The 123,689-nt window shown below is 46.6% G+C and overlaps 2 protein-coding genes across 14 annotated transcripts; both read right to left on the reverse strand.

Moving 5' to 3' along the window:
* Nucleotides 1–4,133: 4,133 nt before the first annotated feature.
* Nucleotides 4,134–92,212, reverse strand: GALNT16 (polypeptide N-acetylgalactosaminyltransferase 16). Of its 3 annotated transcripts, XM_074584856.1 has the most exons (16): nt 80,221–80,571; nt 41,715–41,890; nt 38,635–38,733; nt 31,869–31,936; nt 29,395–29,460; nt 28,190–28,311; nt 26,025–26,112; nt 24,941–25,025; nt 23,854–23,957; nt 19,406–19,532; nt 18,350–18,442; nt 16,637–16,720; nt 15,502–15,643; nt 14,021–14,137; nt 7,839–7,978; nt 4,134–5,367 (listed from the first exon to the last, which is right to left on the reverse strand). In XM_074584856.1, exons 1-15 carry the CDS (start codon nt 80,428–80,430, stop codon nt 7,841–7,843), a joined length of 1,719 nt encoding a protein of 572 aa, XP_074440957.1. In that variant the 5' UTR covers nt 80,431–80,571; the 3' UTR covers nt 4,134–5,367; nt 7,839–7,840. The 3 variants fall into 3 exon arrangements, with proteins under 3 accessions (XP_074440957.1, XP_074440958.1, XP_074440959.1); XM_074584857.1 differs by lacking the exon at nt 80,221–80,571 and adding an exon at nt 92,183–92,212 and having other exon boundaries at nt 4,134–7,978; XM_074584858.1 differs by having other exon boundaries at nt 4,134–7,978; nt 80,221–80,603.
* An 11,069-nt stretch (nt 92,213–103,281) lies between these two features.
* EXD2 (exonuclease 3'-5' domain containing 2) lies at nt 103,282–118,993 on the reverse strand. 11 transcript variants are annotated; one of them, XR_012586719.1, is made up of 10 exons: nt 116,756–118,991; nt 114,962–115,370; nt 113,781–114,037; nt 112,635–112,761; nt 111,497–111,822; nt 109,043–109,149; nt 108,691–108,826; nt 107,567–107,923; nt 104,877–106,381; nt 103,282–103,703 (listed from the first exon to the last, which is right to left on the reverse strand). XR_012586719.1 is itself a non-coding variant. In XM_074584871.1 (10 exons), exons 2-10 carry the CDS (start codon nt 115,298–115,300, stop codon nt 103,694–103,696), a joined length of 1,806 nt encoding a protein of 601 aa, XP_074440972.1. In that variant the 5' UTR covers nt 115,301–115,370; nt 116,756–118,992; the 3' UTR covers nt 103,282–103,693. The 11 variants fall into 11 exon arrangements, 10 of the variants coding, with proteins under 10 accessions (XP_074440972.1, XP_074440968.1, XP_074440969.1 ...); XM_074584871.1 differs by having other exon boundaries at nt 106,235–106,381; nt 116,756–118,992; XM_074584867.1 differs by having other exon boundaries at nt 106,124–106,381; nt 116,756–118,992.
* Nucleotides 118,994–123,689: the final 4,696 nt, after the last annotated feature.

The raw sequence follows: 123,689 nt of genomic DNA on the forward strand, positions 1-123,689 counted from the left end.
AGTCCCCTGTTTGGAGAAGGGAAAGGAGTACTGGGGGCTGATATGACTGGTCTGCAGTCACCGACGATCATAGCTGACAGCAGAACACATCCTTTTTGCTCTGTCCCTTGGGAAGACGAGGCAAAACTCAGAATTAACTGTCCTCATTTTGTGTTCTCCACTGAATTTCCAGCTGTAGCACTGGTAGCTCCTGTGTTTATTTTAAAAGGGAAGGAATCACTGGGATGAAGGGTGGAAAAGATCTTCTAGTTGAGGCCTGGCCAGCCTTGGGCTGTCTGATCCTGAAACGAGACTCAGGAGACGTGTTTCAGAGAGAGCCAAGGAGAGAAGCAGATGAGGATACAACTGGATCCAACATCTGGTCTGGGACATCAGCCTCAGCTCATGGCGGTGCCCCACTTTCTGCTGCAGACTGAGATACCGACACCCTCACACCAGCACAGCCCCACGGCTGGCTGCGTAACGTCCTGCCGGTGGGAGCCAGGCTTGAAAGTCACAGCCTGAGCACCACTTCCAAGCCCCGCCTGAAACAGAAGGGCTTGGGGCAGCAGGGATTAGAAACAAGAGACCTCAGAGCCCAGGCCACAGTCATCTTGTCCTAGAAAGACCCCCAACCATCACAGGAAGACTCCTGCTCCTTTCACGCCCTTTTCTTCTTTACCCTGTTGCTCTACTGCTGATAGGGCTCAAAGGCACTCATCAGTCATCTTCCCATTTTTTCTGCTCTGGAAACCATGGCCACACTGGAGTGCCCTCATACCTATTTCAGCACTTCCCCTTCTCCTCCCTTTCTGTTTGCCAGAGCACTGGGAACACCACCACTTCTTTTTAGCAAGGGGAAAATTCAAGCCGTTGCCTTCAAAATACACCAGCATTGACATGATTTCTGGTTTGCCCTCATTATATATTGGGAGGACTAGAGAACAAGGTGTTTTGGTGGGTAAAGAAATTCACACAAACTCTGGTCAAACACAAAAAGGTGTCACCTCTTCAAATAAACTGTTTTCTCTACTTTGTACACAGCTGCCCCACTTCTTTGGAACCTTTGTGGTCACTTCCAAAATACAGCTATTCTGCAGGGCCTGTTCTGGTCACCCAGCTGCTGAAGGGAAGCCAATAGCAGACAGCATCGTGTCTACAGGTTGAAACCAAATAACCATCAGGATACCTCACGGCAGCCCCACAGGGATGTGACATGATGTGCCAGGGCCCAGGGTGAAGAGGGACTCCAGAGCTGGGGTGAAACCTGTGAGAGCTCATGACCCCCCCAGGAGCCAGCAGTCACCACACTTACAGGGAGCTCAGGAAGCTACAGAGAAGGCCACACTGAGATCCACACATCAGTTGAGACCCAGATGGGGAGGACGCAAAGCAGGTCTTGGCTTTGACCACAAAATTCAGGGAGAAGAGCCCTTGGGAAAAGAAAGCTGAGACATACGAGGAGGTGCGGAGGGACCCATGGGTGGTCTTTTGGGTCAGTGATCCCATTTTGATGAAGCCATCACTCAGCACACCACACCGGTACTGTTGTTACCGCCAAGCTCAGCTCCGCTGCAGGCAGTGGTAAGCAGCGTTGCTGTACTAGTTTCCATGGAAATCAAAACCACAGAAGCTGGTTTCCACCAAAATCACATTAAAACACAATTTTGTCCCAAGTGGATTATTTTGTTATCTTTTCTCTCATTCTTCTTTTTGCACCGTGCAGTACAGATGAAGCGGGATTTATTTTAATGAGTCAGATTTGTAAAGCACAAGTTTCATCGATATGTCAAGCAGACGCCGCTATTTCCATTCGGACAGGATGTCCCCGACTCAAAGACAGGCAGGTCTGAACACTTACCCAGTGTCATTTTCGGCACAGAAATACTACCTTGTTCTGGCCTGTTTTTAATCACCAGTCAGTCACAGGTGAGATTTAAGCAGTGTTTCTCAAACAGATGCAGATCAGTTAAAAAAGCAGAAGGTTGTTCAGCTCCCTCAGTTCCCTCCCGTACCCAGCCTCCCATTGCCCAGCGACACCTTTGCAACACGCTGAGGCACAGAAACACTTCTGCAAACCACCTTACAGAAACGAAGCCCTAGAAACGTGGATGACAGCCCCGCTACCTTGCGCCCAAGCTGGGAGAGTGGCGGAGCGGCAATGCCTCCTGTCGGCACAGAGTTCTCTGCTGGAGAAGCAGGGCCAGAAGCCCAGCATGCTGCAAACACCCCATATATTTTCACAGGGCAGTGCAGTGCAGTGCTGATTTTTTCACTACCATAGCAGCAGAACAAACACACTGAAAACAAGCTTTTGTTTCAGGTAGATCTAAACATCTACTTTCAACATTTGCAGTTCTCTGGGGCTTCTTTGCTTCTGTTTACAACGCTCACAAGTTGCCAGGAAGGTAGGTATCTCAGGTGCCCTAAGAGGGAAGGATACAGGAGCTCTTCAGCTGCTTTGCCCAAGCAGTACAAGATGAAAGAGAAAGGATGCAAGAAGTGTATTAGGATGGTTTTCTGAAGGAAGAGCAGCCGTCAGGTTTCCAGGTGCTCCTGCAATTAGTATTTACTTGTAAAGTGCTGAATAGGTCCGATTAGAGGGACAGAGATATCCACCTCAGCACCTCCTGCAGCCCAACAGCAGAGGGTTTTAAGAACGAAGAGACACTCACATAACGCCATTGTATCAAGCACGTCCCTTTAAACAGACTGCAGAAAACAGAGATCTCCTAGCATCTAACTTTCTTACTGAAAGTAGTCTGGAGAACATCTCTGTTTCTAAGAAAATAACCTGCTTTGTGAGTGTTAAAATGAACTATTTGAGCATTAAAAAAAAACCCCAAAATCACAACACATCCAAACAACACTTGATTTGCCTCTTGAGACAAAGCATTGACCAAATTTGACCGAACTGTGTCACCGCTGTGGATGTGGTGCTGCTATGTTTTTAACCTCCTGCAAAGAAATTGCTCCCCTATAATTTTCCCCACGCTTGGTTCTAGTCCCCTTTGACGCAACTGTTTCTACTCCAAACTCATCTCTACCTCATTTATGCGCCAAATCTCTGCATGTCCAACCCTACCCTCCTCAGAGAGGAACCCATCCCTTACTCATTTCTCCTCCCCTCTCCCATTTGGCTCTGCAAGAGATCAATATTTCATTTTCCTAGACAGGACTAATTAAAGTCTTCCCAGCCATCATTACAGCTTGAGAATCTCCTGGTTTCTAGGGCACTATGGCAGTCATCATTCAGAGCATGCACGGCAGGACCCCATGGACACAGCCCAACTGATGTCCTGCTACAGAAGCAGCACCAGGAGAGAAAGCCCCAACTCTTTTCCTTTTTATCGAGTTCCCACAGTACTCAAACACCAAATATGTTACCAGGCAGTACAGGGAAGAGCTGGTCCCCCCCCACAAGCTAATTTCCAGCACACCTTCACCCCCCTTCCCTAGAGGGAGGCTCCGGCACAGCTGCTTTCTGTAGAGGCAGGCCCAGCTGATCCCAGTTTGAAAAAGCCTCTGTGGGTGAAGTAGCAGGCACTTAAGCCCCGATTTTAAACTCAAAGCCTCCAAATTGACATTGCTGGCTGGGCTTTTTTTTTTTTATTATAAAGTGAGATTAGGAAGGCTTACCAGCTTCCTTGGAGAGTCACAGTACTTGAGGCTCAGCAATACACATGCTAGGAGGCATCTGTGGGTGGTGATGCTTCCCTGCCCTCAAGCCAGAGGCAGAAGAAAGACCTTTGGGAGGCTCAGCAAGGAACAGGCAGGCTGATAGCCTGAGGAAAAGATCAAGGAGGGAGTTACAGGAAGAATTAACTCCCCCCACACCCAGCTATTTCTTTCAGCATGTAAAAGCCAGTCCATTATCTGCTTTTAACTTTCTCCAGAAAGCATACTTTGCTGCCTAGCCAGCTGAGGAGGGCTGCTTCAGTTGTGTTCAACTGATATGCCATTGTGTCCTAGAAATGTCTCTGCCAGCTCCTGCAGCATCCCTCTAGAAGAAACCCAGGAACCCATGCACAGAACTGGGGTATGTACGTCTGGGGAGACAAACCCAGTTAGAGACAGAGGCAGGGACCAGGCACGAAAGGATGGAGGCTCTTTTCTGATGGGAAGTGAGGAGGAATAAGAACAGGCTGAAACACTTGTTTCAAAGTGGATTTTATTCCAGGCATTAAACAGATTCTGGCACATGCTTTCTTCAAGAAAAGGGAAAACAAATCTGGGCTCCACATAAATTACATCTGGCAAAGTGCAACTTAGAAGTGAGTGGGGAAAATAAACGTTTTGAAATTGATTTCTGTACAACAGTAGTTTCAGCTCCTCTTAAATAAACCCCCATTGGTTCATGGCACACGAAATTACACTGGATGATCTGATACAATAACAGCTTTCCTAAAAGGTATTACCAATGCAAATGCTCTGTATTGACAGTCTAGGGGGCTCTTTAAAGTAAGCAGGAAAACAAGGGCGAGCAGCTGCTTGTTCTGACTGTTAAAGAAACAAATCACCGGGCCAAATTTGAGGGCTCAGTCAGTTTGCTTTCAAAAACCCCACTGGAGTCCTGTTCCAAAACATGGCACTGTGTGGACCTTCTGGGGAAAAAGCACAGATAACATAATTCCTCCTTCCTTTCAGTGCAAGGGAAATGGAAAGTATACTAATGAGTTTGGACAAGAGTTTGTTTATTCCGAGGGGAAGTCTAGTTTGCCCACACTTGAAAGCAGCCTTTTGTAATGCACCTCCTTTTCAGCAACTGCTAAAATCCATTGGAAACCAATGGCTTCCAGAAGATGATGTGAGGGGAGGTCTGCATTGGTCCCACAGGAAGGTGCTTTAGCTGACAGTCGAGTGTGACAGTGGGGAGGTGACTTCAGGAGAACATATCCCAGATCAGGTAGAGTTAGATCTCTGGTAGCCCCTAACTCCATTTAAGTTATTGACATCTAGCATATGCCCATCTTTTCCCTTTTCTCCCCCAGGCTGGGGCACCTGGAGAAGAAGAGTGTCCAATCTTCAGCTGCCCCAGCTCACAGCCCCAAATGGATACCAGTTCATACTCTGCCAGGTGGTGAGCAGTAGGAGAGGCACAAATCAACACAGCTAGTCCAGGTACCTCTGCTCTGGGAGTGGTCAGTAACCTCCAACATTGGAGCCAAGCACAAAGTCAAGGGCAGTAGCCAGCGAGCTGACAAGAGCCCTTCGAACCAGGGCTGGCCCGAAGCTTGGAGACTGTATACAAGCAGGGCTCCTGTGGTCTGCAGCAGTCAGGAGAATTGTTTGTAGAGGAGCTGGGTCCTAGTCCCAGTACGGTTATGAAGAAGGAACTGCAAGAAAGCTGCACACACACAGTGGGAGCAAGAAGGAAGGAAGCAGTACCTGGTGGAGGAGTGAACATGCTGTTAGCTGTGAGCCTTAAGCTGCTGGAGAGTGAAATGGGGGAAGCTCAGATGGTCTCCTTAGGATGCATTTTGATGAAAATACATCATCCTTAAGCCCTGTATACAATGAAATGCTAATGCACAGTACCTGCTCAATGGCCTTTTGTCTGTCTTTGCATCAACTTTTTTCAAGCCAGGTGTGTGAGAACTTGACTGCTCCTGTCTCCTACTGCCTAAAGATGATGTTCTAGAAGTAGCATCTCCTGCATATTCTTGTTTAAAAAAGCAATTGCTAGTAGGATGGCAACTCTCCCCCCTGACGGGTCTGCCTGCCCTGCTCTCTTTCTGTTCCTAGGCTATTTTCCTTCCTTCTCTGCTCTTCCCTGGCCTCAGTGGTTCGGGCCCAAAGCATCTCTATATAGGGAAAGAGAAATCTCTGCAGAGTCAGTGCCCCCATTCCCACACAGAAGTGTGGCTGCACCATGCTGTAAGCTTGGCACTAAAGGGAACTGCCTCTTGAGTTTTCACAGTGCAGGCAGGTCATTCACCTAGTTAATGGGCACCAAGATGGTGAGCTGAAGTCAAAGTGAAGGGGAAAACAGGAAAAGAGCTCCTGCCACCTGGCTGATTTGTTTTTTTAAATAAAAGAACCAAGAACAGAAAACAAATCATCCAGTTCTCACACACGCACTTTTGAACACATGCAACGTATGAAGAACAGTTATCTGTTCTTTTGTCAACCGTTTGGGCTAATACCAAGGTAGGAGAAAGAATTAAAAAGGGATACAAGCATGATCAAAAGCAGCCAGCTGTTCAGAGTCCAGATGAACATCATGTTTCTTTTACACGAGATCAGAAAGGATCCAGGCAAGCAATTGCCTACTGAAGGTGGCCCCACCATTTGGTTCCCCTGCCAGGCTCTTGGAGAGGAGGGCTGGTTTACAAAACCTAGCTCCAAGAGAAAAATGTAACAGATCTAGCAGGAAAAGGTAACGTCGTGGGGATTATTTTTTTTTTATTTGAATAGGTACGCTTCCCTTGGCAGGCCTGAAAACCCACACTCAGCTACCGCTGACTGGTAACTGGGAGCAGGACTGGGATGCTAGCTAGAGACACCAGTTGTCTTCAGTATTTCCAGAACACAAAAGGAAAGATCCCTCTGGGCAGGCCTGTACTGTGGCAGCATTTGTGCAGGGGGCATTTTCAGCTTCACCAACTAACCTGCCAAAGTGCCCACTGGGAGGAGAGATGGGCGTCGCAAGTGGAGCAGCCCCAGGACTTTTCTCCTCCTCTTTCTGAGAGAGCTGGGGGGAAAACAACTAAACAGAGGGATTGGGTGGCTTGTCGTGCCGGGCTGTGCTCACAAGGGCCATGCAGAGCTGGAGAGCTAGCAAGAGGGCTGCGCTCCTGCTCAGCCAGCAGCTGGAAACCTGCAATGACCTAGCGGTTGTCCCCTTCTGCTTCTCACAGCGGGGAACTGGGTGGTCTCCTGCCACAGGCCTGAGCCAAGTGCAGTGGCACTGTCAGTGTGCGCTGCCTACACAGCTCTGGGCATCACCTTTGGTGTGGAGTGCAGCAGGCAGTGTCTGGTAGCACCAGGAAGAGCAGCTAGAGAACAGTGCCAGCTTCCCTGACATCCCAAAGTCTCTCTGACCAGCTCTGCAGGAGAGTGGTACCCTGAACCCAGGTCCAGCTGGGCTGCCTGTGGGCTTGGATCACTCATGGAGGCAGGGCTGGCCTGCCACCCGTAAAAAACTGGAAGTAAGAATTCAAGAGGGAATAGTCCGCAAAACAATCCTTGGTTATGCTGCTAAAACAGACTGTCCCTTTTCCAGCTCTTGTCAGCATTGTTCCCCATTTCACAGCCTCAGCCCATTTGGCTGTAGGGCAGCTACAGCGGGCAGAGGAAGCAACGGGCCCACCATAAAGGGGTTACAAACCTGCCCCCAGGGTCTGCTAGTTCCTTCCCATCCCCTCTGCTCATCATGATGACTCTTCTGGCCAGTTCTCACTGAGAGACACACATGCATAAATGATGCATGATGTTAGACTGAAAAGCCAGGGAAGCCAAAGAGCTACCAATGTTTGTATAAGCACCGTTTAAGCTGTTGGTCTGAAGGTCATGGACTCTAGATGCAGAGAAAGGAATGGATGGGGAGAGCTGCGAGGCAGCTCCGTGTATTGGGATGGGTCCTCCCCCCTTTCTGGGTGCAGCTGTGCACAGACATCAGCTACAAAGGAGAACTTAGAACAGCCAGGAAAATTTTAACAATTCTCCTCATCCCTCTTTCACCCCCAGCTCCTTTTCTGAAAAGCTCAAAAACACCAAGTGCTCAGCTGAAATGGTGGCTTGCAGATGGGCACAATGAAAACATTTAGGGTCAGACATACAAAACCATTCCTCCCTTCCCGATCCCCTTCTGTTCCCGAAGTCTCATGCACAAAGAAACAAGGAGATCTCTGTGCTACCATCATGTTGCTTGTAGCAGCTCCCACTGTTGGCCAGGTACATCTGCTTGGCAAGGGTTGGTCACCACTCTCCCAGTCTTGTTTTCCAGGCAGAGACCGCTGACAAAGTGTTGAATGAAACTGCCTTTCATCTTCCACTTCTATGAGAAGACAGAGAAGAAACATGCTGTTACTTCCATTTCACCACGGAACTGTGCCTCCAAGCTGGAGGAGAAAGGTTGAGCATAAACCTCAAATAAACCCCAACAAATAGGGAGACTGAAAATCTGGGTATGGGCAACATCGCCAAAGCACTGGTTTCCTGTATTAACGATACCTGGAGTTTGAATTTAGCTGAATTACAGGACTAGATATTCAGAAGCATCTAGAGGGCAAACAACACAAAAATCAGCAACTAGTGGCATTTTCAAAAGCATATTATATTCACAATTTCCCTGCCATTCTTTGTCCTGCATCTCTAGACATCCAGATACCTGTCAAGATCTGAAACCGTTCTATGGCTTCTTTCCAATCCACAGAAAGCAAAGCATTGAAAGCCCTCTCAACATGCAAAGCAATCCATCCACAGAAAGCAAAAATCACACTTCTTGCTGCTTGACTAGATAGTATCCATCTCTCTTCCATGTCCCCTCATCTCTCCTCTCATTGAATTCAAGATTTTTATCAGCACTACATTGAAAGCTCTTCATAGCTCTACACCCTTCTCAGCTGCCTCTTCTTTGTAATCTTATCTGTCCTGCCAACATTTTGGTTTATAAGTGTCCACTTGACAGCTTCTTGGTACATATTGCTCTGCTTTCTGCAGTGCCGTCCTCTGGGTCTGCTGTCCTCACAGCATATCCACAAGGTCCCACATGCAACCCTTTCCTGAAGGTCCACTTTGGTTGTGCTGCTTTCCGGGAAACAAAATGTATGTCCTAACCTTGAACTGCAAATGCTGCTGGGAAAGGGCTGTACCTTCCATCCCTGCTGGGAAGAACTAGGACCATCGTGGCTGATAGTGAAGCGAAAAAAAGTAGAAAGTCTTCCCTGGAAAGAAGCACATTGTGCCTAGCTGTTTCCATCTCGGTCTCCTACCACTGTTTCCCAGGACAAGGGCAATTACTAAAAGACACTGGTTTTCTTCTCCCCTCTAGCCATTCAGGAGAACACTAGCACTGCTGGGAGGCTCGCTCATGTTATTCCTCCAGATCAGATACCTGCTGCTGTGTCATTTCTCCATGCTGAGCAGGTACCCACTGTGATGTCTGTAGGGAGAGTCTACAGCAACAGATACAGAGGACACCAGCAAACACTCACTAGAGCACATTTTCTGCTGCTAACAAACTATACCAATCAGCTTCTAAGTGAATCACACCACTGGAAAGCCCACTGTTTTGAGTCACACTGGATCCCTACGTTCAACAGAAAGCGGGGCAAGGATGGGGAAGGGGGAGGAGAAACACTGAAAAGGTGACAGAGTTGAATATAAGGCTCATCTGGGCTGCAGAGAGGTGCCATGCATGGAGGTATTATTAAGCGTATTGACAGTAAAAGCCAAAGTAGGGCTCCTCATCTCACATGGATGTGAAATTTTCAAAATTATGGATTCTACCCTTTCTGGTCAGAAACTGCTTTGCTGACCACCATGAGACACCAGAACAAGTCCCCTGACTTCACCTGAACCTTCCACAAGACACCTCTGCCTGACTGCCAGACCACAGGATTACCGAGGATAGCCCAACACCTAACCCTGTAGGGACACATCATATCTCAGACCCTTGAGGAGGGTAGGCAATAGGGACTGGTGGAAATAGGAGACAGGATGCTCGTCTCCCACTGCTACCCACCTCAGAGCTGGGTAACTTAGTCTCAACTAGTCACCTGGTGACATACTTATGGAGGGGTCCAAGGTACAAGCACCTTCTGAGAGGGCCCAGCTTTCTCCACAGACCACAAGGGGAGCCTGGACAGCTAACTTTTAAATGACAGTGATGATGCCCATTTTTAGGAAAAACAAACAAACAGAGCAGATATCTCCCTGCATACACAGCCAAACATTACAGAGAGTCTCCTGTCTGTCCTACACCCAGACATTATGACTGGCCTGTACTTGGAAGGAAAGCTTTTGGAAGGTATAAGCATTGCAGATTCTGAAAAATTTTGGCTTGAAAATCTTCCTCGGTCTCCCTTTCTTGTGCAGACAGAGATAATAGAGCTTACTGGTCACAGCAGGTTTGGAGTGGAGAAGGAAAAGTAAGAATCCATATTTTCTTTGAAATATTGTGTCTTGATCCTCTTCCCCAATGTCAACCAAAAATTTCCCCACTCTTTTGTAAAGCCCCTCTCCATCTTTATTATCTGTCATTGTCATATTATCTGTCATCTTATCACCTACTTTGAGGTGACTGGATAGAAGCACTCCATGTGCAATTACTAAGAGAAAAGCCCAAAATAGCCAGTTCTCTTTTACCCAATATATACAAGAGCTGAAAGTGTTTACACTAGTGTAATTTTTCAGGGTAATCAAGTCAGGTTCTTCCAGAACAGGCAGGTTTTCACTCCTTGTCTTATCCAATAGTCTATATAAAGTCGTATTTGTCTGCACTTCAGGTAATATGATACACTGGGAAGCAAGGTGGGAAAAATTTCAAATCACATCCAAAGGCACAAAGGACTTCAAATACTGTTTGTCTCACAAGAAAACTTAGTGTCCTCATTTTCAGGCCGGGGTCACATTCCTTCAGCACATTTTAATGAAATATGGCTGTTTAATAGGATTTCTCAGCATGCTGCTTGTTCTGTTGGGAAATACCGTGCCCGTGTTTCTCATTTTCATTCTGTTGTTTTAGTGTCTGACTCTCACTTTGCCTTCTATTTGTCCTCACTATAATACAAATTAAAACGCCACTCCCACCGTCAGTCAGAGCCAAAACCAAAGCAAAAGGCAATAATTTATTGTGCATTCAACTAAAAAATGCTATTCTCCAAATAACATTATGGATAACATCCATCTGGTTTGAAATCTACTTCTGATTATGCAGAATAGCTCTTGGCTGGTCTTCAGCTAGCAGTGCCAGCTGTTGCTGTTGAATGATCAACAGGATCATGGTGCCAAATAGATTTTGTTCTTGGTTCCTTTCAACCCAAGGGAGAATAGTCTGACAGAACCGAAAACCATCTAAATTTTGACCATTGTCTCATATCCTCCTACTTGCAAAGTTCTAGAGTTATTTTGAAGTAATACTTTAGAAACAGCTCATAATTCTGTAAAGCCTCCGCTAGAGTATTACATATATGTTAGATGGACTGTTGTTAGCACTCAAAAATAACAATAAAATTATCTGCCCTGTGGACACACTTAATGCGCAACAGCTGTGTAACATGGACACAGATTCAGTATGTTTGAAAGCAGAAAGCAACTTTAGCAGCTTCATGGTGCTGCCATAAGGATCTAACCAATCTGCTTTGGTGACACTAAAAAAATAAGCTATGAAATGACCCATATTTTGTCAGAAATCTTGCTTTTGCATCACTCAGACAGACGCGAAGTCTAAAAAGTCCAAATGTCTTCCACCATAGACTTCTGATGAGTGTGACACCAGAGATGTTCAAAGCTGGGCTTTCATCATGTCGCCATCTCCTCTTAAGATATTGTACATGTGATGCACGTTGCCCAGGTTCATGCCCTTCCACTCAGACCACCTACTTGGGGCTCTTGATTGCTCAACTTCCCTTTTTCCACTCCCACTCAGCTCCTCTGACATTCTGAGAAGCCCACTTGAACTGAGGAGTGGCTACACCCACGTGTATTTTGAAAACACTACTCTCCCCCCATTACTCATACTTTGGGCTGTGAGTACCCATGGGGAGATAGGCAAGTTGTAGGGCAACTGAGGGAGTTTGTTCCCTCCAGCTTTGCTCTTTCATTTTGCACTTCAGAGTTTCTGCAGTAGTGGCCATCTCCTTGAAACTTAACCTCCCATATATCAGGAGCTAGGCTTGGGTGACCTCCTAGGCAGGGAGTTCTGCAAGCTGCAAACCTAGGAAGAACCAGACTCCTCCTCCTTCTTGGCTCATTGTTGCCAGAAATATGCCTTGTCAGCCCAGACACACGCTCTCAGATGACCCCCATAAAAGCTTCTAGGTTCACTTTCTGCTTTCTAGCTAGGACCCGGCAGAGAAAGAGTCAGTTCCCAAAGTAAGCAGAAAACATTGCATTAGATGCAGGTGGTCCCTCTAGAACAGAGACGGAGGAGAGAGAATGGGATAGTTTGCAAAGATTACTAACTTCGAGCTAATTAAAATCCGATGTCAGTATTAACAACAATTATCACTGTTGTGTTTATGGAAGGAAGGGATGATAACAACATTCCACAAGAACACAATAAACTTGAGCATTGCAAGTAGAACTGGATTTCTAAGTAGAAATCTGAAATGGGAATTTGGGACTTCCAAAAAACCCCAACATTTCAGAGCATTTCAACCCAAATTAGATTAAAAATTCAAATGCACTTCTCCCACTTCATCCCCACCTCATCCCTTCAGCCACAAGCTGGTTTGGAATGGCAGCTGTGATTCAAATCAGTCTCTAATTATTTGAAATGCTTAAATAAAATGCTTGCTTACAGTCAGTTGGCTCAGTCATCTGCTAGGTCAAGTCCTTGATTTAAGTGCGGTTTGTTCACATAAGGTAATGGAAAACAACGTCTCACATCCTTAAGTGTGTGTGCATGTCTTTATAACGAGCCTGTATATAACCAACACATCAAGGCTCAATAAATCCTACTCCAGCAGCAGAATGAGCCTGCTTGTGTTAGGGTGGATTAATCTCTCTTCTGGCTAATAGGACTTGCACTCCACCCCCCTTCAGGGGACCCTTGTCCTTCCATGACAGGGGAGGTGGGGAAAGACAGCTGATCTTGGCAGCTGCTTGAGTCCTCTCTGCTGCCAGGGAGGAAAGTGCTGCAAGGCACCTAAGGGGAAGCTAAGTGACCTAATTACACAGCAAGGGGGTAAGTGATTACCAGCAAGAAAAAGGAGCAGGCAAGTGGAGCCCACCTGGGATATGCTTGCAAGGCTAATCCAAACTCAGATTTTCCCAGCATATTCACAATGACAACTCTTCAAGACATTTCCGCATTAACCAACTCTCCAGAGGAAAGTCTACACAGGCTTTCCATAAATGGGCAAGACTGGATTTCAGTGCTTTCTTTCAGGAAGAACTAAATTCAGAAATTCATACAGCATTAAAAAGTACTGACAAAAGAGGATGCTGACGAGGCCTGGTAGCAAGCAGAGTCGTCTCCTACCTTTGGGCTAACAAAACAATAGCTGTGTCAGAAAACAGAGCCAGCACAGCCTTAGATGACCGAAAATGTGTTGTGTCCTGGTGTAGAGGGAAGCACAGGAACTAGGGATGAGACAAGCCCAGTCCACTGTCTGCCAGTGCTGCGTTGTCACCTGTTGTGTTTTGCCCAGTTCTGATGAAAAGGCACATCACATCCCTGTGAGGGCACCCTGGCCGTTGCAGAGGCCACCTCTTACCTTGTACTGTAAGACAAAATGACTTATGTGTCCTGACAGATCAGGGATGCACATTTTGGAAACAGCATAAGAGTCACAGAGCTGCATTTTGTTGGGAAGGCTGCTGCTGTGTATTTTTCCTCAGGGAGCAGTTTGGGTGGAACATATGGTGCTTTATGTTAGTCGGTACTTCTCAAATGAGTTGCACACACTCAGTTTTACTGTTCACATGTCCAAAAACAGCACAAAGAACAGTTCTCTCACTTCCAAATAAATTAACAAACAATAGCATACATCGCCCTTCTCTTGGGTATCTCAAAGCATTTGCTGCTTATCTACCCCTCTCTGATGCTGTGCTCCATCCATGCACCGATACGGCTGAACATTAGTGTATCTAAGGAGCGAGGTCGGGGTGCTACTGGGCTGGAGCTAACCACGCTGCTGAGGGCCCAGGCAGGGCAGACACCCACACACTAGTGTAGCCTGTGCTCCCCGCTTTGGTTGCAGGCAACCTCATACATCCCAGCTTATGAAACACACCCGAGAGGGAGACGCAGAAGATGGAAGGGACTTCTATACACTTTGATAGTACTAAACTTGCCCCTGCAGGCTGCACTGATACAGGAACACCGAAACATGGCAATGGTGGGATTAAAAACAGGTGCACAGTTACCTACCTGTCTGCCGTCTTTTTGATTGCAGGCTTCCAGTGTGATTTGAGAGCCAGTAGAGAAGGAGGGAATGGAAAGACACTTGTCCTGCTGTCTAATTAAAGGGTCACTGAATACCCACTCCTTTGTCATAAGAAAAAGAAAGGTTGCATTAGGATCATAATGGTGATCAGATGAGGGAGAGTTTTTTCTATCAGGTATTTCAAAAACTTGTATCCTTTGTTCAACTCTTACCGCAGGCTCCCGGGGAAGACTATGGCAGCAGTCTTCACCTGATCAGAAGTTTATGCTCAGGCTTGGTGCATCATGCCTATTTCAAAGCCTGCAGCTGTCTCCCCTGACCATGTGAGCCATCTGATTAACCTTGGATCCCACGCAACTCCCTGCTCTGCAGCTTTAGAGATTTAGGCCTACAAAGCAGGGAGGACCCCCGACTTACATGACGTGCAACTGCTTCTGCATATTTTACATAGCAGACATGTTCTGTAACAGGTATCTGGGACCTATAGGTTGCCAAGTGAAGCAAAACACATGTAAGCATATCCGTGAGCTAACATATATCACCAGCACATGTAAAGCACAAGCCTCCTCTTGCTAGTTGGATACACAACCCAATCAGCTATTATTATTATTATTATACTTTCCCCAAGGAACAAATACAAAATGCAGTAAGTTTCAGAGATTTCAAACAGTAATGACATGGAACAATGAGTCAGATTAAATGGCATGTTGAACGCTGGCTGCAAACTGGTTTCCAACAGTTAACAGATGTGAATATGTGTTTTCTGGCATAAAATATCTTACTGTGACCCTTAACTTTCTCAGGCTGCTTCCATGCTGCTTTTGGTCACCAAAAGAAGAGGCTGAGTGCAGATCCTCAGCTGGTATAAACCAGTACAGCTCCACTGCAGTTAGGAGAGCTACACCGAAAATTACTGCAGCTGGGGTCTTGGCTATTTAAATTCTATTTGGGCTTTACACTGAAATGCATGTGTAAAACAGCACAATTCAAGCCATCTGCAGCTACAGCTGAACTGGCAGACCAAGGAACATTCCTGATCCTGGGAAAATCTCTTGCCCACGTGCCAGGGTACTAGCCAAGCATACCCCAGGACCAGTTCTCATGGGTTAAACAGTGAAGCAGAGCACACCCAAGCAACGGTCTGAGTGGGAACAGCTACATGACTCAAACCCTGATCACACGCCTACAAACTAGTCACACCCCTGAGTATTCAAGCACTACCTGTTGCGTTTGAGTGATGAAAACCTTCCCACTCTATGCCTGACTGCTGGGTCTGTTGAGCCAACAGAGCTCTAAGAGGTGGGCACAGCTTCTTTTTCTGATTACTATTAAAATCGTTAACAGGGCCAAATTCTTCCTTCATTCACTTCTATACAAACCCACCAAGGCCAGAGATGCCTTTTCATTCACCAGTAATGAAAAGGGCAGAAGCAGGAGCAAAGCACCAAACTGAAGCCTGCCTTACCTGAGTGACAGGTGGATTGTTGACTGTTCCTTTACAGATTCCCATGCCAGCCAATGTATTCCCTGTGGTATCCTGTGCCTGAGATTCCAGGCAGTTTCCTCCTTGTTTAATTATTCCTGGAATCAGCTCCTTTTCAGGAACCCTTGAAATAAAATGACAGTTGCATGGCACTTCGTACACAGAAATGTACAACGCACACACGCATTTAGAAGGGTGTAACTGGCCCCTTACTGAAACATAGTCCCCTTTATTTGACAGAAAATTAACAATATTGTGTTAGCTATCCACTGGAAGTGTCTGGAGGAGGCAAAAGTCAATGGAAAATTTGGTCAGAGGGCTGGTACTCTTTTGTTTCAGACGGCATAAGGTACTTTAGGTGTACCCGAAGCACTTCAGTGTGATGTCTCTTCTGAAAGAGGCCATTGGCAGTAAAAAGCCATATCCACACTGATTTAATCTGCTTCTGCCTCCCCGTTTTCCAGAGTCTTCCAGACAGGAAAGATTTGTCAAGGCCAGACTACAGCTGGATGTATTAGCCTTGACCCATGTTAGCTACAGACTTTGCTTGACTGATATAAAAGATGCGTTGTCAGGGTGTGTTAGCCAGCAAGCGCTAACAACACAGCTCTACCCAGGCTACCCCCCAGCAGAGCAATGCCACAGCATTACTGCATCCTGGGCAGGGGAAGCCACAGGCACAGCTGGTTCTGGCATTCACCTGGGCTTTCTCAGAACCACCCACACCTCTGCACTGAGGCTGTCTAGCTCTACTTGGCTCAACTACCTGCAAGCAGAGCATCCAACAGGCAGAGACCTTAATGAGGAGGGATGTAGTGCTCTGGCACTTGTCTACACCCCACATCTCCGAAAACACCACTGTTGCACTTGTCTGAGGGACGGCTGTATGGGGCAGAGCAGAGGGCTCCCAGAGGCAGGAGCAACAAACCTTTTGCAGAGATGTTGTGATGATACAAGCCAGGAAATCACAGGAGGTTTCTCACCAGAAAGAAGAACAGAGGAAAAGCTTTTCCAAGCATAAGTCTCTCTTTTGACCACTGCTGTCAAGGCTCAGCTTCTTGTTGTGACCCACCTCCCAGATCCTTCAGAGATTTCTACAAGCAGAGAACTGACTCACTTGAGCTCAGGGTAGACGTTCTCCAGATACCACTGGAAGGATTTACAGTTCAGTTTGCGTCGCTGCTCCACTCGGTCTGCAACACTGGAAACACAGGCAGGTTGTTGAGGATAAGGTAGTGAACAGGAGGGAGGGGAACACTGAAGATCAGCCAGGTTTGAGGGTAACTATACGACTTTTCCCCCTTACTCATTCTCCCACCTAGTTGTTGCTGGGTTCAGTGCACTAGCAGTGACCTGAGGTGAAAAGGAGGAGAGGCAGGTGGCAAAAAGTAGAAAAGGAAGACATAAACACCTTCAGAGAGCAATTCTTGCACTTCCTTTGCCTCAGAAAAATGGCAGGGCCCAGGTCCTTCGGTGTTAAATAATACATTACACTTTAGGCCTAGTTGACAGTGATGGTGTCAGAGGCATTTGCATTCTAAAATCTAGATTTAATGCAGGTTCACAGTACTCTTACTACAGGTCAAGAAATTGCCTGAAATCAAATCCTACAGTGTTGCTCCAGCTCTTATTCAGCCAGTGCTGCCAGTAAAGCCACTAGGAAGTCTGTGTGAACAAGAACTGCAGGCTTTGGCCCTAAACCACATTAGTAATATATCCACGTCCAATATACAACAGTCCAGTTTCCTTCAAAAGCAGCAGGCTTACTTGCTATTTGGCCCCAGCCCAGCTGCTGCAGTCAGCTCAAAGACAGATAAATTAGGTAGGCAAAGCTATCTGTGCAAAAATATGTGATGCATCACGATAATAAAGCACGATGTACAACAAAAAAGTGTGTGTGGGCCAGACCAAACCTGCTTGTCATCAAATAAGCAGGAGATGCATCATTGCTCAGTGCATGTAGCTACGCATTTGAGATACAACCGCACTTGCCGAGTCCTTAAGCTGATACAATAGTCACTTGTTCACAGGCAGATATAACCCACAGATATAGCCCAAACATATACACCACTCCTGGGATTTTTTATATTTATTTGGGAGTTATAAGGTTTGTTAGCACAGAGAGCAAGCTCTCCCCTCATCCCAAGTTTTGGTGTCCATCACTGATTTCTCAGTCACAAAGAAATGCGTACGCCCATAACACCAAATCCTATGTGGCCTGGAGACAGTTTTAGCAAAGGTGCTGTAAGGAGCACAATTCTGCACAGAAGTGGGCTCAACAGGGGCTGGAGACGAGTTACAACCAGATTGTGTTTCTAAACGAGATGTCTCACTAAACGAGATGTCTCACCATTGGCTCTCCTGCCCTACAAACCAGGCAAACCACCCATTCACTCATCAGGAAAGAGGGGAGTGCACCAAGTCCAACCTGCCCTACGTGCCAGCTAGCTGTGCTTGCCCCAGGATCCTGCATCTGCGCAGGAACTTTGGATCAAGCTCTAGTAACTGCATAGCTCATATTTCCAGACCAGCTGCATGCTGTGTTAGAAAATATTCTCATCTATCCACTTAAATGTCTGGCCTTTTAATTTCATTACATATGCCTTCGGCCGTCTGCTAACAAATGATTTATGCAGGGTTACTGGGGGGAAAAATAAAGTGAATTAGAAGCACACCTTGTTAGCCAGACACTCAAGCTGCAACCTCCCTGGCAAGCCAGTCATTCAGAGCATTTCTGTTCCCCACACAGCCCCAGAGAAGATCCAAAACCTATTTCTTGCTAGCAAGGGGCTTACCAGAACCCTCCTACCGAGGTCTGGGGGCAGCTTACCTTCCAAACGACTTCCCAATGGCAGATGGCCGGGCTTCATAGTAGTACTGCTTGTATTCATCCATCCACACCTCTGCTGTGCGCTTGGTGTTCCTGCATGGGGATGAGGAGATGCTTTGCTGAGTGCTGCTGGAGAACCTGCCCTCCCAGTGAGCAGGCACTGGGTGGGCAGACCCAAGGCCTGTCTGCCAAGAGGGAGTGGTGGACAGTCCCAAACATGAAACACAGTGGACAGTATGGATGGATATAGATTGAATGTGTTAAGTCTACAAAGCCTTGCAAGGACGCTTCAGTTCAGAAGTTAAAATTTTAACAGCCATAGTTTATCATGTTTTTTTCAAATATACTCCCTCTGCAGAGACACCTGGACTGACTGTCACCATCACCCTCCTTTACAGTATCACTTTCCTCAGATTAGAATAATGCCATGGAATAATTCAGCTTGGAAAGCACCTCTAGGTATCACCTGGTCCAACCTCCTGTCCAGAGCAGACTAGCTTCAGGTTAGGTCATGTTGTTCAGGGTCTTGTCTGGTTGAGTTTGGAAATCTCCAAAGATGGAGATTTCCCCACCTCTCTGGGGCCCTGCACCACTGCTTAACCACTGTCATTGTGAAGTGCTTTGTCTCATCTTTTTTCTCTTCCCATCTGTCCTGCAGCGGAAGTTTTCCTTAGGGCTTGTCTCAGAGCACATAGAGCTCAGTAGAATCTCTGGACTCAAAAGCAGCTCAGAGACAACAAGGATGACTAAGGACTGCTGATAGACAGGCACATGTCATAGGGCAGTATCCACGAATGGCCAGGGTCTCTCTGGGGTACTGCTCCTGCCCTCCACTGCAGACTGAGGAAGAAAAAGATGCACTAATACAAACAACAGAGAAGGAAACAGGTTTTGTTCACAGAAAACAGCAACTCATCCTTCCCTTGAGAACAGATGCTCAGCCACAAGCTGTTCTCCTCTGTCATCAGGCAGAAAGACAACAAAGAATTCAGGCTTATTTAGACATGCCCAACATCAAGGTGACCTGGCTGCTACCACGAACTACCCAACACCTACTTGATGTAAGTCAGTGCGTTGCCTTCAGGGAAGTCATAGGGATGGCGCTTCCTGAACACGTGTCCCACTCGACTGCAGGGAACGATCTCCAAGCTGCCACCGCACATCCATACTCGGAAAGAGAGCTCTGGAAGAGACCCCAAGAGTCATACAGCTGCAGGCAGATTCGGCAGCATTTCCAAGAAGGGCAACTTCATCAGGGTGTTTCAAAACCTTACCCCTCTACTCTAGATGTATTGCCTGTAACAGCAAAACCAGGAAAAGCGATGCCATGGTGAGAATGGAGAAACTGTCCTCCTTTTACTAAAATGGAGGTAACCTTTGTGGCTCAGAGACGCCCCAGCCTTCTACAGCGCCACTCCTCTCTTTGCTCCCCTGAGCATTTCAGTGAGACGCCTTTCCCTTTGACCAGGTCCTTGTGGTTGCCGTCAGGCCTTCAGGATGACATTTGACAACAGACTGAGATCACCCCCACACCCACCTTGTTTTGGAATTCTGTAACTCTCCAACCCTGCATATGGATGAAAGAAAATAAGAAGAATTTGCTGTGTAAAGCAAATGATGTGAGGAAGAAAGGAAGTTTAGGAGACAAGGAGAAAGAGGAGAAAGAGATGAGGGTATAGGAAGTGAGTCAACGTCTACAGCAGAGTCCTCTCCCTCATACCTCCATGCTATTCATCCTACAATATCTTATTCCTGTACTGCTTGGCTCTGTTACTTAAAAAACAAAACAAAAAAAAAAACCTACAAAAAGTGGATGACTGGGTTGCAGTTTGTTGCCAGTTACTTCTGCTAGGGGAGATACTGAGAGCAGAAGTCAGTCTAATAGTGTGACTATAAAAATACAGAAAACCCTGCTCCTTGAAGAAATTCAGCTGGTCCTGAAGCTAAATTCAACATTTTGTTAAAGGATAAGAAGAACAAGGAGCTTTGATGTACAGGCACTTATTTGCATCACAGAAGAGATGTGACCTCGCTCAAGCTTACGGGTCTGTCTTCGCAAGTTTAATCACTACCACACCGGAGGGGTTTTCCACTTGTGTTTCATGTGGTGGTGACAAGAGAAGAAGGAAGGAGGAAAACAAAAATTAGCTGCGTAGTTTGGTAGCCCTTACCAAAAGGACTTCAGATTGTGTAGACTGATTACTTCAAAAACTTTACTCAGTTGGGATCTCCCTCCAGTAATGCCTGAAATATGGGGCTCTGATGTTTAGAAATTACAAAGAAATTATGTATCCAGATCTAATGGCTCTTTCAAAGCATGTACACACACTAACATCTTCCCAGCCTTCATCTTTCTCCATTGCTTTCCTCTCTAGCTCCTGGGAAAGCTTGTTTAAACAGTGTGTTTGGGGGGGAAGATGGTGTATTTAATTTAGCTTCTAAGTAAAAACCCATTTTATTAGACTGTATTTTGTGGCATTTCTTACTAGCGCTTGTATCTCCCTGACACTTTTCTAGAGCTTATTATTTTCAGTCACTTTTCGACAGGGAGTTTCAGCTTTGAAGAGAGTGAGGGCTTTAAAAACAAACAAAAGGCCAAGACATAACTTTCTGTCTGGTGGTGTGTCCAGCTGGCATTTGCTCTCCTGGATATGAGGTTCTGACTCACTCCAGCCTATAACAAAAAAAACCCTCTCAATCTAGCATGTGTAACTTAAAGCAATATCCATTTCCCAAGAGAGGATTCCTCATGCCATATTGATATCTTAGGCACACAGACAGACTGCATGTCCAGGTTTGTAAATGACAGAATTCTTTAAAGAAGGGGTGAAAGAATGCAGATTTTGGGCACACACAGAGGAGAAAACGGAGATCGAACATAGCTGATTAAGGACTTTCATCCATCCTCTGGAGGAAAGCATATGAGAAATTTTTGTTGTATATTTTCCAGGACGTGACCTAGTCCATATGTGTTTTAAATGACTTAATCACTGTGGCTTTTCCCTGTCATAGCGTAAAAAAAGGGGTTTACCAGCTCACTTCCAGCTGGAAGGGTATGTAGGCAGCTTGTAATTGGTGCCTGATCATTTCTGTGTACCTGCTGTGTGCATAGAGCTTGTCCGGTTCTGTAACCTTCCCATATATTCTCTTATCCTGTTTCCTCACAGGAAAAAAATTTTCAAAGTAAAGTAGTTTATTAAAAATGGCCTTCCCGGGCAGGGAACGGCCAACCCAAATTAGTCAGAACCACTCTCCCACCTTACCTGCAAATGATGACCTTATCCAAACAGTTCCTTTCCACTCAAAATTGTAACTTGTAGTAAAAATACTGTTTCAGAACATTACCGACATTTTTCGTTGATCACAAAATTTCATTTTCAATTAAGTATGGAAAATTTTTTTTAGGAGGGTAAATTAACCATTCTGAATACTTCAAGGAAAATTAATACTTTTTATTGTCAAATACAGATTGGTTTCTACCCCTCTGCTATGCAACAGCAAGAGGCTCAATGTAGAAGCCTCACATTGTTGCCTCACATTATGTTGAAGAGCCAAATAAGAGTTAGCTTTAAAGAGTTAGCTTTAAAAAAGAATAGCCTGCTTTGTTTTTAAAATGCCTTCCCACTGCCATCATCACAGTGACGGTGTGGCAACGCAGCTCAGGGACAGGCTCCACTAAACAGAGCATTGTGCTCTTAGCTTTCCCCTCCTAAGTGAAGAGTGGAGGTGCAGGATAAGAGACAAGTGATGGGAGACAACGAATTTACATGGAAACCACACAACAAGGCAAAACTGGCAAGTCCTGTACACCTGGCCCAGTCCCACACAGCCTGGCCCAGCCACGGACAGGCTTTACAGGAGCGATTTGAAGGAGAATGAAGGAATTCTGTGGAGGTTTTGATCAGCTCTACATTCAAGAAGGGCTGTGGGTGTGCAGGTAATTCACTGCCACTTATGGCAGAGAGCTCTGCTTAGCATCAAGCTGCTGACGTACGCACCAAACAACGCTGGGCTCCCAGGTGGGCAGGTGCAGACAACCGAAAGCCTAAAGAAATATTCTTTCTCCGTCTTTGGTGTTTACAGTTTTTACACAGTGACAGCTCAGAGGCTGGCAGGATGGCCAAGTGGCTGGCTCTGCAGCTGGAGCAGGGCTAGTGAACACCAAGGAGCTGGGTTTGGCTATGCAGAGGAGTCTGAGGGACACAGGAGATGGGGTCGTTATGCCTGGGTAAAGGCTGCCTGTTACTTCTGCCTACAGTACTTAGCTGATGCTAGCAGCACTGCTGAGATCCCAATGCAAGCCCCGTTTAATATCTCTTTATAATATAATGAATACCATAAAACTGAAGCAAGACCTCAGAAAACAGAGAACACAAGCACTCATTATTATACACTTTGTTTTAAAAAAGTGGTACCTTGATATTCTGTTATCAGACAAAAATATTATTTCCTAATTTCAGAGAGCATTTCAGAAAGAGGCAGCTCTCCCAGCTGTGTTCAGAGAAACAAGTTTCCTCTTCCTGACTATTTCTTTCTTTCTAATTGGTCCTCCAGGTGCTAGAAAACACCATATAAATTCTTCTTTAAAGGGATTTATTTACAAATCTGTTACATTTATGGAAACTGTAGAAACAGAATAATTTTTTGGCAGCGTTTGCTACAGAAAAGTCTATTTAAGTTGACTGCAAAACAGAGTAAGGCTTTTATCTCTTCAGCTCCACCTGCATCATTTCTAAATGAATGCCCCAAATTCGCGAGGTGTCTGTGAACCTCTTTTCAATACTCTTCTTCCTTTTGCCACTAACACCTGGTGACATTGCAGCATCCCTTCACAGGGGCCAAAGAGAGATGCCTGGAATACCCGTGCCACCATGAAGTGCAAGGAGATGGGTTTCAGCACCATGGCCTATAAGGCAGCAGCACTTGAGTGGACAGACTACCCTGGGCCTCTGATCTCCTCAGATGTTTGTGATGCCCTAGTCTGCTTCTAAATGTTTGCATTCTCAACCTATTTGTAGCCAAATTCCACTTACAAAGAGACTTGTTTTATTAGGAAAAACATCCTTCGACCTATCAAGCTGGGAGAGCAACTCAGACTTATCTGGGAAAGAGGCGCAGGTATAAGAAGAGAGCATAGGAGTGACTGTCCACTTCAGAGCTGGGGCAACACAGTCTGTCATGTGAAGGAGGGAGGAACGGAGGAATATTCTCCAAAAACAAGCAGCAATTTAAATATCAGGAGGTTCCTCTTTCTCACTTGAGGAAGCACCTGTATAATAGTGCATGTGCCTGTAAGAGAGTGATAGCCCTGATCGCAAAAAGCCGCTACTTACTTTGCACACAGTTGACAGCGATATGATTCTGACCAACATGGGGATTACCTGACCATGTCTCTAGCCTTACATGTCAATCATCTCCCTCAAAAGGAGAGTTCGGGTAGGCGACGAAGACTGGGAAGCGGTTCTGTGTTAGTGCGTCATTCCCCGGAAACACCCTAAACTTACCAAAATTTTCTCCTCCCCAGATGTCCATTTGAGTATCATATTTTCCCAGGTGGTTAAACCAGGACTTGTTGATCACAAAGATGCCTCCTGCTATGACAGGGGTTCTGGAAAAGAAACCACAAAATGATCACACGTATACGTAGCACCACCAACTACCATCTTTATTTTAGAGGGGGGACAATTTGTCCAGGCCTGACAAATCGTATCTCATTTAAATGAGGAATATAGTAGAGTAGGGACATGAACCTGCAGCGGGCTTCTGAGATCCCCCTCACTAGATCATCCTCCTGCCTTTGTTAGATGGCCCTGCAAGCACTACATGAGTAAGTCCGTGTCTTTTGCATTTATACAGTGTAAAGGAATGACAGGGGCACTGTCTGATGACTGTGTTCACCAAACACACAGAGTGTGAGAGACTTTGCTGAATGTACTGCTCTGCTGTTAGCAAGATGGTTGCTTCTGGAGTACAAAACAGAGGTTCACGTATTACACAGAGAAACTGAATGATACTTTTATGTTACAAAGAGGGAGCTGTCTGCCTGTGCAGCCAAGCACTGTGAATTTTTCTATCGGGATTTGTCACGTTCTACATTCCTCAGAGCCATGCACACAGCAGCAAGGCTGGCAATAACTGTTCCACCACGAACATGCGCGTTTAGGAGGGGAGGATAATTCTGTGCCCAAATTACTAGTCAAGATTCAGTTCCCAGGTCTGCTTCACACTTCCTGGGTGACTGTTTAGCTGCTTCATTCCTTAATTCTTCACCTGGAAAATGGAGGTAGTTAAAAAAACCCAAACGGATTTCTGAGGCATTCAGGGTGTTGAGTGAGACCACAAAAACAAACGTATAGAAGAGGTGGCTTGTAGAGGTGGCTCACCTACAAGCCTGTAATTGCTATTCTTACAATATCCAGGGAGTAATACTCTCAGAATCAGGATATAGACCCCAATGCATTCAGAAAATAACATGAAGAGTTTGTGGCATTTTGTCCTCAGCAAGGCAGTCCCTGTGCACTCCTTGTCATACGGGTGAAGGCTCAGTAAAGGCATTTGGAGGACTGTACGCAGTCCATCAGAGACAGCTACCTTATAGACTGAGTTGGGTCTGTTCTGGACATCTTCTGCTCTATAGGAATCTGTTCCCACTTAAAGTGAAGGCTCCAGTCAAACCCTGAGAAAAGAAACATACCAAATAGGTTTTGTTACTGTTTTTCTACTAGCTTCAGTGATAGTCTCCACCTTTATATCACAGGCTATCCCTGCTTTCCTTCCCTGACCTCCCTCGTGGCCTACCCAAAATGGCAAGAGTCTATCCTAATGTAGCTAAGAAGTCACCAGCTTCTGTTTTGGCATCCTCATCCCTTAGCATTACAGATCTCTGCTCAGTTCCACTCCATATCTTCAGGACAGTGTTGTCAGCATGAGATGTAATTGCATTTTGGCCAGACAGTCTTACACTTCCCTGTTTGCCAAAGCTATGAGGCTTTAATCAAAGGACTCTGTGGGATGTGATGTATTCTGGGAACAAAGGCCTGCAGATAGAATCATAGTATCACAGAACAGTTTGAGTTGGAAGGGATCATAACCATCACCTCTTTCAAGACTACCATGTATTTATAGTTGGCCTGTGGCGGACAGCTGAGCGCAGCACAGCCACTAACATTATACCATTGTTAAGGGCAGCCACAGGTTAAGCGCAGCCACAGAAGGAGTAGCCTTTGGCAGGCAAGCAGCACGGCAGTGAACCCCAGCCATAGAAGAGGGAGAAGATCACCAGGCACTGTGGATGACCACAGGAATAGCTGCCAGGAAAAAGGTGAAAATGCTTTTCAGAAGATGCCATGAGATAGCCTGGCAGACAGGCGCAGCAACTGGAAGTGGCTGTCAGACTCCGGTGTACATGTAGTGTAGGGAGGGCATGGCGATATGCTTAATCAGTTAACTAAGCCCTGAAATTGCAAAATGTTGTGACAGTGATGCAAGCTCAAGAGGGAAACACTAGTTGGGTTTTAACTCTGCAAAAGATCTGACTTTCTAGTTACAGGAAAAAGAGGACAGAGAACCCATCAGGAAAGATGATCACCCTGTTTTCTTAGAAAGCTGAAGAGAACATCAATTATTTTTCATGCACCATCCCTCAGGCCTAACTTACACAAGCCATTATACCCACCTCCCCTCAGATCTGCTGATGCTGCCAGATAGGCAAAATTATCCAGGCTGATAACATCAATGATTGGACTCACCACTCGGGTATAATCCTGAGGGAGAGAGAGAACGGGGGAGGGGGAAAGAAAAAAAAAAAGTCAGGCTTTTCTTGAATGTCTGGCAAAGCTACCAGAGATCAGAAAACACAAAGCTGCACATGTAAATCTTCGTCTGACATCTCCAGTGCAGTTCTCGTAGCCAGGCAAGGGATCCATGGCCGCTACATCCAAACATGGAGACAGAGGGTATTAGCCAGCTGCACGCCGTGGATGTGGGGAATAGAGCCAGAGACACCAACACCCAGGAGTGCTGCAAAGAAACAGCTCTTTATTTCCTGCCCAAGTCATAGGGCATGAATCACTGTCCCAAAGGTTTTATGCTTGTATTTGATACCTACTGACAGCATACCTCCTGCTCAGCCATTCTTGAATTAACTCATTATCATCAGCCTAGATATGATCAACCTACTGATAAAGCATCTTCCTAACAAGTACTATGAATCAAGACCCCACACTTAAGAATCATAGTGTAAACTGAAAAAACCTTAATATTATAATATTAAGATATTGAGGGTACTTTACTGGCATTAAGGGGCGTAGATATTTACAGTTTTCCTTTGCAATTCTTTTATTAATTAGAAGTTGAGATTATAACAATTTTTCAGCATCATGAGACAGGGCATTAAAGAAAGTCTTGTGATAGCTGAAATATATGATGAAACAGAGAGCTGTCAATGCCAGAAAGAGTGTCTTGTTATCGGACAGCTGCCAGCCTCCATGCCTTTCCTATCAAAACTTTCATTTTGTGCCTTGCAATAGTTCCTCCCGCAGTAGCGCACTTGGCCAGGATGGCGCATCCTAAGTGAGAGCGATTATTCATGTTTATTCCCCTCCGTGCTGTGACTGCTGCACAGCGAGAGTACGTCTGCCCAGCCTGAGCCCCCCTCCAGCATCCACCTGGCAGCCTGGTGCTCCAGCCACTGCTCCAACCAGCCAGAGCTAGGACTGGGCAGGCCAAGACTGAAATCTGAACTAGGATGCACATCAGAAAAGTAGGAAGTAGGTCAGAAATAGGCTGACTTGAAATCTGCTCACTAAATAATACTGGCATCAGCACCCAAGCTTTTGCAACTTAGATCCTTCCCTGACGAAACTAGTGAGGTCCCCTCTGCTTAGGAACCCCTATGCTGTTGCTGCTGCAGCTTGACTTAAAGAGCAGCAGTAAAGAAAACACTTACGGGCTTCTGAGATGGAGGATTTATTGAGCTGAAATAAAAAGCAGGAGCTTTTAAGTCATCAATCCTCAAGTTTCACTTTCTTCTGCTCCTTCATATTAAGCCAAGCAGACATGAATACAAGGCAGCATTAGAGCCTCCACCCCTTCTCGTGTGGCCCATTACTACATGGAATCCTCCTTTTAGAGGAGAGGATCAATCTCTTCCACTTGCAAGCATGGCTGCGAATCCTCCCATCACTTCTCCCCAGTTTGCTCTTACAGCAGAGCCATCAATCTCCCCCTCCAGCCCTACAGCGCAGCCAAGGTGACAGCTGCTGATATTCCTGCCTCATCTTCACTCTTCCAGCTTCATGTTAATCCTTTCCCAAGTGAACCAGCAAAGGGACACTTCTGCACTCACAGGCAGCTCCTCTGTGCTAGGAAGCCACCTGCATGCAGGTGACGTGTTTTGGCAGCTCAGCAGGAGCATAACGGAAGGAAAGTTTTGGCAGTGACCAGGCAGACGGGAGGGTCCAGCAGCAAGAAGGGAGGTGGCCACCATGGAAAAGTTGCAGTGTGTGCTGCCAAAATGGCTATCCTATGTACAGGTGGACAGGACTAGGAAGCACAGCACCTGCAGGAGACCTGAGGTAAAAGTTAGTGATTCAAGCATTCAAGGTTGCATCCCCATCACTGAGCACCTTCTGCCCTGGCACATTAGCAGGACAATGTAGAAGCCCATCAGGGATCTCTTGCCCATCTAGCTCAGGCTGTGCCTTCCTCTGTGACAGCCTGCCCAAGGAGTAACTGGGAATGATGTCCTCACTGGCACTGCTGATGGCATGTGAGGGCAGAGGATCCACCAGCACAAGAAAGGTCAGCTCCATCCTTTCCAGAGGGGAAGACGATGCTCACCTCTTTCACTCTCTGAAGCATTGGCTGCAGCCACTCGCTGTTAACTTCACAGTGACTGTCCAAGAAGGTGAGGATGTCAGCAGTAGCCACTTCAGCCCCTCGCACCCGAGAGCGAATCAGCCCTACAATGAGGAAAGGACAGCAGAGGAACAGAAAGGTTAAGAAGGGAAACAGTTGAGCCTCCTTCAGAAAATAAAATACTTTGTGTGGCCATTAGTGGAGAAGAGCAGGTGGTTCTCCTATATCACACCTCCGTCAGGAGCAGAGAGCAGCGTTAGCAGGGCATCCCCTGGAGGACATGCTGTCAGCTGAGCCCTCCCAGCTGACAAAGAACCTGTGACTCCCATCCACACCACTGAACTTTCATCTGGTTCCTGCCTTGATGATGTCCCCCTTCACTTACAGCTCTCCCCACAGGTAGCTTGCTGCTGCCTGCTCAGTGTCCGTCCCATCAGGGCACCACGCTGCCTCTCTCACCACTTCCATGGGACCAAGCTCTACTCCCTGCTTGTTGCTGTTCTTACTGCTTATCTGCTTTATTCCCACTTGTCCTTTATTCTGCCCTGCAGTCAGAGATGTCAAGCTGTCTCTCAGATGTCTCCATGCTTTCTTACAGACCATCACAAAGGGCATACCTGGGATGCCCTTTGTGAACTGAGCAGTGACTCTCATCTTCCCTTCCAGATCCTTGCTCCAGGCCTGCTGTGCCCTGACAGGTTTAGAAATAAGCCAGCACATGTGAGTCAAACTGAAGAGCAGCTGGGAAAGTCAGCATTACCATTTACACACGTAGGAGATATACGAGAAATAACTTTCCTTAATTGTATCTATTTATGATAGATATATGATTGCTTTTCCCTTTCCCACATCTCCTAGATGGCTTGTTATCTTGCACTCAGAGTTTAAAAGGATAAGACTTCCATCTGCATCTATATTCATAAAGATCTTAAACTGCGGTCCTTGTTCTAGCCAGGGCCTCTGGACACCACTTCTTATTATTTCAAATACAAAATGAGAGCCCTGAAGCCTGAGGGCTGATAAGCCAGATTCTCCCTCCACAGAGCCTCCAAACTAGGACACCAAATTCTTATACTGAAAAAACAAACAGTAATCATAAGAAACAACATGCAAGCAGCTGGCAAGCGAACGGGGACACGTGGGAAAATCTGCAAAATCTTTGTACCTACCAAGCTTTCCACACTCACCTTCTCGCCGGGTATTTCGTAGACACTTGACTTTTGGGATCTTGGTAAGGAGCTGGCAGTCCTCAGCTTAGGGAAGGAAAAAAACCAACATTTGGCACACATGCATGAACTATTTGGCTTCAACAGAGAGCTCCAATTATCTGTTCTCCTGCGTCTCCACAGGAGGGGAAATTCTGCTTTCACTTAACATCACATTAATCAGCCTGATGGCCTTAATCCTGTTGTCTAAAGAGTGCACAGAAGAGCACTGCTTGCTTGCTGTCCTCCTCGGACAGCTAAGCCTGTGTTTCCTGATACTCTGAGCAGCCAGGCCTTCGGCCTCCCGTGCTCAGCGTTTCACAAGAACAACAGGGCATGCGCTGGCAACGCGGCACCGAGCACTGATGAAACAGAGGGACCACAGGGAGCCATGGCTGCAAATCACCAAAGTGCCAAGTAAAACAGAGTCTTGTCATATAAAGCGATCTCATCCGCTCTCTTTGCCTTCAGCGGCTCGTCTGGGCATTTCCCACCATTAGTTCTTGGGGCAGTTTCTGCTTCATTTTATTAAATAAAGGCCGCAGGGATGTGACCCACTTCCTTGGAGACACCATTAAATTAACACATGGATGCCTAACCGAGGGCTTCGCTGGCAGCTTGCCAGAAGCTCCTGCAGTCCCTCGTTTACATTGCTCAAGCAAGATGACAGAAAGGAACAGCTACCGGCTCCAGCCCAGCTGTACCAAGGAGCACTGGGTCTTTAGTTCTCTGTTATCCCCTCTCTATTCCTGCCCTAGCAGAGGTCACAGGAATAACAATTTCTAACTTGGCTCTTTTTCCTTGCTCCACCAAGTTCACCCCAGTTTCCATGTTTATTGCTCGTTCCTTTTCATGTATCACACCTCCTCTTTCCTGCTGTAATCTTCCCACAGACTGGGGAGAACGCAAAGGCTATTAGCCGAAGTGCATGTTCCTGCAGGAGCATTTCCATTCTCCAGGATAACGTGCTATCTGAAATACTGCTCTTGTGTGAGCACTTTGGCAGTGGCTGCATCATCCAAGTGAAGTGGCAGGTGCTCTTAATTACAGAGTACTGAGATTTTGCTGGACATCTGCTACAAGGGAAGGCCAAGTCACAACTCCAGGTAAGGAGAATCCTTATAAAGTCATTCACTCTTCAGGATTGGAGCACATCACTCTGACTGTAACTACGTGCCAGAGCTTAGAAACTCTCTGTATCTTTGGAGAAACTGAGGCAGACATTAAAGCAAAGTGTCCGACCTCAAACGTGTACTAAAGTGCCTCCATGCAGGTGCCTCAGAGGAATAGCTGTACCCACAAATATCCAGCTGCCAGTGAGAAAAATGAGAGCTGTGATAGGATGGGGCTCTTTAAAAATCTTTCCATTTACTTAGGAGCTTAAATGGGAATTTCTGGCTGAGCCCTGTGCAGTAGGTCCCAGAGGTCCATTGGTGTTGATCTGGTACGCTTTGGCCATTGAGAGTTTAATTTCTAATGCCGAATATGGGACATTTAGGACTGTTTGTTGGAGGTGCTCAGAAACACCCAACTCAAACAGCTGGGCAGTCACAGCTCAGTCCTTATCCAAATCACACTCTAGGCCCTCTGAAAGTTAAATCCATAATCTCAGCATCCACCGTTAAAATTTTTTTTTGTCCAAAACTACACAAGTATTTAGCCACAAAATCAAAAGAGCAACACTTCCTTACCTCAGTAGGTCAAGGTGGGCATTTTCAGCTATCTGTAAAGTGTTCTGAGGGAGTAATTATCAATTATTACAAGTGGTACACAACTAGATTGTCCTTGAATTTAGCGCACATCATGGGAGAAGCAAGAAGTCTTCTGTCCCCACCACCTCACAGCTACTACACAACACCCAGGAGGAAGAGCAACTGTATGGATGGAAAGAGTCCATAGCCTCCAGTCTGCAGGGCTGGTGGGACTCATGCAGAAGACACTCCATCCCTGTGCCAAGCTGCAGAAGAAGGTATGTCGCTGCCTAAAGCAATAATCCTTCCATGTCCTGAACCGTGACACACAGGGACACCTGGGTTCCCAGACACATGGAGGCAGGCAGACAGTCTTGCCCCAGTCTGCCTGCAGGACCCCAGGGAGCAATTTTCTGTAGGCTCCATTGCATCCTCTTGCTCTCTCTTGTAATTACCCACTCTGCTCATGTACACCATTGTTACATACATATCTGGGCTAAACAGCTCAGAAAATGCTGCATAATGAAATTGGCAACCTGGCCAAAACTGCCATGCTGACAGAAAGGGAAGACCCAACAGTAAGAAGGAAGAAACTCTGGCCTCTACCATGCATGGACATAAACTAAACACAGAAAAACTTCCTCTCTTTTCTTTTTCTCTTGCATACAGACAAGAGGGCATCTCTGTGAGGACTGAACAGAGCAAACAAAAAGAGGGAAAACAGGAGGGAAGAAACAAGTGCAAGGGAAATAGGTCCATACTTACGATCTGAGCTGAAGTCATCTACCAAAATGATTTCCTGGATGAGGCTGGGAGGGGTGCGGTTCAGCACACTTCAGAGACCCAGGGAGGAAAAAGACAATCTTTGTGAGCTGCCATAATAATGACAATGGTAGGACTGATACAAACCTGCTACGCTATGCATTACAGCAGGAACTACTGTGTAGTTCCACACACAGTAATGTGGAAGAAGTAACCCTGCCCTTGTACCAGGGTTCTTTGGCAGGAGCCAAACTGCAAGCAGAGAGGTACTATATCTCATCCGGACTTTACAAGGACCCACAGCCAGGAAGCTGACTGAGGGACTCAGCTAGGGGCAAGTCAGCAAAGGATGCTGTGGCATGCTTTCTGCCTCTAAACAGAGAGGCAAAGAGGAGAGCACCACCCGCCCCGAGGCAGCCAGGAGGCCATTCCCATCTGCCAGGCTCTGAGAAAAGCTCATCGCTGCCTGTGAGTGGAAAGAGCTGCCACTTTCCCCAGCAAGGAGCTCTGTCTCAATGCCACAGATGAGGCCTGCTGGGGCTTTCTCACCAAATCCATTCTTTGGGAGGAAGGCAATTTTCTTTGGCAATACTCTGGATGTGGGTTTTATTTTCCTCTTTCGCTTGTTACTTATCTTTCTTTCAAAACAGCCCCAACACTTGCTGAAAGCACCCCCATTTCCTCAAACTGGTGACGGCACACCCCACAGTACCCTCGGGACTCCATCTGCAGGACACAGGGGCTTTCACACACAAGGAGGGGGGGATAAAAGCTTCTGCCTTCCTCAGAGGTTGATGTACTCTGGTACCCTGGAGTCAGAGCAGTCTGATTCTGAACTCTTTGTCCCTCTCATTTGTTTAAGACACTTGACATAATTTTCCATTATGTTCTTCAAGTCCCTCCCCTGGTTTTACTACAGCCACACAGCATATTCCCCCTTCAAGCCTCCTCCTCCAATGCCTCTATGTACAGGCGGGTCCTCATTGCCTTCAACAAGATTGCTCAGTCGCATTTGGTCACCCCAGTGATGAGGACAGCCATGCAAACTTTCATATTAAAAAAAACAGAGGTAAACACTGTCCTCTTGGTTCTAGCAACCTGTCTCATTTCAGTAGCACCCACTCTTCTGATTTTGAGCTATTCTGCAGAAAGACTGTTGGCTTTTTTTCCTTTTTTTTTGGTTTTATACAGGAAACAGACAACAAAAGTAATAGCAGGAATGGAGCTGTAGAGAAATAAATTACCATCTTACTAAGTAGCATCACTGATGGCTTTGCATACAGAACCAAAGTTTCCTCAGTTTGGGGGAGTTTTCTGCTGTCTCACACAGCAAAATCCTGACTGCTCTGCTGCTCAGTATCACATCCCACTCTATTTCAGATTTATGCTGCTTCCTGTGTCTCTGAGAGTATTTGTATTTTGAGCTTATATGTCCCTAGATGACTGAGCTTGCATTTTTCAAAGCTGAATCTCATTTGCTTCTCTTGGCTCATACCTCTCTGGATCCTCTAGCATGGTGGGGTGGGAGGTGGGAGATGTTCCTCTTTGCATTTATAAGTGCAGCTTCTCCCAGCATAGCCATCATATGCATATTTTACAGACAAGGTTGCCCTGCACTGAAATTCTTGTCTGTGCAAACTCAATGCAAAACTTAACCAACCCAGACAGGCTGCATCCTGCACTATAATGGCTGTAAAACAGTATTCCACACCTTCTCCCACTAGCCTGACTATTAGCAGTGCTCACGTTTTCTCTGCAAGTTTCAGGTCTTCCAACTCAACATAACTAGGAAAGAAAAAGCACACACTTTGTTCCCTCTTCCTCACCTGTCCACTGATTCCCCAGTAGAGAAAAAACACTCCTCAAGGAGTTTGCAGCTCATCGTTCAATGCCCAGTTCTGCTCTCAGCTCTGCAATAATTTGCTATGGAACCTTGGGAAAGGTACTTAATCTTCTTTGCACTTTGTCTTGTCTGTCTTTTTAACAAGGAACATGGTAATCCTAGTATTTCCCTCCAATGAGGTGCAGAGACTGGCATGACAATCTATTACTTTTAGGAACAAAATGTATTATTAGGATTCCAAAATCCAAATGACAATTGCCTTTTACAGCAGAAACACAGACTGTTCTCCCCTTAACTCATGGATTCCCTACCTCCTTTGTCTTTTCTCACAGCTTCCTTCTCTCAGTATCAGTGTCCTTACTCTGTTGCATGACACCACATCAGCATTGACAATGAGTTTCTTTCCTCTGCTGATCTGTCCATCCCTCATCAGCTCATAGATAATCTTGTTTATTACAGATGTTAGCAGAGAAGCATCTCTTTTTTTTCCTTTGCTCTAAAATAATCTCTTTTGCCATTATTTAAATTGTCGTTGTAATGAGTTGCTATACCAAGTGCTCTAGCATTACAACAGCATCCTTTTTAATCAGAATTTATACAGGCTCTCCGCATAGGCACTGAACCACTGACATCTGTTCAAGTCCATTGACTCAAAGCCGGACTATTCACCTTTACATTTGTGCTAAAGACAAACAGTTCCCACAATACTGACTGAAATCACAAATAAAGAGGAAGAAAGGGACCAGAAAATAAGGCAGTATTTTCCCTTCTGCAAGAATGGTCACTGCAGCAGAAGTGATGGTATCGCTTAATGACTAATCAGGCGTTGACATCAATCATGCAAAATGCCTTTGGAGTGACAGTTATTTCTGAGGGAGAACAGGATGCCAAGCAAGTAACTGGTTTGAGAGTGACAGCTATGTCCTGACAAGGAAGAGACATCACACAAGCAAGCAGCTCTTGACTGACACACATCTCCTGCAGGACTGAGGATGCCAGCAACAAGCCATTTGAACTGGCATGTTCACAGGTTCTGGTAGATAGCCCATTTCCCATTTTTTTCCCTGCTCCCCTTCTTAGTCTCTTGCTGCATATTTTTAACCAATTGTCTCCCTCTACACTGAAAACAAAGCAACAAAATTTGTCTGAAGGACTCCCTGCATGGGACCAGTAGGATGTAGGGCAGCATGGCCTATCGGTGCGCTGGCCTGGTCCCTCTGGCAGCTTGCAGGCTGGGCAGCAGGTCCAGCTGCCTGTTGCCTTTACCTTGGCCAGAGGAGTAAAATGGCTGGAACCCACAGCAGCAGTCAGGCATGCAGCCCGTGCTGCCTCTGCAGATCAGGAGGGACAAGAAACAGGGTGTTGGATGAAAGAAGTTACTCCTCCCCACAGTCACTCCTCTATTGCCCCCTCTCCCTCATACACAAACACTTCTCCCATCCTCAAGTGGCAACAACAGCACATCACTCCCACTGCTTCCACCCAGCAGCAGAGATCCTGGGGCAGCAGGGAGAGCCTGGCAACTGCCGAGCTGCCAGGGATACTTGTGCAAGTCCGTGTGTGTACACGTATAGGTGCGGTTAGCAAGAAGGGTCTGCAGATCAGGATATGGCCCGTACAGCTGCCATATGTAGATCACTGAAATAAATCACAATGCAGGAGTCTCATCCCTGGGTCTTCCCAAGACCTTTTGGTACCAGCGTTGCGACTCAGCTGAGTTACTTTGCACAGCTGTCCGAATAACACAGTAAGACGGCACCTGGCTCAGGGGAGCGCATTTAGGGTCTCTCTAGTTTTATTTTAAGATTAGTTCAATCCCAGTACCCTTTTCATATATTTCTTCCTAGAATTTCCCAAAGTTTTACAGCTGATTTTTGAGTGTCCAAATTCAGGCACTCACCAGCCAGGCTTGCAAAGATCTCAGGTATGAAAACTTCAACTGGTAGTACATATTCTACTCACCTCTAAAGACTGAGACTCTAAAAAAGCTTTCAGCCACAGAAAATTTTGCTTTTAGTCCCGCTCATTTCCTTCAGTTGTCCTCTTCCACCTCCACTTCTCTTCTAGCATCCCCATAGTGTAATTACGATAACTAAACTTGGGAAAAGTATAACGGTCGAATCATATTTAATTTTCACCAGGTGCATCTCAAATGGTTAATTCTAACTACCTAAATAATCATGCTCTACCCGGCTTAAGAAAGCTCTTATGGATATAGAAATAATGACAGGCTGCAAGCCTGACTAGTCAGGAGGTAAGCAGGCAGTGCAATTTTATGCCTCCTGTTGCTTAGTATCACTGTGGTCCTCTGCAGACTCACAGCCAGGTCATAAACCAAACAGAACAGAACAGAACAGTCCTGTCCCTTCGGTACTTCACTTACCCCAAAGTGCTGCAAAGTAATAATTACACAGCATTTGGTGCACTGACTGTGTATGCGAATTGAGCGACAATTATAGTCACAGCAGTAACTCAGCCTGGCACATTCAGATGTGTTCTGCTGAAAGACAGGACTCTCGGGTTACAGAAGCGGCCTTGAAAAGCATCATGAAATCTGAATCTTCAACTCCCTCTATATAACATCAGTGTCATCCTGCAAGTGGGACTCAGCCCCATACCTCTTCTAACAGTGCAGCCATGACCTGAGTCTTCACCTCTGTGTGGAGTTGTCAAACTTCCCGTGCCTCAAAGACAAGGCTACTAGCCAATGCTTGGTTGTGTGACACTGCAAATACCATAGAGCTCAAGAAGAATTCAGCCTTTGTGATCCCTCATCAGACAGGGATAAATCATGGATACTTCTGATATTTGATGTAAGCAAGGAGTAAATCAATCATGTTCACTGGCTGTAAACCATCTGGCACTGAAGACTCCAGCTGCAGCCAGAGGTCTGGGAGGAAATGTCATCCGCCCCACCATTCACAGCAGAGTGCAGCCAGTCCCTCACAACAGCACCTCTCCAGTGACAGCAGGATTGCAGGGACCAATCTGAACAGATGGGTCATCCATTTTTCAAGGTCTTTGCTGCGGGGTCTGGGCTGCAGGAGACCACATCTGAGAGACTGGTAATACTACATTTTGAGTGCTGTGTCTAGTTCTGGGCTTCCCAGGACAACAAAAAAGAGGGACAGGCTGAAGCAGGCCCAGTGAAGGGCCAGTAAGATAATTAAGGGACTGGAGCATCAGATGTACGAGATGAGGCTGAAAGAGCTGTGGTTGTTTAGCCTTGAGAAGAGAATGCTCAGAGAGATTGCACAGTCTTCATCCTTGGAGATATCAAAAACTGACCAGGCACAGCCCTGAGTAACCTACTCTAGTTGACCTTGCTTTGAGCAAGACTGGCCTGTTAATGCATTGGCAACTCGTATCTGCTAATTAGTACACATCACTTCCATAGGATCTGGATATCAATTCCTCTCTCTATGCATTACTACTGCTCTTAATGTCTTCTTCTCTTCATTTTAACTATGTCCTGGTTTAAGGTAAAACAGAACCACGACAAACTATCATGGCATCTGGCTACTTGATTGGCTGCCTTGAGATTTTCTTAAGGACCCTACTACCGTGGTTTCTGAGCATCTAGCCATTTACTGTCTGACCTATGATGTAACTGGCAGAAAATCTGCTGCCGTTGCCCTAGCAGCACTGTGGTTCCAAACAAATCTGCTCACTTTCTTAACAGTGGTTCTGTAGAACTCATTTTATGGTTCAAATGAAAAGGAAACGATAGAGATAAAAAGGCAAAATATGTTAACGCAATATATACAATTCTCTGGAAGCACAGCAGCACCAAACACAGCAGACAGAAATCCAGCCTCCTAGCCATGAGGCCAGCTTGAAAAAGCCTGCTATTTATTCACAAAGCACATTTCTCTAAGCCCACAGGATCTGACAGGGGAAGAAGCGGTGATGATGAATAATGCATCCATGTTAGTGATACCATCAGCTCAACCTTCTACCCAGACAATTCATTCTTCCTTCAGCCTCCACAGGCTGCTCCTGGACCTGTGTGCAGGTTTCAGAGACCCTTTGAGAAATGCCTTGATAAGTCAGAGAGGGCAGAGGGCATTTTTTGTGTAAAAACTAAAAGGAAAAGAGCCTCCCTGGGTTCTGGGGGGGCAATGGGGAAGGGAGGGAGCAGCTGGAACATTGTTTTTTAGTACAGATAATCACATGCTCCTGTCTACCTAGGGATGCTGACAGGCCCTATGCCACCTATTTACTCAGTTAGATTTGGCCACCGATGATGATACTTAGATATGAGGAGACACTAATACAAGATAGTAAGTGTCCCGCAGGTTCACCAGGGTCTGTGCACAAAGCCCCAGGGAGGATCTGGTGGACCATCAGGTTCAGCAACCGTTTACCAGCAAGTGACTCTGACCACCTGCTCGGACTGCAAGGGCTCAGTCTCCATGAGACTTCAAGTTCATCATCTTCTGTTTGAATAACTTGCAAGCTGTGCCCCCTGCCCTCACTGAGACAGACCCAGCTCCTGCAAGATGAGCCCTAGCATGGAGCTGGCTGCTTATTCCCGTTTATGGAACACAGTCCCTCCTAAGCCCCTTTCCTCAGCTGCATCTAGCGACACGCAGTGCCCCCTTTGGTCCCGCACTCTTCCAAACGAAGCTCGTACAGACAGTTCCCACCCACAGATACAGGCCCAGCAGCCCCTTTCCTGTTGCCAACGATTCCCCCCGCTGGGGCTATATAGCGGCTAACTGCAGATACGCTCTGTCTTTGAAGATACACCCACGCTGCCAATCCAAGCCCCTGACCTGTCCTAGTGGGCCAGCTCAAGGGCAGATCACAAGTATTTGGGGACTGCAGCCACCCTGCTTGCCTAACTGCTGGAAAATGCCTAACCCTCCCGCAGTGCCCTACCGGGCACCATCGTTTGGGCCCAGCACCCCTTGCTGAACTCACCTCTTCACCGTGCGGAGCAGGGTGGAGCGCGCCTCGTTGTGGAAGGTGATGATGAGGCTGGTGCCTGGCAAGTCTGTGTCATAGCGTACAGAGGTGCACCTACAACAGGGGAGAGCAGAAACGTAAGCCAAACATCACCCAGTAGCAGCCACCGCAGCAGCGCACCTATAATTTCTGAAGGAGAAAAGCAGAATATGCTAAAACCAGAAACAGCGCGGTTGAGCTGCAGCAAGGGAGGCTTCAGCAGCCCCTGCACCAAGGTTGGAAGAGCTTAAAAAGAACTGTGCCTGTTGAAAGGCAAAGTCTTGAAAATGTGATACCTAAACTCATGATGCTGCATGCTGAGGAAAGGACGTGGGTTTCATGGGGAACAAAAGGTTCAACTCTGTGGACTCTAGTCCCTGGATTCACCTGTGATTCATGTAAAATCTTGGTTATCCATGCATAGGACATGCATATGCTAAGGATGCACAGAGCTGCTACACCCAGGCATTGCTGTATAAAGCACTTCAGATTCTTTGGATACTGGGCTTTACAGAAAGGAAAACACTAGCTAGTGCTGTGATCTTCATCAGGGAGTTGCTGAGGTTCAACACTAATACCTCAGCTGGTCATGGAAAGCAATTCCTCCCATCTTCTCATCTGACTTTGTAATGTCAGGTACATACATTCATTCTTATACTCAGAATCAAGGATTAACTCAGGATCAGCTTGCACCAGGGCTGCTCATACCCTGTGGAGAACCAGGATTCTTGGGGGAGAACAACTCACAGACGTGAACCCTGGATCCAATTCTGGCAGACATTAGGCATGGCAGATTTGGGCCGTTCTGCTCTTCCAGACTGTCCACAGCCTTAACTTCCGGCCAGTGTCAAACAGAAGTCAGTCTGCACTAATTCCCTGCCTGAAGAAGAGCCCACACCTGAAATTGTGGCCAAGTGTTTTTAACAACTCAAGGCCATGCGAAGACTGAATCCATCCTGGGAGGGAATACAATTCAGTTCTTACAGCTATTACTTGTTCTTTTACATTTACTTACTGTTTTTTTATGGCTGTCACTAAACTATTACTGTTTTTGCCATCACATTCAATCCTACTGGTTTATGACTTTTTCATTGCAATATTTTATTAAGGGGACAGCAGCTTCTTACAGCAATTTTCAAACATATAAAGAAACCTTGATAAAGACTAAAGTGGAAAACCCGAGACCAGACAGGAGACATACCACACTTATTATTGTTTCAAAATAACTCCATGATGTAATGCATATAAAATGTTTTAAGGCATCAGGAAGTGGAAAAGCAGCAGAGATTGGCACATGTGTTATTTGGAGAAGTCTTCCCGAGATCTCAGCATTATTACAGCATCACAGAGGACAAGGACAAAGTTTGTGCTTGAAAGTTGGCCCTCTCTTTGCTTTGAATCAAAAAACCAGCACGTGCTAGGTCAGAAGAAGCTTGTAGGATGTGGAGTCAAGTATGTCCACGCTCTGCTTGGATGCCTGAAGAAAAAGTGACACGTTGGTGACCTATTGACCCCTCACTCCTTAAACAAGGAGCCAGATCCATTTGTGACACAAGAATGAGCTTTCCTCAAACCACAATCTAACCTGTATCAGCTGAATTAAGCCCTCATCCTAAATTGCCATCCCAGCAACCACTTCAATATAGTTAAAAGACAAGATACTCAAACACAGCTCCCTCATTCCCAAACTGCCACCTCTGCAAAGAATGGGACATGGGAATAGGTTTATCTGCTCTGATTATACTCTGCTTTGGACTCCTCATTGCTGAAGGGAATCCTTGCAAAACTGGGGCTGAAGTGGCCATACATTTCCAGGGAATCACATATATGTTATTCTTCAGACTGAAGTGCATAGACAAGGCTTTTCACAAAAAGCATGCTCTGCATGCTACCGCAGACCAAAATAAACAATTATTCACCTTTGAAGTGAGCTGTTTTTAGGCCAGAACATGACAGCAGATTAACAGAAAACAGCAATTCTGCATGGCAGGGAGACTTGTCAGTAACACAGCGCTGCCTCTGAGTCACTAGGAAGCCAATCCCGAGTACTATGCTGGGGAACGGGAGCACAAGACTTTCGTCTCACAACCAAGGTCCCAACTGCTTGCATTCACAAAGCACCCTGATGACTGTCAGTGCTGGCAGGCTCACAGAGCTCCATGTCTCCCGACATCCCTTTCACAGTTTCAATCAAGTTAGAGGCCTGGTTTCCCATTCCCAGCAGCTGTGGAGTGTTGCTTTGCAAGCCTAGGTAAGGTCCAGCCTGGATAGACATGCATTTCAGACATGGTTAGTTTTTTTCTATTTTTTCCTCCATTGAAGTAGGCTGGTTTACACTATCCTATCACTGTCAAACCTACAGTTTTCAAGGTACAACATTATCTTTTTGTACTCCAGAAACTACAACATAGTTACCTGAGCACTATTAGCGATTTAAAGATGAGTTTAGTCAGCAGCATAAATTCACCCCCAGTGAAACAAGGACAGAACAATGAGCACTTTGCAAGCCATGAAATATTCACTGTAGTCACATGTTAGTTTCATCCCCATCCCAGCAGCCTTCATCCAAACCGTTAATCCTCAGGCTGGAAAGAAGGCACCAAACCAGCTTCAGAGGTGAGGAATACCCAAATAGCAACCTTCAGAGCAGATGAAGAATACCAGAGTAAAGCAAGGCTGCAACAATGGTGTGTACCTTGGAGCCAGGACAGAGGGTCGCTGAGAAAACACATGAGTGTGAGGGAAGCTGTGCAAAAACCAACTGTCAGATGAGCAATTTGAGGTGCAACGGAGGGTCTGTGCTGCAAGAAACAGATGTTGATTGGACCTGGGAGAGGAGATGCTAGAAAAGCAACAAGCTGGGTCCGAATTAGTCAAGGGTCTCTGCGCATTTGAGACCTTTCCAGATTAACCATGAAATACAGCGAAGTAACAGACCAACGCTGGCGAAGAAAAACCCAAACCACCCTTTGTCAACATCGCAGAACAGCACAGGAGGTCAATGGACTCCCCACACTGAGCAGCAGCCATGGCTTGGAGCAAGGGCTGCACGGTACCTGTAGTGCCTGGTGTCCCGAATGGGCCGATCGCTGCTGAGTTTGTCGCTCTCTAGCTGATTAAAAGCATGCTGGCGGTACGGGTCTTCTCCGGCCTTCAGCAGCTTTGAGGACAAGTAAGCCTTTTCATCAAAACCCCTCCGGCTGTTCTTCTCTCCTTGGGGAGCCCTTGTCATCTAGAGCGGAGACAAGCATCAGAGCATCAGGGAGAGCAGCCAACTCATGTTGAGACACAGGTAATAAGTTCAGACATGCACACGCTAAGGTAGGTTGTTTGCCACAATCTGGAAGTTGCTCGGGTATGGGTGAAGGCGGGACAGGCAAGAGTTTGGAAAGGAGAGCAGGAATGCCTCACAGAAATGGTGTTACAACTCCTTCTCCGAGGAAAATTGCAGGCCTCACTATCCTTACCAACTGAGCTTGGGATGGAAGCTGCTGTTCCTGATAGCCCAAGCAGAGCCAAATTCCCTTTAACACTTGTTACGCAGAATGTGAGAGACTGCAGGCATCTGGAAACCCTTCGAGGCAACATGGGTTTGAGAGCAGTCTCCAGCCAATGTGGCTGAAACACAGTATTTTGACAAAAAACAGTTTCAGCCTTTTGGCATACAAACACAGAGGCAGCTGATTTAACAGGTTCCTTGTTGTGCCTTGCCCAGTCTCACAGAAGTCGGTGATAAAGTTGAAAACTGCATGTAAATGTCCCCAGCCCCACGCAAGAGCAAAACCACTTGGGCCATCCCTCTCCTCTCCTAATTTTCCTCTAGCTTCCCTAGGCCACAGAGTCAGCGCAATGCCAGCAACTGAAGACCATTCACTAGGGCCACTGGGACAGAGGACAGGCCCAGTTCTAGCCCATACTGAACTCTCAGATATGACATTTTGGTTGGAAACAACCTAGAAACTGTAAAATATTGGCTTATAAAGCAATCAGGATTGTGTATACAATAAAAGTAGATCATCAAATTGTCTATGGTAGCCATTTGATTGACCAAATCACAAAGAAACCATAAAATGCTCCCAGCCTTGTACGAAGAAGTGCTGGAGTTCCCCAAAACTGCTGGAAAAGGCAGAGTCTGGCACATTCACATCTCATCCAAAGCACTGGACAATCCCCAGATCTTGAGATCCTTCTGCGTAAAATAGTTTGGACACCCTCTGATACCAGGCTTGATCACGTTTCTCCCTCCGCTATAAGGCTTCTTTTAGGAGTTTCAGACTGGTCCCCAATATCGCACAGCGTTTTGGTTGAACCATCTTAGCGGGTTGGGAAACAACCCTAGAGACCAAGCACCGCACCCAATGCCTTAAGCAGGAGAGCGCTTAGAAGAACAAACATCTCCGCATCTTTCTCTGAGAAGGGCTACCCTGCAGTGCAGACAGCCCTAGGAGAACCAGACAGCTGGCAAATGAAATTCAGCGGTAGACAAGTGCAAGATAATGAACATTAGAAGAAACAAATTGAACTACTCATGCACATTGATGGATTCCAAATGAACCGTGACCACTCAGGTTACAGATCTGAGCATCCCCGTGGACTGCTCAGAGAAACCCTGCACTCGGTCCACCGAGACGGGAAATACAGCAAATGGAGTGCACTGCAAATGGGACAGAGAAAACTGAAACCATCGTGAACACTGTTATGAGAAACCAGCGACAGCTCAGCAGCCGTGGCCACAGCACAAGTTTTGTCAAACCAGTCTCTAGCAGAAAGCTACTGGAGGATGAAGAGAAATTAAAGTTTAGGACTATTCCATTTGGAGAGAAGATGAATGAAGTGAGAAATAAAACGAAGGTGGCCCATAAAATTATGCCTAATACAGCCAAGGTCAGCCTGATCCTCAGATTTCCCTTTCTTACCATAAAAGAATGAGGGAAACATCTTTTCATAGGAAAGAAAAAAGTGCCACTATGTTCAAACACAAAGAAACTTATTCAACCACTGCACCACCAAGCTGCCACATTATGGATTTTCCCTAGTGCAGGACTCACACAGGCACACTTCGTCAGATACATTTGCTTCCATCCTGCTCTGCGCTGCCGCCCCTCTGCAAGGGATGCCGTTTGCCCCCCACTGTCCCCTGCCACCGCATGGGCTTGGTTTTGGTTTTTATTGCCGTGAACGTTGTGCAAAAAGCTGGAAGCAGCAACAAGTCCTCAGGAGCCGTTTTGTCAGGGCACTGCAAGGGCTGGGGGCTCCCCATGGCAGGACTCAGGGCAGGGCCTGGGGACGGTCCTACCACCCAGCCAGCGCGCACTGGGCACCTCTCTGGGGATAGGCCAGGCTGTGGGCCCACCTTGGCAGGGCCCATGGCCAAGCAGGGCAGGGTTATGGGGAGGTGGAGGCTGGCCCTGCTGCGGCATCGCTGGGGCAGGGGCTGACAGCACCTGGGATCCTGGGTCATGGGAAGGGTGGAGGGAGCCCCACGGGGCTGACATGGGGTCCCACGCTGAGGGCAGGGTGGAGGGAGCTCCATGGGGCTTACATGGGGTCCCGGGCTGTGGGCAGGGTGGAGGGAGCCCCAGGGACAGGGCAGGGACAGGAAGGCGCATTAGTGCCATCAGAGCCGTGACACATTTAAACTTGAACCATTAGGGGCAACTCCTCTAGATACTACAGTTCTTGCATTACTTACACATCAAATTTAAAAAAGTGGTAAAAGAGCACTGGGAGTTAATTGTCAGTTAAGAACGTTTCTCATTTTTATCTCAGCCAGTTTCTCTTCAAACAGGAAAAGGGAGAATATGGGGGATGATACGCCAGAGAGCCTAGCTTCAGCTTCCAGGCAGACAGCTAATCAACAGGTAATCAACAAGTAATCAAACAACTGATTTGTGAGCACCAAGAAGATAACAAGCTAATAAATAGCAGCCAACTGAGTTTTGTCAAGACCACACCATGTCAAACCACCCTAATTTTCTCCTGTGACGGAGTAATCAGTCTCAAGGGTGTTGAGCAGCAGTAGATACCATCTTGACTTTGGTAAGGTTTTTGATAAGGGCTGGTAAGACGTTATTAGCAAGCTAGAGAAATAACAGTCTAGATGAAACTAATGCAGAATAGGTGAAACTGGTTGGAAACCCACTGTCAGAGCAGAATTACCAGGTGTTCACTGTCAGAGCAGAGGGGCTATGGTGACAGCAGGTCTTAGGGGTTTGTTCTGGATCCAGCGCTATTCAGTATTTTCATAAGCACCTTGGATATTGAGACAGAGTACATTTATCAAATCCATAGGAAATCCATCAAAAGCGTCAGACATATTGGGGAACAGGATTAGAATTCAAAATTATCTCAACAAATGGGAAAAAAAAGTCTGAAAACAATAAATACGATTCAATAAGGCCCCGTAGACCTCTGCAGTTCATCAGGGCTGCGCTAATACAAAACATGGAAGAAAGAGCAAGCTCCTCAGAAAAGCTCTAGATATTACAGCTCATCACAAAGCACACAACGGCAAAGCCCAATAAAGAGAAGAGAGCAAACACCATCCTGAGTGGAGCCCAGACAGCTACGAACAAGCCTGGCAAAGCAAATATAAAGCTTATCTTTAAGGACTGACTTGCTTTATCAGATTCTTTTCCTAGAATATAGACATTTGACTACAAGACATTTTTCCACTGTTAGTTGAAAACATACTTGACAGGAGCAGCACGTGCTCTCTGTGAAATAGTAGTCAGTCCCCTGCCAAACCCTCTAGGAAGGGCAGACTGATGTCCACCCCCTCTTTCCTCTCCCTTCAGGAAGAAGTCAATATAAGCACATGTGAGCTCTGGGTATGTTAAAGGCACAGTATATACGGCTGAGTGCAGAGTTAACCACATCAACAGAATAGTTCATACCTGTGAGTTCTTTATGCAGCTACACACCCTGTATCCCCATGCTTGAGGCAGGAACAACAAGAGTTATGGGAGCAGAAGAGCCCAGTTCCTTCTGACTGATGGTCTGTGATAGGCCAAAAAACTTTGCTAGATGAAAGCAGAAATGAAGATGAATAGGCACTGGAAATGTGAGCGTCTAGACTGGGGATTAGCAAAGTAGTTTGCACAAATTAAGGTTTGTCCCAAACATTGCTGAGACCTCCAACACAGTTCAAATACCAAAATTTCAGGAAATACTGTAAACCTTCTGATGTCTTTTCACCGTTTCTCATTTCCACACATGCTTTTCCCTTTCAGTGACAGAATGGACTGAGTTGCTCTTCTGCTGTTGAAAGCATGTTCTTATTTGTGTTTTGACATGGTTCAAGAGACCAGAAACTGTTTAAGTAGTGAAATTAACTTTGTAAGCAAGGGGTTAAGGGAAAGGAATTAATGCCAGGCACTTCTATGAAAACTTGAGGCTCATTTCTCAACTAGCACAGTGATGTTCCTCTAGGCCTGATCACTTGTAAAATACCAAGACTCTACTACAAACAGTGCCACTCACCTCTGTGCACGGTCACTGTCTGCCACCAGGCACAGACACGCTAGCTCCTACATCGTACAAACAGACACTAAAACCAGAGCAGCTGGGGACCTCAGGGTCCCAAGACATTTTTTGTATCAGCAGGCTTGGCCAAATTCAAAAAGAATAAGCATACCCCAGGGGTCACGAGGAATCATTACTTAACTAGAGTAAGGTACGCAAAACTCTCAAAGGTAAGTGCAATTCTTTTTACAGTCACCGTGAAGTTAGCCCAACAGCAGTTTTATATGATAAGACGTATACTTTGCAGCTCTTGCATATCTTTCTTACATGTGTTTACCACTAGTTCAACAAACAGAGCAGGGGGCTGCCACCCTTCTCTTTTGTTTTAAGCTAATTTTCACGATTGTGGCAGCTCTGTCAAATCCCAGGACAGAAAAGCATCAATCACAAGTATCCCCCGTAAGCATCCTTCCCTGGAAGAACTAAATGACCAGGAAGGTCTAACTAATGAATATGGACACAAAGAGGAGTAACAACCTCTCCAAACCTTCCTCCCTCTTTATTTTGATTTATCCCACTGCCCCAGCCTCACATACTGCCACGACCCCCAACCCTGCCAGCACCTCCCTCCCACCGGCCTTACAGGTCCAACCACCCTCAGCAGAGGTTTCCACTCCGAACTGGTTCAAAGCCAGCTTCATCCCATTGGGCTGAGCTACAACCTTGCTGGCTGAGCAAATCCTCTTCCCTGAGAGCAAAGACGAGGGCCAAGTCACCTCTGTACACCACAGTGGAGCTGCTGGGGCCCACACAGTGTGAAAATTTTCTCTGTGGGGTCACTCCACTTGCTCCATAAGCTGTCCTAGTGACCTGAAGACAAGTCCCAGAGACGGCAGGACAGCACAGCACCGCCACCAGCAGCAGCAATCAGATGCTGGGGAGCACAGCAGTGCTTGGGATGCTACAGAGGCAGGTGCTGCTCAGCTCTGTAACCCATATGCTAGCACAAGGATGGGCTCTGAACAGCACAAAACACAAACAGGGAAGGACTGAGAGCTGCAGCAACTGCCAAGAATTTCCCAGAAGATCCTGTTTGCCCAGGGAGCGAGCTAATCTTGATGGGCTGAACTTGCAAGACACCATCTCTTGAATGCCTGTTGCAAAAAGCACTTGTTTTAGAGGGTGTGTTGCATTTTCAGTTGGGTTTAGGAATCCTAGTGTGCACATGGCTCTTGTTGTGTCTCGTGAAATAGTCCGTATACTCCTCTGAAAAATCGCTCAAAATACTTTAAGAGAAAACACTGTGCCTCACAGCAGAGGGCCTATTTTATTCATGCTTTGTTTAACTGTGTAAAGCATTTTAAATGTGGTTTAGGAACCATGCTCTTATGGAACTTCTGTTATGAAATGTTAATAAAAATTACCACAGTTAAATAGAACCATCTCGTTCTTCGAGAAGTGCAAGTGCTGACAGAGTAGCTCAGAGACCGATCTGAATGTTTTGTTTGTGGCCTGCACAAACTGGAGTAACACAATGGAAGCAGTAAAGCAACTTGAATGGATTAGCTCCCACACCAGCTAACTGGTCTCAAGAGATTTTCTACTGCCATCAGCACTGGACAATCTTGAGGCCTGCTGCCAGTTCCAAATTGGGCTGGAGAGACCAGTGGTGGGCCCCCAGCAGAGGCTATTTTCAATGCCCTCCAAGAAGAGGCCATGGCTGCCAGCTCATAGGGTTTCTCTGTGACAGACCTGTAGTCACCAAGGGATGGTGGGAGTGAGAAGCAGGGAAATTCTGCTGGGCCTTGCTTTCCAGCACTGCTGCTTGCTCAAGGTGCCTCTCCACCTCCCTATTCTTTTCCCGTCTCCTGGCATCTATTGCCTTCTGTGCACGCAGAGGCAATCCTCTGCCGGCTCTGCAAGACTGCATCTCTGCTCTCTTCTCTTTTAGCCCTGAGAAACCCTTTGTCTCCATCCCTGCCTCATGGCTAGGAAGTCAAATGTTTTCTATTTTGTTCTTCTCTTCTTCCCTCATAGTTTTGCCAGGCATTGAGCCGTTGACAAGGAGAGCGTCCTCACGCATCTGGCCTGAAAAGGTGGAAATCCTGTATAAGGCAAGACAGGAGAAGCAATTATTTTTGTGTGTTTGGTTTCCACAGCAATTTTCTCCCCACACCCATAAAGCTTTGGATATTACTTTCAGAGCCTCCTCCAAGAGACATGGAAGATGGCACAGTGTTTTCCATGTTGTTGTCTACAGTCTGGATGAGGTGAACATCACACTCTCCTATGATGTCTGTCACAAGCAGACATAGGTTGTTAGCGTGAAGAGTCTTTCAAACAGACTTGCCGTGTTTTGACAAGCTGGTCTTTTGGGGGAGAAAGTAGGGGGAAGAAAGTAGGCAACATAAGAGAGAAAAACAATGTGGGGGAAGTTTACAGGGGGAGCAGCAAAGAAAACCCAAGAGCAATTAAGTTATTATTTCTGCCTATCACAAGCAGTGGTTCTCTGACAGCTTCACACACCACTACCTTCATCCAACTTCTCAGATATGGAAAGGTGATGTCTGTCCTACCACGGTCCAACTCCTTGCTTTCATGTCTAAGAATGCACAATCTTGTTTCTGAGGCAGCCATGCGGCCTCTGCTTAATGATCCTATTTAGTCATCTCTTTAGCAACTCTTTAGAGAAGCATCCTTCTTGTGGGATTTTCCTGCATGTCCCTGTCTACAGAAGGGAGGGATGCTTCCAGGAAGCACATCTGGATCACTTTGCCCAGGTCCCAAAGGTATGCAAAGCAGCATGGGTTGACAACTGGAAGACAGCCAAAAGTAACCCACCATGCACCGGCGCCAGCATTACAGCACACATCAGCCTCATTCATTTTGCAGACAGCAGCCCTAAGGAGTGCGGGGTACTCGCTGTCATGCTGGTCATATGAGCTCAGCATCGCACTGCGTGCAAACAAGTCGCTTCCACATGCAGTGACTGGCTTCAGCGTGAACGAACCACTCTCCACCCCCATGTAGATTAGCAGTCCATGTGTAAATCATGCCAACTTGGATTCCCCTCCGAATACAGTCCTGTTCTATATTCATTGTAAAGCGATAACTTGAGAAACTGGCATTTACTATACAACCTCACGTGTCACAGGTGCACGATACTATCCAGCTCTTCGGCTGGCCAAGACAGATATATAGATATAACATATAGCAGGAGATGAGTATGTCCATCTTTGGCCCGGCTACGTAATACTGAAAAGACCTTGAGCAGTTAGCAAGGGCTGGATCGTGCAGTGTTTTCTGGCTCAGCTGCCCAGAAGCGGGAAGACATTGCCCTTAACTCAAGGGAGGCAACATGATGCCCTGGGGCATCCTTCTAGTCTTTTGTTTTTAGGAGCGTGGAATAAAGCAAAGCAGTGGAAGCCAAAAGGGCTTCAAAGATAGGTGCCCAAGGGCACTCTTCCAAACAGCTCTAGGGAAATGAGCCTGCCTAGAAGCCTGGAAAACCAGACCCCAGATGAGGTGAAGCAGATGCCAAGGCCTATTTCTTCCCTCAGTTTGAAGTCTAATGCACACAGATGTCCATTATGCAAATTTGAAAAATTATATTACAATTTTTTTTAAATATATTTATGACATTCACATACATTGATTTTGTATAAACACCCACATGTCCAGACACACATACATCTGGCTTCTATGTTTGTTTCATCTTCATCTCGTTCCCTGGAGCAAAGCCATTTTTTCCATATTTGGCAAGTACAGCCAAATGAACACAGCCATTTTTGCTGACAGAAACCTTTATGCTTTTATATTTCTCTCCGGGAGAAAAACAATGTGGAGAAACCCCTGAAAAATAGTGAGGGTATGGTCTTCAAAATTACTGAGTACAAGCACGAGAGAGGAGTGCGAGGCCCGTGGGGTAGTTTTTCCCTGAAACAGCACTTGTTTTCCAAGCATACCTCTCTCTACCCATAAATATCCATGACAACATCCGGTGTCAGGGAGAAGACAGACGTGACTGCACACTCTTTGAATACCTAAGGGACTGGGCAGTTCATGCTGGCACTCCCACCAAAACAGCAGCATTGTCAGAAAGAGATTCCAACGGGTAGCTGAGGCAGAGTTCCTCTGTGAATTAAGGTTTTGTACACAGAACCGAGAGTCACATGGACACGAAGCTGTCTGCATTCAGACATCTGTTCAGTATCACATAGCAAACCTCCTTAGCAAAAGCCATCTAGCTTATTTACTGTGTATAGGAGTACTCCTCTGCTAAAGGTTATACGTACACAGTTTGAAGAAGCGTGCTTTGAGATCCTTCAGAGCAAAAAAGAAAGGCACTATACGAAGTTGCACTTTTTCTTCTGGGAAAATATCACAGTCTCCATAGATATTTAAATATGTAAAGAATGTTCCTGGTTTCTAAGTGATTTTGAATTATTAAAACAAAGAAGTAAAAGGCACAATGGTTTGTTTTCTGTCTTCTAAGTGTTAGATGCTCAGCGGCCTTTTAAACGTTAGCTGAACCCCGATTTATAGCATCAGACAGATTGACATAGCATTCTGTATCAAGACAGATGATGCCCTCATGATTACCTGGCAGCACTTATGAAACCAATAAGACAGTTCAAATGAGGATGGTCTCAGTCTCCATTAAACACATCAGTCACATAAATTGTGTCTCTGTAAGCCCAGTCCCCCATCTACTCAGACATAATGTGTGTATGTGCCTCCTGTGCTGATGTACTAATCTGTTCCCTTTGAACTCAAGTGACCTACATTCAGCCTTTTCCTCCCAGTGAATCACAACTGTCTAGAGTGACAGATGCCGCCACAGATATTTTTGCAGAAGAGAAAGCAACTTTAGACCTCATAAGCTGCTAACATAGTCAGCAGTGAAGTAGTTACCTAAGAGATGAGCAGGGGTCAGCTAGCACTGAGGAGTGGGCACCGCTCACCCAAAGCATTAAAATATTTAATTATATTTAAGCTTGGGGCTCATTTGCTTTGCTTTCAAGATCACGCTGTAAGGGCTTTTTGCTAAGGCTAGAGAAGGGAAGTTAAAGTACCTTTTTAATCATTCATGCTGAAGAGTTAGAGCTTTAAACGGAGATTAGAAGATTACGAATAAAATAGTATGGTTTTGCAACTAGCGAACATTCACGCTCCACAGAAATACTGTGCACATGCACAGCTGAGACGGGAAGACAAGAGGACATTTCACACCTCCACCAGGGACAAACCCAGCCCCACAGCAGGAGATGGGAATTTCTCCCCGTCTTCCAGCAAGGAAAGATTTTTTTCCTTAACATGTTTTTGTTAGTGGGTCTTGCTCAAACAGTCATGATTTTGAATATTATCCAATTCAGCAGTAACTCCCTCCTCTCTCACCATGTTAATCATCAGATAGATCCTGTTACAGCCCCTCACAGACAGCTGCACCAGGCAGGTGGGAAGCACCACACATCCCGCAGACTGAGCCAGGTGGCAAACTGGCCTCAGGGAGCCACACTCCTTCCAGCCTTCGTGCTGGTTCGGGTACCATGCTGCTCCTGGAGGCTGGCCCCTCAGCCCCAAGACAGAGCTCGTCGTCCCAGGAAATAACACCTGGGTAGGATGCAACCTCGATGAGTCAGGTAATTTACCATGAGCTTCCCACAGCTCTTCCCCACACTAGCTCTTGAACATCACACAGAAAGGCTCTTGGCAGGACCCGTTGGTTGGGAGTTAGCCAGGCCCAACACGAAAATGCAACCTGTCTGTAAACCAACAACCAAACTAGTGTTTAACAAAGTGACTTAATATAATTCCTCGTGCCGCTGTTGAATCATGACCTAGTTTCTTAGAGAAGTTCAAGAATGACCTTCAGCACACAATGCGGACTTGTATTTCGGAGGTTTGAAGCCGTGAGATCTGTCCCCAGAGACTGTACTGGTACTCTTTCTATAGTGACAAGAGCGATGGTGAACATGCATCCACGATTTATTACAAAAATGAGTCCTGCACAAGATCTTGTTCACTCAGATATGTTCTCTGCCGTGCATTCAGCCCTGCGGCATGCAACATTGTCTTCTAATAGTGGAAAAACTCATCCTCTATTTGTCAGTGAAGATTTGAGTATATCAGGCCATTGGCATTTTGTTTAGGAGCCAAATGATATTCCATTTTAATTGATTAATTTTTCAGTTACTGCATTGCTCCAATTCCAGGACTCAGCAATCAATTTGAACTGACAAGACCCTCAGAGCCGCGCTCCACTTCTGCTTGGGTCTCCATTTGCAAAGGCATTAAATTCACCTCCCCAATAGCAAATTTAATCAAGGATGGTGCATACCCATGAAGAATCATGAAATGGGCTCATATATGCCTGTCAAATATGAAAAACCCCTGTGTTAACGCTATGCAGGCCTCTCTCATTCTAGACTTCAATCACGTTATTAATAGAGGCCTCCTCAAGAGCCTGACGTTTAATCACTGTCAACCAAGAAAGAGCTGGGCATATAAGGAAGAGCACAGCCATTGAAGCGGGCATCACAAAAATGCACACATCTGACAGTCTTGAAATACACTCAGGACAGGTATGGCCAAAACCACAGCTCACGGAAACACAGTTCTCCCCAGGCACGGTCCCTCACATGGACGCTCGTCTCATTCTGCAGGTGCAAACTGCGGCAAAAGAAAGTCACTGATTGTAGTGACCAGCAAGGATCTTTAAAATCCATTACTCTGCCAGTCCCCATCCAATATAAGGGGCAGCCATCGTCTGCCTCCCCACATACAGTGCTCGTAGTTCTGTTGCGAGTGTCATATTGCAAGATCATCTTGTAAAGATGCAGCTCCTGGGTAATGTTGTTAGGAGAACTCACAGCTTCTCTTTTGAAAGGGTAATTTTTTTTGTCTTCATAGAAGGCAGAAGAGAAAGAGGTGGATACGTAGAAATTCAAAACCCAGAAGGTGAACATGAAGAACACAAAACGTGATTTTCAAATCAAGTAATGTTTGAATGCTTGTGGTCAGCAACAACACTGCTAGCAAAACCCTTGGGCTATAGCTGGGTTTTGGCCTGGCTAAACCGTAAGTCTGAGCACGCAGATTCGGGGATGTTATCGTTTGAAGAACCCACAACAATTTATTGTCATTTAGACAATTATTCTATCACCCGATGACTTCTCCCCACCCGGGAAGGGGAAATCGGGAAAAACAAGGAAACACAAGGGTTGAAATATAAATAGATTTAATAGAATAAGACTAAATAATTAACAATAATACTAAAGAACCAATACTGATGCCGATACCAATATAAAATGTACAAGGATTATACTCAGCCAATTCTCTCAGTGGGAAGATGCGCACTCCCAACAGTGTACAGCAAGTGTCGGACACTGCGAGTGCTGTGGCTTCAGGAGGCAGGGAAGGGCTCAGGGCTCCAGCACCGGGGCAAGTTCTCTGGACCACCACCATCGTGGAAGAGAGAGAACTTGTCAGCAACCTTTCTAATCTATATTGAATGCGACATTCATAGTATGAAATAATTTGTTGGCCAGCCTAGGCCTCGATCCCCCTCATCCCTGCACCTGGCTAGCTCAAAAACACTGAGAACTTGAAACCCACATACCATAGCTGGCTATAAGGTGAATATTTTCACAAATTCAGACACTAGAGTCTAAAAGTACAGTTTTCCCAAGCACTAGAAGAGACCTTACTGAAAAGTAAAATTACAGAAAGAGAAATTAATCTTGTGTCGCTCAAACCAGGACAGAGGAACCCCTGGTTTTGAGTTCATTTATTAAAATACGTCTGACATTTTTTCCCCACATATTCAACTAGTGAGTTTTTGCCCAAATCCCATTTTTGGAAAGCTCCCAGAGGCCTGCGGTTCGGTCCCACTTTCCTCCCACTGTGCAAAGCCTGCACTCCTGACAGACCCCCCCCCAACCCCGTCGCCCCCTGGCCGGCTGTCTCACAACCCAGCCACCAGCTCAGCAGTTTCCATTCTGCAAGCAAGTTTTCCAACTAAAAGCTCACACAAGCGTCATAAGAAAAATGTGGGTGTCTGTTTCTGACAGCTGGGGCTGTGCCCCTGACCGTTTGCTTCCCAGAGGAGTGTTGTGTGAGTATAACTGACACTGCCAAGGAAGAGAGTTGTCCCTTCTCAAGATCTATTGGATACACATTTTTAAATTCTCTTCTTCCAAAGTATGACAGTAGGACTGAGTGCACTCCATACATGTCTTTGGGCAGGGGAACAGCCCAGCTACTTCCCATTGCCCAGAAGCACTGGGGAGGTGCACTTTTCACCACACAGATTTATTTCACCAAAGAGAGCACAGCTCCAGAAAGCCACGGGTGCTGTGATGGTCAAAGAATCTTGCCTGGGCCTTCAGAAACCTTCCTAAATATGAATGAAAAATAAAACCTAGATACATTCAGTCCTGTCACAGCTCCATGGAAGCCACAGGGTTGCTCACGAGGATGAGCTCTGCTTGCTCCTCTCCACAGCGAGCAGCGTGAAGTGCAGAGGCGTTGTTTGTCTTCAGAAGAACACAATGTAAGAGTCTTAAGTGTGCTGTAAATTACTAGTGAAATCCAGTGGCAAAATTCCCAGTGACATCAGCAGGACAGGATTTCAGCCACAACAAAAAATATAAACAGAGAGAAACAAACACACACAGAGCACTCATCAAGGCCCCCGTTTTCCCACTACCTTTCAGTCGTTCACACTCATCATTTTATTTTGATCTATTGGAAAAATTAAGCTGTTTAACACACTGAACTTCCTCTTCTTCCAGATCTTTATTTGCCCTGGAAAATGGCAATATGTTGTTAAACAGCCTTCATTACCCAGAAGACAAATAACGTATAAATTTCTAGCTGGAGGTTGTGGTGGCGAGGTAAAGGTTAAATGCAATACAGCTTGTTAGAGACATGGAGTCTGTAACACAATTCATTTTCTCCCAAATAGAAAAAGATGTTGAGACATTCTTCACATTTCTAGCTGGCTCCTGTTGGGTTTTAGCATTTCTGGCTCCAGAAGGGAACACGGAGATGAACAAACATGAACAAAGGAAATGTGCTGACAGGTTTGTTCAAAGTAGGTTTAAAAAAAGTCATAAAACCAAAAGCACAGCTGTGGCTGCAAGCGTGGGGACAGACAGCACCAAAGATATCACAAAATAAACTTTTAAAAAAACCAAACCAGAAAACCAACCATCAAAAAACTCGAAAGAACTGTTAGAGAGGGAACAAGATGAGGAAAGCCTACCCTGAAATGACAGAAGGTGAACGTGAAAGAGGAATTACCTTGTAAGTCTGCATTACGCAGTGTGGAATAAGCATTTCTTACTGCAGCTGGTCGGATGTAAAAGGTATTCTAAATAATGACTCTGAACGCGGCAGGACTACGGAGCGACAGCACCCAGGCAGTGTGTCCCCCAACATGTCCTGTATAGCAGCAGTCTATCCCTGCCACTGCTGAAGGTGGTCTGACCACCAACACACCCAACGCCAATGAAGAACACAACTCCAGCAGAGCAGCACCTCCTACTGAATAAAATGCATTTAATGGTTCCAATCTTAATTTTGATTAGCACAAAGGCAGCTCCCACGGAGACCTCTGCAGCCCCAGGGTGCGAGCCAGAGTGTGCACAGCAGCTCTCATGCCCACTGAGTAGCGTCCACCGCTCAGGATCCAGCCAATTGCCAGGACAGCATTTTTCAATATTTCTCTGTAATTAACAGATGTTTAAGCAGATGTACCAAACTTTTACAGGAGCACATCCTTCAGGGCCTTATTTACCTTACTTGAAGGGCACTTCACTGTCTGTCGATATATATACATATTACTTCATCCAGCTCTCTCCTTTGCCACCTCCACCTCAAAGCAATAATAAAAGGCATAGTTAAGGTTGAAGAATCAAGCACTTAACACAGAGGACAATCCTGAATTATAAGTGTCAGCGCAAAGCTAGTTTTACCATGCGTGTCCAGTACCAGCACTAAAATTGGCATGACTGCACATAACTTGATGTGAACTTGTGCCCTGACGCAGGAGACTGAGCTCCCTGGAGTTCTTCCCTTGCTTCTCTGCAATCACATGCAAGTTACAACAGAAACAAGCGGCATGCCAAAAGTGGCCAGATCAAGTCACCAGTGATATCTCACACTCAGTAGCTTCAACTAATTTGAAGCCAGAAATGGTTATCAGCAAAAATCAGCCTGTGACTTGGTCCTGAGGGGAGCCACAACAGCAGCAAGCCAGAGAAATCCTGGCAGTAGAAGAGGCAGCTTCCTTTTCACATGCCAGGATCCTTTCAGGATCATCCCTCAAGGAGGGCTGCAGGGAAACAAGACCTCTTTTAGGAGGCAGCATTTTGAGGTCTGTTCTCCTCTTCGAAGCCAGGCCTTCTCAGGACAGGCCTTCTCTCCTAAGATCAGCCTCAAAAATTATAGCAGGGTCCCCTGCACCTCCATAATTGCCCTTCCCTTTTTCTCCTGCCCTATTGCCCAGTCCTGCCATATTTTTTCAGGAGATGCTTATGGAGGGGAAGATGGCTATCTGAGTTACCAAGACACCCCATGCTTTAGGGCTGCTTTGGAAGAACCTGCTCCATCTCAGCCAGAAACTCAAAGCTCTTTGCTGCTAGCACCTCCTCTCCTTCTTCATGGATTTTAACGCTGCCCATAACAGAGTGAAACTGGGAAGAAAGAATGACAAAAAAGCAAGACCCACAAGCATCACACACACAACTAAACACCATGCCAGTGAAGAAGCTGAGCTCCCTTTGCTTTCTCCCAGGCCTGCCATTGACTGTTCTGCTGGAAGCTGCAAATAATACACAATATGCAAAATGAATTTGTCTTCTCCAACTAGTCAAAGCCCTCCCAAAACCAGATGAGAGGCCAAGGTGTTCTTAAACTCAAATTGCAGGACATTTCAACACCAATCCCCCAATCAGGTATTTCTGCTCAGCCATAACAGTGCTGTGAAGTGCATTTGGCCCCTCATCTCTCATTGCCTGGGTGGGTAGTGAACAGGCCATGACAGATGCCTACCAACAGCCTGCAACCGCTCCTAGCCTGCTTCAGAGGGAGCAGTAGGTCTCATATTTGGAAAGAGCCCAAGGTATCATAAACCTGCTGCTGTTTTCCCTTTACAGCATCATTTCTGTCTCTAATGGCATATGCAACCACCAGGGCACAGGCTATAAAGCCTAAGCCTGCTGTTGATAGAGAGATCTGTCTGCATTTCTAGATGTTTGTTACCATAGCAATACCATAGTAATTTTTAGTGTGTTTTGTTGCTTTTGGTTTGGTTTTTTTTTTTTTTTTAAAGCTAGGTTCTTATCCAGTGCAAATGGAGACAGTTCCCAGTTACATGAGAAGGAAATTAAATACTCGCAATGTGTTGCGGATGTGGCAGGGCCTGCTAGCTGGGAGCAAGGTGCGGAGAGGAGATGCTCAGCTCCTGCCTCACACCCCACTGCAATTGCAGGGCTCTGCCCACTTCATTCACCAAAGACGTTTCTGCTGCCCGCACCCAGCACAGTGCTGCTACCTACCCAGGCTGATGAGTACCATGCTACTCTGCCTCCTTACCTCCTCGGGGAGGGAGCTCCTGCGATTAACTTTTCTCAGAACAATCATCAAATTGTTATGAGCATCCACTTTCAGTTTCTTTCCTAAACAGCTCAGCCAAAAGGAGCTTACAAGACCAGCACAAATAATGTAAAGCCGACTTTTCCTTTAATGCCAGAGTCTACTTCCAGGTCTGTTAGTGATCTACAAGAAGCCTTAATACAACTATCATAAAGGCATTTTCCAGAACTGCTGTATCAACATACATTGGTCAACAACTTGGTTTTCAGCATGTCATTCACAAGCTACTCCAAGGAATCTGGAAAAGATGAAACAAGTTGATTTCCAGGCATTTACCCCTCCAAATATAGTTAACTACGGTCATGTTCAGAGTCAAGAATATCCAAGGGGGAATTATTCCAGAAGCAGAAAGGTATCCTTCTGCCAGACGCTTTTTTTTTTATTGTTGGTCCCCACCCCCCACCCAAAGAGCCAGGCACTTGGTACATTCAGGTAATTCAGGAAAGCTGACCCTTTAGCAACCAATGGAGCAGAAGAGCTGAGCAGCACACTTTTCATTAGAAAACAGCAGTTAAGTGAAACAATTGAAAACTGTCTCACAGCATGAAATCTTGGTAAGGCACATCCGTCATAAAATGGAGCAATTTTTGCAAAGCTACCCTCCTGATTTGCTGGAACTGCACACTACCCATTTCTGTATGCAGGTTCACAGAGGATAACTGCCTGGTACTGTTCCTGCAAATGAATAATCAGGCCTTAATGCAGGCAGTACGCAGGTTTGTACTGGGATGCCAAAGGCCTGTCGTTGATCTATATATGCCAGTCATGCAGAACAACAGAATGAGTAATTTTGTTAAAGAAAAGTAGAAGAGTATCTTTCAAAAAGTCCAGTGACCTTTAATCATAGGTTAGGGAAGAAATCCGGTTTCTTTTTGGTGAGGAAGATCACTTACTTTCTGCAAAGGCGTAATTGCAGCATGTGATGAACTGCTTCAAAAATGGCTGCCTTGGAGAGAGACAATTGACACAGACCACGCACCATGGTGAAGGTAATGCAACAGCACTTTGCAACTCTGCATTAACCAGTGTCACTCAGTTCAAATCCAACAGTGCCAGCTGTGAGACGTGATGATAGGTGTCAAGAGAAAAAGAAATATGTATCTCAAGGAGGCTCATTAACCTGGGAACACTGAAACATCAAACAAAATCTCATGGATTGAGGTACTACAACTTCACTTAGCCATCACAAGTAAATGCTCATTTATTGCCGTTTTAATCAATGGAGTTGAAAGTGATTCACCAGTTTTAGCTGGCAGAGTCTCTGCTGCAAGGCTCAGACATCATCTCCAACTACAGAGGGCTCTACCTGCTGCAAGTCACTGCTGCCTTGGTGACTTCATCAGAGGACGCACACACTCTTGGGCAAACCCACCCTCACACAGGACAGGACTGTAACCTGGCTTGTCCCCAGCTCTTGGATGCCCCAAGTCCTGCTTAGGAATGGCTCAGACAAGAGAAAACCAAGAGGAAGGAACGCAGCTGGGTCCTGGAGCCGCCTGCCACCAGCCCCTTCTGCAGGAAGGCTCTGGGCCTTTTAAACTAAAGCTAGGTGTTCAAAATAGACCTCTGCTTGGTGGGGACAGAAGTGCACCAGCCAAACTGATCAGGTTTGGTCTCTCATCAGGTAGATATGCCAGTTCCCTTGGTAGATACAGGGAGGCCTCCCTCTGACGTCCAGGGGCTTTGCTCAGGAAGTCAAATGGCTTGTCACCATTTAATTTGTACCACTCAGAGCAGTAAGAGAAACACTAGATCTGAATTACTACTTTAAATAAAACAGGAAACTAAGTACAGAGATGATTGAAGTCCTCTGTACTGAAAAAGAGTCTACAGAATTTATCACAATTAAAATATTACAGTATGCGCTCATAGCTGGGCTGCCACGTGAAACTCAAGGATGTCAATATACACCCACACAAATAACACATACACATCTCCCAGACAACTCTGTTCAGAAACTGTGCACGTAGACAAACCTCAGGTTTCCTAAACAATTATTGTCCCTTTCTTTCCTCATCTGAAAGTGAGGAAAGTCTACGGGGATGTCTGAATCAATGCTGTTCTCTGAAGTCTAGAGTGCAGAGAAAAAAGCACAAGGAAACAAGTCGGTCCTACCTTGCCACACTGCAATGTGCTTCCCCTCCAAATTAACTTTCTTTATCCATCCTGCCTGGCCCTCTGCAAGTTCTCCCCGTTCCACATCACCTAGATGCACTGAGTCAGAGGCTGTGAGACTTCTCTATCTCCAGGTTATTATTCACTCTCCGGATTACGGAGCCAGCATTTAGGCCAGTGGCTCAAACTCCAAGGATATTTACAGCAAAGCTGCTCCTGCAGCCCTCGGAGCTGAACTGAAGATTGCAAGTTCAAATGGCATCTTTCTTCCCAGTCCCTCCACTCAGTGCTGAACTGGAGCTGGGGGTGCAGCAACCACCCCAGCAAACAACCATCTTTAACCTGATAACATCTTAACAGATAACAGCTCACACACACAAGCACTCCCGCACCCATCAGATATGCCTTGAACAGACTCCTATTATAATATCAAGACCAATATGCCAGAACCAATTCCCAAACTACTGATAAACTTTGGAGGGAAGCAGCAAGTGGGAAAAGCATGTATAGAGAACCCATCCCTGTCCTTTGTTTTCTAACACGCATTTACCCCTTCAGGCTCTTCCCAGAGCATCATGTTAGCCTGTGTGAAGCAACAAGTTTTAAACCAAGAGAAAAAGGAACTCCCTCAACAACTCCCTCCCTATCAATTTTAGTTGATAATGACAACGTCACCCTTCACTGCACACTTCCATGATACCAGGCAAGTAGCAGAGTCATCAGTCCTCTCACAGCCCCTAGTTAATACTAGGCTAACAAGAAGAATTCCTTTTGCAGCCAACCCATCTGAAGCAAAACATTCCCAGAACAGTGTCTTCACCTCTGCTCAAGTGCTTCAACCTTGAGTACAAACATCAGTGGCAACAGAGCAAAATAATGCTTTTCCTCAGGGACCATAGCCAGCATCTGGTGGAGACCAGCTTGGCTTTCATTCCTCCTGTTTCTCCCCACTCTCCCTCCAAATACACCTCGTGTCCCTCAGTGTCGTCTCCGGCTGGTTATTGGAAGATGACCCCTCTGCCCTCAGGCATCTCATGACCTAGCAGAGCCCCCATCTCCCGCTAGTATGGGGCTGTACTCGGCCTCTTTCACAGCCCAAAAGGGAGGCAGTACCCAGGCACAAGGAAATACAAGCATTGTTTGCAGACAGATGGAAGGATGTCTTGGTGAAACTAGTTCCTCCTGTGTTTCATGACCTCCCAAGCACTGTGTCTACCAGTAGCTAGCAAAAATCGGGACGAATGGCACAGTTGTTGTTCATGGTAACCTGCAGAGCAAAATATAAGATTAGTGCCTTAACAGAGCAAGAGGAACAGCACCCGCAGGCTCGTAAATCAAATATTCTTGCTTCTTTCAGCAAGCTACCACAGCTGTCCATCCCTTCTTTCAGCTGCACGGCCCCAGCAAGATCTTTTGGAGGACACAATCAATGATGTTCACAAAACCGCAGCAATGTCTTGTGGAGCCCTTGAGAAGTGATTAACATCTCATTTCCATCTCAGCTCAAAGGGAGAACTGCAAAGCAGGAAACAGCTTCATAACACGCTTACTTCCAGGTCTACCCAAGTGCTTCATCTGAAAGACCTTGCAAATCTCAGACCCAAAGTGTTTATTTTAATTAATTGCTTCCATTCACTATAAGGATACAAAAGACTTGGATTCACTTTTTTTTTTAAAAAAAAAATATTGTCCTATAATTAAAAACAGATAACAGTATTCTCTGCCTAGCAACAGCCACTTCAAGCTCCTATTTTTATGCTTTTTTGAGCCAGTAAGGCAATTTTACCTTACTCATCTATTAAAGAATAAAATTTTCTAGACAAGAGTTTAATCAATTAATCCTCAGTACTGTACAGGAGATTTTACATGGAGGAATCCAATAAGTTATGGATTGACAGTAAATTCTTACCTACTTCAATTAAATTCTTATAACTTCTAAGGGTCTGTAACTCTCGTCCTCAGACATGCAACAGATCTTAGAATCATTCACATCTGGGCCCCCAAACTGCAAGCCAGACATTTAAAAAACTGCACAGAAACTGTTCTGGATTTTTTTTTTTTCTGAACAGAGAAGGCAGCACAGCCCACAGGTCGTGACTCTTCAAGCATCTTAACAACTCCACAACAGCCTGTTCGCCTTCCGAGAGCGATAGGCACTGCACGCTTGAGAACAAGGACGGGCAGAAAGGCTTGTTCAACCCTCCTTAATTTTGAAATATTTCTTTAAATTCCAACTTAATGTCCACTTAAACTTGAAAAACCTCATACTGAAATAAATCTTCAAGGCAAGGCCTTCCATCAGATCATATTTGGCAGAGGAAGCACTTTCATCCCTAACTCATGACACGAGAGTACAGAAGACAAGGGGATGAAGATTTCTTAACACTTTAATCCCAAAGGAAAAGCACAAGAAGTGTGCAGAGCGCATCCGCAATAAAGCACTCACCGAAGAGCAGGTCTTAATTAAACACATGGACAAACACTCGTCTCCTCTCTAGTAATACCACGGACCTCCTCGCTTTTGTGCTTAGAGGACAGAAGCAGCTGAAAAATCACAACTTTTACCTACTGTGAGAGCCAGAGTGGGATCTGGCCCAGTACACTACAGGTGTGTACCCAGCTGCTACAACACTGCTCTCCTCAAAACACACTTTATCCGTTCTTCCTATAACCCATCTATGTCAGCGTCCCTTTCTGCCTTTGCCTACCACACTGTCCTTGCTCCTCAAGGCTCCTGGGGTGACAGCAAACTCTTTGCCAAGTTAAAAGAGGACCCAAAATTTGTCTCTGTGAGACAGCTTCCATACGTTTGCTTCCTTTTTAGGCAGGGGAAGGAAGCAATTCTCCTCAGCAATCTGTTTATAGCATGATACCCATCCGGGGAGGAAGAAAGGAGACAAACCAGCTAAAGGAAAATTTCCCTGAGGAGATAGATGGGGGTTATTGGTCAAAAAAACCCACCAAAACCAACTCTCCAGTGGTCTAATTGTTCCCACTACCTTCAGAGGAGAGTCCTGCTGCACCCCACCGGCAATCATTTTAAATGATGCTTACATGCTTCGGAGCCGTCAAGCCATTCTTGCATTATTCTCTGTGAGAGACATGGACCCTTAAAAACCCTGAATGTAAGCAATTAATCGTTGGTGCTGGAAGCTAGCTTTCACATAGAAGAACTCCATAAGCAATTTTAATCTCCAGTTCTTGAACCCTGCACAGCCAGACGCTTCTTTTTCAGACATTTTTCAAAACGGCATCCCTTGGCCAGCTGAACTGGAAGGGATGGGAGGACAGAGGGCAGAGAAGCAGGATGCAAGATCTGCTTGTGCCTCAAACTAAGCTCTTAATTTTGAAATTATCACAGTAAATTACCTCCTTGCCCTCTATCCCGTCCTTTGCTGGTGGCAGTATGGGAACGGAGAACATGGATACTTTAGTAGAAGGTTGCTATTAAAAATCTAAAATGCCGTAATTTTCCCCCTTTATCACTGCAGATCTTGAAGTTTTAAGTTTTAAGCATCTCCTGATGAGCAGATAGCAAGCCTCGTGGAGTGACCTCAACTCCAAAGTCAGTAATTCATTAAAGAATTTAAAGCATAATAGTGGCAGCACAGCAATTATCATATGGAACCTCATCTCTGTCTGCAGACACCAAGGACTGACACATTTCATAGAAACAGTAAACAACAACAGACTTATTTCTGCTGATGTAATTAATCTCTATCCCCTGCCACATTAACAAGAGAAAGATGCCTGTGTTTATGACGAATTCTTCTAATTAAGAACCCTGTGCAAATGGCATGCGTCTCACCCGCGGGATTTTATTTTAACCAGGAACTCAGCTCAGTTCAAGGATAACATTCAGTTGCACAGCTAGGTGACAGAGTGGCACTTTTCTTTCTGCTAGGCAGGAGCCAATGAACAAGCCCTGGACAACTCCTTACTGTTTGCCTCATTCGAGCCGCTCGTTACAAGGGCCTTCACCTTGCAGCACTGCAAGATGTCACACTTGCAGACACCTGAGCACTCCTGATGCTTCATCCCAAAGACACCTCAAAAGGAGAAGCATCATCCTTGGGGGGCAAAGCCTGCTGACACTGTGTGTGCATCAGCGGGGTGTATTCAGCTTGCTTTTCCTTGATCCACCTCCCCTCCCTGCAAAATAGCCGTGCCTATTTGCACATGCACTGAAGCCTTAGGGAAAGGGATGTCAGTCAAATGCCCAGTGGGAAAAAGACGTTCAAAGAGAAAGTCAACGGAGCCTGAGCAATCAGTGTAAATCAAGACTTTAACCTTACTAAGCCTCCCTCAGACTCTTGATCCATAACAGAAGATGCTTAAGCACTTACCGCATTTCTGAAGAGTCAAGTGAACCAGACGTGTCAACACAAAAAATGTTTATTACCAAAAGTACCAATTGAAGTGTCTCAGTCTTACTGTTTCTGGACTGTTTCCCCTGTAAAAATCATTGGGCAGAACAGATACTGCTGCAAATCTGTTTAACGTAGAAATATGGATTCACTTTCAGCCTGTACATCTTTAGTAGATTGATCCTTGGCTTGGTGCAATATCCAAGTCCCAACTAATCTGACATTAGAAACTAAGTCATAACTGTAGCAGCCAGTACCCCAGTTTCTGGTGCATAAAACAGCAGTTTGTTTATTGACCAGCAGAGAGAAGTCTGGCTGCCTAGCAGCTGAATCAGATGGGAGCAGCCCCTTTCCCAGGCAGCAAAGAAAAGGTTCAAAGAAAATCATCTTCTATCCGCTGCTCTCTATGGTAACACCATTAGGCTATGACATACAGCCAGGCCACTTAATACACTAGGAAAAATTCCACTGATAGCATTTCCCTTGTCTGAATGGGAGGCAGGCTCTTAAATCAGCTCTGGAGGAGCAGACAAGCCTCTCTAACAGCAGTCCTCTCCTCCCAAATCATCTTCAAAGGAGGGGATGTTGTCGAGCTCTCCTTCTATAGCAAGGAGCAGCCAGCTCCAGCCCAGTGACATTGAATCCTACTCTATAATCCCAGCATCCTTAGATAATCTTTCTTTCTAGTTTTGGACCTTAAGCATCCAATCTGGCTCAGTACAGACTAAAACCACAGCGCCATGCATCCTGCATATTATATTGTCAACCTATTTAAGAGGATGGAGGGAAGGAAGAGCTATTGGATGGTTTCTGTACGTCCCTTAACAAGCAAGGGGCTCCAAGAGATGGTGTGGGCCGTTACTACAGGAGGCAGTCAGCATCTGCAGGGAGGCTGCCTGGATGATACAGTTATTTCAACATCTCCGCTTTCCATGACTGATGGAAACACCACTATACGTGTAAAGAGGAAATACAAAAAAAACACATCTTTTTTCCTAATAAACTCAAATAGTTGAAGCAACAAGGTAAGAAAGACAAGATTAAGATGCCACATTTCAGCAAACATTCAAGTGTTTTAAATATATTTGAATACTTCCACACCCACCCTACACTAGGAACATATACTAAAGACGAAAGTTCTTGCGCCCCAGGCCTCTTCATGTCTCTCTCATCCACAGGGAGTACAAAGGAAGCTCCTCCAAGTTCACGTAACTACTTCAGCAAACCAAGGAGCACACTGCTGTTCACACTCTCAGAAATGCTCCAAATCAATCTAATGAAAAACTAAGAGAGATTTTTTTTTTTAAATTAACAAATTTTTGAGAAATGCACAGCAACAAGTTCTTTTAGGCCAAGACTTACTAAAGCACAGTATAAGTACTTGTCTCCTTGCCAGATTCAGAGTGTGTCTGGAGGACAGAGAGCTGAGCTGCCCTCTAAATGACATTGAAGACATTCCCACAGAGCTGCTTTTCACACGTGCTTTGGTAATGCTGGAGGTACTGAACTGGCAGGAGAACTGCAAATAGTTCTTCTGGAAGTGCAGCCTACAGGGAGCCGGAGCAGCGCTACCAAACAGGTGGGGATTTCCCCCCTCCCTTCTCAGGAAAAAAAGGTATTTCCTTTAGATCATCAGGGTTTTCAGTCTATTTTGGCCTTTTTTTCCCCCCCCCCCAAGTAACTCCAAAAAGCCCATTTCTGCCTACAGTGCAAAGTGCCACTCTGAAGAGACAATTCTGTCCCAATCCCATAGTGCCATATGGAGACCTTCAAGAAGCAATAGCAAGTCTATGTCAAATGGGACAGACTTCCCTAGGGGCTTGGAGTCGCTTGTGGCTCTTAGGAGCCTTCTTGAGGTGGCATATTGTTGCTGCCCCAGAAACATTGCTCCTCACCTCTCTGATCAGGAGAGAAGGTCTCCAGCGTGCCTCACAGAGCGGGTTATCCAGCTCCGCTGCAGGCTGTACCCCAGAGCCCTCACACCTTATACTGCTAAGTTTCCCCCGCCTGCATTACAGAATTACTAGCAACAAATATTACCCAATAACACTGGCCAAAACAACAGGGGTAAAGGCCTAGTCATCCATTTACAACTTTTCATCATCCAACTGATGTCATCCAGACTGCTAGAGCCTGAATTAGCCACCTACCCCTTCTCAACATCCGCAGCAGTGGATGTCCTACATTCAGACTCCAGTTTTCAGGGGAAATGAGTACAACTAGCTGAATTCATCCTTGTAAAATTCTGCTCCTACAAAAGCAGATGCTGCTGCTTGTGTTTGCATGTGACTATTAATAACTCATGGCAAAAAGGCCATATGCCCAGTCAGATGGTGTTGCCCATTACAACTTCTGCCACGGGACAGGAATATAAGTGTTTCAGCATGCAGGCACTCACGTTGCTGTTATCTATCTGCTTTAAGAACTTGGTAGCAAGACGAAAAATGAATACGTACTACAAATGCCAGGAGCGTGTTTCCCAGATGCAAACACTCTTTTTTCTGCAGAGAGAATGATTAAAGTGCCTACAGTGTTTTTTTCCCCCCCCAAGAAGAGCAAATCACACAGGCTACTGCTCTGAGCACAGAACGAGAATCCAGACGCTGGTTACGGATGTCACTCAGCATCAAAAACAACAAGACATGGGGAACCTCACTTTACCCTGATAAGTTTGAGAATTTAACTCTCCAAAGACAGAGTTAAGACTGTGGAAGCAGCAGCAGCCCCAAGGAACCCCACTGCCATGTGGGTTGCCACCACAGCCCACTAAGGAGTGTTTAAACACTGTTCAGTATTAGGGCTGAGGTGGGACAGGCTGAAATCCAGCTCCCAGAGCTCAGGAAACACCCTGAGATTTATTCCTGGTCAGCCTGGAGGGGCAGCTTATCATGACAAGAAGTCACGCTGTTAAGCGGTAACAGGTTTAATGATTAACATTTGCGCATACAAGAATCATTCAGAAGCTTTTTCTAACCTGTCCCCCCGCTCCGGCTCCCAATGGCTTATCCTCAAATGCTGCTTCTTCCCCCAAAGGAACATGCAGAAAAAAAACCACGCACCAAAACCTGGGTAATTGAGAGGGTGGAAAGCTCTCAACCTCCCCAGACATGGGCAAAATTTATTCCCCCCAAGCTATCTCAGCCCCCTTCGTTTATGGGAAGTACCAAAACGGTTTTTAAGTGGCCAACCCATTGTTGACCACATGGAAATTAAAGGGTGAGGAGGTGATCCAAACCACCACGGCAAGTGAAACCCTAACAAGAATGAGGTACACAGTCAGTTACAACAGCAGCTACCACAGGAGTTTCAATTGTCTCTGGGGTAGTAGCTTGAATCCCGTGCAAAGTTCTCTGAATTCATGTTGGTACGCAGTTAATATCCAAGCTGTCTTGGCTTCACTGGTCTTTTAATCAGAGTTAATAACCAGGTTAGCAGATCTGAATAACGAACATACTTTTTTTTTTTTCTTTTCTTCCTTTCAGCAGAAATTGAGGCTTAAACTCAGGCCTACATCAGGGAAATGGGGGGACGAACGTTTTCTCTCCCCAGGTCTTTATCTTACTTATTATAAACTCCACGGGACAAAGGTCGTCTTTTCAGTTCACATTTCATCTTGCACAGAAGAGCCCCAGGTCTGGACGCCCAAACACCCCCATGAGGAAGGATGTGCAGGCTATCAGGAGGGACCCAGCAGCACAGGCTGTATGTGAGGTCTGGACTAGGAGCAAGATGTATGGGAGATCTCAGGCTGCGTAGTTCTGATGTGCAAATTGCTCAGAAAGGGATGGCAAGGCAACTGGTAACTCCACGGAGGCTTGCAGCTGCTCCTAACAGCCCCTATTATTCAACAAGTTGCCCTGCCTCGCTCTCCCATCCCAGATGAGCACCAAAACAAGTCCCTCGTGCACAGGAAGAGCCTGCTACGGAGATACACATCCAGCTGTGAGCCAGGCGATGCGCTCCCCTGGCATACGGAGTTACAGCCAGGGCAGGGGAAAGGCTGGCAGCTGCTGGAGCCAGCTGAGTTTTCATGGAGACCAGCTTCTCTCCTTTTGCACCTGAACCCAAAGCACACTGCCAGCACTCACCCAGCTCTTGCCAAGCAGACCCAGGTAATGGCTGGAGTCACCCCCATCGCGACCCGGTGCGGATCTGAACCCTACGTTGCAAAAGTGCTGAGCCCATCCCAGCCTAAGCAGCATCCGACTCTCAAAGGGCCACCAACTGACAGGCAATGACCAAAATGCACCTAAATTTACACACATCAGATATGGGACAATGACAATGATACGGGAATTTATCTTGGGGAGAAAAATACTAAACTGATATCTTAAAGCAAATTCTGATCTAAATAGCAATATTTTCTGTTCAAATTCAATTCACCTACTCAAGACTGGAAAGATATGAATTGTCTTTAATGATTCAAAATAACGTTCTGGCCACATGCTTCATGGCTGTCCTTGCCGCAGAGAACCGTGTGGACCACAATTAAAGCTTCACACAGGGCCAGCAAGTTAAATCTAGCAGTGGGAGATGTATTTCTAGTGGAATTATAAAAGCATTAATAGAAAGTTAGACAAGAAAATTGATGATGCAACGTGGATCCTCAAAATTTACTTAGCCTTAATGAATCTGTCACAAGACTTGGTTTAGTAAATTCCTGGACATTTAATAAATGCTGTGCGCTGCATTATTTCCTAATTTCTTAGATTCATTGCTGTATAAATGAGGGAGCTCAAATGGTCACCATGCATTTCTGCTTTCTAATGCTCTGAAGGATTCTTCCATGGTGAATAGCACCACTCACCCACCACCCCCAAGAAAAGTCCAGATATTTCATTTAAACTTTAGATGTTACAGTTTTTGATTCTGCTGAAGACCAGCTGAAGGAACTGAGCGCATATGCATGCTGGGGTTTCTGAACGTGCAACCCATGGGCAGCAACACGTTCCTTTTGCGCACTCGTGAGCTGGGGAACTAGAATACTGCTTTACCAGGCTCCTAAGGTACAGGAGGCACAGAAGAATAAGGAGATCCCTTCATACGCTCAGTTCCCACACTCTCCCCTCCCTCCTGCACCTGCTGCTCCTGCCCAAGTGACTGCCAGGAGCCCCTGCTCCTGCACACCAGGCGATCTGGGACACGGAGTAACGCCAGGGTGTCAGGGAACTGCCACAGTTCAGGAGGCCACAGAGCATCCCGAAGGCAGGCGTGACATGTTAGGGAGAATTTTCTCACCCCTTCTTCAGCACTTATAGTGCTGCTAATACCTGTTCATCCATTCCTGGCCCTTCTTTATGATGTCTCTTAGGAGATATTGGGGAAAGCCAGAAGAAAGATACAGAGCATTCCGATCCCCTGTAAGCTCAATGCGATAATTATAATCCTCTAACTAAAAAGAAAGAAGAGGAAAAATGAGATGGGCTGTGACAGGTTGGGAGGACTAAATCTCCGTTAACTAGGGCACCAAGATTTAAAGGACTCAGCTTTGCACATATCATACGCCTCTAACAACGTCCCCGCAGTACACTGTCCCTGCCAACTCCTCGGCGAGGAAGCACAAGCAAGAGTTGGTGAGACCCACTGCCCCGAGGGTGCTGGCAGTGGGCAAGAGGACTCATTGCCATGCCGAGACTAAAGCGTCCAAAGCCATGGGGGTGGCAGGAGCACTCAGGTACCCCCTTGATTCACAGGTGCAAGGGGCAGCAAAGGTCAGAGTGGTACCAACCACACAGGGCAGAGCTGCACCATTAAACAGCTGAACAGCAGCAGGAAGAAGAATGTAGCAAATAAATAACCTATTTTTCATATTAGCCCTGCCAAGCACAACCATTTACATCATCCCACCATGTCTTGCTTCAACTCCAGCACATCTTTCTTGAAGGTGAGGCTTTGAGCCCAAGAAAATCAATGAGTAAATAATTTACAATCAATAATTATTTGTAATAATGCTGTAATCCAAGCCATACAGGCATATCAGCAGATTTTCCCTACTACCCAATGTGACTCAATCTGTATCCTGCGCTGTAAGGACAGCGTTGTTTACTTTCACCGTAAACCACCTCCTCCTGGCTCGCCTAACACCCAGCATGAGATTTGTGTCTGTTCAAGAACCTGACCCAAGCCAGCAGTCCATCCGCTGACTTAAAACCTTTTCAGGCTCAGCCAAAGGGAGCTTTTGATAGGTGCTTGGGCAGCCTCTCCAAGGCTAGACCTCACTTGACCGCATCTCGTCACTGCCTGACGCGACGGTCCCTCTGTGCTGCCCACAGCTAGTCCTCAAGGAACACCGATTTCTCAGCCCTTCCCAAAATTTCTTTGGGAGTGCCCAACCAGTGTGGTCCAGTCTTCCCAGCACGGACTGGAAATGCCCCCCAGGGCTGCTCAGCTAGCGGGCACGGTGCAGCAATGGGGCATCCCAGGGCACAGCACAGCCAGACTTAGACCACCCAAACGCAGAGAGGATGCACACAGACGCAAGTTTGCTCAGATTTGCTCCAACAGATTTTTTTGAAAGGGTTACCTCATCGCAGAGCATCCATCCTTCTGCTGCCAACCCAAGCTCAGTATAAACACCACATTGCACTCCAAGTGAGGGGAGAAACATGACTGTGCTCACCCCAGCCTGCATCTGGTACTGCCAGGGGAGCCGGCTCTGCTGTTCCCGAACACAAAACCAAGAGCCTTAGCATCACAGAAGCAAGTGTAGGACCAGCAGGGATGTGGCAACTCAGCATCCCGATGCCAGGGACAGGGTTATGCCCTACTTGTTTGTCACTGCTCCTGTCAGCCCACCCAGAGATCACTTTGGGAGGCTGTGCCCTACCTTTAGGCATAAAAAGTTACTTCTAGTCAAATTGTGACACGCCGGAAGGTTGGGAAACATAAAGCCTACTCCATGAGCAGCCTGATGTAGATGGTAATTCCTACCATGCAACTAGATCCAAAATGTCTCCTAGAAAGGTACAAAGGGAAAAAAAAAAAAAAAAAACACAAAAACAACAACACATACGTAGTATAGCACTTGGGAATTACAGCATGATCACATCACTGTGGAGTGATGCAGTCTGCAGCGAGCACTTGCAACGTTCACATTTCCTCACTCAGACACTTTACTATTAATTTTTACAATTTAAAATTACTTTGGAAAACTACACAGGGAGTGCAGAATTGTTTTAACTTCGTTGTGTGGCTGTGATGGCTCCCATCTGCACTGCTACCGTATCCCTGTTCCCGCGCTCGGAGACTAACTCACCAGTTACCCAAGGAGCTGCACCGCTTTTTGCGGCTCTGACGAGCTTTTCCTCATTTATTAGGCTTTTTACTGCATGCTTCCTACCAAAAGGCACAAAGGTACAGCATGGCATTACTAAGCATGACACCCTCTGGCACCAAATACTTTGTTTGGGGCACTCAGCATGCGAGCAGATGGAAAACATCAGTGTTCTCCAATTTTGTCCTGCAGGAAGACTTTTTCAGAGAACCTCTGAAGATATCTTCATTGGGTAAGAGCACTTTTCCAGCCAAGACCCGGCGGTTTCAGGATTCAGCCTGTCCAAAATAAAGTCGTCAAGAAAAATATTTCTTTTTTTTTTTCCTCGTCCCACAAAATGGTTGATGCATGTTTCAGCGCAGTTGCTTTTTTTTCCCTCTTTGCTACTTCAAAACAAAGCCTCCTCACAAGGACCACGTTTCAGCTTCAAAGATGAAACATTTGGAAAGTTGGAGAAAGAAAACAAGAGGTTAAAGTAGATAATTTTCTACAGCTTTAGCCAAGTGTCATCAGTGTCCATGCTACAACAGAGTCAGAAGTCAGAGCATTAACCCAGCCTGACCGTGGCAGCCCGTGGCAGCCTTGGAGCCTGGACTGCAAAGATCAACCCTGCAGCTCCATCATGGCAGGGCGACCAACCACGCACCATCAGCCTGGCTAAAACAGCTTCCCTGCCCAGGGGCAGCCCCACGCGGCCGCCTCATTCCTGTCCTGGGACAGCACAGAGGTGACACGCCAAGGGTGCTGCTGGGCCTCCGCTGCCACCACAGGAGGAGCTGGAGCAGGTCTCTGTGGAGATGATGCCCCTGAAGCGGCTCCAGAAAGAGCACGCAGCTGCCTGTCGAGAAATTACCCATATGCTCAAAGCACATCACAACATGGGTAATTTCTCTGCAATGATGGGGCCCAAGAGACCACTTTTCTTTTTCTTTTTTTTTAAATGTACTCCTATATATCTCAGTGTCTCCACAGCCACAAGCACAATGTGGACCTGGAAATCTGATGAGGACAGTCCAGCTCCTGTCCTTTATCACTTTTATTAGTTGCAGGAATATGTGCATATAAAAATCCAGTGAGAGACAGAGGCAGGTAGGACGCAGCCTTTCCTTATAAATCCTGTTGCTCAGGAACAGAGCTCACCGTGCTGCACCTTTGACATCTTCCTCTTGCAGCAGATCATCCCTGACCTGCTGCATTTCTGCTAATCCCGTTCTTGGTTCAAACACGTACAAAGGGTAAACTCAACCAAATGTTTTGCTAAGGTTATCTCATCTCCAGCCCTTCGCAAAACTTGCAAGCTAAGCCTCCCAAAAGCCCTGTGAAGCAGATAAAAATCTCCATTTTAGACTTTGGGGAAACTGAGACACAGAAGCCTGTAAGGAGGCGGAGTTTGCAGCTCGGTCAGTAAGTCAGCTTGACTCCCGCTCCACGGGTCTCGCTTTAGTTATGTCTTGACCTTTAATGCAATAGTACGGACGTGCTGTAGATCACAGCCTCAGCACCAGGCGCTGCACAGGCAGAACAGCAGCCACAACCGACACGACGAGCCCCAAAGAGCTTACAGCCCTGGTACAGGAGCTGGCAGATCGGGCTGGGGGAGCACAAGAGAGCAGTCTTCACCACTAACACAGGAAAAAGAGAACGAGGTGCTGGGACTGTCACCGAGATGCCGTGGGACAGGAACAACCAGCTGGTACCCTGCGGAGAGCAAGAAAGAGATGCTGCCCGGCCAGGCTCTGCGCCAGGGCTTTCCCTGCAGAAGGGAGGGGATGCATGGCACGGGGGAGCCGGGGTCCCCTGCCGACCCATCTGCTTCAGCCCCAGCACGTTCGCCTCTGTTCATGTCATTGCCTTTCTGCTACGCTGCATGTTTTTCTAACAGCGATAAGTCATTTTTCAGTGCTCCAACACGGGCAGTCCCAGTTCGGTACCGCTGAAACAAAACCTGATCATCTCCCCTTGCCTTTCAGGTGACTCACGACCTGCCCGCCTCAGCATCAAGCGCCCAGGCCGAGTTTCACCATGGCAAAGAATGACCTGAGATGTCTCGCAAAGGCTTCTCTTTCCAGCAAACACTGCTACATCTTTAGCTTTTAAATCTTTGTATATGCGAAGACAAATCTAACTGTGGAAACAGCTGCGTAGTGAAAGAATGCTTCCAGCTGCTTCACCCACTTATTTAATGGAAAGGCTCTGGGGGAAAAAAAAAAAAAAAAAAAATCACCTCCAGTGGGTCTGTGTTTCAACCCCGCCACCTCCACACACCGTCCCAGGCTGCCCAGACCACCACGCTTCCCAAGCCCCAGCGACCTCGCTGCAGCTACCTCGTCACTTTGATTAACAATTAAGGCCAGCGTTGCCAACTGGATTTTATTAATATTATTATTGCAAACCATTGCTTTTTTTTTTTCCCCTCCTTATTTTTTAATGCACCACATGGGCCACTGGGACAAATTAAATATAAAATCGTTTTCTGCCATTTAGGCAAACAGCATTCATTCCTGCATTTTTAAAACATAAACACCGTAAATAAAATATTAAGCTGTCGAACTCTCACTGAATCTTCCTCCTGCAGTAATACCCCTGGAGAAATAGTTACCAAGTTGTCCTTTCCCAGGGAGCTGGCACAGGCCTCTCATCTGGCATTTATAAGAATCCCACAGAGATTAAAAAAAAAAAAAAAAAAACACAAACAAAAAAACCAACAACAAACAAACAACAAAACACCCCACCACCAACTCAGTGTTGTGGGGGTCTGGCTGCAGCAGGAATGGCTCCCACAAAACCCCAAGTGTTAAGGGCCATCCCCCCCACCCTAAAATTAAGTGGGAAGAGCAGAGGCCATACAGGTGCAGGGAAGAGCTGGGTGGGTGCTGGGATTTAGCAGGGGAAGAAGCCAGGCTGAACGGCACAGACAAACCCAGCACTTGGAGGGCGCACCTTCCCCCCTGCGAAAGCATCGGCGCCACGACCTGCAGCTTCTTTTCCATCCTTTTTCTGGCACCCCAGATATTTGCAGAGCTGCAGGGAGCGGAGCTGCTCTGCAGGCTGGTGCGATGGAAAGCCCAAGTCCCCCTCACTTCTCCTTTAGTTTGAAGGGACGAAGATGTTTTTAAGAAGACATTTCATAAGCTGTTGAACATGGAGATGTCACTGGCTCGCTCACCGTGCCTCCCCGGGCTTGGGTTCCCACTGCCTGCATCTGATGTGGTCTGGCTTACAGGCAGCGCAGCAGCCGCGGGGGGACCATGCAGCCTCCCGGGCTGTGCTCACACCTGTGCAAACGGACACGCGGCCGCCCAGCGTAAAGGACAGAGAGAAGCCTATATAGCCACATTCTTCATCTTTGCCCCAAAAGGCAGGAGACTCGAGAGCGAGCAACCTGGTAAGAGTCAAACCGTAAGGAGGCTTGCTGAAACGAGCTGTGGCACCTCATTAAATATTAGGCCCTCCCTCTCCACGGCACAGCAGGACATGAAATCAAACCTGTACTTCATAAGCCTGACAATATGCCAATGCAAGGAATCTGTGCTCTTCCCCCTATTGTTGGTGGGTTTTTTTGTGTTTGGTGGGGGTTTTTTTTGTTTGCTTTCTAATGTAGGACCCACCTCTGATCCCAGAGTTACATCCCTGAGACTGCAAGACCTGCCTCCGGGCAGGCACACATGCAGGAGCTCCATGGGTATCACTTATTGATCCACAAAAGCTGCAGCTTATCCCGGTTGCGAGGGAAACAGCACCCCCCCAAAGCTGCGCAGAGAGGGAATGTGATGAAGGGATGGGAATAAATTCATTCACGAACGGACAGTGAACATCAGCCGGCACCTGCTCTGAGGGACTCGGAGACCCCCAGCCAAAGGCAGAGAACAAACACAGCAGAGCGCACTGCTTGGCCGAGCTAAGTCTGCCAGGGTCTGAAGAGCATACGTTACGGTGGGGTTACACGGTAGCAAATACAAGTGAGGCTAAACTTGCCAGTCCGGCTACTCGGAGAAGCAGGTTAACCCCAAAACTTGCCTATTTTCTGGCTAAACAAGAGGGGAGAATCAAACAACTGACATCTTTCCTTGCTCAATGCTTACAGACACCTGCTGCTCTCAGGGAGTCTCCCACTCTCTGTCTCACCACGGGCAGGTGACGCTCAGCTCAGTAATGTTTGCAGAGCATTTAGAAACCCTTTGCTACAAGGGAAAAGGACACCTTGATCCTATCTCCCCGCTGCTCATTTGACATGGCGGAGTGCAGAGGTAGGGAGCAGCCAGGAACGCTGAGCCCAGGCAACGTGAGCCAGGATTGCAATATTGGGTCTCTCAGCGGCCAAACTGCCTGCAGTGGGGGCACAGAGGAACTACACAGGTCACAAAAGTTGGTGGGACAGAGGTAAGAGACAATATATCCGCTCCAAAGAGCGATCGGGCACCAGCCTAACACAACTCAGAGCGTTTAACTAATGATACTCTTCTGTGTCCATCTTCCAGGTGTGTTTCCTACCACCCGCTTCCTCCATCTGCTTTCCTACCACCCCAGAGAAGTCAGCAAGGTGGAGGAGCCTGCGGGCAGCCTCACACTCAGCTTTTGACCGGGAAAGGGGAGCAAATACTCCCATCCTCAGCTCACAGTCAGCCAGGAGCAGAATTCCCGTTTCAGAGCTACCTACCAGCCACCCCTCTGACTATCGAGCTTTGCCCACGTGACAGCGATGGCCTTGCTCTCTTCAGTGGGACACGGGCAGGCTGGGCGAGCTTCCCACCCTGCAATCTTTAGAGGTGGGAGGACAGAGTCCTGGGCTCTGCCCATCAGCGTCGTGCTAAAGCAGATAAGCGGCACATGGTGAATGATTAACCGCCCGTACACAGTGTGGAAATGATGCCAAAGCCCCTCCAAAAGACACACTGCACAGCTCCTGCCTCCAAGAAATTTCCAAGGAGGAAGAGGCAACCTCCTGCCCAGAAGGGACAGAAGAGAGCTCAGGGAAGAAGTCCATCCTCCAGAAACACCCAGCACACAAACCAACTGCCAGAGGTCCCGGGGCTCCTCCTAATAGATATGAAACTATGCCGTGGTCCAGAGAAAAGATGGATTCCGAGGACTGTGGTACTCAGTTGTGTTTCCACCCTCTGTGGCGTGTGGAAGGGGGAAACGTGCTGGGGCTCGGCACGCCACCAAGTCAGCCCTGCCCTCTACCAATTTCTGCATTTTTATTTCAAGCATCTATAGGACCTGTTTGGGGAGAGGCTATTGCAGAGAGCCCAAAGGTCAAGATTTCTGGCTATGAAGCAGGGATCTGGAGGATCACCATTAATGCAGGAGCTGTTTCTGGGACACTGATCTCTGACAGCTCCCTCTCAATTTCAATTTTCCCTTGCTGACTCTGGGAGTCAGACATCCACATTTTATGTTTAAAGTTGTGCTCATAAACATGAGATCAACAAATAACAAACCAGTTTGAAGCCGAGACTTGCAATCAACTATATCTTTTACCTGAGATGATTTTTACTCTTCACATTGGGAGAGAATAAAGAAGAAAACCACAAACCCAGAAAACTCTTCATTTTTTTAAAAAACATGCAATTCGCCTTAATTTGCCCAGGATTTGAAATGTCACAGCATAGACGCAAGAGCAGAACTCTTGGACTCACTCACCCAAAAGCCAAGATTTATTTTTTTTTTTGTCCCAGACAGAAAAGCAGCCAGTTTTAGAAAACCGAAAAAATATTTTCCAGAGACCCGTAAGTCACATGAGTCACCCTTATTCGCAGATGAGCCCAAACCTGAACTCCAACACCATCGCTCATGCAGAGCGGAGGAAACCAAAAGCTGGATCAAAACGGGCAGCTTGTCTCGGTGCCTCTGCAGCAGGCCAAGGGACACGGGAAGCACGCGGAGCGCAGGCACGCCTCCTCTTACACAAGACTGCCATTATATATTAAGTCAAGTAATCTGACTTTGCGGGGGATGAACTCAGGGTTGAGGGCTCTGCACTGCTAAAGCACAACCGTTTCTCTAAATTCATCATTTCTCCAGCGAGGTGGTTGAAATGACACATTTTCCACGCCGGCTGGGTGAGGGCAGCGGGCAGTGCCGCAGCTCGCACACTGTGCGCCCCAGAGCCAGGGTAAGGATGCGTGCCCAGCACTGCTTCGCACAGCTGTAGCCCCTGGGCAACCAGCCCCGAAGGTTCACACAAAGCCATAGCCCCTGCGCAACCAGCTCTGCAGGCTCACACAGACAACTCATCCCAGGAGACCAACTGCTCAGACCCCAGACAGATGCCACCTCCTGCGCGGGGGGGTGCTGTCCCCAGGCCCCCACCGACTTTCCTGCCCTGCGCCCGCCTGCAGTTGCTTCTCTGCTTCCACCCCAGCAGCGCCAGCAGAGACTGCGTCCGGGATGGCTCGTTATCCACCTCCCATTGAAGCGAAGCCCATTCGGCTCTCCGATAGCCACGCTGCTGTGTAGTTACAGCAGCACATATATTGCATTTTACCAGCTTGCCTCTCACGGCAGCCCCCCAACCTCTTGGGAAACAGCTCTGCACACATGCGGGGAAGCCCAGACACCACAAAATCCTCCTGTTTCCCTTCTCTATGCAAACAGATCATGGCAGGATGGGGTATTTCCACCACACCTCACTGTCAGGTGCATCAGGAGAGGGTCCTTCATCCCAGCCACTACTGCTAGGGGGAACCAGGACTTACTCGTGGGGGCTGGCCCATCGTGGGAGCTCAGTTACAGAGGGAGAGAAGAGGCAAAGGATGAGTATTTTCCCCTGCTAAGGGATTTCAGGCATGGGATGCTTTACCTCTTTCTGCGAGCAGGACCAGATTTGGAGTGGCTGTTACACGGCACTATAGTTTGTAACAAGAGGCTTTGTGGTTAGCCATGAGCCCACACCGCCTCCCCCAAATAGCGATGTAACAACGTGCAGCACTGCCACAGCATCCTCCTCCCGAGGAGGATTTTAAGGTGCTTGGCAGAGGATATGGATTCATGTAACCTCACAAGCCCTCTGAGAGGGAGTAAAGTAAATGCAATAAAAAAATGGAAGGGATAAGCGGGGGAAATGGAGACATAAAACTGCCAGAGCAGCATGTTCAAGCACGCGCAACAAATCAGGGGCAGCTTCCCCCGCTGCTGAGGTGGAATCCGACAGGCAGCAACGCTCCAAATCCTCCGTTTGTTCAAGTCGACCCTGGCCAGCCTGAGAGCGCTTCCCAGCACACTCCCATGGGCTACAGCACTCGCACAGAGCTCCTTGCCCAGGGGGCACCACATTCATTTCCACTCCTGCTCCGTAGAAGGTCTCAACAGCAGAGCAGCCAGAACTGCCGGCAGCCCCCGGCCCCAGTGAGCGGCAAATAACGTCCTCGCTCTGCCCAAGACCCTCAGTTTTGACTTTTGAGTTGCGTCTGCTGCAAGCGATGGCTGAGGGTCTCAGCAGAAGGATTTCCACCCTGCTGCCTGAGGGCTGGGGCTGCTCTGACAGCATTTTCCAAACATTCACGAGGCTTCCCAAACACCCACCCACACACCTGCCACCCGAGTTTACAGGTGGAGAAAAGAGAGACACAGGCCAAAAATCCCAGCATCAGTTGAGGAGGGAAGCGGAGAGCCCCGGCGCCTGGCCCCTGCTCCGACTCTGGCCAGGCTGCTGCTGCTTTTGTTTGCTTCCATGTGTGCGTAACCGGCTGATAAATGGATTTGCAGCCAAAGAGTGACACACAGTGCAGTTCCTGAACTGCTTCAGCTGGATCACTCTGGGGAATGGTATTGCTGGGCCACTTTTGCTCCAGAGGCTGGTTTATTTTTTATGAAGCTACTGCCTAGAGTTGGGAGAGCTATATTGATGCAGTTATAAAGGCTGAAGGAGGACAAACCTCCTCCATGGACAGAGCACAAAGGTCCTCACCATCCTCAAGTCAGGAGCTCAATTTTATCACCCTACCCAGCCCACAGACACCCAGGAAGGCAGAGTGTGGGGTTTATGAAAGCACTTTTGAAGTAGCACATCAGGGCACTGCTACCACCCCTTGGGTTAGCAAGGAGCCCCGAGGGCTCCCCCCTCTCCCACCCTGCCCAAACCCGACTCGCAGACTGCTGTCTCTGGCTTAAAACAGACAAAACTCGAAAACTGAGCCCAGGTCGCCGGCTCGGCAGCAAAGCAGAAGGAGGCGAGGCAGAGGCTAGTACCAGCTGCACAGTCCCTCACTGCAAGCGCCGCTCGCATCCTCCGGCCCGATGCCCAGCAGCCGTCTGGCCAGAGGACAGGCTTGTGAGAGGCCATGGCTCTTACCTCGTCCTGATGGGAAAAAACTACAATCATACACGCATATGTGAGTGTATATGTAAGTATATATGCGCCTCTCGAACGCGAACCAAAAACCTTCCAGCTGTTTCACCCACCCTTTTCCTCAGCCAAGGGCAGCCGGAGAGCGGAGCCCGGGCGAGCCGGCGGCGGCAACTCGCAAATACTTTACCCGCGGCATTACTCTATTCCCCTGAGGTTTGCCCACCCCGCTCCCCCGATTGTAACGGCTGCCATGGCGACAAGAGACGAATGCTAAAATAAATACAAAGCAACCCGAAGGCAAAGCGAAGCCCTCCTCCCCCCTGGCCCTCCCCGGAGCATCCCTCCCCGCCGCGGCAGGGCGGGATGCTCGGCGGCCGCCGCCGCGCACTCACGATGAGGGGGATGGTCCTCTCCTCCCGGCGGAGCTCCAGCCGGCCGCCCGCCCTCTGCCCGCCCCGGGCGCTGCCGCTACCGCCGCCGCTGCCGGCGGACCTGCCGGCGGCCGCCGAGCGGGGCTTGTTGTCCTGCCATAAGTAGTAGAAAGTGCCCAGGATCCAAGCGACGGTCAGGATGGCGATGGCATTGGCCCTGATCCTCCTCATGCCGGGCGCCCCGGGGGAGCCTGGGAGCGCTGCCTCGACGGGCAGGGGCGGCTGCGGGAGGAAGGAGGGGGGGAAGAAGGCAGAGGCGGCGGCGCGGCGGCTGTCCCCGCACCGCTCCGGACACGGACCCGGCCCCGCACCGCCCAGCCGCCGCCGCCGGGTCCTAACGCCTCGCCCCCCCGCTCCGCCGCAGGGGGCGGAGGGCTCCGCGCTGCCGCCTCCTCCTCCTCCTCCTCTTCCACGGCGGGGGGAGCAGCCGGCCGGCGGCGGCCGCCGCCTCGCCTGCCTGGGTGCAGCTGGGGATGCGCCCGCTGGAGCGGGCAGGGGGGTGGCAGCCCCGGGGAAACGGGTGTTCCGATGGGGCGGCATCCCATGAGGCGGGGGGGGAGAGTGGGTGCCACGGGCTCAGCCCCACGGGTGCCACAGCAGCCTGCCCTCCTGCACCACTAGCCCAGCTCCCTGCCCTTGGTGGCCCCAGCGCCACGCGGCACTCTTTGCCGTAAGACAGGTGGCCAGTGAGTACACCGTGGCACCCCATGGCACACAGGATCCAGGTGCCTACTCACAGAATGATTTAGGTTGGAAGGGACTTCAGGGAAGATCATCTAGTTCCAACCCCCTGCCATGGGCAGGGACACCTCCCACTAGACCAGGCTGCTCAAAGCCCCATCCAGCCTGCCCTTGAACACTTCCAGGGATGGGGAATTCACAGCTTCTCTGGGCAACCCTTTCCAGTGCCTCACCACCCTCATAGTGAAGGATTTCTTCCTGATATCCAATCTAAATCTACCCTCTTCCACTTTGAAGCCATTACCCTTCCACTCCATGGAGATGGGCACATCCCTGGAGGCATCTCGCACTGACGCTGTGGGGGTTCACAGAAGCAGGTCTCTGGGGTGACAGTGGAGCTGCCCAAGCACCCGCTCCCATCATTGCTACACACAGCTGCCTGCCCAACAGCCACACATGGTCACACAAGGGCCAGGTGCCTGGAGACCACCACAGCCACAAGGTTTTCCAAGCCCTGGGGGACGGGAAGTGCAGCAGCAGAGGGGACACAATGATACAATTCTGCATCACAGGGCATTGACAAAGCTGTAGCTGTAAAAGGATCACCGAATACAGCCCTGTGGGCAGCTTAGGCAACAGACCATCCAGCTCGTGAAACCAAGCTACATTCAGGCACGGTACAGCTGCTGTGCAACTAGGGCTTAAGGGTTTGAGAGAGCAAGAGGAGGTACTGAGAAAACTCTGACAGTGAAGAAGCGTGCTTAGAGAATGTGGGTGCCTCCAAAGCACCCGATGAGGGGATTAGAGGATTTGAATTACAGAACGGAAAATGGGACTTTTTGCCTTCCTTACTCGTGGCCAAATCCCTCTAAATGTAATTACAACCCGCCCTGCTAAATTGCCATTTCAGGTTTACCTGTGTGCCACTCATTATCTGAAGCACAGCACAGTATGAAATTCATCTGTCAGATTCGTACTGTGCTAGCACTCATGGCAGAAGGCTATTGCTAGGACCACCACCACCTCCCAGGCCTGCAGCACGGCTCCACACCGACCTCCTGGCAAAGCACACTGCGCTCCTCATGCAGAAAGGGGTTACAACGCATCGTACATCCTAGCCAGGAGCCCACCAGCCACCCACAGCTTCCCAGGCCGGCTGATCATAGCCAGCGGCAAGGGGAAGTTTGAGACACTCAAGGCAAAAAAAACAAAGTCCTCCAAGGGATCGACAAAAACGTAATTAGTCCAAGCCGCCCAGTCCACATCTGTCCCAGTGGTATGAGTATCCCGTGGAAGCTGGGCTCCCACTGTTTTCGGTCTCTTTCAGAGTCCTACAAACAAAAGGGCAGCTGCCCTCCTTTGTGGGTTTGGATCCAGCAGCTGCCGGGGTTGCAGAGGGACATGAAGAGAGGCAGAGAAGCTGTATCCAGGATTGAGAAAAGGGAAAGACACAGAAGAACAACACATTCATGTCCCTGTGACAGCAGAGCCAGCTCCATACGCTGTCTCCTTTTTCACCACTGTGCAGATCATACCAGGCTTTGCTTGTTTTCTTATTAGTCTTTTCTCACTATCGGGTGAGATTCACTACAGAAAGCAAGTCACACAAACACTGATGGAGAAGTGTGTGTGAACCAGGAGAAAACCCTCTGCCCCAACACTTAAACTAAACAGGCCGCGTTCTCCTGCCTTTACAAGCACGTTGCTCCCCCCTTCTACCACAGCCATTCATTTTCTTCCTCCATTGCCCTCCCTGCTAGTGCAGACTATAAGCTGCTAGCTGTCTCCATTGCCTCCCCACACCACATTTCACCACTTCCAATCATCCTGAAGGTGACCCCCACTGCACAAGCGCCTCAGCTTCCGCCATGCCACTAACAGTTGAGAAGCCCCCTATAAGGTCAACCCAGCATTTTCTCTTTTCTGATGAGAAGAAACCCAGCTCCTTGACTCTTTGGATTCCCCAGGGACAACATCATTTTAAGCACCCTTCCCTTTCCAGAGCAGACATCACCTTTTGGGCAAAGGCACCTCAAAGGCTTTACAAGGGCCAGAGCAGCTCCCGGCACCCAGCTGGCCCTCATCTCTGGAAGCACCTTACACACAAGCCTTGAAAACTGACCACATGCCAGTGTGTGCTCCCAGACATTGATGAGGTCGTGCTCCTGGAGAGGAGGCTCTCGAGCTCTCAGCAGCACTTTCTCATGCCTGCAGAACACATTGCCGAGCCCTCTTTGCTATTCTGCCCCCATCACATCCTGTTACTCCCAAAGCATTGTCAGCAGTGTAGAAAACAGCACAAAAAAACCACAAAACCTCAGAGTTTACTTGTACTACCTGGGTTATGTGACCTGCTGACAACTTACACAAGTGACAGGAACCATCCTGTGCAGAATGACTACTTTCAGTCATTAAATCAATTCATTAATTACAAGAAACCCACAACCCAGATAAATTAACCCTTTCATTTGAGGACCCCAAAATCCCTTTCACTGGATGGCCTGTAGGCAGGTGTCAGAAGAAGCAGAGAGCTCTGTAGGCAAGAGCCCCGAACAGAACTCAGCTCTGACATAGGAAGGACAAGCTGAAGTTCAAGGTGTCTTTCTCCTAGGAGAAAGTTGCTGTTACTCCTCTCTCCCTCCAGGAGTCAGCCCCGAAGCAGATGGGCTGTTCCTGCAGAAATGCAGCCGGAGCACGGGGTAGCGAAGCTCTGCTCTAGCCCACCACCCCAGCAAAAGCACCAAGTCACTCACCCTCAGAGCTGTTGGCAGAGCAGCTCACACTTGACCACAGGTACCCAATTCAGCACAGATAAGCCAGATTTGCAGAGACGCATTATTTACATCGCTTAAGCTTTGGGACCTATTAGAGCTGGAAAGGGTTAGGGACTAGAGCTGGCTGACCTGAGGGGGACAGGACCTTCAGCACAGCTCCAGCGGAAGAGACATGTACTTTTGCAGCACCAGGCTTCCATATGCTTTGAAAGTGTCTCCCCGGTGATCTTTCATCTTCAGGGCCCAAATCCTTCACTGCAGGATGACTAGCTCCCAGGTCCAAGCTACTCATAGCCAAGGTCCTGTGTTCCGCAGCCAGAATTCGCAATGATTTCACCCCTGACTGCAGAGCTTTGCTCCAGAATCTCATCTTTCTTTTTAAAAGACAGTAGATTTCTAGCCTTATGTATCTACAGGGATCTCTGACAATATAAATTGTTCAAGTATAGCCATACTGTAAGCTGCAATGTTGCATAGAGATATTAGAGCCAGTCCCATCAGAGATAACAAGAGTACCAGGAGCAGTCTGGCACAGAGATCTCTACTCAACACAGCCTGCAATGTAGACATACAATGAATATTAACAGTGATAATACTTCACTGCTGATCTTTGCAAAAGCATCAGCTAATTCAATAAGTGCCCTAAGAGAAGTTACCCGAAAAACAAACTAAATAAATCAAGATTATACAAATATCACAGCAGAATTATGGGGTCTTACCACCATGCCTGTTCTTTTCCAGTTTCCTCTATAGCTGTTACTTCCATGTTAGAGATATTAAGTCTTTTCTTATTTTGTTAAAGTAAGAAACTAAAAACTAAAGATAAGAAATTAAAAAGGTTTGTACAGTTTTGGACAGTGGAATAATATAAGGGACCCCTTGACAATCCAGGTGGCTGATTCTTTAATATAAGCATAGGCTAAGTATTTGGTGAGTAATCTAGACACAGAAGCGGGAGGGAGGAATATGACCAGCTACAGGGAAGAAGTTTATGTAGGGGGTTAAGAATCTTATTTTCTTTATAATCAACAAGGCCTTAATCTTCATCACCTTCAGTGGAAAGAGATCTCCTAGAACCATGAATATTAAACAGTGCATTCAAGAAGACAGTTTTGTGTCTTTGGCTGACAGCCTTGGTAAAAACAGCCAGGAGAGCAGATCTGCTGTCCCAAATTGCCCAGATAGAATTAAGGTCTTTGTTGCAGAGGAAGAAAAGACAAGCGTTGTCCAGATTTGTCTTCAAAAAATTAGTGAAGTGTGACTGCTTTATAGTTATGGTGAGACAAAGTGCATGCTTTTGCAGTCATCTGACATAAAATGTAGCTGTGCTTTCAACTATGAAACATCTGGAGAACGCCAAAGGGTTTTTCTTAGCTCTACTCTGATCTGAAAAATCAGGTCCTCTGTATTTGTGGCCTCCAGGCATGGAAGTACCATCTGAAACATGAACATAAGGTCTGTCTAGACTCTGGAAACAGTTTGAACAAAGTCATCCAGAGTTTAGCTAAGAACATTTAAAGAAAAATCAGCATTAGGATTCAGGGGCTGGAGCAGGTGTATTGGGTTTGCATGGCAAAGTTTTGGTAGCAGGGGGGGCTACAGGGATGGCTTCTCTGAGAAGCTGCTAGAAGCTTCCCCCATGTCCAACAGAGCCAATGCCAGCTGGCTCCAAAAGGGACCCACTGCTGGTCAAGGCTGAGCCCATCAGCGATGGTGGTAGCCCCTCTGGGATAACATAGTTAAGAAGGGGGGAAAAACCAACTTACAGAAGAGCAAACAGGAGAGAGGAGTAAGAGAAACAACCCTGCAGACACTAAGGTCAATGAAGAAGCAGGGGGAGGAGGTGCTCCAGGCATCAGAGCAGAGATTCCCCTGCAGCCCGTGGTGAAGACCGTGGTGAGGACGGCTGTCCCCCTGGAGCCCATGCAGGTTAACAGTGGAGCAGATTATCCACCTCCAGCCCATGGAGGGCCCTACGCCAGAGCAGGTGGATGCCCAAAGGAGGCTGTGACCCCCACAGGAAGCCCACACTGGAGCAGGCTCCTAGCAGGACCTGTGGCCCCATGGAAAGAGGAGTCCACACTGGAGCAGGTTTGCTGTCAGGACTTGTGTCCCTGTGGAAGGGATTCAGGAAATTCAGGAAAACTGCTCCACGCTGGAGCAGTCTGTTCCTGAAGGACTGTGCGCTGTGGAAGGACTCACATTGAAGAAGTTAACGGAGAACTGTTTCCCATGGGAGCGACCCCACACTTGAAGGGGAAGAGTGTGAGGAGTCGTCCTCTCCCTGAGGAGGAAGAAGGGGCAAAGACAACATGTGATGAACTGACCACAACCCCCATCCCCATCCCCCTGCACTGCTCCCGGGGAGGAGGTAGAGAAAAATCGGGAGTGAAGTTGAGCCCTGGAAGAAGGGAGGAGTGGGGGAGAAGCTGTTTTAAGATTGGGTTTTATTTCTCATTACCCTACTCTGATTGGATCAGTAATAAATTAGATTAATTTTCCCCAAGTCAAGTCTGTTTTGCCCATGATGGTAACTGGTGAGTGATCTCCCTGTCCACAACCCATGAGCCTTTCATTGTACTCTCTCTCCCCTGTCCAGCTGAGGATGGGGAGTGATAGAGTGGCTTTGGTGGGAACCTGGTGTCCAACCAGGGTCAGCCCACCACAGCAGGTCATGCTCCAGAGAAAAACAAGTGTGGCATGTTATCCTGCTGGGACAAGAGCATGTGGTCAGGGAAAGGCAGCTCTGTCTGCTCACAGCTGGCCGGGAGCTGAGCTCCACCTTGCAGGAAAGTCCTGTGCACCCAGCTGGTCTCCTGCCTGCATGCTGCATGCGCTATGGCCTGAAGATCCAGAAAGTCCTGTATTTTAAAGCCACGAGGAAAAAGGAAATAAATACGGCTTAGCTCCCTATAGCCCTCCAGCTGCAGGAGTTCCTTCTTTTAATTCACACTCCAAAGCACATCTACACACGTAGCTGAAACAGCTCTGGTACTTTTCTTAGCTAAGCCTCTGTCACGGCTCCTAGAAGAGTTATGCAAGGGAAGAGCAGCCTCAGTTCAGGGATTTTTCACAAGAGACCACGTCTCAAGGAGCTCCTTCTGCAAGGGCAGAGCAGGGTGCCTGGGAGAAGGTGAGACATCTCAAGATGGTTTTCTCTGAACTTGTTGTCACCAAGTGGCTCCTTCCTCCTCTTCTGGCCCACCCCTGGGCTGGACACTCACCTTCCCTGATGAAGCTTTTACCAAGCAGGGTCAATGATCTGCTTCCAGGTCACGAATTGGTAGGTAGGAGTGGCCGAAAGCATTTTACCCATTGAAGGGAGAGGACTCAGAGCTCATCCCTGATTTCAATTCAGGAAAACTACAGGAAACGGAGCGAGAAGAGGAAACGTTTGTCCCAATGGGCAGAAAGAGCTTAAGTCCTTTCCCCATAAAGTATGAAAGGCTCCTCTGATGACCATAGCATGTCACTGTGCCCTTTATCCAAATCTAAATCATACCTCTGCAAGCCTCCGAGACATGTTTACCCCTACCTTCATGCCAAGATGGCAAAGTGTGTGCCACCGCTTGGTTGCTGAAAAGAAAAAGAAAAATGTTATCTGCATTACTTATCTACATTGGCCAAATTCCTAAACTGCCTGAAATACTCTCCTTGTCTGAAAAAAAAAAAAAAAAAAACAAAAACTTTCTCATGCAGGTCAGAGGGCATGGGTATGCATGTGAGTTTCTGAAAATCCATGTTGCCGTGCCGCAGGTCATATATCACTCTCGACAGCATTGGCCTCAGTCACCACTGGGAAACTACAAGGTGCGCCAGAAATCCAACAGCTAGTGTCAATCGTGCCCTGCCTAGAGCTAGATACTGCTCCGGCAGTCTCAGGTACTGCCCTTCACACCGACACCGTGGCCACAGGCACTGTAGAAAGCCCAGACAGACAAACCGCTCCCCTGGGAGCTGCTCCATCCTTAACTTATCCTGGTGCTCAATCAGAATAGGGCAGATGCCAAATATTTCCACATTTAACAGGAGATAAGCTGCCTAGGGTGGCATATATGTTGATCAGGACAGAAATACCTTCTGGCTCATTGTTTCTGGCCAGCATGCAAACGGTAAGGTGGTGGAGGGGAGCGACTCAGGGGCAAGTTTAGGCAAATAGCATGTGGTTAAGTGGGAACTAGGATTTCAGTTGCTTCCAATTGTACAGTTAAACATTGTCTTCAGTGCTATTTAAGGTCACTGTAACCTTAACGTTATTTTCATTAGTATGTTTCTTAATGAAAATAAGAGCATAGAGAAGATTTCCCAATAAACTGTAATTAACAGTTCCACATTACACTTGTGCTCTTCAAGTACAAAGAGAAAAATCATCTGCTGAAAGGCAAACACCAGCAAGATGAATCTCCCTTGACAGCATGGAGGAGCCAGGGAAGTCTTCAGAGATGGTTAGCTGGGATTCAAGACCCCCCCTCTCCCCCTGGGAGGGGGTCCCACTAAGCCTCTCTGAGCCAGGTAACCCAACTCTCTGCCACCACCAGACCAGGCGTAGCCTTAGTGAGGAGCAGAGTTATGGCAGAATCAGGCAGGAGCTACCAACAGCAACGGAAAATGCCCTAAATTCATGTAATTTTTTAAAACTGTAGAAACAGAATAAATATTTTAAGTAGTAATAATTACATATTCATATAACTTATTAACTAGAAGATACACTTATAATCAACCTGATTCACTTTATGAGCCTGATATAAATTTTCACTCTCCCTCCTTTTCTTATCTCCTTTTCTCACCTCAAATCATTTGCTTCTCTTCCTTGCTGCATCTTTTCTAGGACATGGATTTATTTCCCACCTTTATGGTAAAGCACGTAGCACTTTTTCTGGTGCTCAGAATTAATTAACAATAAAATCTTTTTATTACGATCTGATGACAATTTGCTTTCCTTTATTGGCAGCCCATCACAGCGCCAACTGTGACCCGAACTGCAATTTAATCCTCATAGAAATTCGAGGCTTTTACAGCTCAATGTATCTACCAGGTTAGTGCTCATAAGAGTCCTCTTGGCTGCAAAGCAGAAGCAGCTTGAAACACTCATCTGGCAAAATGATGAAACTCCCGTCTTCCACTACAGAAGAATTCCATGTGAAAATACAACAATCTGGGAAATAACCTGTGAAAAATATCCTACCCAGTTTCTCGCATATCCCATACAAGGGGCTTGCACCCTGCACAGCAGACTGGGTTTGAGTCAAATGCAACGAAAAAATGCTTGACTTTCCTAAAAGTCACAGTGAAGTATTTATTTTTTAAGCTCTATCACTCAAAATAGCCTAGACAATTAATGGAAAACTTTCCAAAACATTCCAGCCCTGGCACCAAGCGTGAGAAAGTCCAGGCTGAAGGGAACCCAGAAATAGGAGCCACAGATCGGTCAACTGCAGAGGCACTGCAGTGCCCCTGCAGCAAGGCTGATCCCATAATCTCTGCCTGCTGGGATTGAGATCTATCCCCAGGTGGCAAGTAGAGAGCATAAAAAAGCCAGGGAAGATGCTGGAGTCCAGAGCACATCAGGCATCCCTGTAATGTCAGGAGCAAGATCCAGGCAGATCAACACAATGCTAAAGACTTATCAGTTTCTGTCTTTTCCATCTTTATTATACTGGAACATCTTTACTCCCAGAGAGGTGGGAGAAGGGGACTGCAAGGATGGCAAGAATATTTATTGAAATGATAGCTCCAGTGGAACTACAACCAATAAAACCTGCTGACCTGCAGCAGGCTGACAAGCAGTTACATTAGTCTGGAAGACACCAGGGCACTCCATGGGGCAACGCACAGACACCTCCATCGATGCAGCACCATTTCTGATTTAAGAGTAAGGTACGCAGTCTCAGCCTGGCAGCATCCTCTGCCATTGCGATCGCTTTAAACAACAATCTAGGTATTCCTAAGCTTCCACAAACACGCCGCTAATTTATTTTGACGCTCTTGCAGAAATGGAGCTTCTGTCCTCTCCCGACTTTATAAAGTCATCCAGCATGGGTACCCCTTGCACTGGCATCATGCAGGTAGCCAGTCGTTTTGGATGAGAAACCCTCAGCTCTGCTGTGATAAGACTGGTGACAGCTCTGCTTGGTAAGACTGGTAATTTGGAAATTAAACCCCTGCACGCCACCAGCCCCCCAGCCTCTGCTGGCGGTGGGACAGGTCAGCATCACAGGTTAGCATTCACCATTTGTCTCCCACATTGGGGTTAAGCACCGATGCGGCGCAGGAGGATGAGAAAGCCAGGCTGACCTGTGCCGTGTCGCAACCCAGAATTAATGAAGCACGAAAAGTGCAATGACAGTTGGGGTGGCAAGAGAAGCACTGGCATGAATGATCTCAGCGCAGGTACAAGTAACCTCCCTAGACTGATGCTGCGAGGTCCTGGGAGCACCTGACTCCAGCTGAAGGTGGTGAAGATTTGAGTACATTTGCTTTGGGGAACCAAGTTCACATCATCCCTGTTTGGTGTCTCTGCACCTGCAGGCCCTTTCCAGCCCTGAATCCTGTAGCAGGCACATGGGCATCCCAATTTGCTGATCGTGTCCCACAGAATGAAAGGAGATTTGGAGGTGCAAGCCTGAGGGCAGGGTTTTCCTCCAAAGCTCCCCAGTGCCAGTGCCTGAGCTGACAGCCTCACCATGAACATACCTGACACCAGGGGCTATCTGTTACAAAACATCATCCCAAAGGACTGCTAGAAAACGTAGCATTTGACACATAGTTAGCAAGAATGTAAGTTATGCTTTACTGAGATAAACCAATGGTTCGTTTCACCCTGTCACCTTGTCCCCAGCAGTGGTGGGAAGAGATGCTGTCTAGGGACAGCTCATACACCTGGCCCCTTCCTGCAGTCCATGCCTCTCATATTCCCCTGGGATACCTGCCCCTCTCGTGCAGGATGCTGGAGCGTTCAGTCCTGCTATTCCCCATAGGATCTGTTTATGGGAACAGAGTCTATAAATTAAGTAACTGCCTTCTTAACCTATTAACAGCATCTGCTTCCACCATCTCCTGTGACAGCAAGGTCCAATACTTCACTACTCACTGTGCAACAATGCGTTGTCTTTCACTTGTTGGAAAAGAACCTCCTACAGGCTCCACCGAGTGCCCCCTGGTCCCAGAGCAGTGGGACTTGGTGCACGGCAGTTCTCCATCCACCCTATCCACTACCTCCACGATTTGTCCTCTCAGCCAGCCTTCCCCTTTCCCAAATGAAGGGGTCCCAGATTTTTTTTCCCCCTCTCCTTGAAAGGCAAGGTGCTTCATCATTAGGAAGCCGTTTTTATAACATGCACTGTATAATAAAGAAACATACTAGAGATTACATTTCTAATAGTAATAGGAAAGGTCAGATTCATATTCTTTAAATATTCACATTTTAGGACAAATATTTTCTCCCCGCTAAAGGTGAATGCTGTAGAAGTGCTGAACAAAATGACCTCCACCACTTTTGCACAGAAAAGGGATGGAAATTATGATGTAAGAGATTTCACTGTTTAAAAAAAATGACCCCTCATTTTTCCTCATAATTGTCTCCAATACCTGAATGCAAGCCTTGGCAATGAAGAGCTGTCACTGTGGGAGCACAGCAGCCAGAAAAAAGAGTGAGAAATGAGAGAAACTGGTTAAGTCACCGTGAGTAGAAGTGGTACTCTTCCATCTGAATGCTTGCATGTCTGCAGAGATGCTCAGCACACCACTGCAGCATTTTCAGATGCAGAGATACATCCATGCACGCATATACACGTGCGCACATGTGTTTCACACACTTAGATAAGTTTCAAGTCTAACTCGGGTTTGCAGCAGGCACTACTTTCCCTGATGCAGGCTAAAGACAAGGAAAACATCTCCCACAGGCGCTAAAAGGCATCGCAAGCCTGACCATTTCTGTTTGAAGGTCACGGCAAGATCAAAGAAATGTGCTATCTCTAGCAAATATATAATTACTTATGCACGTAATTCCTCTACAAATGTGTCCACTGCAACATACCTTTCTCTGCAGAGAGAGGATGAAAAAGCCTACGTGCAACAACTATAATCGTACTGCTTAATGGCATACTGAAGAACACTTATAGGTTGTTTTAGCACAGTAAAACCCATATAGACAAAAATAACCATATCAATAGGCCCGAGTTTTAAAACCCTATGTACATCCTGGGTGCAACCTCAGCACAGTCGCACCACCATGCGTCAGCACAATACCGACCTTTCATTCTCCATAGCCCGGCTCTTTCCTGCTCCAAGCAGCCATGTCAGCCAGGCAGGCTCTGATCGAGCCCCAGCTCAGGGTAAGCTCAGGCCCCACCATCACAGCACCTCAAACACACACACTGGGCGCTCTCACACACCACATTCCTGCCCCATCTGGGCAGCAGCAGCCCCTGTACCCACATCTCCAGGGATGAGGGGCAGCTCTTCCCTACCTGGCACCCACAGGAGCAGCTGAGGGCAGCAGGCACAGAGCAAGTTGGGAAGGAAGCACCAGGTTTCCTTTATCATCATGTCCAGGGAGGAGCTTGCTAGGAGGACAGCTGTGTCTCGTAGGGCCGTTTGGTTCCTGCCAAGCTCTGAAGGATGGCGTTGTTCAGACTGGTTTCCAGCCCTCAAGGACTTCCACAAACCTTCCAAGATAATCCAGGATAAAAATAGATTTAAAATAGATTTTATCTATTTCACTTTTTATTTTAGTTTATCTCTTCTGCTCTCCAAACATCACGTCCTCATTTGTCCCTGATGGCTGTCGTGCAAGCAGTCTCCTTGTGTTTGGGGTTTGCTCTGTGCAAAGACGGGCGGCTGCTCCAACCTCAGCGATGGCGGCTGTGCCCTCCGAGCTCTGGCCCACCCAAAGGCAACTCTTGCCACCCCTCTGAAAGTCAGCGTTGAAGCCCAACTTAAAAACTCAGTTCCTACATCTAGGCTTTACAGCATCTCCCGAGGCGTTTCTTTCTCTTCCAGTGTTTGCAGTGAGACCAGGATCCAGATTTAAGGTGGCTTGTTGTTCAAGAGCAAAGATCCAATGTCATTAGACTCCGCTCTGAGCAGTGGTGCCAGGGAGAACAGCCCCGTTTCCTAACTCTCAGCAGGGGCAGAGCATGCTCCAGCTAATCATTTTCAAAGAATGGCCTGAGGTTAAGCCCTTCTGGTATTTGCAAGGAAAAACCTGCTTCTTATTCTTAAAGCATATAAATAACAATGTTTGTTGAAAAGGAAAAATAGGAAGAGTCGGAGAAAAAGGGAAACATGGACATTTTCCCTGAATGGGAAAGGAGGCTCATTCTGTTTCTGAGAAACTACCCTTGTAAATTGTCATTTTTGAGGTGCTTTGCAACAAAAGCATTTGTAAATCAGAAAGCCAGCTGCTCTCCCCTCCTTTGCTAGCTCTTCTTTTTCTTGCAGAGGAGCTAATGCACTAAAGCTGAGCCTGCCAAGTATAAATTCATCAGGACATTGTGAGGGTTTGGATTTGGGACTGAAGAGGGTATGCTTTGGCTCAGTATAGAGGCAGGGGTCAGATGTGGAGGTAGAATTGAGGTTTCAAAGAGTCAAAGCTTTCCTCCATGTGAGGGATGGGGAGAGATGGTTAAAACTGAGGTGTCGGCACACACGAGTCCCTCCAGTTTGGGAATGTACCTGCACCTTTCCCATGGACATTCACTCTCTGGAAAGGAGAAGCTGAGTCAGCTGTACCCAGGGTGGGTTACATGTTTCGTCCATAGACAGACCTATCCCCGTGTTTTAGTCCAGTCATCACATCCCGTGCACAAGTTTATTGTGAACCCTGTTAGGCATGGTGCTTTATGTATCCGAAGGGATGGAAAATGCTCGCGTAATGATGAAGTGGAGAAGGACTGTGCTTTACTGCAATTACTACACACAAAAGCCAGCTTGAAATATTGGGCTTCGTCCCTGACCAGCCTCAAACTCCTCAGTCTCTCTTCTTGCTGAGAGAGATCAGCCATCAAATAGGCAAACGCTCCCCTTTAAAACATATAAACAAAAAAAAAGGATTTATTTGAGAGGATGCTGCCAGCCATGTATGGATGAAGGCTATCTCATTAACACGGCAGGCCCCTGACGGCAGCCAGGGGGGGTCTGTCACCATCGCTGTGTGTTCTCCCGGCAGGAGTGGAGCAGAGTGAGGCCGCATCACGGGGCAGAGGATCACTTCGAAGGACAGGGGCAGCAGTTCTCAGCCTGGCCTGGGCCAAGGTCTCTTTTCAGCAGCTCCTAGCCAGATCCTCTGCCAGAAGCATCCCAAAATGTTTTTTGTCTGTTTCAGTGGCGCTTCAGCAGATGGATGGATCCTGCATGGTGCACCAAGAATTGTCCTGGCTTTAGCCGCTTGTCTCTGAGGGCACGTCATTGCAAATGGCCCACAAGCGGAAAACTGGAGCTGAAGGGACAGCATGGGCAGGCTGGTGGCAGTTGCCAGATGCCCCTTACCCATGGCCAGTGACCTGCTCCAGCGTGGCCATGTCAGCTCTGTGTGGCTGACTTTGTTCCTCCAGACCTGGGCTGAATGCCATTTTCCTCACAGCAGCTTAAAGGATAATTTCAGTGAGTTCAAGCCTCTTGCTTTGGGCTATGTCTTAAATTGATTTGAAAGCTTCAAACAGAACCAGCTTAAAGGCTGCCCCGTGACTGAAATGAGTACAGATTTGTGTGGCCATGGTCTCACCACTGCTCTTGCAGCCTTAGCATTCACCTGAGTCTGCAGGTGGCCTTTGCTGATCTGTGACCAGCTCACGCGGTGATGGAGTGCAAAATGATAGGACGGCTCTGGGACCAATCAATCTTGTGCATAACCCCGCAGAGCAGAGGTGAGACACTGTCAGAAACACGTGTGTTTTCTCCAGCAGGTTGTATGTGTGCCAGAGGCAGGAGACCAGTGAGGAGGGAGTGAATCATGGCAAGGGAGGATGGACCAAGTTAACAAACAGATGGAGAAGGATGGAGGTTTGCAGAACAAGCTGGAGGACAACTACCACACCCCAGAAAGGAAAAATCCCAATCCTTAATGGGCAAGGAGAAGTAAACACTCCACTTCTTCCGATCTCCCTCCTCCTGCCTTCTCCTCCTTCAGGTTCTGGATCAAAAAAAAGGGCTAAGAATAAGCAATGTGAGAGTAATCAACAGCGACGGAAGAGAAGCCTTTTCTGCTCGCTAGCAGAAAACTAGCCCTGTCATTAAATAACGCAAGTTGACAGCCTTTCGTGATGTGAGGAAGTGGGAAATGAAAGGTCTGAGCCAGTAAATCTGAGAATGACAAATGGGAATCACAATGAAAAATGTCCGATGGATCTGGAAATGAAAGTCCAGCCTCCTGGAGTCTCAGAGGGAGCCACAAAGAGAGACTACTCATCAGAGGAGCGATGTTGGGAAATGCCAGGAATTCTTTGGCCAGGTGTCCCATGCATGGCAAGAAAAAGCCGTGAGGCTGTTCCTCTCCTGGCCATGCTCAGCGCTGCCCTGGATGCTTAGGGACAAACCTGCTGGAAAGATAGAAGAGCACAATTACCAGAGTGAGTGAAATTAGGTGTACGGTAAGGACAAAGAAGGAGAAGCTGGATTGCTCATACCCCAGGAGAGGCAAGACAAAACTGAGGGCTGGTGAATCTGGGGTACCATGGGAGAGGAATAAGGATGACAAAAGATCTGGCTATTATCTGGGGTGCGAGTAGCACATTATCCATCTAACTCTGAAGCTGTTTTAAATCATCTGCAACAGAAATGATTTGTGGTGACATGAGACCATTAGGTCATTGCCCATTCATCATGAACTGGGGCTCACCCAAATTTCCATGCATAGTTAGGCCACCGGCCACTGCCATATAAATAACAAAAATTGCAGTTCATTTTTGGCTCAGATGCATTTCTTTCACTAATAAAACATCGAAACGAGCAACCTGGCACTGCTTTCCGTGAGCTGAACTGAGGCTGACTCTGCACATTCATCCAGGTGCCCATTTTTTGCCCCTAGACTGAGCAGAAGTCAATAAATGAGCTACAGCCAGCGCATCAATATATAGAAGGGTTTCCAGGTACTTCTGATTTTGTGCCTCCGCTGATTTTGTAATTTCTTGACCCCAGCCCACGTGTCATGCTTTGCTGTGGATTTATTGAAGTCGGGAGTTCACAGCTTCAAGCGAGATTCAGAAGATAGTTTATAGATGTCAGGGAGGTCAGAAATGAAGAATTGGGACTGACACACCTTAAGGAAAGCTCTTTCCTCCCCTCTCTGAAGAGCAAACAGCTACAGCTCTGAAAATCCTGTTCAGCAACTTGATCTCCCTAAAATGCCCCAGTCTCATTCTGGTTTTGTGTTAGTGGTTTTTTTTTTCCCCCATTCTATTTTGCTGCCTATGGGAACCATTTTTTCCAGCACTGTTCCACCCTTTGCAGCTACGCCGCACTTGAGGCGCAATGCCCTACCACCACCCCACCTGATGAAGCACGAGCTCAGCTACCAGGGCACCATCAGCCCTTTCTAGAGATTTGAGGTTTTAGAAACGACAAGGACAGACTTCCCCATGGGAGCTGTCTCAAGGAGCAGTGACGCATTTCCTACATTCGTCACGTGTGGTTTGGGTGTCATTGATGTGAATTTAACAGGGAACAGGAGCAAAAGGTGAAATTGTGAGGTCCGTAATGACTGAAGCAAGAATGGGGGAGCTCCATCCCCAGGACTGCCTCTTACTCCTTTGCTTCCGAGGCAGGCTGGTCCCCTGGTGCTGTGACAAACTCCCACCTCGGTTCAGCGTCACTCCAGTGCCCGGTTCCTCAGCAGGCTCCTTTTGTACAAGTCTGCTGGGTGGCAGCAGGGGTCCAGGCTGCCAGCAGCGCATAAACGCACCTAGCCAGGAGCCTGAGGCGGGGACGCACAGATTTAATGCCTTTTATTCTCTGTTGTTGAAAAAAATTGCGATTTACTCATTACATGTTTTCACCGTTAAAAGAAAGAGGAGCTTGTTGATACACAAGTAATACTGCTTTAATATACTGACAGCTTTAAACCAGTGCAGCTCTCTTAGGATGGACACAGCTGCTGGCTTTGAGGTGTTTATAGCAGTATATTGCCAGGGGAATGAGCTATAACCACATAACAGACCTTTGCACCCCCCTTGACAGCATCATCAGATCAAATTTCAGTTAGATAAACAAAAAGACTATCCAAAAATCCACCCCCAATCAAAATAGTAATTAATACCATGTAATGAGGTCTAAATTTCTGGCTTTCATGACAGAGAGAGACATCCAGAGGGTCTTCTTCAGACAGCCTCTAGTAGCTTAGAAAATAGGTCACTTGATGCATCTCAGTGGGGTTTAATAGGTATAGCTAGTAAGGACCATTGATGTTTAAGTACTTCACTGCTGAAGACACAGCCATGGTGTTCCTCAAGCCTGAACAGATGATGTCGGCTCATTTTTCTCCTTGCCACTATTTACCTTACAAGGGCTTTGTTTGCACAGTGCAGGTGTTGATGGGCAGGAATGGTTTCAGCCAAGGTAATGAGGACCACAAAAGCAACCTGAATTCCTTCTTTGTCCCCTCCATGTCAAATCTGTAGAGCAGCAAGACTAGCACACAAGTAGAGGGAGTTTCTACTCCTCTGCCACAGATTGTAATTGGGAAGCCAGGTTACACGTCTCTGACATTGTTCCCCAACATCTTTTTATGTTGCTATCCCCACAATCCACTGACAAACATAGGAAGGAGGACGAAGAAGTCGTTTTTGCCATATCCAACCAGCACACGTAGAGCATTGACATCTTTGAGGTTAAAATGCACAAAATAGCTTGTGTAGCTTACCACCAAACCTGCCTGAACACTAGCACTTCATTCCACAGATGCCTACATTTACCATCACTCCTTGCATCTCCCATTAAAAAAAAAAAAAAAAAAAAAAAAGAAGAGCCAGCTAGAGAATAGACTATTTCAAAGGTCAATCTGTGTGAAGACTCTGAAGCTCTTCCTTGTAAAATGCCCTGTTAACTAACCGTCAGTTAACTAACCAGATCTGCACAGGAGCCTTTCAGCCAAGCAAACCGAAGCAGTTTTGTATCAATCGGGGTCTTTCTCCTGTTCAAGCCTTGAATGCAGTTTGAGAATTTGTGTTGGTAGAAACAGGTGCAGCCACTTTACCGGACCTTTTTCAGCCAACCAACTCATTGGCAGTTTACTCACTGCCGGGTATTGTAGAGAGGGGAAGGTGAAATTAAATCTTGCTGACCATACCACTCATCCCCAGCAAGGCAGGCACTACCACATGTCTTGGTGATAGCAGACTTGTTAGAAAAATTCTGCCTAGCTTTCCTCGAACTACCACATGAAATATAAATCACTTTTCACCCTAAAAACGTGAAGTGCGAAAAACAAACTATCTAGGGAGAACCAAGCTCTCACTACTGACCACTAAATTATCTTGAACCAAGTAGACTTCAGTCCAGCACAGCAACTCCTACGTCCCCATCCTTGCCCTCATGGATAATTTGGGGTATTTTTTTGCAGTGTGCCTAACACACAGCACCCCATGGCTTTTGGGATCCCCTTCAACTTCAAGTTGATTGTGCTTTCCAGGCTTCCCCCTTTATCTTTGTTCAGGATATAAGTACAGGCCTGTAAGGATAGAAGTGAGAAAATCGTGCTGCCTTTACTGGTGTGTATTTCCCATCTTGATTCCAGCACAATTTGTTTCCTTGTCCAGCAGGTACATTTAACTTCCTAGGGAAAAAAAAGAAACAAAGCCACAAAAAAAAAAAAAACAACCAAAAAAAACCAAAACCAAAAAACCAAAAAGACACCACCAAAAAATTCCTCCAACAAACTCACAGCAATTTATAGAAAAACAAGGCTGGTGAGATTACTGTCTTCATTGTCTCCCCAAGTGAAGTTCTGAGATTTAAAAAACAAGTACTTATTTAGCAAGAGAAAGTTTGTTTAGGTCTGAAGGTCTGTTTTTGTCTTTCTTCTCAAGGGAGAAGGGATTTTTGGAAAGCTACTAAGTTGCATTTAAAAAAACAAACAAACAAACAAAAAAACAACAAGACCTCATTTGGCTCATGTGTCCTCTTTTGAAGCATTTGACTGGAAAAGCAAAGCGCAGCGCTAACACATAGTGCGAGGAGCAAAGGGGAGGGAACACGTGCCAAGGTCACCTCCTCAGCAGTAGCAATGGCAAGCTTCAGAGCACTCATAAAACCTCCCTCTGATACAAGATACCACTCACAGCTACTTTTTAAGAGCTATAAAAATCCAGAGCAGGCACACATTAATTAAAGAGTTCAGAGAGAAGCGCTGCGTGTCAGTCTTGGCAGCAGGTGACCGAAGGGCATGTAGCACATATGGGAACGAAGTGCCCATGGGCAGAGTTCGCTAAAATATTTCCGTTTTCATCACCTCCAGGTTTGTCGGTGGGCAGCACAGATGGTTTGCAGCTGGGGAGCCAGTCAGCGCACTTGTGAGGAAGCAATGTGACCTGTGTCATGAAGCAACGCATACCATAAGGAAGATTTTCTTCATGACTAGCCTAAATCTCCTCCATTGACATTTAAGTCCATAACCCCCTGTCCTAGCCAGACTAGAAAGCAAACCATGACAATTCCCCTCCTCTTCACCACAGTATGTTTCTTATTTATCTCCTTGTCTCTCAGTTCTTTGTTTCTTTTAAGGTAGACAAACTCAGCTCTTCTGGGCTTTACTCATAAGCCACATTTCCATGCCGGTGTCCCCTGCAGAGCACAGGACTCACCTTCCAGAGTGGCAGGTCCTGAGCAAAAGAGGCAGTGAGGAGGACAAGGATCCATCCAGGCTTCCCTTAGCTCCTTTCCCTCCATGTTTAGGGCAAGGCAGGCTGAGACGGATGAGGTTATTACCCAAGCACACACCTGATAGCTACGGCAATTTCTCCTCCTTTTCCCCTACTGCAGCCCATCATGAGAAATAAGCTTTTTCTATAAACCCACTGACAAGCCACAGCCGGTGGTGAAACACATCCAACTACAGGATGCTGCCTTGCTGGAAGCCCTTCTGTTTTTAACTGGCGATTATTCCAATTGAGTGAAAGAAAGATAACCCACCTTTTTTAGCTCTTACATCTATCTACCTGTACTTACACACTTCCTTTGTCCAAAGTTGCAGCAGGGCTTCAACCCTGCTGATAGCAAGAACACCCTCCGATATTTCACTACGCACTGGAAACCCTGAAAGCAGTGGAGGGGAACTGGGGGACATGGAGCTAATGGGGCCAGAGCCCAGCGGCATTAAGAGTCCTAATGCCCATTTTACAAGGTAGAGAAAAAAAGAAAACCAAAAGAAGGTACTTCTGTATTTTTGGGGGGGATGTCTAATACTCAGCTCCATCTAGTGGTTGTCACCGATGGCTATCGTGCACACAACATGCACTTGAAGGCCTGTGAATTTTAAGCTTTCTCCCCCGTAACCAATTTGTTAAGAGATGGGCTGTCTAGTCTGGTATTTTCCAGGGCTCTGTAAGGATTTCTTAAGTTCTAATCTTACAGCTTGGACTGACTCTTTCTAATGCGGGGAAAATACCTGCAAAATGGAGCTGGTCTTTAAGACATCAGCACAGCGCTTCGAGATATGCAGCTGAACAACATCTAGTATCGCTACCCATATATCACAGGAGAACCACAGGGGGAAAGAAGAGGGTGTAATGCTTTTAAAACATATGGAAAGCATTATCTGAATAGCAAAAATCTGACATCAAACTATATACACATAGCTCAGATTTGGGCTCTCTATAGCCCTTGCTAGACAAGTAGGGATAACAATTTTTTTTATTCACAGCGCATTCAAAGGAGGTCCCACTCTGATTTTCACAACTTGTCACCAGCAGCCAGTCTCTCTGCTTTTATTTACGGCTAAAAGTCTGGGACAGAGTCAGGACACAGAGGAAAAAAGGGGAGAGCAACTGGCAGATCTCAGCTGACGCAAAGTACCGTTTGGCATTTTTCAAAGGACAATCAATTGGAAAGGACTTGCTGTTAATCGATGTGAAACAGATACGTGTCAGTTCCCCACAGAGCACACTACAATGCGAAACAGCTTCCTCAGAGCAGCAGTTTTTTGTGGAGGGGGTTTGGACAGGCAGTTTTTCCTCTTAAGCCTGCGTTTCTGACAGCTGCCTAGTAACTTTTTGCCCAGACTTGTCACATTTGTGCTGAGAAATATAAATGTCTTCTCTCTTTTGCTCCTTAACCACGGCACAATCTTTCAATTTTTTAAGCAAAGAAAGATAGAAGCCATATTTTATATCAGCTATAGCTGAAGCTGGAGTTTTTCCTGTACAAGGAAATGGTTTCTTGTTATCTGAAGATGACATCTCTATTTTACAATAAAAGCCTCTATCCTTTTTTTTTCCAGTTCTCTTTACTCCCCCCATCTCAGAAACTGAACTTATCCAATAGCTTGCAAAGAAAAATAATAAAAGAAAGATGGTTTAGCTCTGTTTCCTGGCGACCAACACCACTGAGACCCCAGGTGGTATCATGCTGGCTAATTCAAGACAGAAACAAGCACCATGATAGTTGAGTGGGAAGAGAAGACGCAGCACTAACCTTGGTGCAGAAAATCCTTACCACAGCTGTCTGCTGTTCATGATGGAATTCACAGTGATAGAAGAATCTGGTTTGAATATGGGAAATTATATTCTGTGCATGTTTATTTGGCTTTTTGGTTCTTGGGTTTTTTTTTTTCTTACTAAGTTTAACCATGTTGGCTCTCTTGCATTACTCTCTCTACCTGTAAAAACATTTAACAAAACTCCCTTGATGTGGGGGCTAATACAAGAAGGCACGCAGAGAAAGCTGACTATGTCTCCTTTGCACTTAACCTCAAACTGACGCTCCCTTTCTCCAGAGCAATGTACCCCTGAGGGCGGGGAAAAGCCCTTATGCCAATAACACAGCACTACGTAGAAATGAGAGAAGGGGCTTCACAATGCCCCTTATTCCCAAAGAACATCAAGGGGATGATAGTTTGAGTCAAGCTGTGGGAACGAAGAAGGCAGTGTAGGTCTGGACTACTGCGGAGGCCTTGAAGGAAGGAGATCAAGAAGCAGTGATGGGAACTGACCTACTGGTTCAGATTGGAGGTGCCTCTAAATTCAAACAGAACACGAGGGCTCCTGGTCACTCCTTATTACAGAAGCTCCCTCTGCATGTGCAGAAGGCCAGGTTCCTCAAAGGCATTTAGGCACAAGGCCAGGGCAATGAGGTACTTCTCAAGGCTAACCATTTTGCCTTCAGTGAAAAAAACCAGACCAAAACCATGTTTCAGACAGTGCAGAGTTCAGATACTCCGCAGGGAGCCAGAGCAATAGAAATGTAAGAGGAAGATACCTTCCCATTCTTGCCATTAGTGAATACCAAACAGAGAAAAACGCAAGAAGCCCACGGGCATATGTTGTCTTCAGTCCTGTCAGTCACAGATGTGACAGCGGGGACCTTTAAATACTGTCAAAGGAGGGAAATCAAGGCACTGCAAATGCCAAGTCTGTCAGCAGCATAATTAACATGTCACATAAGGTCTGCTCAGAAATGCAGCACTTACTGCACCTCCAACTGACAGACTAACAGAAATGCTGCTTGGCTGGCAATTCCTGCACCTTGCAACAATGTCTAAGTTACCGCAAAGCCAAGAAAAAGGCAACCTGTAGTGTTTGGGAAGCCAGAAATCAGTTTGCACCCCATGGGGGAAGTCAAGCTAACCTACCACAGGGCCAGTTGTTACTCCTGCTCCAGAGGAGCGTCACCGGAAACATGTACCCAGTCGTATTCTTAGAAAACCACATCCATTTCACATGGTCAAAACATCTGAAAGAAAAAGGATGGAGGCAAGTTCTGCAGGAAAATCATAAATCATAACAGCTGGAGCGTGCTCCCCACTAACCTGCAAGAACCAGTTTGAGACGTCTGGCATCAAGAGCCAGGTAAAAGAGAGAATTTCTCTCCCCCATCTCTGGCAGCGTACCTTGGGCAAGCTTACAAACATAAAGTGACAAGCGATGGAATGCAAAATCCCACATGAAAGCCAGGCCACGCAGAGAGGCACGTCAATTCTCTCCCTCCACAGGCAAAATGGGTGCGCATGGTTTAGTGCAGGAGGGTCCTAACATAGGTAAGATATTTAGGGCAACCTAGAGAGATTTTGATCAACCCGAGCATTCAAGTTTTCATTCAAAAAAAAGTAGATCTGTAGCCATGATGACTCACCAGCATGATCAGGCCAAGGACAGCACCCGAATTCACTGAGCCTCAGAACAATTCAAGTATACCTGAACAAACTTGCTATCATATTGCTTAGAAGTACATTATTGCTGCCAGCACCAGCTCTTCCATGTCTGATCTCTGACAGAGAGATCAGGGAAGGGAAACTCAGAGGGTGAGGTCCAGGTGTTACTGTAAGGAAGGATGGACTCACAAGGACTGGGTGAGATACAGGGAAAGAAGAGAAAAAGCAGGCATATGAAAAAGGAAAAAAAAGCTTCAGTAGTGCTAAGTCTGGTAAAAGAGCAAGTTTTTACTGAATGTAACAATTAGCAAAGAAAACATACACGAGTTTTATCTATAGACTGGCAGAAAATTTAAAATAATAATCATATAAAAATAACCTATAAATATACTGCTCCCCCTCCTCTTTCAGGTTGACTTAAAATGATGAAAGTTAAAAATATCTTACAAACAACAAAGAATCTTTGTTAAGAAAATATTTATGACATTTTCCTTGCAAATGTCTAGTTCTGAACAAGCGATTTGGAAAAAAAAAAAACCCAAACTTTTCAACGATACCACTGACTCCTTAAAATTTAGAGGACCTTGTCCTTGTCTCAACATCATTTTCTTGTCTCAACAAAACAGAAAAGACAGCAGTCCTGTGGTCAGCCTATCGGTTCCATTAAACAAGGACAGCTTGATCAGGAGTTCCTGCATCAGAACAAAGGGAGAAAAAACAAAGCAGAATGAAGAAGTGAGACGGACACCTTGTACTCCTAATTGTTGAAAAGGAGTTTCTGAGCCATGCAAAGAGCTCTCGCCACCCTGATCAGATGGCACTAAAGATAGGAGATAGCACTATCTGAACACATGCTCAAAATGCTTTGGAGAGAAATAGTTATAGCCAAGCTGCTGCTGTAGACAGGAGGTTCTTGCTGAGATTACAATCAGCTATGTGAACGAGCACAGAGACAGAACACATTCGGCTAGATCAGTTTTTGTCTAAACCTGTCAGTGGTACAGGAGAGGAATAAAATTGCCCATATAATGAAAATGGTCTCATTTGCAGCTCTGAGATAAGTAGTATTTATCATGAATCATTGATTCCTTGTGCTCAGGCTGCTACTGCAGCTCCTCTGGGATGGCATTAACGTACCATTTCTCCAGGGCTCCTACTTATCTCAAACAACCTCTGCTACAAACAGGTTTTTCACCCCTGGCCTGTGAAATTTCTTGAATTATCTGATAAGGGAGAGTTTCAGCCACGATCACAGCAGGTCCACGATTCTGCCCAAATGTTATAATAAAACATGCGTCAACTGCACTATATGCAGTAGTGTGAAGTATGACTTCAGGGTTTTACTGAAACTTCTTTAGAGAGACCTACAGAAGTTGAGTATAGCTTCATCATTCAGGAGAAGCACACTCATGCAATCAAAATAATCAAAAGTGATTTCACAGAAAGGGATATGTATTTTTAAAAAGTTACATTTAACTAAGGTATAACACCAGGCAAAAAACATTAATATTTAAGAAACTCAGAGAGCAGCACATTTTAAAAGACAACAGTAATAATTAGCACACACTAGCTTATATTTTCAAAGCATTTTACAAAAACATGAATTAATTAAGCCTCACAACACCCTTGTGAGATAAGTAAGTATTATTAGTCCCATTTTAGAGACAGGGAAACAGGCATGAAGAGAACGTGACCTGCTCACCACCACACACGTCAAATCCAGGAACAGAACACCAGATTTTCCAGTTTTCTGCCACACATAGTCTGACCTCTTAAAAATTGCTGGTATTTAAATAAAATTTGTTTCCTCTCATCCCTTTTAAGACACCTGACCTCATTTCAGTCTGATATGAAAAGGTACCTACCAAAAGCTATTCACGACAAACAAGTGGAAGTAGGCCACATTTTTTATAGACTGTGTGTTACTGGAAGCTGTTTAAGAAAAGACTTGACATGGGTGCTTCCGTACTGCCAGAGTCAAAGAGTGCCACTTCTCGTCAGCGACCTGCCATCAGGAAACTCACTGAGGCCTATATGCAATGCTGATACAGCTCACAATCTGCAAAAAAAGGTAGTTTCTTTGTCACTTCCAAACAAGGAATCTCTCTCTGGCAGGGAGTCTTCTCTGAGAAGAACTCATATGAGTACAACTGCACTGAAAGCAAAGACCTTTATCAGGAGACTCTCAAGGTGCAGCTAAGGGCACAGATGTATCTGCTGGAAAACCTGGAAACGCTCATAAATTGTGCTCTGTGTTAAGAGATGGTCTGGAGGCATTAGCCATCCTGGGGTGTAGAAAATAACTCTCCATAGTCACTTTGAGAAGGCAAGTTCCCTTAGCATATCACTCTTGCACTGAATGAGTCAGTGACAGACCAGGATTAAAAATTCCAAACCACCTCGTCACGGTTTCAGCTGGGACACAGTTGACTTTCTTACTAGCAGCTGGTATAGTGCTATGTTTTGGATTTAGGATGAAAATAGTGTTGTAAAACACTGATGTTTTTAGTTGTTGCCAAGCAGTCAAGGCCTTTTCTGCTCCTCTCACTGCCCCGCCAGCGAGTAGGCCGAGAGCGTACAAAAAGTTGGGAGGAGACACAGCTGGGACAGCTGACCCCAACTGACCAAAGGTATATTCCATACCATATGACATCAGTATATAAAGCTGGGGGAAGAAGGAAGGAAAGGGGGGGACATTCGAAGTGATGGTGTTTGTCTTCCCAAGTAACCATTACGCGTGATGGAGCCCTGCTTTCCTGGAGATGGCTGAACACCCACCTGCCGATGGGAAGCAGTGAACGAATTCCTTGTTTTGCTTTGCTTGCGTGTGTGGCTTTTGCTCTACCTATTAAACCGTCTTTACCTCAAGCCACGAGATTTTTTCTCACCATTCTTTCCCCCATCACAGCTCGGGGGAGTGAGTGAGTGGCTACGTGGTTCTAGTTGCTGGCTGGGGTTAAACCACGACACACCTGAAAATTCAAGTCAGATTCAACAGATTTAACTCTATAAAATGCCAGATCTGGCAGATCCACTGCTGCCTGTTTGCAAATCCAGGCCCAGATGTTAGTGGAGACATAGAAATAAAAACAGTCCTTCCACCTTCAGTTACCTATGTCCATTAGACACTATCTAGAGTCCAGGAAGTTAGTTTCATGACAGTTCAATCTGAAGATCCTCCCCATACTTTCGGATCAGCTTCATGTGGTTATGGTCCACTGACCATTGCTCTGGGAGGTGTTTGGGCTGCATGTTGTCCAAGAAATGCTGCCGCCAGCGTCTCTCCAACTGCATAAGGGAGCGCAGGCCTCCTTTAGCAAAACACTGCACCACCTTCAGTCCATGTGGCACGTAGCTCTCATTGCAGATCCTGCCAGGACACAAGCAGAGTTTATTTTCACACAAGCCCACTGACAGACTCTAGACCTGTCTACAATGAACAGCAAGACACCGAAGATACGTTCAGCTACGGAGTCTAATTACAGACACATGGTAAGCTAAGCAGGAGGGAGAGTTTTAAGCTTTGCTTCGACGCCAGACTGCTTTCTAGAACACAGTTACACTGGGAAGCTGGTTTCTTTGAACTGAGAAAGCATTCTTCTTTTACAGCAATACTAAACAAAGCTCTCAAGGTCCATTACAAGCTCCTCAGGAGACAGACTGCAAATTTCTCAAGGCAAGAAGCATATGACACTCCAGACCCCTGATCCTGCCACTGAATTCCCTGCCTGGATAGGCTCCGAGTTATAACATTGGCACATTACAAACAACAGTGAGCATAACAAGCAGAAAATACCGACTTCATGCAGAGACCAGATGCTAGTTAAGAAAAGATATTTAGGGAGGCTTTGAGAAAGAGAGGAGACTTCTGATATGATTGTCTTTCAGTCTCCCTCCCTGATCTGTCCCTCAAAACGTATAAAATAGTGGAGGGGAAGATGGTGAACAAGAACAGAAGGAGATGGCTGGAACAGAAAGGGAAAGAGAGGAAGAAACAAGAGCTGCAGTTCATAAATCACCGCTTGGTTGAGGGGAAAAAGGGGTAAACAAAAACACAGTAAGAAATGCAGAGTTTGTTTGTCTGCTTAGAGCCTTAGGCTACAGCACAAACAATTACCTTCTTCCTATCCTTGCTTTCTAGTTAAATGTATCAAAGTACTACAAAACCAGACTCTGGAGGCTTATACAAGTGCTAAAGTTGTGCTTCTAGAGGCTCATTTTTCCTGTGCAGATCAGCTCCTAGTAGTCTCAAATTCAGACACTCCTTAACTTCACACCATTGTTTTAGGGAAGATACATCAATATCCCAAGAAGAGCAATGGGTTTTGTCTTATTTTCATTAAAAAGCTTTGGGGGTGGGGGCGTAAGTCAGCGTGTATGACCTTCAGCTCTGCAAATCCTGCTGGATTTTCTTTCCTTTTGCTACAGTAATATTTACTCAAGGCTCTGTGTGTAGACAACTTTTTGTTGAACTTACATGCCAACATAAATGGCTAAAATATTACATCTACTGTTAACAGTAAAACAGTTACATCTACTGATGGGCTTGTTATACCTGGTTTCCAGATCAGCTGCTTCCTGGAGCATCTCTGGAGTGACTGCCTCTGTGTTGAAGAAGTCCTTGATGCTTTGCAGAAGTTCTGCCCTTCGGGGGTCAGGCAGGCTGTCTGCATTCAGCAGGGCTCGAGCCCCTGAGCGCACTTGCCTGCGCAGAGGGTCCTCCAGCAGACGCACACCTTCCTCAGAGCCGATGGGGGCACCAAACTCCTCAGCCAGCTGCTGCTTGAGATGGTTGTCATAGTAATTGGAGATGGCATGGCAGGACGTGCAAAGTAGGAGCACGTCATGGGAGTTGTGGTCCTTCATCTGGATGGGGAAGTGTCTTCGGTATTCGTGAGGAACAATGTTCTTCCTAGGGAAGAGAAACCAGCCACCTCATTACATTTGCCTGGGGCTGGTACCCCCCAATTCCTCCTCTTCCTGGGCCACAAAGGATTAACTTATACTAAAAGTCCAGGAAAAAAAGAGATCACCAGGGTCAGGACCCTCAGTGGAGCAACAGGTTCTGCAACTTCTTTTTTTCTGTACTTCTCTCTACGGGTTTTCTGCATTTCTTTTTTTTTCTCCTTCCAAAAATTCATTCCTTTCAATTTAAAAAAAAAGAAGTATTTATACTGTAAAAAAAAATAATAATAATAAAGCAATGCACTATGAAAAGCATGCTTCTCAGCTAAACAGTAGCAGCTGCAAAGACAAAAATCTCACCCTTTGTGATCTCACGGGCTTCAGACTCACCTAAACCTTTCAAAAATATAAGGATTAAGTAGCGGAGGAAATAGTACAGCTATTTTCAGAAGGGGATGCCATCAGAACAGTGTGTGTTGGCATACTGCTGCCCCCTGTCATTAAAACTGCAGCACATACATGTTCCATATGCTTTGTTCTCTCCAAGGACAGATACCTCCTGCCTCTGTAAGAAGAGAGAAGGCTGGCCTGTTCAGTGTCAAACTTACCCAGACACATATAACTACAGAGCATTCAAATAGTGATAGCCCAACCAGGAAGCAAACAAGCATGACGTTTCAGGCCACTACCCAAGCTTCTGGATGCCAAACTAGATGCAGACCCCAGTCCTGTTTTAAAAGACGCATTTTTCTCTTACCCCGCTAAATAACTCACCGGATATAGGATTCTCGCTTGCCACATACAACACACAGGTTCTCTTTGACTGTCAGATAATAATCAACTTGAGACTCGGGACGTCCTGAAGGCTCAAATCGCAGCTTCACAACAAATGGCTCTGTGCTAACTAGCTCTGAAAGGGTAAAGGCAAACCGAGAATGTTCAAGACTAATTTGTATTTGAAAGATAAAATAACAATGCTAAAACATACGAATCATCCTAGTGAATCCCCAGCAGTATTTCCAATAAGAAAGGATACAAAAAATTCATGCCCAGTCACCTAAGAAACAAGGCAAAAAACCAAAAAGCAATGTATTTCAAATACCAACAGGAAAATCTGTATGCTCACCTCCAATCCCCTTGTCCAGATACCACTGAGCCTTCTTGCGATCACAGGTGCACAGGGGCTGTCCATCTGGTGCATGCAGGAAGCAGTTGTCATACAGTGGAGATTTCCTATGAAACAAGGGCAACATTACAGCAACTATAACAGCATGCCAAAAAAAAAAAAAAAAAAAAAGCAGAGCTCTTCATAACCGTGCCTTCCACACTGCAACTCATGCAGCCTCCTCCAAATCACAAGAGTGCCCCTAAACACACACTTACGGCTGCTGAGCACTGCACAGGCTGCTGCTAAGGGAAGCAGAACATCTGAAAACTTACCTGGGGTTCACCAGCTGACTGTAAGGTATCTTTATGGCATCTTTGTTCTCTTGCTGCCAAAAGAATTGTAACTCTGGATCCCAGTTTTCAAGGGATGCCATCAATGATGACAGCATTTTCAAAAAAAATTATATCAGAAAGCAAAAGAGAATTGAAGTCAAGAAGAACCATGAGCTAAGAGTAAGCTAAAAGAGAGTGTCAACTTACAGGCATGGCAATTTCAAGTACCAGCTGCCTAAGCCTGTATTTCAACGTTTTATTAAGACCACTTTTCTAGAACTTAGTGTGAACAGCAATTACTTCATTCATCCAAGAGGATGGAGCACCAGGAACCCAGACACCTGAGTCCACGGGAACAACAAAGCTGAGCTGAGGCCCTCTAAAACACATGGCACCTAACCTTAGTCAGAGGTGAAAAGTCCTGCTTGAGCGGTCTCTGGTGGTTTGTGGCAGTGTGGGGAAGGGCTCTGTTTTGCAGAAAACTTTTCCTTACTCTGCCAACCTCCTTCAAACAAAACAGAAGAGCAGAGCAGGCTGAGCTTGGGGAGCACCTGGGGGGAACTGGCCTGGGATACAGACATGTCACAACACACTGTGGAAAAGTTTCCTTTCTTTCCAACAAGATCATACAAACAGGTACTCATCAGAGCTCTACCAGCTAAAAAGGTTGACTCACAGGCTATGTAATCTGACAAAAGGATTTCTTCTGAGGTCCATGGGGGAAAAAACCGCAACAAACCAATAACAATACAGGAGGTCTCCTTTCACTGGGCATCAGCAGTTCAGCCCAATCACCATGATAATTTGAGTACTTCCCAACTCTAAATGAAGAAACATTAAAAATAAACAGGCTTATAGAAAGTAAGAGTGGATAGAGATCTTAGAAATCACATCCAGTCTTATTACAGAGCAGAGACAGACTGCTGGAGATACTATAAAAAACAGTGAGTCTACAGATCTCTCATGAAGTCAAGTGTGGTTAAAAACAATAAATAAATAAACAAACAACCACGGGGAGATCCCAGTTTAGCTTGGAATGCAATTTTGTTTAAATTTTAACCCTCCCATGAGATGGAGTCCTTCTGTTTCATATGACACAGGCTCCAACAGAAATAAAAATACATCTGAAGAGACTTGCTGTGTACAACACAATACTGCTAATGACTGCTAACAAAATCAATATTATTGACTGTATTAAAATGTCTTCATTGCCAATCTAATAAACTTGAAAAGGAGAGAACAAATACTAAAATGACTGGTTTTCTTTCCAAATGGTAACTACAGACAATTTTAGTTCCTACATCCATGTAATTAATTTTATTAGATTGCACCCAAACAAAACCACACATACTAGATCTCCGTGTATTCCACTGCATTGAGCTTAAAGAGAATTCTCCAACTTGCTTTAATTTAAAAATAACTGAACTTTCACTAGCAAAAGGCTGTAAGAATTTGGGATTTGCTCCACAAAAGTCACCTGCGGGACAGGGATCCTGAATCCAGCAACAGTTGAGTCTGCAAGGCTAAAGTAGTACCATTCTCTCCTCTCTCTCCCTGGCCAACGCAGAAGTGCCGTGCTCTGATGCTGCCGCAGACTGCTCCTTCCTGTGCCCTCTTGGCACCTCACATAACGCGTCTCACCCTTTCTAACCTTAGCTTTCAGCTCTGCTCAGTACCCTGACATCTCTGTGGCCACAGTGACCTGGGGCAGCACGGTACAAACAGCATTCCACGAGGCAGATCCTGCTGACAGGACAAGCTCTATGCAGTTGCCACCTTTTCCCTGGAGGAGACAGGGCACAGCTGTGTGGGCAGTAAGTGCCACCCAGACAGCCAACCGCTTCTTGCCGGGACTCTGCTCTCTAGCTAATGCTCCTCCATAGGAGAAGGAAGGCCAAAAGCTGAAGACAGCCCCTCAACTTGCTTATGACCTAGTACAGATCCAAGTGCTGCGTCCACTTTCAATACCACCTAGAGGGAAACAGGGAAAACATAAACATGATCTAGCTCCCATGACCATTGGGTCCTGCATTTTCTTTCCTAGATCATATTATCCACTTTGTTTAATGAGTAGAGCATGAGGCATCATTCAAAGTCTTCCATCTACAGCACAAGGAGTAAAACGTGCTCATAGACTTACCGTGCAGAATATCCCACGCCCAGAGGCTTTCGCTTGTGCCTCCGTGGATCTCTCACTTGCTGACTGCCAGAGGGCTGGCCATTCACTGAGGATTTCCGATTCTTTGTTTTCTGAGGAGACCGCCCCTCTCCACTTTTCTCCTCTCCTGTGCTGCCACTCCTTCTTCCTCTAAATGGGATATCCACCAAGCCCCGGCATTTACCCAGTGCTTTTTCCCAAGCAGCGATAGAATTTTCACCATCAGATGTCGCAGGAAGGCTGGCAAATCCCAGCAAATGGAGGAACAGAGCCACCGAGACCTGGGCATCCCTAGCAGCATAGAGAACCTGCAGAAAAGCGTAGGCATCAAGATACTGAGAAACAGCAAACACTCAAATGCTACATTATCAGTCTTTAATACTAGGTACAGTAAAGCCAGAAGTTGAATTTATTTCCCTTTGAAGTTCACACAGGATTCTGGCAGTTGAGTGACACTTTCATAACGTCACCACGCCCCAGGTTTTTAGGGTCAATCAGACTTGAAACACTCATGGGTGCCTTCGGGAACCACAAGGGGCTGAAAAAAATTCAGGTCAGCCCGGCCTTAAACACCCTCCCACCCCACCAAGCCCCCCCCCAAAATGAAAAAAAAAAAGTTCCCTTTTGATACGCTATGACTATTCCGTGTGGTTATTTATCCTGGCACTCCCTCTACCGGTCACTGGTTTTGTAGACATCTGCAGCATAACTAAAGAAAGTGAGTGATCAGGGAAAAAACAATGGCCTAAAGATGGTGAACAAGGTTTAATATTTTTTAATATTATTTTTAATATTGCACCGACTGCTATAGATTGGAGGAAAGAAAATAATAAAAAGGTGAGATTTGGGGTGCATAAACACTTCTTCAAGGAATACTGCTTTATAGATCTTTCAGGACTAAAGGAAAACAAGGGACAAGAATTCAGGGAGAAACAGCAGAAAATTACCTTCACAGAAAAGAAGGGAAATGCAGGCACAGAGTCTAAAATTAACTTCAGACCACAGTCACACATAAGGTTCTGAGGCAGAACTCGAAGAAGGCTCAGATCTCCCTATTGTAATGTCTCTTCTCTACTAAGAAGGTTGCTTTTCCTCCCAAAACACTAAGTTGAAGACACACCTGATCTTGTGTCAGTTCTTCTGCCTCCCAGTTGCTGCAACGCACATGAGGAGACTTGTCAAGCGGGCAGTTCAGGACTTTTTCAGCTAAAGACTTAAGGCTAAGGCAGTTGTGAAGTAGATCCTTCCTTTAGTTTAACAAAGAAAGTGAAACAAACATATTAAAAATGAAACTATACACCCATGCAAATTTGGATGGCCTCACACACCCTGAACCTGCCAGAACACAATGCACATGAAGCATGACTCCCACTCAAACGGCACACAGCTGCCTGACAGCTTTACAGGCCCTCTCCCTCCCCTCTGCTAAAATGTCCTTTCTAGATTTAGTAATTATCTAGTGCCTGCAATACGCAAAACAGGCAAGACTGGGAGTTGATAACATTTAAGCCTGAAGCGTTTGGCTCTGAGCTACCCACTTCTGAACTAAAGAGTCTACCACAGAGTGATGGACCACCTGCCGCAGGGATTCAGGAGGAGCATGAGAGCCAGGAATGACTCAGAGGAATCCTGGCCACTAGAGACAACTAGTCCATCCTCATTAATAAAAAGGCACTGTCAGGTCAACAAATCCATGCCCCAGATTACTAACACCACACCCAGACATACATATACTGTACACGAAGAATATTCTCAAGTAAAACACTGTATTTTAGGAAGAACAAAGGATGAGAAAATGGCATCATAATTGTAACTTTTTAATGGAAGCATTGTTATTAGAAGGGAAAATTAGAGGTGGTGTATTTTAGTAATTTTTCAAGAAATCCTGTAATTCAACAGTTCCACTTACATGCCCCTGGCACATTTACCCATACTTCTAGACAGTGTATTCAAACATCTGTTGACAAGGTGATCACTCTTACTATGTTACATCACTATGCCTGGACTTCTTACAAGCTGAAGCATGATACTCAGAAACGTCCATATGGGTATTGCATGAGAAGACTAACGTAACAGACACAATTAGCACATGAAATGTTCATGAAGATCTCATTTCCATTAAGACCACAGAAAGAAGCATGACATGTATCAATGCCCATGCTCTAAAACCACCCTGAGAACTCCAGACCTACCTGCCTCATATCATTCAGCATATGCAAATTACTTCTAAAATATTTCCAACTCAAATGATGCTTCAGACACTCACCGCTGTCTCATGGCTAAATACCGGAGATCCACGCTCCCTTTGACTGGAAGACCATAATCATGAAATAACTTGCAAGCATCTTCCCAGCATCCTACCCCAACTTTCAACACAGTACTATCTGCCAGGATGTCCACCAGGGTCTTTGGAATAGTCTGTCCGCTGGCAACAAGCCTGGGCAACCGAACAAGAATGCAGAGACCGCTGGATGAAGCCATCTGTAGGAGGGATACAGGATTTGCTTTTCCCTCCACAGATACCTGAAATAAAGACAAAAATCAGAGTCTGGGTTACAGTATTATTAGCAATACTGGAGCTGGAACAACTTAAAAAAGAGGCCACTGAAGACAGGAAGTACCTATCCATTTATACAGTCAGTATTGTTAATGTTTCTAAAATTTTACTGCAAATTATGTGATCTGTTTCACAGTATTATTGTCCCCAGCTACTTCTTGCCACACTCCTACAAGAGAAACTTTCCCCCTTTCACCCTTCCCCCTCATAGCTGAGCTGGTGGAAGAAATCAGACACATTTCTTAATCCACAGCAGCACAAAGCCACCCACTACATAAGTGTTTATGGCAAACACATTGTTTAATTGTGGCTTATACTAATGACTGAAGTGAATAAATTTACAGACAAAACAATGGCAAACCCAGGCTTTATAAATGACTCAAAGCCTGTTTTGAGAGTTCACGCAGGCAAATGTACAAGTGGAAGAGGCACTTTGCTTTCTGGTAGTCCCAGTGAGTTATACCTACTTATCAGCATTATCCTCCTTTTTGGGTTTACTATTCTTTAGAAATTTTTTCTTAAGTATGTAGCTGGATTTAAAACAGTGTAAACCCAAGCTACTTCTAGTAAATCACGTTTAAAGAGATATTATACAAAACATGTAATGCTATATTTAGCCATACAAGTATCAGTATGTTTAGTGCAGTCGATTTATCACAGGAGTTCTGTAAACAAATACAACTAGTGAACTAAAAACTTACAGTCAGCACACTTAAATGCGAGAAGAACCAAAATTAGCAGCTACTTCACTGCTGTCATGACAGATAATCCCATAGACAGTTTCAATAGTCAGTCCTGTTGTATCCATTCAAGCAAAGGAATTGCTCCTACACAGATCATTTCCCATTGCAATTTGCAATCTAAAGGAGAGGCACTTCTTGATCACTCACCCACTCACAATCAACTCCAAGCACCGGCCACTTCTCCAGCTCCTTCTTCAGCAAAGGTTCAACACGATCCCACTCCTCCTGCTCTGAAACTACCACTATGTCTGCACCAAGGGTCCTCTCTACCCAGGAAAAGGTGGGAGATCTGAAGAAGGAAAGCACCTCCTTATCCTCTGCCTTAATCAGTTCCTCATCTCCCGAGTTTATAACTGCTTCCTCTCGCTTACTACTACAGCATGCTTTTCCTTTCCGACGCTGCGTTGCTTTCCACAAAACCAGGCCCCCCACTGCAACACCCAGGAGGGTCGCCAAAGTAATCGTCACTGCTGTTTGCTTGGGCATTTTTTTTAACCCCCCCTTTTCCTCCTTCACTTCAGCCAGTCAAAACAGCATTGTAGGATTTTATCATGGCCTGCAAAGAAAAAGAAAAGAAGTGGAAATTAAAGACAACTTAATTAAATGTGTTTAGAGGTTTTAAATACACCCACTGGTATCATACAAGGTTCCACCCACAATTTGCAATCCTGACAGAAGGAGGATTGCATCTCACTTTGATGGACTGAGGGTCAGGGAACAGACTGCTGCAGTGGTGGACTGGGCAGTAACAGGAGAGCGAATGCTGCTGTTGATCACACCACCAGAAACCTTAAAGGGAATCTGCTGATTTATACTGGTGCAACTAGATGCTTCCACAAACTCTCATATTTAAAACAAATATAAATAAAATAGTCAGGGCTATTCACAACATCTTTTTGCTTAGTTTGGGCCCAGATCAGCCTAAACAAGGACAAAATGAGATCACTGCAGAATAAGCATGTCCATTCATGCATTATTAAATAATAGGCATTGTCCATTACATTCACATCCACACTAAGGTCAAATGGCTCTTCAAGCATTGAAAAGCTCTAAAGAAGCAGCATCTACTTATAATAGTTTTCCCTCCGACATACAAAAGCTTGGCTCCCCTTCAGTCAACTGAAATCAATCCTACTCCTGCATCCCCATCTCTCCAACCCTTTTAAACCTTTTAAAGGTTTGCCCTTACACGCTGTTTGACACAAGCAGAAGCTGTGGTGTTAGTGCTCCGACAGCCCTGCGCAACTGCGGCCAGAGCGCAGGCACGGACACCTGCCCGCACGCCTGCGGGGTGACAGGTAATCTGCTCTCACTCCTTCAACCGAGGGAGAAGACTGAAAGCAACGAGGGACACCCTCACCTACGGCCTCTGCCCCAGGCCCAGCAGCTGCCCTCTCTTTAGGCACCGGGGGACGCAGGCAGCCCGCTTGTGCGGATCCCCCATCCCGCCCCGGCAGGAGAAGCCCCGATGAGATAAACCGCCCCACACTCAGCCCCAGCGCGGGGAAGACGGGGCCCAGGCCGCCCGCCATCGGGAGGCGGCGGCGGGCCCCGAGGGCAGGCCGGGGACCCAGGGCACGCCGGGGGACAGGCCGGGGACCCGGGGCCGGTGCCTGGCCGCCGCAGGACCCCCCGGAGAGAGCAGAGGACACTTCTCTGTGCCGCCCCGCAGGCCCGGCGGGAGGGGGGCGGGTGGGAGCGGGCCGCAGCGCCCCTTGGCATCAGGGCGAAGGCGCTGCCCTCCTGAGGCCTTCCCGGGAAGAGGCCCGGGTGCCCCCCCCCGGTGGGGAGCGGGCACCGGCCTGCGCAGCCCGGGCACCTGCCGGCACGGCCCGCCCCTGCTGTGCGCGCACCAACGTCTCCCCTTCCCGCCCGGCCCCCGCCGCGCCGCCGCCCGCCCCACAGGCGCCCCGCCGGGGCCCCCACCTGCCCGCCCGCTACCTGCCACTCCGCGGAACGGCTGTCTCCGGCGGCAGGAACGCCCCGCCGGGTAGGCGCCGCGCAGACCGGGAGGCTTAGAGTGGCGGACGCTTCCTCTTTCCCGGCGGTGCGAGCGGGCGCTGGGCGCCGCCATGTTGTACGGCAGCTGCCGGCCAGGCGGCTGAAGCGGGGCGGCTCTCGGGGCTTCCGCGGAAGGCGTGTGCTCGGTCACTTCGGGTCGTACCCGCTAATTGCTTGTAATTAGGAAGGCTTGATGAGCAAGCTGTAGGCGTGTTGTGGAAGCCCCCCGCAGCGCGCAGCGCCTCGGGCGGCAGCGGGACGCCGCGGGGCAGCCGGGGCCCTCCCCGCCCGGGAAGAGGAGCGGCAGCCGGGGCACGGCGGAGGCAGGGAGAGGGGAAGGGAGAGAACAAAGGCAGCCCGGAAAATACAAAGCAAATCGGAGCCGTCTCTGGCAAGCCGGAAGGAAGCAACGAGGGAAAGATCGAGTGGAAAGGATTAAGAGTTTAACAGGAATAATGACGGCAAAGCCCAAGCGTGGGGAACAAGTATGAACGTAAGAACATAACACCACGACACAGGGACAATGAGTGTACAGCCAGCTGCCCTGTTCATAGAGTCATAGAATGGTTCGGGTTGGAAGGGACCTTAAAGATCATCTAGTTCCAACCCCCCTGCCCTGGGCAGGGACACCTCCCACTAGACCAGGCTGCTCAAAGCCCCATCCAGCCTGGCCTTGAACACTTCCAGGGATGGGGCATCCACAGCTTCTCTGGGCAACCTGTGCCAGTGTCTCACCACCCTCATAGTGAAGAATTTCTTCCTGATATCCAATCTAAATCTCCCCTCTTTCAGTTTAAAACCGTTTCCCTGATAAGGAGTCCCTCCACATGTCTCCTATAGGCCCCCTTTAGGTACTGGAAGGCTGCCATAAGGTCTCCCCGGAGCCTTCTCTTCTCCAGGCTGAACAACCCCAGCTCTCTCAGCCTGTCCTCATAGCAGAGGTGCTCCAGCCCTTGGATCATCTTTGTGGCCCTCCTCTGGACCTGTTCCAACAGGTCCATGTCCCTCTCATGTTGGGGACTCCAAAGCTGGACGCAGTACTCCAGGTGGGGTCTCACCAGAGCAGAGGGGTGAAATCGCCCCCCTTGACCTGCTCACCACCCTTCTTTTGATGCAGCCTAGGTTTAGGTTTATCATCAAGTCTTGAGGCCAATATTGCCAAAATGCAAACAAGTTTCCAGCCCAAATTCCACTGCAACTGAAAGGGATCTGAGCACCCAGTTTCTTCCAATTCCTTTGCAATTCCCAACATTTCCCAATTTTTGTGCTGTCAGAATCCTAGCTAGCTGCATCTGTTTGAAGGAGACACTGAAACCACAGGAAATATTGCTTTAAATTGCTTTTACAATTTGACAGTCAGTGTCAAATTTCATTTTGTTTTAACTTTGCCACTTGTAATGTGATCATCAGGGTAGGAGGAGCTCCCGAGCAGAGACTTGGCATTTAGCAGACAGATTGTCAGAGGGGTGCAACAAAGCAGCTAATGGCTGTCATCAGAGAAACTCTCTATAGAAGCAGTATTTTTTCTGCCTATAGGAGAATGCACGCTTTCCCCCCCCCCCGCCCCGGCACCACCTTCTTTTTTAACTCAGGAACGAGGCAGGGACCAACTGATAGCAAACAAGGAACACAGCTGGTTTCCAGAACAACATTTCTCTAAGCAAATAAGGCCCTCTCCCTATCAGAAATAAGACGACCAAGCCATTAAAGTTTAAACAGCTGCTTTTTCTAAGGACCTGGTCTAAGCCAGGATGGTGCGATCATGTTAGATGTCACTGGTGGTGGAGTCACGTCAGGAAAGTTTGCTTTCCATTGACTTGTGCCTGTATTTTAAACATACCTTTGCTTTATACCTGAGAGTTAGAGCTTCTGTACAGTAAGTATTTCTGCAAAGACCCTCCTTTTTTAAATTCACCCACTGGGGGTTACAAAGCAGTGCAATCTCACTCACCGTAGTAACTCACACATCATGTCTCTGGTTCATTCTCCTCTGGAAGGGCTGCATCTCCCTTACAGTCACAACCCAGCCACAGCTTCTCCATCCATCCCCTACACAGCTGACCAGTTGAAATGGAGGTCACCAAGCAGGGGACGGCGCTACTCCAAAGCTCATCACGCCTCACACACACTGGCTATAACTGAGTTCCCACAGTCATATGGACACGTTCTCCCAACTTCTCCCCCTCCCTCCCTCTTCTCTTCACTCCCCCCAGGGTATGATGCTTTGTTTTACATGGTCATTGTAATCTAGCCTAAACCTGGAACCCCACTTGAAAGGGTAGTCCCACATTTCCTGTTCAACCTGATTGACTGCTCCCTCCCTGCTCCCTTGCTCCAGCACCAGCATTTCTGTAATGGCAGGGTCAGAGAATCAGGGAACTGATCCAGCTGTAAAGTACTTCAAGGAAAAAAGCCCACATGTGGGGACACGACAGACTTGTTTCAAGGTCCAGGTGACTGGAAGGAGACCCAAGAAACCGGTGTAGCTGGGCTCCAGGATACAGCTGCCCTGTCACAGGGTCGGCAAGGCATTCATAAGAGAACTCTATCAGAGCTCAAGATAAGCTCAGAATAGGGACAAAGTCTGAACCAATCTGCAAAGTCTGTTCATAGCTGGACCCGTTTGTACGAACGGGCATCTGTCCAGAAATCTGAAATAGGCCAGTTTTTCCTTTTACAAATTCCTTATTTTAGTTTCTAAGGTAATAGGAGCTTAAGTGAAAAGTTACAAAAGAGAGGAAAGCAATAAAATACCCCAGCATTTATGACACAGTGAAAGTCTCACAGAGAAGATGCTATATAATAGAACCCCCAAGTCTAGCTTTTCTACAGTAACAGGATTGTATCCTTGGCTGCATCTAAAGCCTTTATTTTTCATGGCATCACTGACATAAACAGAGTCCCATAAACCACAAGTCTATTTAACAGCTTGTCTTACTACCTACATAGCCATTTATTCAAGTATAAAGGTTAAATTAAAAATAAATGAAAGCAACTGATGCATGAGTGCACTCTGGCAAAAAAAAAAAAAAAAAACACCAAACAAGCTCCCAAAGCCTGATGGGGACATTGCTGAAGATGAGAAGGTAACCAAGTGAATAAACACCAACTGCTGGCTTAGCCTTAGTTGTGAAAAACCTGTTGCAGCAGGTAACTAGAAGCCTTTACATGGTAAACAGCAAGATTTACTTTTCTTTCTCTTTCTGTAGCCTGATCTGAGATCTCTGCAGAGGTCTCTGTCAAAAGACTCAATTTTAGCCTGATTTCCTAAGGAAAGAAGGCTTATGCAATTACACTGTCTATTGGTGTTTCTGCCTGTGGGTCCCCTTTCTTCCCCCCTTTCCTTGCCAAAAAAGCATGTTTAAACCATTGCCCAATTCCATCTAAATTTGTACAAAGGTAACTTCTGTGAAATGCAAACCAAATTGATGAAACAGATCCTAATAAAGCTGTCACTGATAAAATGACAAGCATGTGCAGACACTGCTTAATATACATAAGAGAATCCACACAGCAGTGCCACATGAGCACAAGTCCATAGGAAACCAGGCTTCACTTGCTCCGCTGATCACAGAAAAAGAAATAATTTTATAATCACATTAGCTCATCCTTTAACAGGGAGAAGACTAGGGTAAATGACTCAGTGTTCAAAGGAAAATCAATGACTGTGGAATATCAAAGGGAAGAGGCTCCAGTCGAGGCTCAAATTGCTGTTAGCAGACAATAAGCAGAGAGCTGCATGTAGTCCCCACTAGCTCATTAATATCACTATTTAAGGCCCCATCCCAAGCTACAGAAGAAAACCAAAACTCACATTTCAACTCCTAATGTGATTTATCTTCCTCATTTGATGCTAGTAACCCCATGACTACATATTCAAGTCATTTTGAGCTGGGTTTGTTTTAACAGGCTGATAGCAGGGAGGCAGTAGGACAGCTTCTTTCACCAAAAAGTCAGAATGAGATCAGCTTCAATCAACTGTGAAGCCACATCCTAGACGTGGAGTTTCACATGGCAACAAGGTGGATAGAAGGTGTAGCTTCTGTTGAAAAGGCAATTCTGCTTACCCCTTCTACCTGTAGGGATTCTTCTACTGCCTCACTTCTGCAAACACTAGTGCCAGTTTGATTCAAGGAATTAAGCAAGCAGAGAGCCAGCACAGTGAAAAATAGTTTTCTTCTGGCTTAACACCTTGAACTAGCTTACCATAGAGCCAGATCTTGCTGAAACTACAGCCCAAGCCAAAAGATGAATCAGTGGCAACTCACTGCAGGGATCTGCCAGAGTTTGCAGGTTTTGCAAAGAGTCTGAAAAAACTGCTCTCAGAGGTGCGAGCTGCCAGATTGATCCCGTGAGGATGAGTTGTACTAACATTCATCATCATCAACATATTTCTTCATGAATTGCCAACTCTTTCATTGCTTAGATAGAGAGTAATTTCACAATTCTGTTTCTTGAAGAGCAGCTTAACTTACCCCAGTGGTGCAGCTCCAGAAGGCACGCTAAATTGACCTCACAGTTCCCGGCTTCTAAGAAGGTGACGTCCCCCATCTCCTGAAACTCCGCTCCCAGCTGGGCACTCCAGACTAGCCTGTGCTGATTTTGTCACTCAATAGGACATCTCCATGAGCCAAATGAACTCAGTAAACCAGTAGACAAATAGGTCCAATGAGTAGCAGCATCAGTACAAAAAATGGGACAGAACACATACCCATGAAGAATAAAGCCACCTTTCATTGGCCACAAGTCATTAGATTGGCTCAGCTGCGTATTAAAGCTACACCTTTAGCTGAACAGCCCCAAGGGTGACATTTGAGAGAAGAACGCTTGTTCTTACCACCTTTCTGGTCTGTGAAATTACTAAGCAAAAGGAGAAAAGCCCAGAAGCCATCTAATTTCCACTAGAGGGAATAAACTCCATGAGCAAAATTATTAAAAAAAATAAAAATGGGTAAAATATGACATAATTTTCTTGGTTCACCCTCCTTTTGCTTCTGTTTCCCCTCAAAAATAGAAAATGGTATAAATAAATAAAATAAAGCCCTCACCCACCCCCACTTTCCTCTCTAACAACCGGCCTCTCTCTATTTCACCTCTAGACTCACTCCACAGACATCTAACTATCAGTGTCCAAACTTCTCCATTTCCACTCTGGATTAACCACAGCCATTCAAAGGTTCATCAGAGCTCAAAAAAATGTATTTAAACCTCATCCTCTCTGACCTAACACAATCATCCATGCTTCACTTAAAATCTTTTTCTTTCACCTATTTAAGCCTTCCTTCCAAGTGTTCTTTGACAGACTCTCCTAATGCTCTCACAGAGCTGTATCCTTGGTCTTCTCCTTTTATCCTCCCACGTGATCTTGTCTGAAATACAAATACAACTAACATCCCTCTGCAGATGATTTACTGATCTGCTCCTTTCCCCAGAGCTATCTCCCTTTATCCAAACTCAAATCATAGCCTTTCTCTCTTTTCTGTGTATGATTAGCAGGAAATTAAAGCTCAGCAGAGCTAGAACATGGTTCTTCCTCTTCCCCAAAAGGCCTCTCACTGTCATATTTGCGCATGTCTGTGGATAACATCACAAGTCTACCTGCCACTCAAGCTTGTATGTCAACTGTCAGCTCTGACTGAAACCGCTTTTTAGATCCTAGCGCCCAGGGTACATGTAAATTCTAGACTTCTACATGGCATCTCTAAGACAAAGTCCTTTGATCCATGAATGCAACTAAGACCCTTGTTTAGCTCTTTTGTTTCCATATCTAGACTGCCCCCAATACCTCTCCCTCCAGCATTAACCAACATAGCTCGTAACATAACAGCCATTAACTGCTGTAAATGCTATGATCTGACAACAGGGTAAAGCTGAATGTAGGCCTCCTATTAATGATCAAATACACCACAGACATCAAATGGAAACCACTAATACAATTTAACTCATTCTGCCAATTCAAACTTGTTCAGAAAAAATGTTGAAGGGATAATTTTGTACCAGCGGACATTAAAAACAGATCAGTTATTGTCAATCCTTCCAGAAGCCGAACAAAAACTCTGTAGCTTGGGCAGAAGCTAATGAGAGAGCAATGTGAAACCATGGCCATACCTGATCCAGATCAGTTTAGTGCTGCTGGGAGACGGGGCTCTGCACAGCCCTGGAATTAGCAACCCTGAAACCACAACCCAAGATTGTTTACGTAGATCATTACTCTGACCACAACACTTCTCTGTTTGAAGCATCCTGCTAGTTCCCTCTTCTATATTGCATCAAACATTATTTACTCATCTTCAGTTCCAAGAGCCTCTACAGAAAGTCACCACCCTGTTCATTAACTCCCATTTCCTTTCCAGTTCTCTCCTCCCCTCTATTGCCTACTTGTCGAAATTCCCGTCAAAACATTTTTTTGTGCTTTATTTCATGCTGCTTTTGAGGCATGGAGGAGGCTACAAACATCCTACAGAATTAAGCTGCTCAAGCAGCGCTTACGAAGAGAACCTGACTTACTCTGCCCCGTGAGCCTGGCCAGACTCAGTCCAGTTTGTTCTGTGATGTTCAGTCTCAGCACAGCACCCTGCATGCCAACGCGTCCTGCAGAACAGTAACTCAATGAAGACCAATTGGTTTGAGTAAGCCCTGTCCATACCTCAATTCCATTCCAAGCTGCGTCAGGTTCCTATTAAGGTAGAAAAAGATGCTTCATTGATGCTACTTCAGCATGACTCAGGCCAATAGTATATACGTTTTCAAGAGACTACAGCATTTGGGCATTAACACAGGAAAAGGAAAATGTTACCAGTATCAGTCATTATAATTTTCTTACGTGTTATTTATTTTCAAAATTAATTCAAACAAAGGAACCAGAGAGAATGCT

The sequence above is a fragment of the Larus michahellis genome, chromosome 4 (assembly GCF_964199755.1).
Source record: "Larus michahellis chromosome 4, bLarMic1.1, whole genome shotgun sequence".
In the NCBI taxonomy this organism is placed as follows: Eukaryota; Metazoa; Chordata; class Aves; order Charadriiformes; family Laridae; genus Larus; species Larus michahellis.

Excerpts from the sequence above, each read along its gene's own strand:
- EXD2 (XM_074584867.1), bottom strand. The coding sequence starts at position 115,300 with ATGCCCAAGCAAACAGCAGTGACGATTACTTTGGCGACCCTCCTGGGT. Across the intron at positions 111,823-112,634 it reads AAGAACTGACACAAGATCAG|GTTCTCTATGCTGCTAGGGA; the intron begins GTGTGTCTTCAA and ends GCTTTTCTGCAG. Across the intron at positions 108,827-109,042 it reads TCTGGACAAGGGGATTGGAG|AGCTAGTTAGCACAGAGCCA; the intron begins GTGAGCATACAG and ends TTACCCTTTCAG.
- GALNT16 (XM_074584858.1), bottom strand. The coding sequence starts at position 80,430 with ATGAGGAGGATCAGGGCCAATGCCATCGCCATCCTGACCGTCGCTTGG. Across the intron at positions 25,026-26,024 it reads ATCAGCAGATCTGAGGGGAG|GGTTTGACTGGAGCCTTCAC; the intron begins GTGGGTATAATG and ends TTCTTTTCTCAG. Across the intron at positions 19,533-23,853 it reads CTGGGGAGGAGAAAATTTTG|AGCTCTCTTTCCGAGTATGG; the intron begins GTAAGTTTAGGG and ends GGTCTCTTCCAG.